This window comes from Babylonia areolata, chromosome 11 (genome assembly GCF_041734735.1).
Source record: "Babylonia areolata isolate BAREFJ2019XMU chromosome 11, ASM4173473v1, whole genome shotgun sequence".
NCBI lineage: Eukaryota > Metazoa > Mollusca > Gastropoda > Neogastropoda > Buccinidae > Babylonia > Babylonia areolata.
Window position 1 is genome coordinate 43,447,545 of NC_134886.1, and position 144,179 is coordinate 43,591,723.

The 144,179-nt window shown below is 41.4% G+C and overlaps 4 protein-coding genes across 20 annotated transcripts in view; 2 read left to right on the forward strand and 2 right to left on the reverse strand.

Moving 5' to 3' along the window:
* LOC143287757 (basement membrane-specific heparan sulfate proteoglycan core protein-like) overlaps nt 1-23,777 on the forward strand; it is a 310,798-nt gene extending 287,021 nt beyond the window's left edge. For all 14 annotated transcript variants that reach the window (XM_076596017.1, XM_076596019.1, XM_076596022.1 and 11 more), the window contains 7 exons: nt 9,820-9,947; nt 12,741-12,912; nt 15,577-15,714; nt 16,707-16,929; nt 19,114-19,197; nt 21,790-21,893; nt 22,410-23,777. In XM_076596017.1, the coding sequence (XP_076452132.1) occupies nt 9,820-9,947; nt 12,741-12,912; nt 15,577-15,714; nt 16,707-16,929; nt 19,114-19,197; nt 21,790-21,893; nt 22,410-22,561 (1,001 nt within the window). In that variant the 3' untranslated portion in view covers nt 22,562-23,777. The remainder of the gene's footprint in view (nt 1-9,819; nt 9,948-12,740; nt 12,913-15,576; nt 15,715-16,706; nt 16,930-19,113; nt 19,198-21,789; nt 21,894-22,409) is intronic.
* A 10,930-nt stretch (nt 23,778-34,707) lies between these two features.
* On the reverse strand, nt 34,708-86,567 carry LOC143287759 (uncharacterized). Its single transcript, XM_076596032.1, is given in 8 exon segments — nt 34,708-36,754; nt 40,116-40,343; nt 41,074-41,267; nt 48,083-48,313; nt 49,590-49,822; nt 51,756-51,887; nt 51,890-54,096; nt 86,134-86,567. Coding segments are annotated over 7 exon segments (3,786 nt in total). The 5' UTR covers nt 53,844-54,096; nt 86,134-86,567; the 3' UTR covers nt 34,708-35,940.
* Nucleotides 86,568-90,419: 3,852 nt separating this feature from the next.
* Nucleotides 90,420-134,662, forward strand: LOC143287760 (uncharacterized). Of its 4 annotated transcripts, none has more exons than XM_076596035.1 (8): nt 90,420-90,498; nt 108,644-110,545; nt 112,168-112,400; nt 118,328-118,552; nt 119,998-120,194; nt 124,281-124,508; nt 125,199-125,457; nt 127,920-134,662. In XM_076596035.1, the coding sequence occupies exons 2-8, from the start codon at nt 108,898-108,900 to the stop codon at nt 128,514-128,516; spliced, it is 3,387 nt and encodes a 1,128-aa protein (XP_076452150.1). In that variant the 5' UTR covers nt 90,420-90,498; nt 108,644-108,897; the 3' UTR covers nt 128,517-134,662. The 4 variants fall into 4 exon arrangements, with proteins under 4 accessions (XP_076452150.1, XP_076452149.1, XP_076452148.1 ...); XM_076596034.1 differs by having other exon boundaries at nt 90,433-90,488; XM_076596033.1 differs by having other exon boundaries at nt 90,434-90,799.
* Nucleotides 134,663-144,079: 9,417 nt separating this feature from the next.
* Nucleotides 144,080-144,179, reverse strand: part of LOC143287259 (retinal Mueller cells isomerohydrolase-like) — a 26,770-nt gene continuing 26,670 nt past the window's right edge. Inside the window, exon 11 of the mRNA XM_076595207.1 lies at nt 144,080-144,179. This exon is cut by the window's right edge and continues 168 nt beyond it. The gene's annotated coding sequence lies outside the window, so the exon portion shown is untranslated.

Consider the following 144,179-nt stretch of genomic DNA (forward strand, 5'->3'; position numbering starts at 1 on the left):
TCAGTACAGTATCCTGCCAAGCGTCAGTTGATTCAGGAAAGGAATAAGTTCTGATATTGACATCACATTTCTCAAGTATTCGTTTCTTATATGTTTTGTCTTCTTTATCTTCTGTAGTTTGTTCTCTTCCCCTCTGCTATGCTGTGTACTCTGTATGTATTTCTGGTTCTGGTAAACTGCTAGCTGATGGGCAGTTTGAATAACTGGTACTGCAGTTATAGAGAAAAAGTACTAACATAGTTCTAGAGAGAGAAAAAAACATTCACAGGTAGCTAAGCATGGAGTAAGACCTTTGAAAAAAGGTTATAAAGTATGCCTGTCAAAATTGGAAATCATACAAATTGTGATTGAAGGTTGTTGTCCGATTTTCTTTTCCATACTGCTCGCTGTGAAGCCGAGAAAAAAACAGTTTCCATTACCCTTCCAGCTGAGAGGATAGATCATGGCCACATCGCCACACACTTCAGAGACTGAACATTCTGCCTACAGGTTTTCCCATTGTTCCTATTCAGGGAATGCCCCCCACCCCCACATTCCACCCCCAACCTGATTATAGAGCGCCTGATGATAGACATTTCTGGGCTCTTTGCATGTAGAAAAGTAACCATGTTCAAATGCTGAAGTAAATTTTTCTTCACCAAGTCATATGTAACATTTGACCATCAGTAAATTAGACCACCACATTGCAGATAGTTGTTTTATTTGTGGTGGATAAGTGCAGTTCTGTGCAAGATGATAATGTGCAAAAATCGTGTGTGCACTCACTCACTCACCCACTCACCCACTCACTCACACACACACACACACACACACACACACACACACACACACACACTCACTCACTCACTCACTCACTCACTCACTCACTCACTCACTCACTCACACACTCACTCACTCACTCACTCACGTCATCATTTTATCAAAACCTTTCAGCTGAGTTGAGAAATAAAGATGCAGCTGTAATAAATTGACAAACAGGCTGGTCAATTTACTTGATTTGTGACCTATCAATAGTGCAATGTGCAGTGATAGAAACCAAATTTGTGCTTGCTTTATTTGATTCATGACCAAACATTAATGAAATATTCAGTCATAAAAACTGATTTGACATTGGAGTTGTTTTTGGTGTGGGTTTTTTAAAAATTTTATGAGATAGCAACACAGAATGATTTTTTAAAAGTATTTTGAAAGTAAAGATCAAAATAAAAGAATAGCATCCAAATGATCAGGGTTATGTGGAGTAGGTTGGGATTTTTTCCCTCTTGTTCCCTTTTTCATTCACTGTTGACAATAGCCTTGTATTCTTTCATTTACACGATTGTAGTTCAGTTTCCTTCCTTTTCCCACCTGTATCATGTTTGGAATTTCCAAAGGCATACACATGTGCAGTGTCTTCAGAACTGTTGAAGAGGTTGTTTGGGATGCTGTTCACGTGATTCATGCACTCTGAAAATCTCACCCATGAGCTTGTCTGAACCTTTTTTTGTTTTGTTCAGATGAATTACAGTTACCAGAAAATGTTACAAAATGAAACTGTTTGGATGTAGTGTCTGAAAGAAACCAGGTAAAGCGAGTGCTGGTGAGATTTTCAGGGGGGATGTTGTGGACACTGCACATTGTTCTAATATCCTACTGACTGAATGTGTCTGCCATGTCACTCCGATCTTTAACTGCTCTTCTGTTCCGTGCTGGTATTTTGCTCTTCCGTCTCGGGCTGTCGTGACGATCTTGCTTGCGTCTGTATCTTGATGAGTTTTTCAGCTGATTTGCTTGCTTGGTTGCTTGCCATGATGTGTTGCATTGCTCTGCAGCTGATTGCGCTCATGCCATGATCAGTCATGTCTGTGTGAGTGTGAGTGTGTTTGTGTGGCTGAATCCAGACTGAATGGCACAGGAAACGAATGATGAGTGCCCATAGGCAGCTCTCACCGAGTTCTACCCATGTAGGCAGCCTGTTATGCAAATGACTCCATGTTTATAAAGCGCTAAGAGTTTGGTCTTCGGCGCTGTCTAAGTATAGATATCATCATCATCAACTGCAACAAAAATGACAGTGACTATCAATTGTGTAGCTATTTTTAGAATGTTAGTATGCTCAGACTAAGATAATGTGCCGTTTTTACAGCATTGAAATGCTGATGGACATGCTGCAGAAGATCACAGAAATGTGGTACCTGTCTTTGGCTTCTTTCAGTCTGTCAGTCAATACTGTATTCTGTTTCATTCCATTCATTTTTCTTCTTTATTTTGTAAGTTGTGACTTCTTATTTTCTTTCTTTCTTTCTTTTATTTTATTTAATTCCAAAGACTTTGGAAGAAAAAAAATCAGTTACTACTACTTCAGTACTTCAGTCGATGCGACATGAATAGTACACTTGCTGTAATGTTATCAGAGCCCAAGTGGAAATCTGAAATGATCCCTGTATAAATCCCAATATGAATTCTTCTGAAGTGCTTGCAAAGGAGATGTTCATTATAGCAATGCTGTAGCATTATATTCTTTCTGGGTAACGGTCAGGCCTGGGAGCAAGAAAGCCTCAGTATAGATAATTCACACATTGTACAATAATGTTTTGACTGCTCATACTATTTATAGGATTGCCTGTAGGTTTGGAAGGGCATCTGATATATTGTTTAGAACTCGTGGCTTATCATTAAAAAAATAAAAAAATTAAAAAAAAGGTTAAAGGTAAATGTTAAAACCCTTTTAGAAAACACATTACGTGGCACTTGGAAGAGGTTGGGAGCTTTATTACATGTTACATCCTTCTTGGAAGAGATACAAGGCTTTGATTTGTTCGTTCTCTGACACTCAATGGCACTTGCGATTAGGTCACTAGCTGGAATCTGCTGCGCACTGCTATCAATGCTGACAACCCTTTTCCCCCCTGATTAGTATGTTTATGTCAAACAGATCACACTGTTAGTCTCATGCTTCAAATGCAGATAATACTGTTGAGACACTAAATAACACATGATGTCCTTCATTATTCTGTTTTTGTACAGTGGGTTGAGGTTGTGGTTTAGCAGACAGACAGACAGAACTGTGGTAGAGAAGATATAGTCATGCTGGAAAATGAAGAAGAAAGCTTTGGAAAATGAGTAAAAGTTTTTTGTTTCCTCAGTCACCACATGGCAAGTTTTCATTTCTTGCAGATGACAGAGAAATAGCCTCTTCATACCCATTTTATGCCCCAGTTGATCAGAATTTGTTACATCCTTTTTGCCCATCCCGAAGACTGTGTGTCATTATCCATTTCTGGAAGTTCTTGGCTGGATTGTAGAAGTGATCTTCATGAACTTAGGAAAAGTTTGGAGGCTAAGATCACTTAGCAATCCAGCCCTGCAGATTTGGTCATCCCTGACCATGTCCTGAAAGAATGATATTGTCTCCTGTCTCCACTGTAAACATTCCCCCATTCTCCACTAAACGTTCCCCCATTCTCTACAGTAAACATTCCCCCTTTCTCCACTGTAAACATTCCCCTATTCTCTACAGTAAACATTCCCCCTTTCTCCACTGTAAACATTCCCCCATTCTCTTCAGTAAACGTTCCCCCATTCTCCACTAAACATTCCCCTATTCTCTTCAGTAAACGTTCCCCCATTCTCCACTAAACATTCCCCTATTCTCTACAGTAAACGTTCCCCCATTCTCCACTAAACATTCCCCTATTCTCTTCAGTAAACATTCCCCCTTTCTCCACTGTAAACATTCCCCCATTCTCTACAGTAAATGTTCCCCCTTTCTCCACTGTAAACATTCCCCCATTCTCTACAGTAAACATTCCCCCTTTCTCCACTAAACATTCCCCTATTCTCTTCAGTAAACGTTCCCCCATTCTCCACTAAACATTCCCCTATTCTCTTCAGTAAACATTCCCCCATTCTCCACTGTAAACATTCCCCCATTCTCTTCAGTAAACGTTCCCCCATTCTCCACTAAACATTCCCCTATTCTCTACAGTAAACATTCCCCCTTTCTCCACTGTAAACATTCCCCCATTCTCTTCAGTAAACGTTCCCCCTTTCTCCACTGTAAACATTCCCCCATTCTCTTCAGTAAACGTTCCCCCATTCTCCACTAAACATTCCTCTATTCTCTACAGTAAACATGCTCAACACATTTTGAGCTGGCTGTGTTATTCAGTTGGGTTTGTTGTTGTTGTTGTTTGTTTGTTTTGGTTTTTTTGTGGGTTTTTTTGGTTTTTTTGGTTTTGTTTTTTTGGTCACTGCATGCAGTAACAGACTAACATGGACTGTGTCTTTCGTGTACTGACAGGAGTTTGAGAATTCACTGATCGATTTCATTCTGCAGTGGCTGTTCAGAAAAAGACAGGGGATTAGAAAGAGGCACATAAAAGTGCTGTCATATGTGTGGTGTTTGGACGGTTGGGGGCATGGGGGGATCAGCTGGCTGGGTTTTGCTTTTCTACCTGGCATGGAGGACTGCTGTTTTGTGGACATGGCTCATTTCATGTCAGTGTCATGGTGTGATCATTTTATGTGCCCTACCTTTGATGAAAACTTTACATCCAGGTACAATGGTAGAATTAAACGTTTGATGAAAACTCTATATCCGGGTATCAACAATGGTAATATTAAATGTCTGATGAAAACTTGACATCTTGTTATCAGCGATGTTAGTATGAAGAAGTATGGAAAAGACAAGGTATGCTCAGGGGGATGGTAATTTTGTTATATATCAGAATATGGGTGGTTGTGTGTGTGTATGTGTGTGTGTGTGTGTGTGTGTGTGTGTGTGTGTTTGTTCTTGGTTTAATAACATCTGTTCACTTTCATGATTACAGAATTGTGTTTGTGTATGTGTGTGTTTGCACATATTACAGTCATTGGTTCTTATTTGATATGAAAACACACATTCTTTCTGACAGTTTAACAAGTTGTCACTGTTCTTTGTGTTGTTTTTTTAGTGCAAAAGCACTGTAATGAAAAGCTTATGTAGTTAACTATAACAGAAGATTCTTTAGAGATTAATATTATGTTTGCTGTTTAATTGAGAAACATCATACATGGTAAACAGTGGTGTCATCGGAAAGAAAAAAAATTGCAGATACTTAAGTATGTGAATGTTCTGAAAATCTAAGATCAAGTTTGACTCAGCAGATGAATGTCCAATTTTTTTCTTTCTTTTTCATTTTCTTTTTTTATCATTGTATTTTTACAAGATATAGATGTGAAACAGATATTTTCTAAGTTGAAAAAGTCTCTATGTTGTGCTTTGTTTTCATTTTCCCTGCTGGTCTGTAAAACTAGACAAAGTAGACTGTTTACTGTGATGAATGAACAGTACTGAATACACTGAGAACATATATTATGTTTGTGTGTAATTAGAAGTAAGTGTCAGTGTGTATATGAGGGAATGTACAAGTTACAAAGTTGATTGGGAAACCATCAGCTGGAAAGCACAATGAAAGAAAGACATCCACACACACACACACACACACACACACACACACACACACAGAGCATCATCCACAGCATCATCATCATTCCATGAATCAGTCCTGGAGAATGGTGTTTGTTGCTGCTGGTACAGTTCAGAGCTTTTGGCTTGGCCACATTCCCCAGCTGTCAGTAATTCCCAGTAGAGATGAAAGGAGGACCCTGTAGAGTATGAAAATACCCAGATGTCTGTCAAATGCTTACTGAACAGGTGTTTTAATGGGTGATTAGATTCCATGCTAAATGTTAAAGGTATCTAGATGTCTGTCAAATGCTTACTGAACAGGTGTTTTAATGGGTGATTAGATTCCATGCTAAATGTTATAGGTATCTAGATGTCTGTCAAATGCTTACTGAACAGGTGTTTTAATGGATGATCAGATTTCATGCTAAATGCTTACTGAACATGTTTTAGCAAGTGTTGCCTAGGTGATTAGATTCTATGCTAAGTGTTCGAAATATCTAGATGTCTGGTAAATGCATACTGAAGTTTTAACAGGTGTTGCACTTGGTGATTAGATTCTATGCTGAGTGTTAAAGATATCTAGATAAAATGCATACTGAACAGATGTTTTAACAGGTGATAAGATTCTATAACTTTTCAAAATATCTAGATGTCTGTTTATAATGCTTTTTTTTAATTTTTTTTTATTACTTGAACAGGTGTTCTAACCAATGTTATACTAAGTGGTTAGATTCTGTGCTAAGTGTACATCATATTGTCTACCATCAGCATAGCCTGGCAGTCATGACAGTAGATTGGCCAGCAGGTTAACCCATGTGATTAAAGGCCATTGAAATGAAAAATGTAGACAACTGGACACAAGCATGATGTGTGCTTTTTTGGAGGGAGGTGGGGGGAGGGGTGGAATTTTACCCCTGCACAAAATGAAGCTTGAAAGTTGCCTGTGAAGGAATCTCTGACAGTACATACATATGTAAATGAAAATACCTGAACATAATATAACTGAATGCATGCTTCATTGATCGCTTACATACTGCAAAGCTAAGACAGTAAATGTATGCAACTGACTCTGCTCGGTGAAGTAGTTGAAGATTTCCTATGCTTAAACAATAGGTATATATGACTGACTATGCTAGATTGAGCATTCAAAGACTGCTTAACTCTTTACTGTTATATGTTCATTGTTCCTGGTGAAAGATGTGTATTGAAAGAAAACCAGTTAGACAGCTATATGCTGTGTGCAGAATGATTAACAATGCCTTTTTTTCTCAGAGATGATGTTCATTCCCTTACATAAATGATGCGACTGTGAATCTCTCAGTGTTTAATCTTCTTTTATCATTGTGATGATTAGTGTTAGACTTTGAGGTGATGTATTTGAATGTCAGAAAGCTCTTCTTTTCTTTGCCTCAGTCTCTGTCTTTGTGTGTGTGTGTGAAATTTGTGTGTCTCTGCTCAGGTCTCTGTGTCTTTGTGTGTGTGTGTGAAATTTGTGTGTCTCTGCTCAGGTCTCTGTGTCTTTGTGTGTGTGTGTGAAATTTGTGTGTCTCTGCTCAGGTCTTTGTGTGTGTGTGTGAAATTTGTGTGTCTCTGCTCATGTCTCTGTGTCTTTGTGTGTGTGTGTGGAATTTGTGTGTCTCTGCTCATGTCTCTGTGTCTTTGTGTGTGTTTGTGAAATTTGTGTGTCTCTGCTCAGGTGTCTGTGTCTTTGTGTGTGTGTGTGAAATTTGTGTGTCTCTGCTCAGGTCTCTGTGTCTTTGTGTGTGTGTGTGAAATTTGTGTGTCTCTGCTCAGGTCTCTGTGTCTTTGTGTGTGTGTGTGTGAAATTTGTGTGTCTCTGCTCAGGTCTCTGTGTCTTTGTGTGTGTTTGTGAAATTTGTGTGTCTCTGCTCAGGTGTCTGTGTCTTTGTGTGTGTTTGTGAAATTTGTGTGTCTCTGCTCAGGTGTCTGTGTCTTTGTGTGTGTGTGTGAAATTTGTGTGTCTCTGCTCAGGTCTCTGTGTCTTTGTGTGTGTGTGTGAAATTTGTGTGTCTCTGCTCAGGTGTCTGTGTCTTTGTGTGTGTGTGTGAAATTTGTGTGTCTCTGCTCAGGTGTCTGTGTCTTTGTGTGTGTGTGTGAAATTTGTGTGTCTCTGCTCAGGTGTCTGTGTCTTTGTGTGTGTGTGTGAAATTTGTGTGTCTCTGCTCAGGTCTCTGTGTCTTTGTGTGTGTGTGTGAAATTTGTGTGTCTCTGCTCAGGTGTCTGTGTCTTTGTGTGTGTGTGTGAAATTTGTGTGTCTCTGCTCAGGTGTCTGTGTCTTTGTGTGTGTGTGTGAAATTTGTGTGTCTCTGCTCAGGTCTCTGTGTCTTTGTGTGTGTGTGTGTGAAATTTGTGTGTCTCTGCTCAGGTGTCTGTGTCTTTGTGTGTGTTTGTGAAATTTGTGTGTCTCTGCTCAGGTGTCTGTGTCTTTCCACCACCCCTTTCTCTCCCTGTCTGTTTCTCTGTCTTTCTGTTTCTCTCTCTCTCTCTCTCTCTCTCTCTCTCTCTCTCTCTCTCTCTCTCTCTCTCTCTCTCTGGTCTTGAGTATTTCCTTCCTCTTCTTTCATTCCTTTTGTGGTCCATTGGGACTGGTTATCTTGCATCTCATGTCGTTGTGTATACAAATTACTTATGTATTTATGTATTTTATTTTTGCATCATAACGGCATGGTAATGTGCATATCTGCATGGCTATGAGCATATATACAAAATGCATATTTATGTGCAGTTATGGGTAGACATTCATGAGTGTGTGTGTGTGTAGTGTGTGTGTGTGTGTGTGTGTGTACACATGCACATGTGTGTGTCTGTGTTTATATCATCTTCATATTTATGTAAGAGTAAAGAGAATACTGCATTTTTAAACTTGTTCTTTACCAGTACACAACATCTCAAGCATCTTTGTATGTGACATTTTTGCCATTTGTAAGAATTGAAACACTGAGTATCAGAATGAAGACAAAAGGGATACCTTTTTCTTTAATGAGAAACTGATTACAAGTTTGAAAAAAAAAGAAAAAAAGATTAAGCCTTCGGCATTATTATAGTTGGTTTTTTCTGTGGTAATCATAGATAGCTTGATAGATTGATAGATAGATAGATAGATCCACACACACATAACCACCTGAATAGTGTAAAGACATTAAATGAAATAATGTATTATTACAACAATGAAACACATGCATTCATGCAAACTGAAGTATGTACTTGCCGTTTCATACCAGCCCAGCTGTACCTACCTTTCCAACAGACACATGCATGCATGCACGCATGCACACACATGCACATGCGCGCGCACAGACACACACACACACACACACACACACACACACACACACTTATGACATACACATCTGTTTGTACATGTTTGCCCATTCATTTTCAAAGAGTGTTCTGTGCACTCTCAGAAGTATACTTCACATCTGTTTATACATGTCCCTGCCCATGTATTTTTAAAGGTTGTTTTATGTATTCTCAGAAGTATGGTGGCCAGTTGGTGTGTGTGGGGGATGGGGGTGGGCACAGTCTGTAGTGTCAGACCTTCTTGGCCTTGATCATGTATGTGTTTCATCATAGCCGTTGTCCTTATTTATCATCGTGCTCAGGATAAGATACAGGGTATACACTTACACACACACACACACACATGTTCCTTTATACTGACATTATATATATATATATATATATATATATATATATATATATATATGTCCTTTATACTGACATATATATTTATACTGATATTATTTTGTTTGATTACAATTGCCTATATATGGGGCAAAAAAGATAGAGAAATATGTAAAGAATGTAATCTTCTATATCTGCTATTATGTACCTGTGCATTTGTGGAACACATATATGCATCTGATGTCTTGAAAAATATAAATCCAGCTGAACCATTAATTTATTTTTCAATTGAACACATAATCGTACGTAATTGATTGTGATGACAACTATACTAATTAAAGTCATGCTCACTATTTACAGAAATATATGTCTCTCCCCCCTAATTGTGGCAATCAGCACTGCAGAAGGTGTAGGATTTGCTCACAGTTAGTAGTTAGTAATATATCACATGAAAAGACATACAAAACTAATTTTCATGTTCCTTACTTCTTTTCTTTTTTTCTTTTTTCTTTCTTTTTTTTTTTTTTTTTTTTTTTTTTAAGGAACTGCTCATAGGTGATCAATATTTTGATTTTTGTCATTGATAGAGTGCTTTGAATAATGAAGCACCATCATTTAAATGCACGGACATGAGAGAGAGAGAGAGAGAGAGAGGCTGGGAGTGTGGGGGACTGGGGGTTGGGAATTGTGTGCCAAATTTTGCAAGGACAGTTCCGTACATGGGCGATGTTTTGGTGGGACAGGCTCGGCCAGCGGTACCACCGTAGGACTGAACCTGAAGCGACCTCTGTTCCTGGGCGGCGTCGACCCCGCGGAGACCCTGTCACCCAATGCCGGGGCCACAGAGGGCTTCGTCGGCTGCATCGCTGAGGTCAGTGATCTCCCTTTCCATCCTGGACTTGTTACATGTTGGGTCTCTTGTTACATACCCTCTTTCCTGGACATGTTACATGTTGGGTCTCCAGTTACATGCCTCTTTCCTGACATGTTACATGTTGGGTCTCCTGTTACATCCCCTCTTTCCAGACATGTTACATGTTGGGTCTCCTGTTACATTCCCTCTTTCCTGGACATGTTACTTGTTGGGTCTCCAGTTACATGCCTCTTTCCTGACATGTTACATGTTGGGTCTCCTGTTACATCCCCTCTTTCCTGAGATGTTACATGTTGGATCTCTTGTTACATGCCTCTTTCCTGACATGTTACATGTTGGATCTCCTGTTACATTCCCTCTTTCTTGATATGTTACATGTTGGATCTCCTGTTGCATTACCTCTTTCCTGACATGTTACATGTTGGATCTCCTGTTGCATTACCTCTTTCCTGATATGTTACATGTTGGGTCTCTTGTTACACCCCCTCTTTCCTGATATGTTACATGTTGGGTCTCTCGTTACATTCCCTCTTTCCTGACATGTTACATGTTGGATCTCCTGTTACATCCCCTCTTTCCTGGACATGTTACATGTTGGGTCTCCTGTTACATCCCCTCTTTCCTGACATGTTACATGTTGGGTCTCCTGTTACATCCCCTCTTTCCTGACATGTTACATGTTGGATCTCTCGTTACATTCCCTCTTTCCAGACATGTTACATGTTGGGTCTCCTGTTACCTCTTCTTTCCTGACATGATACATGTTGGATCTCTCGTTACATCCCCTCTTTCCTGACATGTTACTTGTTGGGTCTCCTGTTACCTCTTCTTTCCTGACATGTTACATGTTGGATCTCCTGTTACATCCCCTCTTTCCTGACATGTTACTTGTTGGGTCTCCTGTTACCTCTTCTTTGTCCTAGATATGTTACATGTTGGGTTGATCTCCTGTAACCTCCCCTTCCATCCTTGTCATGTTACATGTTGGGTCTCCTGTTGCAATTTTTCTTCTATTTTGTTTTCTTTATTCATTTGTAAACGATAAATGGGTTGATAATAATTTCTATAGGAATCAGTTCTGCACAGTTCATTTTAATCAGAATAAACAGACGCACCAGGACATGAGAAGACCAGAAACATGTGACAAAAGGGGACAAAAAGAGGGTAAATGTGTAGAACATTGTTGTGAGTGTTATTACAATCTCTTCGTTTGCCAGGCAGAAGGGGCGGAGCTTAATGCCAAGGGTGAGAGACTGTGCAGTGACCTGACCTGTTTTTTTTTTTTACTCTTGTGGTGACCACAGGTTCCTGGCCTCACAGTGCCATCAGAAAGTGATACACTACCTCCTGACATATTTTAACTCATTCTACTCCAGGTACGCGTTAACTCGTACTATGACTACTTCCCCTGTGGACCAGGTACCAGTATTCTCATACCAACACGCTATTCTAATTTCATTTATTCTTGCTTGGTACAGTTGCCATTCTAAACTGAACCATTTACGGATTCCGGAAGCATAAAAATGTAGCTTTGTTTGACCAATTAGATTAGCAATTCTCCATCAAATTAAACTGTTTTAGTGAACCACCCTGTGTTTTTTGCTCCCAGTGTCTGGAATTTGCTGCCTGTCATTCTTCAGGCACCAGTCAACAATCCCTCTGTTCATATCCCACCTGAAAACTCATTTGTTCTGTGAGGTGTCTTGTGATGTTGTTTTTCTCCACTGTTAATTTGACCTGTTTTCTGCTTATGGGTGCATTTGATTGAGTGTGGTTGGTCATTTTGGGGGCATGTATGATTGAGTGTGGTTGGTCATTTTGGGGGCATGGCTGCGTGTGAAGGGGCTATTGCCAGCACATTAGGTCTGAATTAAATTAGAAATGTGTGCAATACAAATGCCATTCATTGATATTGTTGTAACCATCATGGATGGTGGTCAAATGGTTAGAGTGCTTGATTCTATCTCTGTGGCTGCCTTCACCTCTGCACTCCATCTCGCTCACTACGATAGGTGTCAGATCCACTCTTGTTTACTCATACTTAGATTCAAACACTCGACTGTTGGCCGCCATTCTTTCTCTGTCTCTGGACCTTGCAATTGGAATTAACTTCCTCTTTCGCTTCGTCAAGTCTCCACACTCGGTTCTTTCAAGTCTGGCCTTAAAACCCACCTCTTCCCAAAATAGCCTCCCTTCCCTGCCTCTTCCTTGTCTTCAGTTTCTCCAGTTTTAGAGTTATGCATGCGTGAGAATGACTGGTTTGAAAGTGCTTTGATTTGTCTATGCACAAGATTCAGTGCTATATAAATACCATTATTATTATTATCATTATTATTATTATTATTATTCTCACCCCAGTTTCCTGGGTTTGATTCCCGGTCTTGCTGGCAAGCAGCTGGTGGATTAAGGGTGGAGATTTTTTTCCAATTTCCCAGATCAATTTCCCTGTGCCTGAACCCCCTTCATGTGCATACAAATGCAGATCACCTTCATGTGCATACAAATGCAGATCAAATATGCATGTTAAAAATCCTGTGATGGTTCAGTGGGTTATGAAAACAAAAACATACCCAGCATGCCTATCCCCAAAAATGGAGTATGGCTGCCTATATGGTGGGGTAAAAATGGCCATACACATAAAAACCCACTTGTACATTTGAGTGAACATAGGAGTTGCAGCCCACACACGCACACACACACACACACACACACACAGACACAAATATATGAATACTATTGTCATTATAATCATTATTTATGAATGATATATGAACCTGATCATGTGTGCAGTTGATGGTGGACTCGAAGAACATTGACCTGATGGGTGACGCCATAGAGAGCGTCAACATCGCCGACTGTGGCGACCGCAGCCTGTGCGACCGCAACCCCTGTCGCAACGGCGGGATCTGTGAGGACATCTCCATGACCGACTATCAGTGCTTGTGTCCCGAGTCCTTCACAGGTCAGTTGGCAGTTCTGGGAGGAAGGTGGCAGAATGGTTAAGAGGCTTTTCTGCCATAACAGTGTCTGTGAGGACGGTCTGGGTTCAAGAGTTGCAGAATGGTTAAGACGTTTATCTACCGTGACAGTGTCTGTGAGGACAGTCTGGGTTCAAGAGTTGCAGAATGGTTAAGACGTTTATCTACCGTGACAGTGTCTGTGAGGACGGTCTGGGTTCAAGAGTTGCAGAATGGTTAAGACGTCTATCTACCGTGACAGTGTCTGTGAGGACAGTCTGGGTTCAAGAGTGGCAGAATGGTTAAGACGTTTATCTACCGTGACAGTGTCTGTGAGGACGGTCTGGGTTCAAGAGTTGCAGAATAGGTAAGACGTTTATCTACCGTGACAGTGTCTGTGAGGACGGTCTGGGTTCAAGAGTTGCAGAATAGGTAAGACGTTTATCTACCGTGACAGTGTCTGTGAGGACAGTAAGACGTTTATCTACCGTGACAGTGTCTGTGAGGACAGTAAGACGTTTATCTACCGTGACAGTGTCTGTGAGGACAGTAAGACGTTTATCTACCGTGACAGTGTCTGTGAGGACGGTCTGGGTTCAAGAGTTGCAGAATGGTTAAGACGTTTATCTACCGTGACAGTGTCTGTGAGGACAGTCTGGGTTCAAGAGTTGCAGAATAGGTAAGACGTTTATCTACCCTGACAGTGTCTGTGAGGACGGTCTGGGTTCGAATCACAGTCTTTGTCCTTTCTCCCCAAGTTTTGACGAGAAAATCAAACTGAGTGTCTACTAATTTGCATGAGGTGATAAACGGAGGTTCTGTGTGCAGCACGCACTTTGTGCACTTGAAAAGAACCTGAAATTCTGTAGAAGAAATCTGCTCTGGTAGGTACACAAATATATACATGCATGCACTCATGGCCTGACTAGCATGTTGGGTTATGCTGCTGTCAGGTATCTGCTTGGCAGATGAGGTGTGGTGTGTATGAAATTGTCCGAACACAGTGACACCTCCTTGAGAAACTGAAACTTAAAGTGCAGTTGGGGGTGGAAATTGCTTTGACATTTCTTTGGGGGTCGCTTTGGGCAGGAGGGCTGAATGAGGTGTGGGGGCTTTTTTTCTTTGTTGCTGTGGTTGATTTTTTCTTCTTCTTCGTCTGTGTTCACTTATATGCACACGAGTGGGCTTTTACGTGTATGACCGTTTTTACCCCGCCATGTAGGCAGCCATACTCCGTTTTCGGGGGTGTGCATGCTGGGTATGTTCTTGTTTCCATAACCCACCGAACGCTGACATGAATTACAGGATCTTTAACATGTGTATTTGATCTTCTGCTTGCATATACACACGAAGGGGGTTCAGGCACTAGCAGGTCTGCACATATGTTGACCTGGGAGATCGTAAAAATCTCCACCCTTTACCCACCAGGCGCCATCACTGTGATTCGAACCCGGGACCCTCAGATGGACAGTCCAACGCTTTAACCACTCGGCTATTGCGCCCGTCGATTTTTTCAAACTGTTTTGTTTTGAATTGTTGTTAAAGATGAAATATACACATGACAGAGTATCTTTCAGCTAAATTTATTCATGATGTTTGTTTTCCTATATCTGTCGAATTCCCTCAGTTCAGAACTCTTTAAAGATAGAAGGGTCTACGCAATTCAGGAACTACTAAGAATAGAAGTATCACCCTGAATCAGGTACGCTGGTTTCCTTTTACGCTCATTGGTATTTCAGTTCTTAAAGAAATGCTGTTTTCGGGTGTGTGTTTTTTTCTGTTGTGTTTTGTTGTTGTTGCAGTCTTCAGTGACATTTCACTGCTTCTGATGGCAAACTGTGAGATAGAGCTTAACGAGTGTGTGACCGGCCAGCCTTGTTGTGTTTTTTTATGTTGTTGTGTTGTTTTTGTTGTTCTTCGTGCCTTTATGATGCTTCACTGCTGTGTTCCGTCTGATGGCAGGCCCAATTTGTGAGATAGAGCTCAACAGGTGTGTGTCCCGCCAGTCATGTTTGTTTTTTGTTTGTTGTTGTTTTATTTTTGTTGTTGTTATTGTCTTTAATGATGCTTCACTTCTGTTTTCTGTTTGATGGCAGGTCATAGCTGTGAGATAGAGCTCAGTGAGTGTGTGACCCGCCAGTCATGTTTGTTTTCTGTTTGATGGCAGGTCATAGCTGTGAGATAGAGCTCAGTGAGTGTGTTACCCGCCAGTCATGTTTGTTTTCTGTTTGATGGCAGGTCATAGCTGTGAGATAGAGCTCAGTGAGTGTGTTACCCGCTACCCTTGTTTGTTTGTTTTTTGTCGTTGTTTTGTTTTTGTTGTTGTTCATGCTGTCTTTTATCATGATGTTTCACCACTGTTTCCTTCCAATGGCAGGCCATAACTGTGAGATAGAGTGTGTGACCCGCTAGTCTTGTCTCTTCCCCCCCCCCCCCCCCCCCCCCCCCCCCCCCCCCCCCTTGTTATTTTGGGGGTTTTTTGTCATTATTGTCTTTCATAATGTTTCACCACTATATCAGGACGTAAGTATGAGATACAGGGCAACGAGTGAGTGACCTGCCAGCCTTGGTTTGTTTGTTTGTTTGTTTTTTGTCGTTATTTTGTTTTTGTTGTTGTTCATGTTGTCTTTTATTATGATGTTTCACCACTGTTTTCCTTCCGATGGCAGGCCGTAACTGTGAGATAGAGCTCAATGAGTGTGTGACCCGTCAGCCTTGTCTGAATGGAGGAACTTGCAGCATGGCCAACGGTGGCCGCTACCAGTGCAGCTGTCCCTTGGGATTCATGGGCCGTGACTGTGAAGCAGGTAAGGGCATGGCTCTGACCACCTGGGCTTCTCTCTTGCTCTGCTCTGTGTGTGTGTGTGTGTGTGTGTGTGTGTGTGTTGGCTGACTTTGCTGTGAACTATGAAGATATGTTACTCTCTGTCTCTGTATTTCTGTCTTAGTATATAAAGATAGATAAACCATATATATATATATATATATATATATATATATATATAACTGTTTTTCGTTTTTGTTGTTTTTACAGACAGTTTCAGCAAGGCTGTATGTGCATGCTGAGATAAACACATATTGCTCTTGTGTCATCATCATACAGCTGCATATTAAAAATTACCAAGGCCATGAACATGTTAAAAATTACCCAGGCCATGAACATGTTAAAAATTAAAGACATTTGTGTGTGTATGTGTGCATTTTGTGTATGTGATGCCAGACATCGGCATTGAGAGAGCCTTTCAGGTGCAGGGTTTTGCTATTTGGAGTTTTTTTGTTTTGTTTTGTTTTTCTTGTCTTTTTAATCCAAACATTTTTTTTAATTTAATTCAACATTATGGTAGACACACAACATTTATGTCTATTGTGTACAGTCTACACACGCGCACACACACACGCACGCATGCACGCACACATGCACGCTTTTCCTCACATTTTCTATGACATTTGTTTTCACATATTTCCCTACTTGGATTGTGTTTTTACCATCTGAAAGCACATCCACCATGACATGTGAACATAGAAAGCGGATGCTGACAAGACCTGTGTCTTGTAATATAGTCATAAGCTACTATGTAGTTGATATTTTATATGCTATCTCCGTGTGTCTGTGTGTGACGCCAGAGATCCGCATGGAGTGATAATTCATATTCTATCTCCATGTGTCTTGTATGTGATGCCAGAGATCAGCATTGAGTGATATTTTATATACTATCTCCATGTGTCTGTATGTGACGCCAGAGATCGGCATTGAGTGATATTTTATATACTATCTCCGTGTGTCTGTGTGTGATGCCAGAGATCAGCATCGGGAGAGCCTTTGAGGTTCAGGGCGACGGCTACGTGGAGTTCGAGCGCTCCCTGCTCCCCCATCGCCGCCGCCAGGTTGGGGAGAGCATCAAGTTCGCCATCACCACTGTGGAGTCGGACGGTCTCATCTTCTGGCAGGGCCAGCGGCCCGGCGAGCAGAGTGGCAGTGATTACCTGGCCATTGAGCTGAAAGATGGCTTCGTCAAGTTCCGGTCAGTTGTGTTTAGTTTAAAACATGATTTTATATCTCTAAAGCAAGTAAAGACATTGCCAACACATAGAGTAGCATCAAGCTGGAGTCTATGGTGTGCTGGGAAAACTGCTCGTGCATACAGTGAACACATAACACAGCGGCAGTATTATAAACATCAAATATCAAATATGAGTTCAATCACAGAGGAACTTAAAAAGGAACAGCAAAGAAGTACATCGAGAAAGATTTAAAAAAAATAAATAAAAGAAGAAAAAAAGTATATTTGTTGTATTGTATTGTACTGTATTACTCTTCTTGTCACAACACAGATTTCTCTGTGTGAAATTTGGGTTATTCTCCTCAGGGAGAGCGCGCCGTGACATTTGAGAGCACCACACCTTTTTTTTTTTTCTTTTTCTTTTTCTACATAAATTTGCCAGGAACAACCCTTTTGTTGCTGTGGGTACTTTTATGTGCACTAAATGCATTCTGCACACGGGACCTGGGTTTAACATCTGAATGACTAGTGTCCATTCTCACCACTCAAGGTCTAGTGGAGGGGAGAAGATAGTGGTGACTGTGGGATTGGAACCAGTAAGCTCAGATTATCTGGCTTCCTAGACGGACCAGTTACCACTTGTCCCACACTCCACATATGTGTGATATATATGTTTTGTCAGGCACCTGGAGCAACTTTCTGGAGAGAGTGCGGTACATGTAACCATTATTTTTACGTGTTAGTGTGCAGAAACAATGTTGTGAAAAGGTAGCTCGATGAACAGTCCTTTAGTTTCTGTGCAGAAACACTGTTTTAGTAAGACAACAATGAACAGTCCCTTTGTTTCTGTACAGAAGCACTGTTTTAGTAAGACAGCAGTGAACGGTCCTTTTGTTTCTGTACAGAAGCACTGTTTTAGTAAGACAACAATGAACAGTCCCTTTGTTTCTGTACAGAAGCACTGTTTTAGTAAGACGGCAGTGAACAGTCCCTTTGTTTCTGTACAGAAGCACTGTTTTAGTAAGACGGCAGTGAACAGTCCTTTTGTTTCTGTACAGAAGCACTGTTTTAGTAAGACGGCAGTGAACAGTCCCTTTGTTTCTATACAGAAACACTGTTTTAGTAAGACGGCAGTGAACAGTCCTTTTGTTTCTGTACAGAAACACTGTTTTAGTAAGACGGCAGTGAACAGTCCTTTTGTTTCTGTACAGAAACACTGTTTTAGTAAGACGGCAGTGAACAGTCCTTTTGTTTCTATACAGAAACACTGTTTTAGTAAGACAGCCTTGAACAGTCTTTGTTTCTGTACAGAAACACTGTTTTAGTAAGACAGCAATGAACGGTCCTTTTGTTTCTGTACAGAAACACTGTTTTAGTAAGACAGCAATGAACGGTCCTTTTGTTTCTGTACAGAAACACTGTTTTAGTAAGACAGCAATGAACGGTCCTTTTGTTTCTGTACAGAAGCACTGTTTTAGTAAGACAGCAATGAACAGTCCTTTTGTTTCTGTACAGAAGCACTGTTTTAGTAAGACAGCAATGAACAGTCCCTTTGTTTCTGTACAGAAGCACTGTTTTAGTAAGACAGCAACAAACAGTGCCTTTGTTCCTGTGTGATTGTGAGTGTGTGTGTTGTCGTCGCTACTGCTGCTTTGAAAATCGAAACACTGTATGTAATAAGACAGCAACAAACAGTGCCTTTGTTCCTGTGTGATTGTGAGTGTGTGTGTTGTCGTCGCTACTGCTGTTTTGAAAATCGAAACACTGTATGTAATAAGACAGCAACAAACAGTGCCTTTGTTCCTGTGTGATTGTGAGTGTGTGTGTTGTCGTCGCTACTGCTGTTTTGAAAAATAAATTGAAACACTGTATGTAATAAGACAGCAACAGTCCCTTTGTTCCTGTGCATGTACATTTTTGTTGTCATTACTACTGTTGTTTTGAAACGCTTTCCATAAGGTAGCAGTGAATAGTCACTTCGTTTCTGTACAGATATGAGTGTGTGTTTGTTGTTGTTACCACTGTTGTTTTGTTTGTGTTTGTTGTTGTTGCCTCATGTTTCAAAACACAGTTGTGATGTGGTCACCCAGTGAACAGTTCCTTCATTTCTGTTCGGATATGAGTGCGATTGTTGTCGTTACTACTGCTGTTTTGAAACACCGCTGTGATAAGACAGCAATGAACAGTGCCTTTGTTTCTCTGCAGGTATGAGTTAGGTAGTGGACCTGCAGAGCTGACGTCACCAGTTCAAGTGAATGATGGCTACCCACACACTATCTATGCTACAAGGTATGTTGTACAGCTTTGTCTGTATCACTGTCGTGATCATCGTTTAACTTTTGTTGTTGTTTTTCCCCTTGCTTTGAAGATTATAGTCTCTCAATATGTTACATTTTGCAGTGACATTTACAAATTATTTCTTTGCACATCGAGTTTGAGAATCTTCAAGTTGATTAGTAATGTTTTCAGATTACAGTGATGAAGATTGTTTTTCTTAACTATTGAGAAAAGGCAAAAGAAAGAACTGGCAACAACAAAAATAAGACCAACAACAACATAAATGATAATAGATAATCATAAAAATGATGAAGATAATAACAAGACCAAAAAAGAAAGATTAAAACAGTAAAATATTCTTGGAATACTGAGATATTCCACCCACATCATGCAAACATTGGTGGTATTGGCACTGACTGTAGGATTATTATCCAAACAGTCTGCCTACTTTACACGCTGCCTTCAGTGACTGAGTTGTAACTGTGCCACTTACAAAAAAAATGGATAAAATAAATTAAAAAAATCAACATATATCATGTTTGTTTTTGGCATTTTACTTTGCATCACGTAAAGTTGATGAACCAGCTTGGGGCTGACAGTTGACAGAAAAGACAAATCTATAAAAATCAGTTCCACTTCACTTTAAACCTTGTCTTACAGATAACTTTCATGTCACTGACAATCAGAAACAGAAAAGGCATTGAGATTATAAACGATTAATTACTTTTTCCCTCCAGAAAAAAAAATGGGTAAAGTGATCTAAACCTGACCAATTCAGTCACTTGCTTTGGTTCTCAAGGCATTACTGTGGTCTAACAGTTACCCATTTGACTCACACAGTCTACAGCTTTCATAAGACTGTCTTTGATGCAATACAACCCCTGTGGTGTTTCTGTGATTAACTTCAAGCATTTTGTGTGCATTTGGGCAGTCATGGAGGAAACCTCTGTTAAATGTATGAAAAGATAAAAGTAAAAATGAATATTAAAAAACCCAAAAAAAACCTCTGTGAACACTATCCAGGCTGATGTCTACATTTTCAACTTTGTGACTGCTGTGGTTTGGACTGATAGGAAATAATTTTCATGTAATACTGGTAATAATACGGAAGCTTGTAAAACTATTTTTTATGTAATACTGGTAGTGGTATGGAAGCTTGTAAAACATATCAGTATATATGCATTCATATTTCAAAGAGCAACATCAAATATGAGTGCTTATTAAACGTTATGGTATGTGTGGGTTCCAAATTTAAATGACAACTAGTGTAAACATTTGTTTATCACATCTGTCCGACGGGCGCAATAGCCAAGTGGTTAAAGCATTGGACTGTCAATCTGAGGGTCCCGGGTTCGAATCACGGTGACGGTGCCTGGTGGGTAAAGGGTGGAGATTTTTACGATCTCCCAGGTCAACATATGTGCAGACCTGCTAGTGCCTGAAACCCCTTCGTGTGTATATGCAAGCAGAAGATCAAATACACACGTTAAAGATCCTGTAATCCATGTCAGCGTTCGGTGGGTTATGGAAACAAGAACATACCCAGCATGCACACCCCCGAAAACGGAGTATGGCTGCCTACATGGCGGGGTAAAAACGGTCATACACGTAAAAGCCCACTCGTGTGCATACGAGTGAACGCAGAAGAAGAAGAAGAAGAAGATCTGTCCATTTGCTCAAAAACCATACTGATTAGATCATTTTTCTTTTTTTTTCTTTTAAATTTGTGACACAGCAGAGGGCAGTGCGTTCACTCTTTTGGAGAAAGATAGGCCGAGTTCACTTGATATCACAATTTTGCTTGACATCTGTGCTGCTGACCCCTCTATGAGTATGACTTTTGTATATTCTATTTGCCGTTTTTCAGTCAAGCAGAATGCGATGCAACATTACATGAAAATACGCCACAAAAAACAGCAGCAAAAAATCAGGCATTTTTGTTGACTAAACAGGTATAGATTATAGGGTGGGCAGGTCTGTTGTTGGCCCAGTAAGACAGTTGGGTGTGACAGTGAGCAATGGGAAAGGAGCCACAACAGAGTGAAAACACCACAGGTGAACACACACACACACACACACACACACACACACACACACACACACACACACAGCACATACACAGAAGCCGCTTTCCATACCCTGTTCATTATATCATCCCCTTCAGCCCACCCTCTCACAACTTCCTACCTGCACCCCCACCCTTTCCTCCATTACCCCATCCCTCCTCTTGCTCCTATACCCCTGCCCTTTTTTTCTTCTTTTTTTCTCTCTCTCTCTCGTCCAGTATCACTCTTACTGAAAAAGACGTCAAATGAATGAATAACAACAGGTGAGGGTCCAGGTTAAACAAACGTTCCATTATTTTAGTCAGTGTAAAGTTCACAGATTTTCTTTGACAAGTACTCAGGTTTAGATTTGAGGGTAGGCAGATCTGGTGGACTGTTGGGTAGGCAGATAAGGTGGATTTGACAGTGTTGTATATTGACTTTTTGTGTATATGTGTGTCTTGAGAGGCGGGGGGGTGTATGTGTGTGTCTAATAAACCTTGTCAAGGTTTAATTGACAGTTAGAGCTGATTATGATGGCTTTTTGATGTAATGGCAGGCGGAGCCGTGATGGCACACTGCAAGTGGACAGGGGAGAAACTGTCACTGGATCAACACAAGGGCCTCTCCAAGTGCTCAACGTGCAAGGGAACATCTACTTTGGTAAGTGTCGCCTCACTGTGTGGGGAGGTGGGTGTAATGCCCTGCACATGTACTGTGCATATAATCATGTAGTTTGTTTTATGTGACGTTACTTCCGTTTTCAGACTGTGTATAATGTCCTGTACATGTGCTGTGCATATAATCATGTAGTTTATTTTTGTGTGATGTCACTTTCATTTCAAGACTGTGTATAATGTCTTGCACATGTGCTGCGCATATAATCATGTAGTTTGTGTTACGTCACTTCCATTTCAAGACTACATGTAATGTCTTGCACATTTACTGTGCACATAATCATGTACTTTGTTTTGTGTGCAAAAGCACACACACACACACACACACACACGCACGCACACTAAATGTGATTGTACCTGTGAAAATTTTGTTCTATAGCTTTTCTGTTTTTAATAGGGTCTAAGAAATTGATAGTTTCTCAGCCCTGTTTGGTCTTGTGTGGGTGGGACTAGGTTTGAGCAACCAAGATAAATGAATAAACTGAATTTGTTCGGTCCACAGGTGGTGTCCCCGACCTGGAGAATTACACAGATGGCCTGGCTTCTGCAAACTTTAATGGCTGCATCAGCGAGATTGAGATTCAAAACGAGCTTATCATGAATGTAGGCAACCGAGCCATTGGTGGAGCAAACGTTAGACCATGCCTGAATTAAAGGGACAGCTTCAACAGTATGCTTGCTCCAGACGTCGAGGCACACAAGAACACTGCTCATTGGTCGGATAATGCAGAGGTCTCGGTGAATGTGTCAGAACTATTTTGATGCAAATGTGACCCATCCAGTGTGCTTGCTGTCTTTATCAACATCAGTCTCTGCCACTTAGGTGAACTCTTACTACGTCAGTTTACATCGTTACTGTATTCATAGATTCATGTCTATCAGATTTGTAATTTATTTGTGCCGTTCCTTTTTTTCTGTTTGTGTGAGTGTTGCATAGAGCAATAGTGTCAGATACATCTGTGAAATGCATTTTTTTTAAATACATATTAAAATGGATAGATTTTTTTTCCATAATACAAGACATGCTGCTGACAATGTCATTCTGTCAGTGATTTTTAAATCGGTTTTGGTGTATGAGTGTGTATATACGTGGTGCATGTGAAAATTTTCAGCTTTACAACACATATTGACAGTATTTGGATGTTGTGGGTGAATTTTTACAGCTTACCACTTGTTGTTTGAATTTGTATAACATTTTATGGTTTACTAGAGTTGGTTGTCTTACTAAACTTTACCAGATGTATTGATTTGTTGTCAGCATATTGTTTTGTTTTAATGAATGTTAGTCTGCAGCCTTATGCTGTTTGTCAGCTTCAAGTTGTCCCATGAATTAGCTATGTTGCGTTATGACATTGTTTCAGTGCCAATAAAACTGCATTGTTTAAGTGGGTTTCGAGTAGACAGCACATGGTAGGGATTGATACCTTATATGCCAGACATTGTGGAAATAGATGCTACAAAAAACTAAATTCATAACTTCTTTCTTTGGGGAATGAATCAATTTCCATATGGCATCATTGAAAATGTAATGTATAGACTTCTGTCCCATGGAAATCAATGATGTGGGTGATATGTCTGCCAACAGAAAATGAAATCTTTTTTTTTCTTCTTCTTTTTTTCAGTTAAAAGTGCAGTGTATGGTTTCTCTCTTTGAAATCAGAATCACTTTAGCAAAATAAAACTAAACAACAACAAAAATCTTTTGATTTTAGGTCATCTCATTTTTCTTGTAGTTTCAGGAAAAGCATTTGGGCTTTTTCTGCATATTTTGTTTATATATTCTTTCAACATCAAAAAAAAGTATGGTGACATAGAATACTATTATATGAGTTGTTCTTCAAATAAAAGTTAATGCAAGGACTGCTGCTTATTTCCTGATTGCGTGTATCAAGTTCCCCAGTGCACGTCGTAACCAAATACTCTTATGTTTTCACTCATGGTGCTACTGTTTAGAGCAGTGTTTTTACCTCATCAGGGTGAGTCTCCTTTCTTGGATCCATCTTCCAATGCAGGTTTTCCACTGGTGACTGGGATTAGTTAGTGGCAGTCACAGTGCTGGTCGTTTTAGATTTAGAGCGTTGAAATACAAACCTGTACATCCTTTTACCCCATCCCTCCACCTTGCATGTTCCACATGCACAGCTTGTGGCTTGTCTGCATACAACAATCACTGATATTTGGTTACGTCCCCCTTGGCTTGTGTTGAGGTCACCAGTGGTTCTTCACCGTTGCTGTACTCTGTGTCCTGTGTACATGTATGAATGCATAATATGCTGGTCAGTAGCTGTTGTAACAATGTGTCGCTCCTTGCTTGTATGCATTTAATCCATTGCAAGACAGGGAGCTGTCTGTATCCAGCAAAGTTTCTTTTTGTACCCAAGTCAGATATTTGTGTAGTCATGTGCTGCATATATATACCTTTTTTTTCTTTCTTTTTTTTTTCCTTTTTTTTATTTATTTATTTTTTTATTCTAGTGTTTTAAACTCTTTTTCTCTAAGTTTACCAGCAGTTTATGACCATTTACATGGAGAAAGCATGTTCGTAAAACATACGCCTAGATTCCATCTGAAACAATGGTCTCTCATGTTTTTCCAAACAGATTTTTTTTTAACTCTGTGATCTTATTTCAACTATGAAAATAAACTTTTTATTAAAAGAAAAAGAAAAAAAAGGATGGCGTGCAAGTCTGATGTGTCTACACAGAAAGTACCACAACAGCCCCTAGGGCTATACCGGTGGGAGTTCATGCTCCTGGTGGGGCCACCCAAGCCAGACAGGTGGAAGGGTCATCACCATCATCATGGCCTGGCTTCGCTGACGAAGATCTAGGAAGGGCGTTGTCCACGTCTGATGCAGGCACGCTCATGGCTGACAAGGCCAATGCGGGAAAAGCAGAGTCGGCCGCAGCGGTTGCAAGGGAAAGTCTGGTCTGGGTTCGCGGCTGCAGCGTCGTGGTTCTTCCTCCTTCTGCGTTTGTCCTCAAGGCTGGCCCTGCGGTTGTTTTCGAAGGAGGAGACAGCTTGGTGGATGGTGCGTCGCCAGGTCTCTCGATCAGCGGCTACTGCGGACCACTGGCGATGGTCAATGTGACAGGCACCGAGAGCTTTCTTCAAGGAGTCTTTGTATCTCTTCTTGGGTGCTCCTCTGTCACGGTGGCCAGTGGACAGTTCGCCATACAGCGCGATCTTGGGCAGGCGGTGGTCCTCCATCCTGGACACGTGCCCTGCCCAACGTAGCTGGGTCTTTAGCAGCACTGCCTCGATGCTGATAGTCTTTGCCTGCTCCAGGACCTCGACATTTGTGATGTAGTCACTCCAGTGGATGCTGAGGATGGTGCGAAGGCAGCGCTGGTGAAAGCGATGGTGGAAGGGTAGAGGCAGGACAAAGCATGATCCTCTGGTCCTCCAGGTTGGGGGTTGGGCACAGGGCCAGCGACTCGGAAAAGATCTCGTAATCCAGAGAAAAGAAATTTGTTTTAGTAAGATCATCAGGATTGCAGTTCTGACTCATTTCTAGTATCTGTATCCATGTAATCACAAAGAAGCACAGTCAGATACAAATGTACACATATACAAATATACACTCTTATGTAATTAAAATCTTCATACATTTCTTCACATATACTCTCTCTCTCTCTCTCTCTCTCTCTCTCTCAGTTGTGAAATGCAAATCTTCACCCACAAATTTTCAACTTCTTTATTGTATGTACTATGGAAACCTCAAACCAACTTTATTATAATGTATGTACTATGGAAACCTCAAACCAACTTTATTATAATGTATGTACTATGGAAACCTCAAACCAACTTTATTATAATGTATGTACTGTGGAAACCTCAAACCAAACACAAACTGAGAAAGAGAAAAAAAGTAAACTTGCTAATAGGGATACAACAACTGAAATGCACCCAATTTATCTGCCTGACCTGAACAAAAGGACATTATATCTGACTTTGTCACTGAATCAGGAAGGAAAGAAAGGATGGTCAAACCAGGCATCGTTTTTCATGTTCCATGATGGGAAAATGCACAGCCTTCCATGCAACTCGATCAAAAGACTGCCGGAAAAAAATGTAAGAGTCAATCTATGTTGTCATTACCTTGATAAAGTTGTCAGTATGAGATGATAATAATAAATATAATAATTATATTTATATAGCACCTAATGAAATAATTTTGTTCTAAGCGCATTCCAGTTTTTCAAACAAACAAAAAAGAAGAAAAAAACCTTTAAAACTGAGTTGTTTTTTCTAGCTACCACAAATGGTTGTAGGAACCAAACTTAATGGAACAGAAGACAATGGATATGACCTTTCCAGCCATGTTCTTTCTGTTTTCCTGAAGAACCATAATCAAGTCAAAAACAGTAATGATTATTTTTCAATGTCCATAAACCAAAAACCAATAAAGTCATTGTGGAATAATATCAATATAGATTATTTTCAATCATTTTTCAATCATTACATTTCTAACAATCAAGTCCAAAATCTCTGCACGGTTATCCTCAAGGGTTTGCTTCATTAAACGTTCCATGATTTATTACTTGTTAAACCATTCAAATTAACATACAATGATTATGATTTATATTTCTGTGCCCATTTTAGATAACGGTTTCATCTCAAAACTGTTTATCCTCACATTTTTATCTGATTTTCAACATAGGTCAAGAAGACTCTGTAAGAATACACAGCAAAACCATAAAACTTTTATTTTTCCAGGAATAAAAATATGTTTTTTCATGAACAAAAGCAGTATGAATCAAAATATAGGATAATGTTAACAAGTTATTCCTTTGCCTTTATTCCACAACACAAGAAAATGGGAAAGTCCTTAGGCATAACAATATCAGACATAATTCTTCTACAACCCCTCTCGTTTTTGCCTGTTTATGAGAGTGCCTACCTCTCCCATTTTCCATAATGTGTCCATAACTAATGCTTCAATTGACTTAACTGTACAGCCTGCGCAGTAGTACCAGCCACAAAGACGCGAGCAAACCGAGCAGCACTAAGCTTGCTTGGCACTAGAAATTGTCCTCCAAAGTATACGCATATTCCAGAAGCTAAGGAAAATAAGCTGTGCCAACTTAGCACTGCAAATACCCGCTCAGCAATCCAGCTCTGGCACCCCTCAGCATCTTAGGCAATGCAGATGAAAGGAGTTGAGTGTGTCTTGCCTGGAGCAGGTTGTCAACGCCTGGCTGCCCAACATGACTGCTGAGCTTACATGCCCGGTAGACCTTCAATTTAGTTGGGTTTTGTTATGGTGGGGTTGTTCAACCAGGCTCCTCTGAAGCTTGCCTAGTGTGAACACCACTGAAAAAAAACTATCTTGCCAAAACAAGCGAAAACAACCACCACCACCACACCCAAACATTTAGAAATATATACACCATCAACAAACTCTATGCCCAAGCAAAAAAAACACAAACAAAAAGAGAGAGAGGGTGAAAGGGGAAGAACATACTGCAGTTTTATTGTTGTTGTTTTTGTTTGTTTGCTTTTTTTTCTCACTGAAACCAGGCCAGTGCTGTAGCATAGCATTCTTCGTTGTAGCCTTTAAGTCACCATGCTGGTTCCCTTGACAGGCAAAAACATCTCTCGTCAAACAGATCCCTTTAGTTGCGAAACACTTGCCCCAAATGGATTGACTGTTTATAAACAGCCAGACAGAAACTCTTCCCAGTTATTTTCTCATGGTGCACTCTTGCTCTTCCTCATGACTTCCCCCTCCACACACACACACACACACACACACGCACACACAAAGATCAACACCAGGGCTTTTTTTCTGCGACAGTCCAGAAACAGCAGTTCTCAAGGAGCTATCAATGTAAAGTCACCATGAGGTCACACACCAAAGGAGACCTTTCACTGCTACTGACTGACTGGAGTGGTGTTCAGGGGTGACCATTCATAGTAAACCATCAGTGGAATACAGGTCAGGTGATCTTCAGCACCACAGAGTTTCCCCAGGGACATGTGTGCTGCGTCATCTCCATGTTTACCCAACCCTTCAAACTCAAGCATAGGTGCAAACAGGCCATTTCTTTAAACACATGGGTTTTTCTAATGCGTATATTAATCAAAAATCATCTTCCATGTTTAATAATCATACGTAAGATGGATGCCAAGCAATGGATTATGGGTGCAAACAGGCCATTTCTTCAGGCACATGCATTATTTCCTTTCATTATAACATTCATTACATATGTTCTTCCTCTTACTATATGCATAAGAGAGATACAAGGCACGTGTGATGGGTGCAAAAAAGCCATTTCTTTAAACACATGGATTATTTCTCATGTACACACTGATTAAAAATGTTCTGTCCCTCTCTATATACATAAATATGATGTAATGAGGCGAACAAATGTTCTTCTCACTGTATACGTAAGAGAGATGCAATCATGCAAACAAATGTTCTTTCCCTCACTGTATACGTAAGAGAGATGCAATCATGCAAACAAATGTTCTTTCCCTCACTGTATACGTAAGAGAGATGCAATCATGCAAACAAATGTTCTTTCCCTCACTATATACATAAGAGAGATGCAATCATGCGAACAAATGTTCTTTCCTTCACTATATACATAAGAGAGATGCAATCATGCGAACAAATGTTCTTTCCTTCACTATATACATAAGAGAGATGCAATCATGCGAACACCTCAACTGGTGCTGGTGGACATCTCCCACTGTAGATGTGAACCAACAGTCACTAAAGTTTGACAGTGATCCTGGGGCTTCACCCCACAAACGTGCACACCAAACAGTGTGATGTGACTGACAAACAAGACAGAACAAAAAAACGACGGTGACTGACATCAGGAGCCATGGAGCGATATCATGTGATGGTCACGTCAATCAGGTCCTGTCCTGACTGACATCAGGAGCCATGGAGCGATATCATGTGATGGTCACGTCAATCAGGTCCTGTCCTGACTGACATCAGGAGCCATGGAGCGATATCATGTGATGGTCACGTCAATCAGGTCCTGTCCTGACTGACAGATGTGAGAACCATCAGGAGATGAAGGCTGCGGACTGCTGTACGTCAGTGCAGCGCTGCCCCCCAAGGATCATCTTCCATGGTAACGAGGTCACTGATGCCAGCCACCTCTCCCAACCCCACCCTGGACTGTTGCACTCCTATCGCTGTTTGGAGATGCTTTGTCAACACAGAGTGGGTGAAGCATTTGTTTTCCCTTCGTCAGACGGGCCTGTGCTTGCCACAGCATGGCAGCAGAACATGTGATTTTTTGCTGGTGGACAGCAACAGACACCATCTGTTCATCTATCGAAGGATTATATGTAGGCTGACTTGCTCACGTCATAATCTGCCCATAATGTTGTGGTGATAAACATGCTGCTCTGGAAAATGTTCTGAGCCTGTCATCCATCCTCTGTGAGGCAATTTTGGATGGTCTGGCACAGATTAACCTAACAATCTTCACATTTTTTTTTTTATATTCTTCTGTCCAAATATCTTAAACCCACAAAGCGATGCAAAGTGTGTCACAACAAAATATCAATCTGTTTTGAAGGAAGCAGCATGGACTTTCTGAGGTCAAAATGCAAAATCAGGAAGTCATGCCATTTTGTGCTCATGAAGAGTTTGAACAGGCATGGATAGTGTGGCAAAATTTCTGCCACCTTCAAGATATCTGATAGCATTCAGCGATCAAAAGGGTTTATTTGTAATCTAATTTAATTCCATACAATGTAGGTGCTAAGTCTCAAGTTGCTGGGAATACATCAAAACAAAAACAAAAAACAAAAAAAAATTCTTTTTGAACCCCTAACTCTAAATCTATACATTGTAGGTGCTAAATTTCAAATTGTTAGGAATACATCAAAAGAAGTAATTGTCTGACCTAATTTCAAATCCATACATTGTATGCCTTAAATTTTAGATTCATGGATATACATCAAACAGTTATTTTTCAACCTCTATATTTAAATCCATATACATTTTAGGTGCTAAATCTTGAACTGCTGGGATTACAAACAAAAAAAAAAAAAAAGAGTAAACCTTTAAGTTAATATCCATACATTGTAGGTGATGTATAGGTTTCAAATTGCTAGGAATACATCTAAGATGTTGTTTTTTCTAACCCCCTTACTTTAAAAAGTTATTATCTAACAGCCTAACTTTCACTCCATACATTGTATCATTATAGGTGCTGTATAGGTTTCAAATTGCTGGGAATACATCTAAGATGTTGTTTTTTCTAACCCCCTTACTTTAAAAAGTTATTATCTAACAGCCTAACTTTCACTCCATACATTGTATCATTATAGGTGCTGTATAGGTTTCAAATTGCTGGGAATATTTTCCCATGGCAGCATGACAACAGTTTCAGTTTCAGTTTCAGTAGCTCAAGGAGGCGTCACTGCGTTCAGACAAATCCATATACGCTACACCACATCTGCCAAGCAGATGCCTGACCAGCAGCGTAACCCAACGCACTTAGTCAGGCCTTGAAAAAAAAAAAAAAAAAAAAAAAAGAGAGAGAGAGAGAGAAAAAAAAAGGGTGAATAAATAATAGATAAATACATAAAAAAAAGAACTACTACTAATAATAATAATATGTATAAGGCGCAAAAACTTGATGAAGTCAACTATAAGTGTACATGACGACAGAGTTGAAGTATGCAACACTGTGGAAGCCCAGCATGTGAACTGTGTCAAGCAACAGCTCCAGTGTTGTGTATTCTACTTCTGCTTTACCATTTGTGGGCTGCCATTCCCACGATCACTCGTTCCCATATGTGGGATTTTACGTGTATGACCATTTTCACCCCGCCATTTCGGCAGCCATACTCCGTTTTCGGGGGTGGGTGCATGCTGGGTGTTTTCATGTTTCCATAAACCCATCAAATGCTGATATGGATTATGGGATGTTCAGTGTGTGTATCTGATCATGCGCTTGTGTCTAAACACAAAACGGGTTCAGACACAGGCACATCTGCCCAAATTGCCAGGAGGGCCGGTAAAGTTTCCATCTTTTACCCACCGCCCACAGCTAGGATTGGAACCTTGGATCTCACATATCTGTGGGACAGAGATCCAATGCTCTGACACAGACACTAATATCTCATTAGTGTCCATGACTCCAAACCACTCAGTTGCACCTGTTGTATTGCGCATGCACATGCAGTGCATCAGATACTTCTTCTGACGCCTTGAAAAAGGGTGCTTCACACTGGAGGGAGGAGACTGTGCTTTCTTCTCCCTTAAAGCACTGAGGGTATTCTGATACAGACGCATATTATTCATTCTGAAATGTGAATTAAATCTAAACAAATCAAATCATCACAATCAAAGCACATGCATTTTTTTTCTTCACAACTAGCAACAACAAAAGTAATAAGAAAACACAAAACTCCACTGAAAATAAAACAGAATTCAAAATTTCAAAATTATATCACCTTCGTCACCCATCCTCATTGGAAAAAATGAGGATGCAGTAAAAAAAAAAAAAAAATACAGTAAAATGGTATGAAGATGAGGAATGCAATAAAATTGCAAACAAACAAAATAATGTGAAAAAAAATCCGTCAGCAAAATAATGCAAAAAAATTAAAAAATTAAAAAATAAATAAATCAATTAGTCTCATCCTCCTTAAGATCATTATTTATGATCAAAGTTCTTCTTGTTTGTTTTGTGTTTTTATTCAACAATATGCACATGGTAAAAGCAGTATGAAGCTGAAATACTCACTTCATTTTTATGAGAATGCACATTCAAAAACTCATATGTACATCATATAGCGTATCATGTTGCATATATCAGACAGGGAGAAAGCTGTAGACAAATATAGGTGTACAGTTTCCACATAATTACCGAATATGAAATAAACACTTCTTTGTTCTCAACCATACACATCTGTATGAAAACATTTGTCGAACATTGCTTTGAAATATCAATTTGTGCAAAGAAATAATTATTTATTAAAAAAATAAATTAATTAAAAAACAACAACACACACACACAGAGTACCAGCTGCCTAGAAAGCAAGGGGACTCACTCAGACACCAGATCATCACATGCCTGGATGACTGTGTAAACGCCCATGCAGTGCTGGAAGCGAAAGGCACAACCAAAGCCATGGTGACAGAATGGATGATCAATGACAGACAGGGTGACCAGGTGGCCTGACATAGTAAACAGCATCACATCCCAACAAGACAACTACATTCATCATCAGACAATGATATTCTCCAAATTCCCCAAGTTAGGACCCAGATCCTTCTCACTCACCGCCCCAACCCAGCGGAACTCCTTGCCATATGTATCAAGACACTCCCAGTCCACTGCCATCTTCAAAACCAACCTCAAGACTCATTTTTTTTTCAAAACTGTCTATGATTGTGAAGTAAGTTTGTGCATGAATTATTTTTGAAAGAGTACATATATAAATATAGTTTGCTAAGTGTTTTGCACTTTGTGTACTTTTGGTGCATTGTCAGGTCAAAGTTTGTAATGTTTTCTCAATTATTTGGACTAGCATGGTTTGATGGATAGTGTAACATGTTGTAATGCTGTTGGTGGTTTTTCTTGGGGTTTTTGTTGTTGTTGTTGTTGTTGTTGTTGTTTGTTTGTTTTTATATATATATATAAAAGATATACATTGGAATTATTGTAAACTTCTTGGGGTAAAACGTATTTGATTAGACACTATATAAGTAAACTTCTTCTTCTTCTTCTTCTCCTTCTGCTTCTTCTTCTTCTTATTATTATAGCTCTGGAGAGATGCAAAGAATTTTCATCATCATCTTTCCTATGCATTCAGCTGAACTGTTCCCCATTTTGATCCCCTCCTTGAGCCATATGAATTCCAGACACTCACCCTACATGACTCAAAGCAATCAGGAAAGTTTTTGAAACGTTCGCAGTCCTGTCATTTGACATTCCTTTCATTTTCAAACTTTTCAACTTTGTTTTGAACTTTACCTTCACGCTGAACCGATTTTGAAATGAGCAACTCTCAGCTGGACTGATGGTACATGGTCTTTCTTTTCAAGCAGAAAGTAAATGGGGGAAGCGTTCAGTCTACAGCACATTAAAATTTCGCCACTGGTTTCTTCAGTCACCATTGTTCTAATAATGAAATATGAGAATATAACCAGCACACATACAGACATATATACACGTGAAAATGATGCAAACAACAGGGAGGTCAGGGCGGGTGGTGGGGGGTGGAGGGGTGGGGGGTGGCTTCTGCCCACGTGTGTGTGATAAACAAGTCAGCAGCTCTGCTGCATCCATAATCAAACACATGAGCAAAAAGGAAAGAACGATAAGATACATAAGACAGGGGAAAAAAAGAATATGAATAATGTTCTTCCTCTCTCTCTCTCTCTCTCTCTCTCTTCATCCCTGTCAGTAAAGGGAATCTTTTAACACATTCAACCCTGCAACCGAGCAATGCTCTGGCATCAAAATGTGTTTCATCAAAACAGTTTTCACATTCCTACATATGCATAAACCACAAGCGAAGGGAACTAACTGCTACAGTATTTCCGGCTGTGTCCACACTTGTCAATGTGGAGGAAAAAACGGTCAATTTCAGCATGTTTTCTGCGTTTTTCATCATCAAAATGGCAGGGGAACCTGCCAAGGCTGTAAACTGCCAAGGGTTGAATGAGTTAAGACAGCTGTGAGAAAGTGTGCATGTCCATCCCAGTCACTGGATGTGCAGATTGTAGTGCAGAGGGTGACGGGTGCAATAGCCAAGTGGTTAAAGCGTTGGACTTTCAATCTGAGGGTCCCGGGTTCGAATCACGGTGACGGCGCCTGGTGGGTAAAGGGTGGAGATTTTTACGATCTCCCAGGTCAACATATGTGCAGACCTGCTAGTGCCTGAACCCCCTGCATGTGTATGTGCAAGCAGAAGATCAAATACGCACGTTAAAGATCCTGTAATCCACTTCACCCCCCAAATTTGGAAAATTCTCCCTTTCTACAGGTTTAATCAAGCCATTGGTCCAGCTTTTACTGACCCTACCCCCTCTCCATTATAACTTCATGGAAACAAAGGTGGGGGATTGGGGGGGTGGGGGGGGGGCGGGGGCGTGACTTTCTTAAATTATTCAGTGCAGTTAGTGGAAAGGGGTGGAGGGTTGATCTTTTTTTTATTTTTATTTTTTCATTTGTGGGCTGCGACTCCCATGTCCACACCATTTTGTAACCCCCACCATGTAGGCAGTCATACTCCGTTTTCAGGGGAGACTGGAAGTTAGCGTCAACTTAATAGGGAAGGGGGTCAGTTGTAACTAGGACGAACTTACTCCCTGGCTCATTTCACAGCATTATACAGTGAAGAAAACATGTGCTGAATGAATCAACTTAGCACTATACAGTGAGCCAAACATGTGCTGAATGAATTAACTGAAGCATTATATAGTGAGCTAAACATGTGCTGAATTGATTAACTGAAGCATTATATAGTGAGCTAAACATGTGCTGAATGAATTAACTTAGCATTATACAGTGAAGAAAACATGTGCTGAATCAATTAACTTAGCATTATACAGAATGAATTAACTTAGCATTATACACTGAAGAAAACATGTGCTGAATGAATTAACTGAAGCATTATATAGTGAGCTAAACATGTGCTGAATGAATTAACTTAGCACTGTACAGTGAGCCAAACATGTGCTGAATCAATTAACTCTCTCCATACGAACAGCGAAAGAGACGACGTTAACAGCTCTTCACCCCAATTACCATCATCAAAAGCGGAAGGCTCTTATACTGAAGAGGCGAATGTTGAAAAAGAATAATTACCATCATCAAAAGCGGAAGGCTCTTATACTGAAGAGGCGAATGTTGAAAAAGAATACCACAATTCTGATGATGGAAGCTAAAGGTTGGGTCATTCAGACACCCACTGGACATCCGAGGGGTCTGTGTAGAGGAGAAGAGAGGACTGGCCGTACTGAGTGAGTTAACTTAGCATTATACAGAATGAATTAACTTAGCATTATACAGTGAGCCAAACATGTGCTGCATGAATTAACTGAAGCATTCTACAGTGAGCCAAACGTGCTGCATGAATTAACTGAAGCATTACATAGTGAGCCAAACGTGCTGCATGAATTAACTGAAGCATTACATAGTGAGCCAAACGTGCTGCATGAATTAACTGAAGCATTATATAGTGAGCCAAACATGAGCTGAATGAAATCATTAGCATTACACAGTGAGCCAAACATGAGCTGAATGAAATCATTAGCATTACACAGTGAGCCAAACGTGTGCTGAATGAAATCATTAGCATTACACAGTGAGCCAAACATGAGCTGAATGAAATCATTAGCATTACACAGTGAGCCAAACGTGAACTGAATGAAATCATTAGCATTACACAGTGAGCCAAACGTGTGCTGAATGAAATCATTAGCATTACACAGTGAGCCAAACATGAGCTGAATGAAATCATTAGCATTACACAGTGAGCCAAACGTGTGCTGAATGAAATCATTAGCATTACACAGTGAGCCAAACATGAGCTGAATGAAATCATTAGCATTACACAGTGAGCCAAACGTGAACTGAATGAAATCATTAGCATTACACAGTGAGCCAAATGTGTGCTGAATGAAATTTACAAGCTCTTCCTGGCCTGATCTACTTACACCTCAACTCTGGATCACAATCATATCCATTACTGTTTCCGGTATCACAAATAATTTCACTTGTTTTTTTAAATTACTTTAAAACTGATTATAACAGCAAGGATTATATATGACCATGCATATGCTAACACATTGTTGTGGCTTCTACACTTAACACTGGTCACCTTGTCAATCAACAATGGTGAATTTTGCAATGAATTCCATTTGAATCCAGGACCCCCACCCCTCCTCTCTCTCTTTTTCAGTCCCTTCTTCTAAAGGAAATCCTTCTCCAATCCCCGACTCCTGATGTCAGGTTTATACCTGGACAGGTATCAGCAAACAGCCAAGAACAGACAGAGGTGCTGGTGGGTGGAGGGGGTGGGGGGGTGGGGTAACTGATTTAAGAAATGAGACATTTTTCGGAACTTTTCTGTTTCCCATCAGCACTGAATTGCTTCTTGATGAACTGATCAAGATCCTGCTCCATCTGGTGCTGTTTACTGGCACCTGCAAGACCAGAGGCCCCTGGGCTTTGGTATCTCTGCATCCCTGCATCACCTTCAGCAAAGCTGCTGGTGTCAGAACCCAGTGCTGTGCTCCTAATCATTTCAAAGCGCTTTCTCAGCTGCTGCACAGAGACATTCTCCTCTGTTGGTTCTTCCTTTGATGGGGAGGAAACTGTGGGGACACTGGACCGGGGACGTGGAACTGGACGCCTTGCATCTGACCCATAGACACCAGACACAGACAGCCCTGCACGAGGAGTTTCCGCTGACTGAGCCTGCTCCCCAGGCTCCGCTATTCGGGCATTGCTGTACTGAATGAAGTACTCTGGGTAGCTCTGAGCCACGTCAAAGATGACAAAAATGTTGGGGTTTTCCACGTTGTCCACACAGGAGTCGTACAGCTTCAACCCTTCCCGGACCGGTGGTCGTTTGTACGACGGATCGCCCAGGGTGTACTCGCCCACCAGGACCCTGGCCAGAAACATGTAGCGGGCCTGGCCCTGGGTGTAGCTGTGGCTGTAGACGGCATTGGCTGAAAAGTAGGCACCCCTGCCAAACTTGGCACCCACATTTTCACCAGCCAGACGGAAGTCAATGTTGTTGGCACAGATCCCACGAGCAGCCAGCAAACTGGGTGTGCCATGGAAGAGCTTCCGTTCATCCACATCCTTGGCAAAGGCACCTCTTGGAGTCATGCGTCGCTTTTCACTGTTGACAAAGACAGAAAAAAAAAGGTGAGATGGTCAAACGCGCTGGCTTTTATTGGATATGTCATGCTGTTAACAAGAACTGGCACAATGATTTTTAAAAGTGTGTAATGTATTTTTCCCAAATAAGACTAGTTGTTTATAGTCAACCCCACCAAGACAAATGCCTTAACTAATTTTTTGCCATGATAACCAGTAACATGAACCCAGAATTTAAAACAAGCAACCCTTCTCTCCTCCACAAAAGTCTGTGGCAATGATATATCTGGCGCACCATGCATAAACACAGAACTGGGAACATTCCCAATCCATTTATATTCTCTCCCACCATACAAAAGAAGAGAGGAAAATACTTGGGTAACTATAAAAAAAAATTTTTTAAAGAATAGTTTTATGTGGAAAAAACACATAATGCATCTTCTTTCTGGAAAATAAAAACTCTTCATCATACTGTTTTCCCAACTTTACCAAACCAGATAAATGCCAAAGAGATGAAGAGGATGGTGGGCTGAATGGAGCATGTGAAAAGATGCTAGTCCACGTTTTCCTCCTCCTCTTCTTCTTCTTCTGTGTTCGTGGGCTGCAACTCCCACATTCACTTGTATATACACAAGTGGGCTTTTACGTGTATGACTGTTTTTACCCCGTCATGTAGGCAGCCATACTCCGCTTTCAGGGGTGTGCATGCTGGGTATGTTCTTGTTTCCATAACCCACCGCATGCTGACATGGATTACAGGATCTTTAATATGCGTATTTGATCTTCTGCTTGCATATACGCATGAAGGGGGTTCAGGCACTAGCAGGTCTGCACATATGTTGACCTGGGAGATTGTAAAAATCTCCACCCTTTACCCACCAGGTGCCGTCACCATGATTCGAACCTGGGACCCTCAGATTGAAAATCCAATGCTTTAACCACTTGGCTATTGCGCTGTCCACGTTTTCCTCCAATGCTGCCACTGGCCCCTAAAGCCTGCCAGCACTCAGCACCCCCAGACCATGACCCAACAATGACCACCATCACAAGTCAGCACGAAGAGCTGACAACTATCATCTAATCACAAATATCAAATGACTCGAAGGAAACTAAACAGATTTCAAATCCCCTTGATAATAAACAACATGCAAGGGAAAAACAGAAAAACAACACACAGGAACAAAATAGAATTACCCCCGTACAACATGCAGGAGCAAATCAGAATCACAACATGCAGAAGCAAAACATTAAACATGCAGGAGCAAATCAGAATCACAACATGCAGAAGCAAAACATTAAACATGCAGGAGCAAATCAGAATCACAACATGCAGGAGGAAATCAGAATTATAACATGCAGGAGCAAAACATTAAACATGCAGGAGCAAATCAGAATCACAACATGCAGGAGGAAATCAGAATTATAACATGCAGGAGCAAAACATTAAACATGCAGGAGCAAAACAGCTACAACATGCAGGGGCAAATTCCTGAGAAAACAGTGGCAATTGAAAAAGTGGTGGGAAATAGTAACAGTTCATTTAGCAGTGGATTCAATGACTGAAGAAAAACCAGCTGTGTCTTTAATCCATTTCATCCCAAGTAAAATGCAGCAATCTCATTAGTCCAGACCAAAATAATTTTCATGTGCTGGTGGCTGAAAGAGGGTTCAGTCAGAAAAGTGATCAGTCAAGTTTTGTTTCTGAATGGACTGTTGAAAAATCTGTTGTTTATGTTTTAAGTGATTTCTGATAACCTGAATAAAACTGGTTAGTTTCAATTACGATAAAATAAATAAATAAATAAATAAATAAAACCAACAACAAACGAACAAAAAAAGAAATGAATTCAGGGTTTGAGTTAAGAGTTTCTCATTCCAAAGACTGTGAAAGCACACTGACATCACGAAGAGCACTGCAAGACTTAATTACCTTCCTTCATTAACTCACTCCGAATGAAGGGCCCTGATGGAGGCCTTACCATTTACAACTGTTTAAGACGAAGGAGCCCAATTGATGCTTTAGATAGTTTTGAATTTCATGAGCAGTACCTACTTTGCATAATGACATTATATACAAAGAATATCTTGACTGACCTTTCCACTCTTCACTGCAACCAGTAAATGCAGAGTGTGCTTGTGAGCAGGTGAGTTATATTCACGGTTACTGGTTTCCTCCAGAAATTACTGACCACATGTTACCAGTGTCAAATGTTAAATGTTTTTGGACAAAGATATGTATTTCAAAATGTCCTCTTTAAAGTTAGCTAGTTATGTGTTAAATAGTCCAGTTGGTTGTTTACTGTAGGTCCACACATCATCCTCTTTTCAAATAAAAATCTATAGGAGTACTGAATACAATATTTGATTACTGATTATCTTCTGTCCTAATCCCACTTCCCCTATCCCCTGCCTCTCACACATTCCCTTCCAATGTTTTTCTTTCTCCAATCACTGACACTAACCCTCTCCATTTTACATTTTGTACTCTGTCTTTTCCACATTCTGTTCTCTCTCTTTCTCTTCGTTCTTCAGTCCCCTCCCCTCCTCCACCTAAACTGCCCCCTTTTCAGTTGAATAATTCTTCTTCAGCCACTGATTTTCAGAAATGATGATTTCTAAGCAAAGATAACAAATATAATGACAATGACGATAGAAATTAGAATAATAATAACAGTAATAATGACAATAATATCATTCATTTTAAGTCTAATATCATCATCTTAAGTGAACAGATTATAAATAAATAAACAAACTAACGAATAGTTCACATGAACTGCGCATGTCAACAATTGCATCTGACCCAGTTCCTTCTCAGTCACAAGACAGACAACAGAATCAGACGAGGGGGCCCCATTGTGGCTATATAACTTCCTGAATTTAATCTGTTTCAAACTCTGTGTGCTTTCCTGGATTCAAATCATAAGTGTGTGCAAATTTTGAATAAAAAATATGGCTACTTTCATCCTCTCACTGTATGACAGCACGAGAAAGAAGGAAGTTTGACACTTTGTCCCACTCTAACTCATTGTTACTTATCAGTTTGGAAGTTTTCAGTTTATAAATTCTGACATTTGTTTTTTGGCAATTTTACTTCTTACCCATACAACGGGTCATCTGTGTGAGAACTCAGGGCAGCTGACTGGCAGTACTAAGTGAGATAAAGGAAGCTGATAAGATAAACTGGATTTGGTGCACTAAAACAGAAAGTATGGCTTGAGACAGGAGTTCCTCATTCTGCACACACACACACACAAATACACACACACACACACACACACATACACACACACACACACACGCATACACACACATATTAACACACACACACACACACACACACACACACACACACACACACACACACACAAAGCACTCGACCCTACCTGCAGTATTTGTCCCACAGAGATGGATTCTGCACACGAAAGATGTGGTGAATGGTGGAGCCATCCTTTGACAGAGTGGAGTGGAACACCCTGTCCACGTCCAGATACTCTGGACTGGAGGTCTCCAGCTCCACCAGCTCAAACTCCTGGTAGCAGTCAATGCTGCTCCAGTGTGAGGGAAGGTTGGACCAGTGGGGAGCAGGGGCTTCAGTCAGCAACAGGGGGGACCTGAAACAGCCGCAAATAACTGATCAACTCTTTCAGCCCTGCACCTGAGCATTGCTCAGTGGAGTGATGGCCTAGAGGTGACTCGTCCGCCTAGGAAGCAAGAGAATCTGAGCCCACTGGTTCGAATCACAGTTCAGTCACCAGTATTTTCTCCCCCTCCACTAGACCTTGAGTGGTAGTCTGAACACTTGTCATTCGGATGAGATCATAAACCAAGGTCTCTTGTGCAGCATGAACTTAGCACACATAAAAGAACCAAGGGCAACAAAAGGGTTGTCCCTGGCAAAATTCTGTAGAAAAATCCACTTCCATAGGAAAACAAAATTTTTTTTAAATGCATGCAGGAAAAAATACCAAAAAATGGGTGGCGCTCTCAGTGTGGTGACTTGCTCTCCCTGGGGAGAGCAGCCCGAATTTCACACAGAGAAATCTATTGAGACAAAAATTAGTAATACAATAATACAATACAATACAATACAAAAAAATTGTCTCATTAAAACAGTTTTCGTGTTCCTGCAAGCTAAGCCCTAATGAAAGGGGAAGCAACTTCTACAGTCTTTCTGGATGTGGTCAGATGGTTACTGCACTGGGCTCTCTCCTCAGTTTCTTCAGTATGACCCCCACCCCCCACCCCCAACTGCCCTCTGACTCTATTCACAGTGACCACTACATCTTACTGACTAGCCTTCACATGGCTAGAAACCCAGGTACACCAATGCACACAGCTTACATCTCAGGGGCAGTAGATCCTCTGTCCTGAACAGAAAAATTGGGACGTCTGAGCACAGGCACACAGATGTCCTCGTCGAGGACCTCAAGTTTCATCTCTTGCAGGTGCAGAAGGAAGCGCTCTTTACCAATCTCAAAGTAGTATTTCTTCTGCCCCCTCTGGTACTTTTCTTCCAATGTGTACTGCAAGGTACCCTGCAACATAACCATCAAATCATTCTGTGTGTGTTTTTTTTGTTGTAGAATAGAATAGAATAGAATAGATCTTTATTACCAAGTGTACCACGGTCAAACGGAATATTGGGGGGGGGGGGGGGGGGGGGGGGGGCGGGGGGGGATAGTTCATAACAAGGTACAAACATAAATCGAAAATCATACACATGTTGTTGTTTTCCACTCTTGTATTCTTGTATGGTAACCAATAAATCAGCTGGTGAACTGTCACGGTATCATGTATTTCGTGTTTCGCGATCGAAATAGTCACCTCCGGTGACCTCGACCTCGACCATGCCTCGTTTTCGATATGTACTCACTCGTTTCCGAACCATGTTGTTAGCCTGTCAGAGGCAGTTCAGTTTTTGCATCAGTAAAGGAAACATCAACAAGAGGTTCCTGTTGTTACTAGTCTGTAAGAACGTGTGAGAACGAAGCATGGTGGCAGTCGGCGGCTCTACGAATCCAGCTTTATGAAGATCTCCGCACAACGAATCGGCGACGCAACTTGGCAACTGTGAGAGATTCTCAGCTGTAGCAGACGAGACAGCTCGACGCTACGACTTGAAAACGAAGAGACCTCAACACACCACTTACAGACGAGAAATAACCTGTGAGTTGAGTTTTTCTTATTTCCTCATAAGATGCCTTTCAAACCGCCAGAGAACTTCGATTTTAAGCAGCCAGAAAGCTGGCCACAATGGCGGAAAAGATTCGAACGTTTTGTGATTGCAAACGAACTGAGCACTAAAAGTTTTCAAATACAACTTTCATCGCTGATTTATGCCATGGGGGCCACTGCAGAGCAGGTCTACGAGTCTTTTCACTACGATGAAACGGAAGAGACAGGACCCAATCTCAAAGCTGTGCTAGACTTATTTGATAGACATTTCGTTCCACAAAAGAACATAATACATGTTAGAGCAATGTTCTATCAGCGAAGCCAGGACAGCAGTGAAAGCATAGAAGCATTCTACCGAGCTCTCTATGAACTTTCTGAACACGCTAACTTTCCCAACCGAGAAGACACCATACGAGATAGGTTTGTTCTTGGTGTATCTGATAGGGAGTTATCAGAGAAATTACAACTTCAAGCTGATTTGACGCTAGAGAATGCAGTGAAGCAGGCCAGGCAATACGAGAGCGTTAAGAAACAGCTAGGGGAACAGAGAAAGCTAGGGGAGAAAGTAGATGCTGTTCATGCAAAAGGCCAAGGAAAGCAGAGAGGAGGAAAAGGAAAAGGAGGAAATTTAAGAAATACAAGAAAACAGGATAGCACAGGACCTAAGGACAAGACAGATCGCTGCGGACGTTGCGGGCGAGGACCACACTCGAGAGAAGATTGTCCAGCTATAGGCAAACGCTGCAGGACCTGCCAGAAGTTCAACCATTTCTCAACAGTATGCCGAACGAAACAGTTGAAAGCTGTAGATGCAGAAGACGAGACATATTTTCTGGGAGCAGTGCAGTCGCCATCCAAGCAAGCATGGATGACAGACATCAACATAGGCCAGAGCAAAGTCAAGTTTAAGATCGACACAGGGGCCGACGTGACTGTGATGCCGGCCAAAATATATAAGACTCTGAAACCACAACCAACTTTGACGCCGTCCAAGATCATTCTTCAGGGAGCAGGAGGTCAGATAGATTGTCTAGGAATGTTCAAACAATCACTGACACTGCACAGTAAGAATGTCAACCTTGAGATTTACGTCGCTGAAGGACAGACAGACTGTTTACTCAGCAGAGAAGCGAGCGTCCAGTGCGGGTTAGTGCAGAGGATTGGCAGCATTGAGAAAGCTTTCGGTCCAGTAGGCGACCCAGTCAAGTGTCCGCCTGTGAAAATTGTACTGAATGAAAACCACACACCCTACAGCCTGAACTGTGCAAGACGAGTCCCCATCCCTCTCATGGACAAGGTCAAGCGAGAACTCCAGAAGATGGAGGAAGCAGGCATCATTGAAGAAATCACTGAGCCAACAGACTGGTGTGCACCGATGGTGCCAGTTTTGAAGAAAAACGGTAGTGTTAGAATATGTGCAGACCTGAAGAAACTGAACCTCGCAGTCAAGCGTGAACTTTACCCCATACCATCACTTGAAGACCTTCTATATAAACTCAAAGGAGCAAAGGTTTTCAGTAAGCTAGATGCTACAAGCGGTTTCTATCAAATTCCCTTGGATGAGGCAAGCTCAAAGCTGACTACGTTCATCACACCACACGGCAGATACAAGTTTCGACGTCTACCATTTGGGATATCATCAGCTCCTGAAATTTTCCAGAGAACAATGGAAACCATCCTGCAAGATGAGGAGAACGTCGTGTGCTTTTACGATGACATTTTAGTCTTCGGCGAGTCACAAGAGCAGCATGATCAAGCACTGAGATCAGCAATCGACAAACTCACCGAAGCACGCTTGAAGCTCAACAAGGAGAAATGCACTTTTGGAGAACCAGAGATAGAATTTCTGGGCCATATCATTTCAGCAGACGGGATCAAGCCAGACCCAAAGAAGGTGAAAGCCATTGTTGAAATGCCAGATCCGACCAACGTCACGGAGCTGAGGAGAGTGTTAGGAATGTTCAACTTCCTAGGTCGTTTCCTACCAAACTTGTCTTCAGTTCTGAAGCCTGTCACAGAGCTACTGGAAAAAGATGCAGCTTGGCACTGGGGTGAACCACAGAGACTAGCGATGACAAAAGCCAAAGAACTTTTGACATCAGCACCAACATTGGCCCACTACGACTTGTCCAGAGTGACGACTGTGAGTGCAGACACCTCGAGCTACGGTATTGGAGGTGTTCTCCTACAAGACCATGAAGGGCAGCTGAAACCAATTGCTTTTTGCTCAAGAACTCTCACATCAGCAGAAAGAGGATACGCGCAAATAGAAAAAGAGTGTCTTGCGGCAATCTGGACGTGCGAAAAGTTCTCACGTTACCTGATAGGGCTTCCAAACTTTACTCTTCAGACAGATCACAAACCACTGGCCCCTCTGATCAACTCGAAAGATCTACACGAGACCCCTCCAAGATGCCAGAGGATGTTGATCAGATTCCTGAGATTCAACTTGAAAGCAGTACATACTCCAGGCAAGAACCTGGTAGTTGCGGACGCCCTATCGAGAAGTCCCGTCGAGGAGGAGATGGAGGAAGGTTTTTCGTCAGCAGACGTGGAGGCTCATGTCGACGGAATCGCCTCATCCTGGCCAATCTCTGACGAGCGACTTGACAAAATAGCCCGAGAGAGCCAGAGAGACCCAATCCTGAGTGAAGCTCTACAGCAAACTGCTTCAGGCTGGCCCAAGTATCGCCAGGACCTGCGACCAGAGCTACACAAGTTCCATGAGCACCGTGGAGAATTCAGCGTGTACAAGGGATTGCTCTTGAGAGGAACAAGAATCGTGATTCCAGCAGCCATGCAGAAAGAAATCTTAGAGAAGATTCACCATGGACACCAGGGTATCGCGAAGTGTCGCGAAAGAGCCAAATCATCAGTTTGGTGGCCTGGGATAAGCCAAGAGATCAAGAACATTGTGAATGACTGTCGTACATGCGAGGTAAAGAGACCGTCACAGCCATTAGAACCACTAGTGATGACTGAGCTACCAGAACGTCCCTTTCAAAAGGTGTCGTGTGACCTGTTTGAGTTCAAGGCTCAACACTACCTCGTACTCTATGACTTCTATTCACGATTCATCGAGATTGCACATCTCAGACAACAGACATCAGAGACCGTGATCAACAGCATGAAGAACATTATCTCTAGACACGGAATACCTGAGTTGATCATCACAGATAATGGGAGACAATTTACTTCCAAGGGGTTCCAGGATTTTGCAGATTCCTGGCAGTTTTCTCACAGGACTACTAGTCCGTACCATTCCCAAGCCAACGGTGGAGCTGAACGAGCAGTCAAGGAGGCTAAGAAGATTCTAAGTCAAGATGATCCAGCCCTTGCCCTCCTGATCCACCGATCCACTCCAACAACACCAACAGGAGAAAGTCCGGCTATGTTAGCTTACGGCAGAAACCTGAGAACCACACTCCCATGTCTTCCAGCAACTCTTGAGTCACGTACTGTGAACAAAGAGACTATAAGAGACAGAGACACCAGAAGCAAGCTCTCCACTAAGCTTAACTTTGACCGTCGTCACGGCACTAAAGAGCTACCAGAGCTACTTCCCGGTGACGTCGTCCTTCAGAAGTTGGACAACGAGAAGGAGTGGGGCAATCCTGCCACAGTCATCAAGCAGTGTGCACCTCGATCATACGAGATACAGGCATCCAAAGGGCTGTACCGGCGTAACAGGCGCCACCTTATGAGGACATCCAGACCCTTACCCCAACCAATCCAAATCCCAATTGTCCCCATGAACCAACCCACTGTACCCAACACTGATCCCGTCCTTCCTTTGCGGAGTCAGCCAACTCCAAGGCAGCAGAAGCAGACTCAACCTGTTCAGTGCAACCGGCCCATCCAGCGTGATGCTGAGGCGAGCCATGGACATCACTCATTCGGGGTCAGCTCCACATCCCAGCCCGATGAGCCTACGCAGATGGTGTCGTCTAAGGACCAGCCAGCGGCTACACCACAAGTGACAACGACACGAAGAGGACGCATCATCAAGAAGCCATCCCGCTACACATAGACATTATCGAAATCGATCAAATGAACATTAATTTCAATTCGAGTTTTATTGTCCATTTCGGTTTATCAACCTAAAGGGGGAGATGTCACGGTATCATGTATTTCGTGTTTCGCGATCGAAATAGTCACCTCCGGTGACCTCGACCTCGACCATGCCTCGTTTTCGATATGTACTCACTCGTTTCCGAACCATGTTGTTAGCCTGTCAGAGGCAGTTCAGTTTTTGCATCAGTAAAGGAAACATCAACAAGAGGTTCCTGTTGTTACTAGTCTGTAAGAACGTGTGAGAACGAAGCCCATTTTTGTGTGATTTGTTTCTTTGTTTTTTTCACTCTTGTATGGTAACCAATAAATCAGCTGGTGAACTAAAATCATTTTTGTGTGTGATTTGTTTTATTTGTTTTTTTGGTGTGTTTTTTTTTTCACTCTTGTATGGTAACCAATAAATCAGCTGGTGAGCTATGTTCAGTGGTCTGACAATGAGAACTTACTGCTTTTTCATTCAAAGAAGCTGGAAGAAACATTCATAACACTGCATTAGCAAACCAACAAAAAATGATTTGAAAGTATAAACATTATGCCCGTTTCGGATGTGCACACATGTTTGCATGCTTCTGCGTGTGTGTGTGTGTGTGTGTGTGTGTGTGTAAAAACAATGGTGAGTGCATACACATGTGAATGCTGGTATCATACCGTTGTCACATGTGTGTAAATTTAAAAATAAAAAAGTATATATTACAGCAAAAATATATTGAAAAATGCAGTTAGAAAATAAGAAAAAAGATTTGGTACCCTTTAATGAACAAATCAGGCCACATTTTAAACCATGAGAGATGTCTGTTAACCCATCACCAAAATTCAATCTGTAAACCTATCAGCAAAATTAAATTAACTGTGAGAGACAGCTGTGAACCTATCAACAGAATTCAATCTGTCAGCCTACCATCAAAATCCTGTCTGTAAACCTATCAGCAAATTGCAATCAACTATGAGAGACAGCTGTAAGCCCACCATAACAAAATTCAGTCTGTAAACCTATCATCAAAATTCAATCAGCTGTCAGAGACAACACTGAACAGTAACTGAGTAAACCTATCATCCAAATTCTGTCTAAACCTATCAAAATTCTGTCTAAACCTATCATCCAAATTCTGTCTAAACCTATCAAAATTCTGTCTAAACCTATCATCCAAATTCTGTCTAAACCTATCATCCAAATTCTGTCTAAACCTATCAAAATTCTGTCTAAACCTATCATCCAAATTCTGTCTAAACCTATCATCCAAATTCTGTCTAAACCTATCATCCAAGTCAAATCAGCTGTGAGAGACAGTTCTAAACTGATCATCAAAATATGATCTGTAGACCTCTCATCAAATTCACTCTTTAAATCTATCGTCAAAAGTTAATCAAACGATAGAGTAAACTGATCATCAAAATATGATCTGTAGACCTCTCATCAAATTCACTCTTTAAATCTATCGTCAAAAGTTAATCAAACGATAGAGTAAACTGATCATCAAAATATGATCTGTAGACCTCTCATCAAATTCACTCTTTAAATCTATCATCAAAAGTTAATCAAACGACGGAGTAAATATCACTGACTGACTGATAATGAGAAAGGTGGCAGAATGGTTATGACGTTTATTTGCCAATACAGTGTCCATGAAGGTTTGGGTTCGAACCTTGCTCTCGCCCTTTCTCCCAAGTTTGACTGGAAAATCAAACTGAGTGTCAATCAAATGAGACAATAAATCAAGGTCTCGTCTGCAGTATGCACTTAGTGCACTGGAAAAGAACCCATGGCAACATAAATGTTGTCCTGACAACATTCTGTTGCAGAAAATTAATTCTGATAAGTACACAAATATTATAAGCATGCACTCAAGGCCTGACAAAGTGCGCTGGGTTACGCTGCTGGTCGGGCATCTGCTTGGTAGATGTGGTGTAGCTCATATGGATTTGTCCAAATGCAGTGACACCTCCTTGAGAAACTGAAACCTAAAGTGAACCTAAACCTGAAACCTATCCTTGGTCAGAGACCAAACACCAAGCACTTTACAAAGAGAGAGTCACTTTGCACATGATCACCATGACAACAAAGCTGCCATCCCGGCACCACAAACATCTGCACACTACTCACGGGAATGAGGGGCTCATAGCGCCCTTCATCACGGCACTCGTACCACACCCACTGTGTGTAGTAGTTGAAAAGAGACCCAGCCTCACACTCCACGTATGAAGGGGTGGACCACCGACGCACTCTGAGGATGTGTCCTGGATCAAGCTGGCTGACTGAACTGGCAATCACATGAGCCTTCATGGTGTTGAAATTCACGGACAGATTCACCGCACCCAAGGTCTCCAGTATGACCTGCGCAGATCAACCCAGGGTCAAGGTAATACCATTCACGGCTCATCGCAGCGGCTCTTCCTTTTTCAAATTCCTGAAGTAAAGAGCTCACTGATGCTGCTCAGTGCTTTCTTTCCAAACCAAATTTTCTTTAGGCACAGACCATTGCACAGGTTTTAGTTTTTCTTTGCATGCACACAACAAGCAGCCAGATCACACCTGAAGGTTTGGAGACACGAGGAGATCTTTTGCCCTTCCTGGCCTTCATCCTGGTTCCCCACACCCATCCTCTGTCCCCCCTGACTCCCCTACCACCTGGCTTCCTTCCATGGGTGCTGCACCCCTGTCTGCTGCATACCAAGTGTCAAGACTGCGGAAATACAACATGCAGCTGAACTTTGTTTCCTTGTCTTCCCACATACACTGTAACTACGTTTTAATTTGCCCACACGCTAACTGCTCACTGTCTCTTACTGGTGCCTCTGCATTGCTGACTTCCCCTTTGGAAGAACTGGCAGTTTAACATCAGCATCCACCTGAGGTGGTATGGCTGACAGGTATAATCATCCCAGGACAAAAGGAGGCAAGTGTGTAGAGATCTAGTTTTGTCTTATAGTTAACTGTGGAAAAGAAAAAAATCCTTTCTCAAGGTGATAGCATCCCTCTCTTTGTCTCTGCCTCTGCTCTGCTCCTTTCCTTGCAGTGCAGTGACCATTCCTATCACTTCCACCCTGACTGTGTGTGTGTAGACCTCTCTCTGTAACTGTAGCCTATAACTGAATAGAATAAAGGGCTCAAAAGTTCAATAAGTGTTCCCGTTGGATGTAATAAATGAACCCTACAGCAACAACATTACCATCATTACAAGGGGGACCTATTTAACACTACACCGACACCACCAAAGAATGATACCATGTTTGATGTGGGCAGCGAAAATACCAATATCTGTATTGGGTCTCTGTGATTCATGCACACAACAGAAGACTTTCTTTATTTCTCTTCATTCCCTTCCTTCTCCAAAAACATCTGCCTCTTATACACAGATAATGTAAAAATAAAAATAAAAAAGACCAATGATTTGGCACCAATAATTATCATTCCTGAATACAGTCTGTTTCAACAAGTTTTTTGTTTTATTTTTCTTTACTGATTTTGCCAAATGCTAGCAAGATTTTTCCCTGTCCCAACAAACTGACATGTTGAGCAGGCTCCATGATTTACCTTAAAGTTGTGCAACATGAAGCCAAACATTTCACTATCCCTGTACAGATGGGCAGAAAGCAAACTGCAGTAATACCTCACACTTCACTTCTTCTCGCAGGTTGCAGAAATCCTGTTCTATATCAGTGCTGTCCTGGTCGGAGAAGTCCAGCCAGCCTCCAACAGCATGCAGCTGCCACACAAAGGGGGCGTTATTGGGGTGGTGAAATCGAGGACACATGTAGCCCTTGCTACAGGTGTATGTCCAGGTGTGATGCTCGCAAAGGTGTGTGTAGTGGCTGGCTGGCAACATTGCCTGTTCTTCTCTCCCTGGAAAGACAATCATCAGAAGTGTAAAATGTTGGGTTCTGCAAATCCGAATACAATACTGCAACTGCAACTGCAAACAAGTACATTAATTAGGCATTAAGGAATTCAGGTTTTATTAGTGAGAAATTATTGATCATTTGATAACAAGGCAATTAAAGTATTTCATTCACAAGTGTGAACAGTCTAGCCCTTTGTCATTTTGAACACAAGTGTTTGCATTGTATTTCTCTTTTTTGTCACAACAGATTTCTCTGAGTGAAATTCGGGCTGCTCTCCCCAGGTAGAGCGCGTCGCTACATTGAGAGCGCCACCCATTTTTATACATTTTTTCCTGTATGCAGTTTATTTGTTTTTCCTATCGCTGTGGATTTTTCTACAGAATTTTGCCAGGGAGCAGCCCTTTTGTTGCCATGGATTCTTTTACGTGCACTGAGTGCATGCTGCAAATGGGGCCTTGCTTTATCATCTCATCTGAATGACTAGCGTCCAGACCACCACTCAAGGTCTAGTGGAGAGGGAGAAAATACCGGTGACTGAGCTGTGATTCGAACCAGTGTACTCAGATTCTCTCGCTTCCTAGGCGGACGCGTTACCTCTAGGCTATTACTCCATACATGCACAAACATGCACGCACGCACGCACGCACACACACACACACACACACACACACACACACGTAATGTACACAGACACAGATTCAGAAATTTGTTTTTGTTTGTTTGTTCTGTAATGATAATAACAATGGGTAATGATAATAACAATGGGTAATGATAATAACAATGGGTAATTAATGGGTAATGGGTAATGATAATAACAATGGGTAATGGGTAATTAATGGGTAATGATAATAACAATGGGTAATGATGATAACAATGGGTAATCATAATAACAATGGGTAATGGGTAATTAATGGGTAATGGGTAATGATAATAACAATGGGTAATGGGTAATTAATGGGTAATGGGTAATGATAATAACAATGGGTAATGATAATAACAATGGGTAATGGGTAATGATAATAACAATGGGTAATGATAATAACAATGGGTAATGATGATAACAATGGGTAATGGGTAATTAATGGGTAATGGGTAATGATAATAACAATGGGTAATGATAATAACAATGGGTAATGATGATAACAATGGGTAATGATAATAACAATGGATAATGGGTAATGATAATAACAATGGGTAATGATAATAACAATGGGTAATGGGTAATGATAACAATGGACATCCTGACCTGTCAGCTGGGTTTTTATCATAGTGACATGTCAGCCCTTCACTGACGAACGTACTATTAGCAGCAGTCAAGGGGTTAAAACTTTTCTCTTTTTTTAAAAACAAAATTAGTGGGCTCCCCCCCCCCTCCACACACACACCCACTCTCTCCCTTTCTCTCTCTCTCCCCCTCTCTCTCTCTCTCTCTCTCTCTCTCTCTCTCTCTTCATAATACCCCTAAAACTGGTGGCTCAATCCTTGTTTTGAACCTTAACAAAGACCAAAAGCATCTGTAAAAAAAGAAAAAAAGAAAGAAAAAAATAATTCAAAGAATAATAAAAACTTTGAATTACATGGTAATAGGTTTCATACTGTTATCCATTCATTAGAACTTGATTAGTTCATGATCATCAGCAAATGTTAATATATTTCACACCCTGCATGTCAGAAACTGAGAAAGATAACACCAGGAAAATAAAATCACATGACAGACATTCCTTTTCATAGCCACTTGTCTTCTTTTTGGTTTTGTTTTGTATAATCAGTCAGTTCCGTATTTCAAAACAGTCTCCACAAGACACAGCACAGGGATTTGTTCAGATTTAAAATGCTTACTTATGTTGGCATTCGTTACCACTCACATTACGTTTCTAACCTGGGAGTTTTAACACAAGTTTACACAACACAATGATAACTAATTTGTTGCTCACCTTCAACAGTGGCCGGTGCTTTGAGCCCTTTCAATACAAATGGACCATGAGCTTGCTGTTCTTGAGATTTCAGGCTTTGTTTCAGTTTATCTTGGCGCTTTTTGGAGTATGGGGGTCCCTGTCGTTTGCTTGCTAGATCTGAATCTTGTTCTTGATCGTGCAGGCTTTGTTTCGGTTATCTTGATGCTTTTGTGAGTTTGGGGGTCCCTGTCGTTTGCTTGCAAGACCTGAAGCAGACACTGGAGGCGCTTTAGTACCGTCTTGCATGGATTCCTGCTTCATTGTTATGACCATTTTCCACAGAACCTGTTCATTGATACGCTGCATGTTGAAGGTCTCAATGACCCAATCATTGTGCTCTGTTCCTTTGATTTTATGGCCAAGTTTGCAGTTTTCGTCAAAGCAATTTTTCATGATGAACTGGGCACAAACATGGAGATCAGTGCAATCATCTTTACATTTTCCTTTGTTGAACTTGTCACAAACCACAGGCAAACTTCGCAAGACAATGGTGCGTATGTCCTCCTCTGAATAATCCTGAAGACCAGCCTTTGCGCAGACCTTGGCATTGCTCTGTGTCAGGAAGCTGTGATTAAAATGACAAGCAGACTGACGTTGGCAACATCCTGAAACAAAGTTTCTGCAAATGTGTAGGAATTGGCAGTCTTCGTTTCCACACTTGTCAGTGTTAGGCTTTCTGTATTTATAGCAAAGACGAGCTTCTTTTGAAAGGACCGAAACAAACTTAACCAAGTCATTCTCTTCAAAGGTAAGAAAGCGTCTGGACTGTTTAAGCCAAGCAGCTGCCTGGGAATGGCTGATGCCTTTGAAGAGGTCACCTTTCTGTGAAAACAAAGTACCAAACTTGGTTCTTCCATTGAACTGCCTGAGCAGAAAATTGAAGATCTTGATCGATTCATCAAGACTGATCTCTGGAATGCCAACTTTGTCATCACTGTTAGAAGGCTGCTGCTCCTGTTTGTTCTTAGCAGATGTCGATGGTTTGTCTGTGTCTCTGTCAGCGGTGGATGGTCTCTGTGGAGGTCTGTCCTTCCTGTCTTCCTCCCTCTGCTTGGGTCTGACATCTCGATCATTTCCCTGCCCGGAAAATTTCTGGTTCAGGCCTTGAGAGCTTCCTCTTGTCGGTCCAGCTGACCTCTTCAGTGGTGGCTGATGCTGGCGCTCTACACTGGGCCCTCGTGGACCCCGCTGACCAACTGACTGACCTCCCCTGTTCTGATTGCCCTGTTGGGGAAAGGGTGGTGGGTTGCCCAGCAGATATGTTCTATTTTCAGGCTGACTAAATGCTGGGGGACCAGGCTGATTAAAAGCTGGCTGGCCTGGGTGTTGTTCCCTATAGGGCTTCTGTTGGCGATTGTCCTGTTGCCGATAATCTTGCTGACGATAGTCTTGTTGGCGGAAGCCCTGTTGGTGATAGCCCTGTTGGCGATAGCCCTGCTGACAAGAGTCCTGTTGGCGACAGTCCTTTTGGTGATAGCCCTGCTGATTAGGTTGCATTAGGCTTGGAATGGGTTGCTGCTGAAGGAATTGCATGGGGTTGGAGGACGCATCACTGGACAGCAGTGGCCCTGGCTGCTGGGAGTAAGGGAGGTAACCAGGCTGTGAAAACTGAGACGGAGGTACTACTCCCCCTGCCGGAGGAACGCTGTGGTAGTAAATGTGAATCTCCTGCTGTGCAGGGCCAGGGGTTTTCTCCCCTGACAGTACTCTGAGGTCGTTACAGCTGGCTCTGCGCTGTTCACCACCGTTGTCTCCCCTCTGGCTGTACCTGCCCCCACGCCCCCTCCCTCGTCCTTGGTACCTTCCTCCTCTCCCCAGCTGCTTTCCTTGACCTTCACTGGTGACACTGCTGCCTCCATCGCTGTCATCCTCGCTTCCATTACCGTCATCACTGCAGTCAACATCTTCAGGAAACTGCTTCTCTCCATCTCTTCTGGGTCTTCCTCCCCGTCTCCTTCCTCCTTGTCCTCTTCCCCTGCCCGACTTGCCCCGCTGGCCCCTGCCTGCAGTGCTGCCTCCATCTTCTTGCAGATTGGGCTGGCTGCCAAATTTGACTTGAAACGTCATGATGTCATGTATGCTTACTTCTTCCTGATAGAACGCTGAACACTGCTAATTAATTCTGATTGTCATCGGTTTTTGTTGCTTTTTTTGTCTGTGCACTTCAGTTTGAAGTAAAGCGTCTCAGATCATTTTGCTGTGCTTGTCAATGTGTAAGTGACTATTACTTTTGAGAGTCAAGTTCTCAACATGAGTGGCTGTGATGGAGCAGTCTTGAGTCCTGGCCTCCCAGTCCAGTCTGCCTGGAGTGTGGTAGTGTCTGCAAAGAAAACACAAAGACCTTTAATAAATCTGACAAATCATGAGATTAGTTCACAGACCTCTAATAACAATAGCTGTATGAAACTATCTGCTACACATAACCAATCCTGTTCTCTTGCTTATTTTATGTACTATCCCCCACCCCCACCCACCCCCCAATATTCCTTGTGACCCTGGTACACTTGGGAATAAAGATTTATTCTATTCTCTTTTATTCTTCTATTCTATTTCAAAGAGATCTGACTGGCCAGATGAAAGGAGCACCTTCTTGCTGTCCAAAATCAGGGAACACTCCTGCCTGGCCTGCCTCACCAGAACCTTGCCACACTGGTGTGCAAGAAACATGCCTCTCTTTGACTGAAAAAGCAATTTTCACAATGTGAGAATAAACAAAATTGGAATGGTGCTTTGATACGAGACTACTCAAGCCTGTCTCACATAAAAGGGAAGTAAAACATGGTACAAAGTTATGATTTCATTTTATTTCATCTTAAGAATAAGAATATGAATGATGATAACAACATAATGATAACAATAACAATGATGCACCTTTGTATTGTGGTCTTTTTTCTTCAAAAGCTCAGGGCACTTTACATGAAAGAAAAAGTTACAATGCATATGGAACAGCCATGGCCCATCTCTCTCCTTTTCTGCACCCCCCCCCCCTCCCCCCACCCCCAAAGCCCCTCCCCTCCTCTCTCTCTCTCTCATACAAGTAAAGTGAAGTGGTAGGCATGGGGTGGTGTTGCAGAAGTAAGAAACCAAGAGTGCTTGCATATGGCTTTTGAAAAGATGAGTTTTAGCAAAGAGCGAAAGGTACAGAGAGTCAGATGAATGGGCATGATGTGGAAGGTTGTTTCAGATATATAATGAGCATTCACCATGGGTTCCTCCACTGACACGTACAAGGAATCTCCAGAAAGCCAGTCGATCAGTTCCACTGAATGTTCACTTCACTCAGTTTTCTTTGTTTTGGTTTTTTCCAACTGAAGTAATTTGCAGTGATCACTGATACTACTGACAGTGAATGTGTGTGTGTGTGTGTGTGTGTGTGTGTGTGTGAGTGTGTGTGTGAGTGAGTGAACGCACAATTTTTGCACTTTATCATCTTGCACAGAACTGCACTTATCCACCACAAATAAAAAACTAGGTCTAATTTACTGATGGTCAAATGTTACATATAACTTAGTGAAAAAAAAATTACTTCAGTATTTGAACATGGTTACTTTTCTACATGCAAGGAGCCCATAAATTTCTATCATCAGGTATGTGTGTGTGTGTGTGTGTGTGTGTGTGTGTGTGTGTGAAGAATAGAATAGAATAGAATAGAATACTTTTTATTGTCATAAAACCTTAAAGTTTATAAGACACAATGAAACATAAACATGAGCATATTAAGAAGAGAAACATTCATGAACAAATTTCGCCAGACTTGGCTGTATTTCTGTTAGAAGGATCAATTCACTAGGCTTTGCATTTGGACGACATATATCGAGTAGGAATCTGTGTCTGTAAGTATTGTACTTTACACAATTGTCTAAAAGGTGAATCTCATCTTCTAAACTGTTACAAGTATCACACAGTCTTTGTTCTTTCGGTGTATTTTTATATCTTCCCTGTTCGATTTGTAAGTCATGGGCGCTGATTCGTAACATGGTCAGTGCTTTCCTGTGTTGTGTATTTGCTGTATTCTTTAAATATGGTTCAATTTTATAATTTGTCACAGCGTTCTTGTAAAATGCTAATTTAGATGAACTGTCATGTTTCTGTTTCCAAAATTTTATATATTCATTTTCAAGCTTCTTGGATACAGCATGCTTTAATCTTTTAACACTAAAAGTGAACTGATTTTTCCAAACATGATCTAATCCAGTGCTAGTTAATACATTTCTTATGAAAAGTAGCCACTGAACATTTTCATTTGTTTGACGATACATGCAGTTATATGTTGTGTATACAAGTGAATTTTGAGGAAGCTCTAATATGTGTATCCAATAGCCAATAACTTGACATATTATTTTTAGGCTAATAGGAAATCTTCCTAATTCTCCTAACTCTATCTAGCTACAAACATATTATACATACATACCACTCGGCAGACAGTTGACTCACACAAGTGTAGGGACTACACCGGCACGTAATCCCATTGTGTTGATTGTGTGTAGGGTCAAGATCCAGTTTCACCCACCTCTACCTACACCCCCACACCCCCACCCAACTGGCAGGGTTTGTCTTCAGCACGCACACACACAGTTATCAATATCAAGGTCATTACACACCAGTGTTCTGTGTTTTGATTCAAGCATCACTCCCCCACCCCCCAATTATATTAAGTCTTCATGTAGTCTGTGTGCATGTGGGTGGGTGTTTATTCTGTGTGTTTATTTGCACATGCATATGTGTATGTGTTTCTGTAAGTGTATGGGGTGGGTGGAGATGCAGGGGGCATATTTTGTGTAGGGCATTTTCTTGTGTCTTTTGTGTGTGGGTGGCTGTGTGTGTGTGCGTGTGATTGTTCACATCTGTAGTAATTATTGTTTTGGTATATAAATACACATATATAATTATGTTATTTTTTCATGTGGAGAGGTATGTTATTATGCACTACTGTACACACGTATTATTTCGTGTGAGGCACTTGGAGCCCATTATTTGGGAAGTTTACACCATATAAGTACAATCTATTATTATTAGTTAGAGCCCATTATGTGGGGAGTTTACACCACATGAGTACTTTTTCTTCCTCTTCTTCTTATTCTTCTTAGTATTATCATTATCATCATCATTATTATTATCATTGTTGCTGTTTAAAAGCAAAAGCAGCAAGAATTAGGTATTTGGGTATTGTGATGCATGATATGTATTCATGATGTTTTTGAGTGTGATGGGGTTTGTTGTTGTTTTTGGTGGGGTTTTTTGGTTCTTTGTTTGTTTGTGTGTGCGTGCGTGCGTGCGTGCGTGCGTGCGTGCATGTGTGTGTGTGTGTGTGAATGTTTGGTTGGATGTCTATGCAGGGTAATGCATGAAAGTTGTCATTTTTGTGTTGAGATGCATGTTTTACACATTGGCTTTTACATCTTACAGTGCAGCTGAGCATATCTTACAAGGAAACATGCTATATGAATTATAATCAGTTTTATCACCATCGTCAACATTGTTATTGTAAAAAGGGGTGTGGGAGTGGGGGTAAAAGGAGAAGGAAGGGGTAGGTAGGATAACAGGCAGAGGATAGGTGCACAATCCACTCTCTCCTCGTACCACAGCAGGGTCTTTTAGTAAGATGAATTGAGGTGTTTATTTCTCTAACTTAACACAGCACTTATCAGCACATCCTAACTTAGCAGCACATCCTAACTTTGCAGTTAGCAGTTAGCAGCAGCTAGCATTTAGCAGCACACCTTGAACACATACAAATACCAAAACCCAGGTCAAAACAATACCAAAACATATGCTAAACATCATTGCCATGAAAGGCTAGAATAACATGCAAACATCAATATGTCGTCGGACCGATTCACCACGTATGCAAATGTATACACTCTCCTCAAAGAAATCCATGTGGAATACAGAAGCTCTATTTACTTTAGCTTATCCTCAACCAACAATTAGTGACATAAAATATTGTACCAAATATATGACTAATACAAACTGCACCAAACATGTCACTGACTAAAATACAAACTCTCAGTCTTCATAACCACAGTTAAACCACGTACAATAATAACTGTTTACAAAGTACCAAACATATCTTCCCTTTGTCTCTACAAAGTATCTCACTGGTAATCATAGTACCAAGTAAACTGTCTCAAAGACTCAAACCAGTATTTCCACTGAGCAAAGTATTGGCTACATTTTATACCTTAACTACTTTTCTTTCACTCAACAAGTTACACACATACTAGCTGTACTCTGACACAACTCATGGTTTCTGAATCAAATACATGTTTGTTACACTTATAATTATGTGCAGTTAGCACATCAAATCAGTGGTTCTATTAGTGTTTATGTGATAAACATCTCAGTTCACTTCGTGTTCTTGTGACGGAATACAATCCCACTGGGGCAGTGTGTTAGTCACAGAACCCAATACTTGAAATCAAACATTCAACTAAGTCCAAAAAATAGATCCTTGTTCACTACTTACAGCCCTCCTGGTCAACAGATGTCTTTCTCAGTGGAACCTCAGTCTCTCAGTCAGGCTCCCTAGTTTGCTAGCAGCAAGGAAAAGGCTGTAGTCATGTGAGCTTGCTGTTTATATTCATGCAACCCAATGGACCAACGGTCCCAACACTCCGTCTGTGTCTATGATTTAGAGACACATCACCTGATTGGTTGTAAACACACTATATGTATAAAATGTTCCAGAAGGACACCTGTGGTTGGTCAGAAGAGGATGACCAATAGCCAGGATGCAACACACACACTGTCCTAATCCCTACAAACACTCCAGGGGTAGTGTGTTGTGACTTGGGGATGCCACAACCCAACCCTAACCTGGCACTATAACATTTTTATTATTATTATTATCATAAACAGCGGAACAAGAGCAAAAGCAGAAGAGGCACTGATAGTAATACAGTAGTAACTGTACAGGCAGAAGTAGTACACAGTTAGTGGTTGTGATTTCTTGTTTCAGTACTGACCTGCAGTGCACTATCATTCCCAGGCAGTCATGCGACTACAGGTATAGATCAAATCACATGCATGTGCTCAAGTTCGGGTGGTTGGCTGGGGGTGTGAGGGTAGATGTCAGTTCTCACCAACTACCTTTATGATTACCAATGAGTATCAGTGAATCCAGGTACAACTGACTTTTTCTTCTTCTTTTTTTTTTTTTTTTTTTTAACTGTCAAAATCAGGAACTGGATAAAGCACCAACCACATAATTATGATATAAGCAGTCGATGTAAGCGTGTCGATACTCCCCCGTGTCAATACTCACCCGCGTCGATACTCCCCCATGTCAATATTCCCCAGTGTGTGTGTGTGTGTGTGTGTGTGTGTGTGTGGTTGTTGCTGCTGCTGCAGCTGTTGTATTCTTCTTCTTCTTCAGTTTAGCGTCTTTTAATCATAAGTGTTATTTGACAAACTGAACATAGAGGAAAAAGACAGCTACTGGTGAGGGAAAAGTAACTGTTCACGCAGTGTGTGTGTGTGTGTGTGTGTGTGTGTGTGTGTGTGTGTGTGTGTGTTAGATAACTTATAATTGGTGAAAGTGTGTGTAAAATATGAGATTACAATATAACATCCTTAGAACGAATAGTACTAATGATAACAGTAAGCGAACTTGACTAATCAACAATTAAAGATTTGAATCGGTATGATTAAGCACTGATAAGCAATATCATGTAACTTGATGTGATTTGCAACATATAAACAGGGGAAAATATATCAATTGATTTGTTTGATGTATTTAAGGCATATGGTTTTGGGGGGTGGGGTTATACGTGTTTGCATGGATTGCTCATGTTTTCGATTTTATTTATTGATTGTTTTCACACACACAGACTGATAGAGAGAGAGAAAGAGAGAGAGAGAGAGCATTTCGCTGCTGTAAGATTTAGCAGGGATAATTCATGTTATATAATGTGTAATACATATGAAATAAAGAAGAAAATTCATCAGTTGTGTGTGTGGATTTCTGCTCCTTACATTCTTTTTATATTTTCGTTTTGTTTTTGACTCACTTGTGTAAACAAAGTGAGTCTATGTTTTAACCCGGTGTTCGGTTGTCTGTGTGTGTGTGTCTGTGTGTCCTTGGTAAACTTTAACATTGCCATTTTCTCTGCAAATACTTTGTCAGTTGACACCAAATTAGGCATAAAAATAGGAAAAATTCAGTTCTTTCCAGTCATCTTGTTTAAAACAATATTGCACCTCTGGGATGGGCACAAAAAAAATAAGAAAAGAAGCCAAATTGTATGCAAACTGCATTTAGTGTTATATATATATATATATATATATATATATATATATATATATATATATATATATATATATATATCTTCTTCTTTTCTTTTTTTTAATTTTTTTATTCTCTAAACTTGGCACTTTGATATGATATTCTGACACAACGACAAGAGCAGTCATTTTTATCTCTTTTTTTTTCAAACAGGAACTTCTTTTGCTAAGCATGGAAGTTATATTTATTTTGCAAACGTTTTGATGCTGAAAGTAAAAAAGGGAAATTAATCTGTAATTAATGCTAGGGGACTTAATTTGCTTTAAACTGATCTTTCTCATCTTAAACATTTCATTTTGAAATTATACTCAAATGATGTAAAGTTGGAGAAGGAGACTGTTAAATATTTATTCAGAGAAAGATTTGTGAACGCCTCATCACTTACTGGATTATGCCCCAAACTGCCATAAAGATACCCATAGAATCAGTCGTAATTCACAGTCAAAAATACTAAACCATGAGAGTTAATACCCTTGAATTGATGAAACGCAAAAATTTCCAGTCTTGACTTTTCTCAAAATGAAGTCCTTTTCACTTCAAACAACATTTAGAAGTACTTGTACTTGGCTCTACATGTTATTAGTTTAACAAAATACTCAATTTTCATATCAACTTTAAAACTATAGAAAGAACATAAAAGAGAAATTGAATCGACCATGTCAGTTTCAGTTTCAACCCGGTGTAACTAAACTTGTACATCTATCTAGATCCAGAGAAAATGGCTAAATGTTGCAGTGTGACTGCGGCGATAGCCACGTCTCCTTTACCGCAGACTTAAAAAGAATTTTTAATTGTCCTTAAAGATTTTTTGAATGCCCAAGATACACCAGAATATGATTTGAACAGCATTCTCACTGCGAATACCGCAATCGATTTATTGCCCTTTAAAAAAAGCATGTTTAAATACATTGTTGAACGTCAGTTAAGAAGCCACGATAGTGTAATGGATAAGACAGTTTCTTCTTTTCCGAATACGTGGGGTTCGAATCTGCCGGTAGGATTTTTTTTTTTTTTTTTAACCTGAAGCTTAAGTTATATAACAGAACACATTTTAACGATTACATTTTTTTTAAAGTGCATCACAAGTGAGTCTTGAAGGCCTTGCCTCTCTTGTTTGCTGTAGGTTTCATCACACACACACACACACACACACACACACACACACACAAGACATGTATAACTGTATAAAATTAAACTGTAAAGTACATACCCAGACATACAAACAGTGTTGCAAGTTCTATACAATGTAAGACAACTTGTGGAAATAACAGTGTAATATGTTGAAAATTGTTTTAAAATGCTGTCATCTCTTTTATTTCTGATGTGTACATTTACTTTGCAGGAACAAATTGAAGACCCGATATTCAGTGAAAATGAAGAAATAAGCAAGTTTCCAGTTGAAACAAAGAAGCCGGAAGACAATGTGCCCGAGGTAAATTGTAATACAATACACTGTATACAGGTATTGTTCAAATATATACGTAGTTACACATACTGTTTGAAAGTCGACAAGTGTTTATGTTGAGAATGCATGTGTATTTTTCCTCTTTTTTTCCCATATTGCTCATGTTCCCATTTTTTATATCACCTGCTAATGTTCTGTCCATTGTCGTACAAAACTTAAACATGTGCAAGCTGTCCGAAATTCTTTTTTTTGTTCTTGTTCTTTTTTCTTCAATATATTGTAAAATATATTTCAAGAATATTGTGCTTAAAGCAGCTTTTTGGGCTGTTATTTCATTACAATTAGACTTCAAATTCATTCTCATACTGAGTGACATAGATAACTCAAATGTTAGTGAAACAGTGATAGTGAAGCAGCACACGGACGCCGGACAACGTTTAAAACATTTGATAACAAAACTAAAACATTCTCAAATCAACTTCGCAAAAACAGTCGTTGAACAACGTGGTCATAGCAACGCTTCCGGTTTCAAATACAATTGACTAAAAACCCAAATCGCATGCGACGTTATGTCATTAGGTAAGTCGCATTAGGTAAGTGCTACAGGGCTCCCCCCAGAACGGCGCACTGCGTTGAATGCAAACGTACCAAAATAAAACAAGTAATATAATGGATAGACTCGCTAACAACTGTCCAATATCATTTGGAAAGTATAAGCTTGGTTGAGTCTTTGAGGTATCATTAATAAGGGGAACAAGAAAATGTCTGTTCGACCTGTTCTATGTTGCAATGTTCAGACTCGGCTGAGTCGGTAAAATGTTCGATATTTCTTTGGCTTCTGCACCAGTCTTCCTGTGCGAGTTGTAACTTGTGGTGCCGGAGCATCTGACAAAGGATACTGGGCAGGTGCTGGAATGTTGCCTTGTGCATCATCAGATCTGGTAACGCGATCAGATCCGGCAGCATCACCCATTTTGGCAGTGCGATCTTCCTGAGGAGCATGAGGGTCCTGTGGTTCAGACACACAGGAATCCTGATTGGTTTTGGGAAAAGTTTGTGGGGAATAAGCAGGCTTGAGTCGATCCAGTGACACGCGAACAGCCTTTCCATCTTTGAAAATGTCAAAGTGTTTTTCAGCACGGGTCAATACAGGGAAAGGTCCATCGTAAGGTCTCACTAATGGGCCCTTGTGTGCGTCATGTCGAAGGTACACCTGATCCGCTGACTGCAAGTTTTTGGGAATGTACGACGCTGATGATCCATGGTGGGAAGGGGGGGAAGGGGAAAGTTTTCTAAGTTTTTCTTGCAGTTCTTGGACGAAAGTACTGGAAGGGAACACTTTGTCTGCACATGGGGGTGGAAGGAAATCGCCAGGCACTTGGAGGTTTGTGCCATAAGTGAAGAGAACATGAGCAGCATCAAGATCTTCTTTCCACGTTGTCCGGATGCCAAGCATCACGATCGGTAGTTCATTCATCCAGCGTGGTCCATTGAGGCGAGCTTTGAGAGCAGCTTTGAGGCTGCGATGAAACCTTTCCACCATGCCGTTGGCCTGGGGGTGGTATGCTGTGATAGTTTGGGGTTTAATTCCGAGCACCATATTCAGCTCTCGCCACAGCGCACTGGTGAACTGACGGCCTTGGTCTGAAGTAATTGTGTTTGGGACCCCGAATCGCGCGATCCAAGTACGCGATAAGGCTTTGGCACAGGTAACAGCTTCTGCGTTGGGGAGAGGGATAGCTTCTGGCCATCTTGTGAATCTGTCCACGATGGTAAGCAGATAATTGCAGTCTTCTGATGAAGGGAGGGGTCCCACAAGGTCCACGTGTATGTCACCAAAGCGTCTATCAGGGGGGTCAAAAGAGGACAGTGGAGTTTTGGTATGGTGGCCAATTTTGCTAGCCTGACATTCATGACAAGCCCTGACCATGTTCTTTACATCCTTTTTGAGTCCAGGCCAGATGTAGCGTGCTGAGATAGCGCGGGTGGTGGGTTTGGGTCCAGGGTGAGACAGGTTGTGCAAAACATTAAATACAGTTTTTGTCCATGCTGGAGGTACCACCGGCCGGGGGTGGCCAGTAGAAACATCACACAGAATTTGGGTGCCATCCAGAGTGATGTCCTTTAGTTGTAGGGATCCTGGTTTGGAGCGTAAGTCTGCAACGTTGGGATTGGTTTGCTGTGCCGCTGCCATTTGAGCAAGATCTACAGCAGGGATTGATGATGTGCTAGCAATCAGTGGCTCCTGGTCAGGCACAGGTGCCCTGGAGAGTGTATCAGGTACAATGTTGTCTGACCCACTGATGTGTCTGATGTCAGTTGTGAACTCGGCTATGTAGCAAAGCTGACGTTCTTGGCGAGGGGATCTGTCAGTGTTGCTTGTCAGGGCATGAGTTAGTGGTTTATGGTCTGTGAACACCGTAAATGTTTTTCCTTCCAGGAAGTAGCGGAAATGCTGGATTGCACTGTAGATGGCCAACAGTTCACGGTCAAACGTTGAGTAACGTTGTTGGGTTGGTGTGAGCTTCCTTGAGAAGAATGCAACGGGTTTCCAGGCACCATTCTGCTGTTGTGACAGTTCGGCTCCCATGGCAGTGTCTGATGCATCCACCGAAAGTTTTGTTTCAGATTGTGGGTCGGGGTGATGAAGCATAACAACAGAAGCCAGTGCTGATTTGGCCTCCTGGAATGCAGCTTGACATTCAGGTGTCCATGTGAATTTCTTGGGTTTACCTTTGTGAGCCTCAGTCAGAGGTGCAAGGCGCTTTGCGATGCCTGGAAGAAATCTGTGGTAAAAATTCATCATTCCCAGAAAACGTTCAAGAGCTTTCTTATCAGAAGGTGTGGGAAGATCGACAATTGCGCTAACTTTTTCTGGCAGGGGTTCAATCCCGGCTGCTGAGACTAAATGTCCAAGGAAATGCAGGGAAGATTGACCAAAAACGCATTTCTTGATATTGACCACTAAACCGTTGGAGGTGAGTAGGCTGAAAATGGTGCGTAGATCGGCCTCATGTTGTTCGGGTGAATCACTTGCAACAAGAATGTCATCGAGATACACAAAACAGCAATCTAGGTCCTTCAAAACACCATCCATGAGGCGTTGAAACGCCTGAGCTGCATTTTTCAGACCGAACGGCATTTTCAGAAACTCATACAGGCTGAATGGGGTGATGACTGCTGTTTTTGGAATATCCTGTGGTGCAACTGGGATTTGGTTGTAGCCGCGAACAAGGTCAATTTTGGAAAAAAGTATTTTTCCAGCAAGGTTGGCATTCAGGTCCTGGATGTGGGGAAGGGGGTAGCGGTCATCTCTAGTTATATCATTGAGTCGACGATAATCTCCACAGGGACGCCAGCAGCCATTGCTTTTCTTCACCATGTGCAGTAGTGATGACCAAGGGGAAGATGAACGGCGGACGATACCTAGGTGCTCCATTTCATCAAACTCTGCCTTAGCAGCTGTCAATTTCTCATGGTCGAGGCGACGTGCACGTGCATGCACAGGGGAACCAGTAGTGGGGATGTAGTGGAGTACACCATGCTTGTTTTCTGTGAAGGAAGGTACTAGGAGTGCAGGAAAATCCTCTACAATTGCTTCGTAGCGGGAATGAATCTTGTGTATGCCTCTTCCTGCTTGCGAGCGTGCCAGTCGTCCAGGAATCACCAGATCTCCATCTAGGGACACCAGACGTCTGTTGGTAAGATCAATAGCCAGTCTTTGGGTAGCAAAAAAGTCTGCGCCTAGGATTGGCTGAGTCACATCTGCGATCCAAAACTTTTGAACAAACGATGCGCCCTGGCCTAATTGTAATGGGATATTCCTTTTTCCATAAGTAGGAATGGCTGAGCCGTTGGCAGCAATCAGACTGGGTCCTCGAGTCTTTTTGCGTTCTGCGACACTTGCAGCGAAAACAGATTCCTCAGCCCCCGTGTCAACCAGAAAACTGCGTCCTGACAAAACATCTGCTACCATGATTGTGTTAATGTTGACTGAGGTAGCTGTTGAAAAGTCCTGAGATTCGGTGGAGCTAATGTTAGCAGCCTGTTTTTGATCTCTTTTCCACTTAGGTTGTTGTGGGGCCATTGCACAGGGTCGTCCACCAACCTTGTTTTCGCAGCGTCTCGCTTCAGTTCCGAATCATGCGTGGTACTTGCACAAAGTGAAAGGATTTGAAGCAGCAGTGCTATAATAATTCTTTGGTGGTCGATTAGATGTAGCTGCCACAAATGCAGGAGTTGGAAGATCCACTTCCAAAATGTGGTCAGCCTTTTCGGCCAGAACCTCAAGATCTTCGTTTGGAGACTGGGCAAGAATCTTTCGGACTTCTGGTGGCAGTTGATTCAGAAAAAGAGCTCTGAAGAGAGTCTCTGGGGTGGAATTCATCGTTTGCATGTACTGTAATAATTCTGACGGTCGTTTGTCTCCCAGACCTTGCATTTGCAGAAGGGCAGTATCTTTCTGTAGTTGTGTGGACTCAAAAGCTTTGAGTAGAGCTGACTTGAGTGTTTCATACTTTTGGGTGTCTGGGGGGCGTTCAATTACCGCTTGTACACGCCTGGATGTATCTGAGTCGAGAAGTTGTACCACATGATGAAATTTTGTCAAATCATTCGTGATGGGAGGTGTGTGGGTAGCAAAAACAGCTTCCAAACGAAGAAACCATGGTGATGCATTGGTTGTCCAAAAGGGGGGTGCTTTGAAGGCGACAGCTGTCACAAGTGGTTGAGGAGGAAATTTTTCTGTCTGAGATAAAGTATGTTGCCGGATGGCGTCTGCAAGTTGTGTAATTGCTTCTGTTGTCATCGACATGATTGTAATTTGTATGAGTTTGTGAGTATACGAGTGGTCGTAGCTGGTATTAGCTGGTCACTATTAGATTCTACTCACGTCGGGGTCACCAATGAAGCAGCACACGGACGCCGGACAACGTTTAAAACATTTAATAACAAAACAAACATTCTCAAATCAACTTCGCTAAAACAGTCGTTGAACAACGTGGTCATAGCAACGCTTCCGGTTTCAAATTCCATTCCATTCATTCTCCTGCCCGGGATGGGCGTAGAGGAGACATGAGGGACGATTCCGTAGTCAGACGACGCCATCCGGTTCTATCTTCTGCCTGTCGTATCAGCGTAGCGCTATCCATATTGGTCCATTCCTTGATGTTGTCCATCCAGCATTTGGCTTGCCTCCCTCTTCGCCTACCACCCTCTAGCGTTCCCTGTAGAACTGTCTTTTGCAGTGAATTGTGGCGTGTCACATGCCCGAACCATGACAGCTTCCTCCTTTTGACCACTGCTAAGAGTGGTTCCAGTGGACCCGCTAGCATAGTTATTTGGCTCTTGACAAAGTCATTGGTCTTTCTGTCCTTCCATGAGATTCCAAGCAGTCGTCTGAAGCATTTTGTCTCAAACGTCTGGACTTTCCTAGTAGTCTCTGCTGTTAAAGCCCAACTTTCACATCCATACAGCAGTATGGATAGCACCAGGGATCGGTACAGTTTGATCTTTGTTGGAAAGCTGATCTCTCTGCTCTTCCAAATCTTGCTGAGCTTAGCCATTGCTGATGTTGCGATCGCTATCCTAATCTTTATTTCAGTTGTTGAGCGACCGTCGTTTGTGAGGGTGGTGCCGAGATATTTGAAAGCTTCCACTTCTTCAAGTTGTTGTCCGTTCATGAAGATTTGAGCTTGGGTGTTGGTTGAGCTGTTTACCAACACTTTGCTTCTCTCGGTGCTCACTTCCATTCCGTATGCACCTGCTCTTCCTTCTAGTCTCTTGGTGAGGTCTTGTAGTTCTTTGTTGCTGCCTCCTAGTAGATCTATGTCATCTGCGAATCTCAAGTTGTTGATGATTCTTCCTCCTATGGAGATGGTAGAGTGGAAGTCATGGAGGGTTTCGCGCATGATGTTTTCTAGGAAAAGGTTGAATAGTACTGGGGAGAGCAGGCAACCCTGACGGACACCGACTGTGGTCTTAAAGTATATTCCGATTTGGTTGTTGAGGAGGACTGCGCTGCTGGATGTCTTGTACAGCGCCTGAATGACTTGGGTGAGACCCTCCTCGATGCCAAACTGTCTGAGTACCTGCCACAGTCCATCATGCCACACCCTGTCAAAGGCTTTCTTGAAGTCTATGAAGTTGTGGAACAGGTCTCTTTGATGTTGCAGGTGTTTTTCCATCAGTAATCGGCAGGTGAAGATCTGTTCTACTGTGCTTCTGCCTGCTCTGAATCCGGCTTGTTCCTCTGCCAGGTGTTCTTCAGCCTCTTTCTTGAGTCGGTTTAGAATGACTCGAAGCAGGATTTTGCTCGTGTGGCTAATAAGACTGATTGTCCTGTAATTCTGGCATTGGCGGAGATTCCCCTTTTTTGGTATGGGGATGATGAGCGACCGAGTCCATTCTGAGGGCCACTGTTTTGTCTCCCAGATCTTTTGACAGATTGCTGTTACAATTGTGACCAGCTCATTCCCTCCGTGTTTGAGCAGCTCTGCCGGAATGTTGTCTGCTCCAGGTGACTTTCCTGCTGGTAGACTGCGTACAGCTTCTTCCACTTCTTCCCTCAACACTGGCAGGGGTGAAGGTTCCCTTGATGGTGTTATGTCTCTGTCAATCAAACTGTCATCTGGTTGTATGGGATAGTTGTATAATTCTTGACAGTATTGTGTCCATCTGTTCAGAACAGCGGAGCTTTCTGTCAGTAGTTCGCCTGAGGTATCCTCAATGACAGACGATTTGTTCTGCTGCGTCTTGGTGAGTTTCTTCAGTGTGGCATAGGCAAATTTGCTGTTTCCTCCTTCCATTCCTTTTTCGATCTTCTCACACTGGTCGTTGATCCATTGTTCTTTGGCTTCTTCCATCGTTTTTCTCACAAGTTTATTGGTTTCACGATACTGTGCGGCTTCGTTAGGGCTAGTGTTTTTCGTCTTCTTCAGGGATCTTCTCTTATCACACAGGTCAAGGATGTCGTTAGAGATCCATGGCTGGTGTTTCTTCCTCTGTCGCCCCAGTACCTCTTCAGCTGTTTCACGGACTGCCTCATTGAAGGTGTTGGTGAGGTCGTTGATGTTGTTATCCAGAAGGCTGAGTGCCGCAAACCGTCCCCCGAGCTGAGCTTGGAAGACCTCTTCAATCTCCGGGTCTTTAAGCTTCTCCAGATCAAACTTGATACGGGGTTGCACCGCTTGGTGTTTTTTCTTCAGCTTCATCTTCATTGTGAGCAGCACAAGGTCATGATCACTGCCTATGTCAGCTCCGGGGTAAGTCCTCGTCTTTGCTCTGTTGATGCTTGATTTGAAACGCCGCGGGGTGAGGACAAAGTCAATCTGGTTGTGTCTTCTCCCGTTCGGTGCATGCCAGGTTGTTCTTCTTGACAGTTTGTGAGGGTAAAGAGTGTTAGCGATGGTGAGCCTTTGACTGCACGCAAACTCCAGAAGGCGAAGTCCCCTGTCGTTGGTGTCTCCTGTGCCATACTGGCCCACTGTTCCAGCCCAGTCGTTGTAGGCATCTGAGCCGATTTTGGCATTGAAGTCCCCCTGTACAATGATGATGTCTTTTTGGGGGGCCTTCTTGATGGTGTCTTCTATTTTTTCGTAAAATTCTTCGACATCCTGGTCTTCATGGTCAGTTGTTGGTGCATATACTTGGATGATTGTGATGTTATTCGGTTTAGCTGACACTCGAATACTGATGACACGGCTGGTAACTGGAGTGCAGCTCATGATGCATCCAATGACTTCTTTGCGTACGATGAAACCTACGCCATGTTCATGTCGAGAATCTTCACCACTATACCACATCTTGTGTCCGTCATCCGTCATCATCTCTCCCAATCCCGTCCATCGTACTTCTGATAACCCCACAATGTCCCATTGGTAACGTTTTAGTTCATGCTCAAGTTCTTTCACTTTGCCGCATTGATATAGCGTGCGGACGTTCCATGTTCCAATGATGACTTTTTCTTGTGGCAACTTAAATAGTTCTTTCGCTCCAGTAGCTGACTTTACACTTCCACCCTGGGGCAAGCCAATGGTAAGCGCGGTCGTTGTTGATCCGGGCCTCGACCGATCCGGCATGTTGCTGGCTATGGTTGTGTCCTTCATGTCTTTTCTGTGGGCTTAGGTTATTCCTTGGTGGCGCCAATCTCCTCTCCAAGTCTCCTACCAGTTATACCGCCGGTTACTCGGTCGCGCCATGACACAGCAAGCTTAGTGAAGACATGGACGCCACGGGAAGGCGTTGCTGTGGACACAATAATGTAGGAGAGGCCTTTTGCAATAACCTTACTGTCTGGCAAGCCAGGCAGTGGCTATGCGGCGATCACTTCACCTGGAAAGGAGAGGTTATCGAGTGACACATCACTTTCCTTGAGTGAGCGGGACGTCCAGCACCAGACCTCACTATCAAATACAATTGACTAAAAACCCAAATCGCATGCGACGTTATGTCATTAGGTAAGTCGCATTAGGTAAGTGCTACAATAGCAAGAGCACTGGCTTTAACTCTGTCATATGGATCAGCTTAGCAGTGGAAGAAAACAAATACATTAAACAAGTATCATCTCGTTAAGTGAATTCAAAAAGATGTTTTTATACACAGATCTTTTAGAGTAGGTTATAATTTTGCTGGGTGTGGAAAGAGAAAAGACTTCAGTGACAAAGCATTTTTTCAGTTGTGTTTTGGTTTTTAAAATTTTTATGTTACTTTTTTTTTCTCCACTGTTACTGTTTGGTTACTTCAGGATGTTTGCAAGACATTAAAAGAAGACCCCTGCCTGCCTTCAGATTTCAAGAACACAGTCTGCAGTTTGCAATGTAAGCAGAGACGCTATGTTGTGTGATGTGAAAAGGGTGTGTGTGAGTGGTGGATGTAAATTGATATGTCATGAGGAAAAGTAAGTGGAATTTAACTGCCTCATCCTTATGAATCATTGCTATCTGTTCGTAGATTGAAGTATTGGAAGAGTTGGAGTGGTTGACATTTTTTGACAGTGCAGTCTTTTTGCTATTAGTAACATGAATGTTTTGTTTTTTAAGTGTAATTCACTAATTGCCTCTTTGTTTTCTAAATTGATTTTCATGGATCAGTTCCTTTAAAGAATAGAAAAAAGTCAGTTAGTCTTTCATCACTATTCATTCAGAATCAATTATTGTTTTCTTCAATATGATTTCCTTTTTACTTTTCCGTGACAGCTGGCTGCATATTTTGATGCTGAACATGGATGTAATTGTGCATGTGTGTGTCAGGAGTACATTCAACATTGATAACAGTAATTATTGTTTTCGTGAGTTTGTATTTAAAATTTCCCTGTTTCTTATTCCCTTTTCTTTAATACTTATGGATATGGAAGAATATGTTGTGCATTGGAAAATGAAAGAAAGGACATGAAGGATCAAATGGCCCAGATTATGTTGCACACATACTTACAGAATAACAGAACAGCATTTATGGACTAAAACCAGATAAACTTTGGCACTGTTCATTGAGATATAAGATTTACAAGTGCAGTATGACCTTTTGTTTCGAGGTGATGAGCTGCTTCCCAAGCTGAGTTTCCTGACCACCTGCCTTGTTCCTAGAGGTAAATTTCTGAATGCAGCCAAGGAGAGAGCATGGGGGAACTACCATTGTGCATTCCTCAAAAACATGGAAAGCCTCACAGAAACAACGAAATCATCACAGGTATCAGCTTGGATTGCTCTGAGAATATTCCAACGTTTGGTTTCAGACTGTTACTGCAACAAGAAGTCTGACTGTGAACCAGATACTTTCATTCCCGAAGAGGAAAAAACGGTTATTAGGTATGTAGCTGGGTCAGTAATAAAAAAAAAAAAAAAATCAAACAAAAGCTGTGGCATCTGCAGAAAAACCACCACACTGATGAACAGATTGAATGTTTAAATAATTTAACTCTGCACTCTGTAGAGGAAGAAGGCTGCAGTCAGAGTGCTACAGACATGACAAAACTGTTAAGGGTGGCCTAACATATGTTAAGCCTAACATTTCTGAAATGTTTTGCATGGTTGAAGTTCTATTTCAACAGTTGGCTGGCACTGGCAATGATGAGAAGGAGGTCAGTGTTAATTCTTTTGTGGCAGCATGTCTGGAGTCCACAGATGTAACAGAATGGTATTATAATAATAATAATAATAATAATGGTACTTATATAGCGCTGAATCTTGTGCATAGACAAATCTAAGTGCTTTCGCACCAGTCATTCTCACGCACGCATAACTCTAAAACTGGAGAAACTAAAGACAAGGAAGAGGCAGGGAAGGGAGGCTATTTTGGGAAGAAGTGGGTTTTAAGGCCAGACTTGAAAGAGCTGAGTGTGGAGACTTGACGCAGCGAAAGAGGAAGTTCATTCCAATTGCAAGGTCCAGAGACAGAGAAAGAACGGCGGCCAACATTCGAGAGTTTGAATCTGGGTATGCGTAAGTGGAGTGGATCCGAAGCTGATCGTAGTGAGCGAGATGGAGTGTAGAGGTGAAGGCAGCCACAGAGATAGGAAGGGGCTGATTTGTGAATACATTTGTAGCATAGAGTGCTGATCTTGTACTTTATTCGGTGTGAGACAGGGAGCCAGTGGAGATGTTGCAAAAGAGGAGTGGTGTGCTCAGATCTTTCTGAGGACGAGTCGGGCAGCAGAATTTTGTATGCGCTGAAGGGACTGAATGGATGAAGCAGGCAAACCAGACAATAGAGAGTTACAGTAGTCAAGGCGAGAGAGAATGAGAGAAACGACAAGTCTAGATGTTGCGTCAATGGATAGATATTTCCGGATGGAACTGATGCGCCGCAGTTGACAGTAGCAGGATTGACATGTCTGATTGATAAATGTTTGCATGGACAGTGTGTTGTCAAGGACAACGCCGAGGTTCCTGACTGAACTGGACAGAGGGATGGATGTACTGCCAAGTTTGATTGTATTAGTTTTAATGGAAGAGAGTTTTTGTTTAGTTCATATGACCATTGCTTCAGTTTTGTCCGCGTTCAATTGTAACTTATTTAGAGTCATCCAATTTTGAATATCCAGGAAGCAGTTAGATGTTTCTTGCAAGAGCGACAACAGTTTTTCAGGTGTATCACTCTTCTGGAGTTGAGTGTCATCAGCATAAGAATGATGACTGACATTATGGTGGTTGATAATTTCAGCGAGAGGAGCAGTGTACAGTGTGAAGAGCACCAGGCCTAAAACAGATCCCTGTGGGACTCCATGTTCAATTTTAACGGGTTCAGACTGGAAATTATCAACAATGACAGACATGCTGCATCAGTGCGGACAGGCTTTGTCCACAAAAGTTGCTGGTGATGTTCTTCAGAATCACAATTCATCACAAGATGAAGATAATGATGGAGAAGGTACGTCATGAACTGAATCTGAAGAAGAAACAGAAAGGTTTAAGAAAGACTCTGAAAACCAGCAGTGGATCAGACAGTTTGTGATACTGTCATGGACAGACACGCAAAGACAGGATAGGTGAGTTGCTTGTAATCTAAATCAGATTGTATGCACGAATCTTTCGTTTGAAATTTTCAAGTTTTGTCATGCTTGCATATCATTTGTCCTTTATCGGGAAGGAGGCTGTTGTGGGTGGACTTTTGTCTTAGACTGTTTGATTGTTTTGGTGTTCTTTATTAGATCTGATTCTCCAGGGCTCCTGTGTGAAGGTTAAGAAAACTGTATTTAATTACACATACTTAACCGTGACCCACAAGCGCTTCAAACAGGTCACGTTGAAGCACCAGTGGGTCACGGTAAGTATGTTACTAAAATGTAATTTTAGATAGAAAATTTCCTTTGTGAATCGTCATGCCTGCAGTGGCTGTACGAAGGTCCATGAAGGATGAGCATAATACTACATAATGACATATTTGCGAGTGTTTATGTGATATTGTTGCTTTTAAGTGTGTTTAGTATGCTCAAATTTGGTGATAATAATGAGTGTAGTGTGGGTGTGTGTATAACAAATAACATTGTGTTGTGTGATAGGTCTTTGCTTTTGTGTGTTTAGTGTGCTCACATTTGGTGACGAATTTGAATGTAGTTTGTGTGTGTGTGTGTGTGTGTGTGTGTGTGTGTGTGTGTGTGTGTGTGTGTGTGGATAATAAATAACAATGTGCGTGTGAGAGAGATCTTTGCTTTTGAGCATGTGTAAAGTGTGTTGGTGAATGTGTGTTTGGATTGACAAAACATGGATGTTTAATAAAAAAAAAAAAAAAATAAAAAAAGGAACAAATTGTGCAATGCTTTAAAATTTGGTGTGATTTTTGTTGTGTGTATTTTGTCTTCTAACAGTTGTGGTTAGTTTGTGGGATTTCAGAGTATGACATGATGACAGGACACCGACTACAGCCTGACCACATGGCTCAGTTGGTGGCTATTCAAGAAATCACTTGTAACTGTTTTGTTACCATGTCAGTGTTCACATTCCTGGATTGTATTGTTTGAAACAAATCTTTGCTTTTGAGCATGTGTAGTGTGTGCGTGGTTAACATGTATTGTTGGTGAATATGTATTTGCACTGACAAAAAATGGATATTTAATATATAAGAGAAAAAATGTGCTATGCTTTTAAATTTGGTGTGATTTGTTTTGTTGTATCTTGTCTCCTAGCAGTTGTGGTTAGTTGGTGGGGATTTCAGAGTATGACATGATGACATGACATTGACTACAGCCTGACCACATGGCTCAGTTGGTGGGGATTTCAGAGTATGACATGATGACATGACATTGACTACAGCCTGACCACATGGCTCAGTTGGTGGGGATTTCAGAGTATGACATGATGACATGACATTGACTACAGCCTGACCACATGGCTCAGTTGGTGGCTATTCAAGCAATCACTTCTGTTTTCTTACTATGTCAGTGTTCACATTCATGGATTGTTTTGTTTGAAACAAATCTTTGCTTTTGAGCATGTGTAGTGTGTGCGTGGTTAACACAAATTGTTGGTGAATGTGAGTTTGCATTGACAAAAGATGGATATTTAATATATAAGGAAAAAAATTGTGCTATGCTTTTAAATTTGGTGCAGTATGTTTTGTTGTATGTATCTTGAACAAAGAAAAACATAGATAAGTTTTGTACACTTAATTGTATGACTTGTACATTTTCCTTCAATATTATTGTAACAAGCCCAAAATCAGTGAGTGAAAAGTCGTATTTATTCCATAAACGCTATCGATTTATTTGGCATTGTGTGATTTATATGCAAAATAAAACGGTGGTCGACCCAAGAAAGTCCGGGTACAAAAAAAAAAAAAAAAAAAAAAAAAAATGTATCTTGTCTTCCTCTTGTGGTTGTGGTTGTGGTTAGTTGGTGGGGATTTCAGAGTATGACATGACACTGACTAAGCCTGACCACATGGCTCAATTGGTGGCTATTCAAGAAATCACTTGTAACTGTTTTGTTACCATGCTAGTGTTCACATTCCTGGATTGTATTGTTTGAAACAACTGTAGTCGGGTTGGCTACGATCTTCGTTGGGCCAGCTTAGCAGACGACGTTTGTGACTCGCCGAAGGTTACTAAGGAAGTTGTAAATCGGTCACAAGTTATCTCCCTTTACATGGGAACCGTATGATGATTTTCATCAATTTGTTAAATTATAAACACTTCCTTATAGATGAGATTATAGTTTTATGTTATGGGACTTCAGAACAATCATACTTTTCAAATATAATGATATCATTTGACCAGAAAGCCTATAACATTTTTAAACTAATATTTATGTGAATGAGTTTTGGCGCGATCTTCGAAATCCACTCAGTTGAAACATACAAAATACCTTCGTTTTCTGTAACTCGGTATAGTTGCCGTGGAATTTAGATTGTGCATTAAAACGTAAATGATTAAGCTTCTTCTCGTGTACTGCTTTCCGTGTACACCTAAGTTATAGGCATGCGATGATACGAAATGTCTCACGACATTTCGGCGCCACAAAACTATCTCTTCTTCAAGCCATTGGAATTCGTCAGTGCCGATTTGAGCAAAATACGTTTTTACAATACCTAGACATTTTTATAGCGTGTCTTGCAGATGTTTGCATTTCTGTTATCAATCTGATTCGTATCGTGCATGTATAATTGTGTTGTAGTTGGTTTAAACGAAGTATTTCATTGTCGATCACAAGTGCCAAAAGCACCACCAAGCGGTGCCGACACGGGGGCTGTCCGTTGAGTTTTCTCTTGAATTTTTATGTAAAATATTTTTACTCTAGAAGCAGATTTTATAGATGATTTTTATTTAGTTGGAAATTCAGGATATTCAGTTACTTAATTGTTACAATTATATTACATATCGCGACGTATTAATTGTTGTAATGTACAAAAATGATACATGAACTCGTTAAAAGCTCGTTCATTCAGTGACTTTTTTTATTTACAGTTTTTAACTACATTATTTTTGTAGAAAATGGTTTAGCTTAAGAAAATGCTCGTCTCTTGTAGTTTTGTGTGATATATAATATGTCTATGTTAGTTCCCCGAGCCGAAAGTCAGAAGCCGCTAAATTTGGTCAAACAAACACAAGCTTGGCCCCTCAAGGCTCGCGGAGGGCCGGTTTCGTGAATCGCTTCACGGCGCTGGCTTTGCGGTTCGGCGGAACTGAATATAAGGAGTGAGTGAGTGCCAGACAAATTCAGAACTCTCCTGGCCTGGAAGAATGAAAGAAGAAAAGAAGAAAACCAGCGCACTGCCTTCCCGAGTCTACCTTGCCTGGCTGCAGCTCTCTTCTGCTAACACCTTCTACCTGTCTTCACCTTCTCCAACACCACCTTACCACCCCGTCACACAACCATTTCACTTTTGTCAACTAAAAGAAATAAATCATAACAGGTCAGTTTGTGAAACTTCGAGTCAACAATGTAAACAGTATTTTCTCTCTCATGTTCACTTTCACAGAAAGAGTCCTCATGGCAAAAATCATGGTATCAATAGTCACTTTAATAACACACAGCAGCACATAGAACCAGTCAATACAAAGGATATACAGCAACAAAAAACAATCCAAGTCACACTCAGTTGGGGACATTAGTGTCTATGGTCAGGACTCAAAGATGTGTGTAGTTATTTTGTTGTGGTGATTACAAGATAGCGTTGGATTTATATCAGTTACTGGTTAAAACTATCTGATATGTATCAGTCTGTTAATTGTAATTTAGTTATCATGCTCTCTCCTATATGGCTTACTCCAGTATAGTGCTACATAATAACTGATTTATTTGAGTCACTTTGACACAGAGTGAGCTTTACGTAAAATCTATATTGTCAGTGTACTTTCACTAAAAAGCTTATCTTTAACCACTTTATTTACACTATTCAAATGTATTAGAAATGTGATCTGATGTCAGTGTTTGGTCTTCACACATATGCATTATCTTATCTTATGTTGTTGCTTATTCCAAACCATTGTAACATATGATGTGGTGTGTATCATGAGCTGATATGAACAGAAGCAGAACAGGGCAATCTTTACTCCTACTTTCCTGCATCATTTTGTCGACCCCCCTCCCTTCCTCCTCCCCTCCCCATCCATGTCCCCCCTCCCCCTCTCTACCCTTCTCCTTGGCAGTGCCCATGAGAAAGGCATTTAATGTGTAAAGTCTAGCACTGCTGGTCCAATACTGGTATGTTAACTTCAACCAGTTGGGAAGGTTCTGGGTTTGAAGATAATTTGCATGGAGTGAATGGGTGAGAGAGGATAAAACTGGTAGACATATGTGGTTTCATCCTTTTTCCTTGCTTGGACAAGGCCGGGAGAGCCAGACAGACAAGACAGTACCATGGGGGCTGTTCACTGCTAACTGCTAAGTTAGGATGTGCTGCTAAGTGCTGTTTTAAGTTAGAGAAATAAACACCTCAATTCACCTTACTAAAAAAAAACCCACTGTTGGTAAAAGGAGAGAGTGGCTTGCGCACCTGTCCTCTGCCTCAGTGTATTCCTACCACCTTCCCCCTTCTCTTCTTCTTCTACCCCAACCTTTAACACATACACACATTCAACACACACACACGATACAGCGTAACAAATATACCTACACAATACAGTGTTACAAATATACCTACACAATCAACTAACTACTTTCATGTATGTGAGTGGGTCTAGAGGAAATACTGCTGGAAGAGGAAAGTCTTGAGGTCAGATTTAACTCACGCTATACCGTTCCTGACGTAAGGTAGTGTTCCGAATGACAGAACGCTATAGCGGTTTTGACAATTAAAATTTTTTTCACATTTTCCTCATGGGGTAGCATAATAATCGCAGCTTCACTGGGCATTGCGAACCTGTCAAGGGTCAAATGGAAAGTTTCTTTATGAGATTTCGTAACAACAGTTTAAAAAAAAAATTATTTATTTATATTTTTTTCTTTTATTTATTCTTCTTTTTTTTTTTTACTTTATTTTATTTTATTTTATTTTTTTATTACTTCATTTTTTTAAATTCATTTATTTGTTTTTTTGTTATTTTTACTTTATTTATTTTATTTTATTTATCTATTTTTATTGTTATTTATCTTTCTTTTTCTTTCTCATGGATTTGACCGAACGCAGTGATGCCTCCTTGAGCTACTGATACTGATACGTAACAACTTGACACACTCCACAGCTAGCCAGCGAGTTCAGAGGACCCCGCACAACAAGCTTATCTGCATACGTATCGAAAATGGCGTCGCAGGCGATGAAGTGGAAATTTTTGGAGCATGGAGCAAACGAGATCACGACATCGGCTTTTACCGCTGCTGAAGAGATTGAAATGTTTCAAACTGAAAGTTTCGACATCAGTCGACGAGGATCATGATGAAGACGTTGAATAAAGTATCTGCAGTGAAGAAAGCAACCAGTATCAGTACCAGTATCACTGAGTAACTCAAGGAGGCGTCACTGCGTTCGGTCAAATCCATATACGCTACACCACATCTGCCAAGCAGATGCCTGACCAGCAGCGTAATCCAACGCGCTTAAAACAACCAGCAAGAAGTTACTGATGGTGACTCAGCTTCTGAGAGCGGTGAAGAGGGAGGGGGTGGGCGTTCACACGATGTGAGGAGAGGGGTCAGTGGGTGAAGTACAGTGAGTTTCATTCAGTCACTTTTTGTTTTGTATTTTTTGTGATTTTTTTCCTAATCCTAACAAATGGGTCTTCTGTATGGAACAGCAAGGGAGAGAACTATTCGTCCGGAGTGAGTTAAAGGAAGGCAGTGTGGGGCTGTGACGGAGGCGGTAACTTGGGCAAATAATTCCATATTTGAACAGCAGATGAAAAGGCTCGACCACCTTGCCGTGTTCTCACTATATATATCTATCACTAGCCTAACCTAGCTGTTTTCCTATGAGCTGTTCAAGTTATGCAGATCCATATATATATATATATATATATCCAGATCCAGATCCAGATCTAACGGTTGCCTGTCAGTTGCCGGTCTCAGGTATAATAATGTGGCAACTTCAGTTTGGACCAATGTCAGCCCCGAAACCCGACACTGACTAAGCCTCTCTCATCTCATCTCATCTATCCCTTGACCCGTGGGTGGGTCGTTGGGGCACCATGGATGACTGCCTGGTCAGCTCGCGCCACCTGCCTCGGTCCTCAGCGGCCCTTTGAGTTGTGGCAAATGGCAGGCCAGTCCACTCTTTGATGTTGTCCTCCCACCGCTTTCTCTGTCTGCCTCTCTTCCTCCTTCCTTGTACAGTACCCTGCAGGATGGTCTTGGCTAGGCCGTCTGATCGTGTGACGTGTCCATACCAGCGGAGCTTGCGTTCCTTCACTGTGGTTAGCAGGTCTTTGAATGGGCCAATGGCGTTTTGGACTCTTCTTTTCACTTCCTCATTTGTGATGTGGTCTTTGTATGTAATGTTCAGGATTTTGCGGAAGCATCTCATTTCCAGGGCCTGGATTTTTCTCTGGAGTTCTGCAGTGAGGGTCTAGGAATCGCAAGCGTATAGAAATATTGAGAAGATGAGGGAGCGCATTAGTCTGATTTTGGACGAGACGGAGATCTTTTTGTCCTTCCATATAGTCTTCAATCGACTCAGTGAGGCAGTAGTCTGCGCGATTCTGGACAGGACCTCTGGTTTCGAACCCTCGTCTGACACAATGGCACCCAAGTATTTGAAGGAGGAGACTTCTTCCAGTTTTTCACCGTTTACGTGCAAGTTGGACGTTACGTCTTGGCTGTTGTTGGTCATAACCTTGGTCTTCTCGGCACTGATCTCCATGCCGTAGGCTGATGATGTCTTGTCAAGTTTGTGCACGAGTTCTTTGAGTTCTTTCTCTTCTCCTGCCAGGCCATCAATGTCATCGGCAAAGCGCAGGTTGGTGATGACTCTGCCTCCAATGCTGACAGTTCCCACATGATCTTCCAGGGCGTCAGTCATGATCCTTTCAAGAAAGAGGTTGAAGAGAGTGGGAGAGAGTAGACAGCCCTGTCTGACTCCGACCGTGGTTCTAAACCAGTTACCCGTGCTACCATTGAAGAGGACTGCACTGGCTGCTCTTTCGTATAGGTTCTGTATGGCTTGGATGATGTCTTCACTGATGTTGAATTTGTGCATGGTGGCCCATAAGGCAGCGTGCCATACCCTGTCGAACGCCTTCTTGAAGTCAATGAAGACGTGGTAGAGGTCTCTTTGGTGCTGGAGATATTTCTCGCACAGCAAGCGCAGGTTGAAGATTTGTTCTGTTGTGCTTCTCCCTGCTCTGAAGCCGGCCTGCTCTTCGGCGATGATCATTTCTGCTTGCGGCTTCAGTCGGTTGAGAAGGACCTTTAGCATGACCTTGCTGGGGTGGCTGATTAGGCTGATAGTGCGGTAGTTTTTACACTGTTGTAGATTGCCCTTCTTGGGGATTGTGATGACCAATGATTGTGTCCAGGTGGTTGGCCACTCTCCCGTCTGCAGGATCTTATTACAGATGGTGGTGAGGGCATTTAATCACCGCTTCGCCTCCAGCTTGAATCAGTTCGGCGGGAATGTTGTCGACGCCAGCTGACTTCCCTGCTAAGCCAACAGCCGCCAAATCACTGCATGTATCAGACGCTCAAAGCCATAATTGCTGTGCCTTGTGGATAATTTTCTTTTTTAGATGACGCTCAGTGGTGGTGGGATCTTACCAAATGCACAACAAGCAGACACGGTCCACTCCAACATACACAACTGCACCGCTAGAATAAAGGGCAGGCATCCTGGAGCGTGGTCACTTGTAAGTCCACTGATGGATCGAGAGGGGTACCGGCGAATTCTGACCGAGGAGGGGTGAGGGTGTGACTGAACGCGTCGTTCGGTCTAATCCGGTCTTTAAGCCCACTCCACTTTAAACAAGATAATTCTAATCTGGGTAAAGTCCTATTAGCATCCTAAATTCAGAAACCTATGTTGCCAGCAATCATTGTTGTGCATGTATGAAACAATATCACCATTAGTGGATGTTGTAACCCATTTTCAGTAGAATTAGACTCTATTTTGTACGTTATTTCACACAGTTTTGATGGGGATTCAGTCACTGTACTAACGTGCCACCATCTTGCTTTTTCCGTTTTTGATCCTACAAACCACTGCCGTGAAAATGTAACCAATATCATCATCATCATCATGGCCTGGCTTCGCTGACGAAGATCTAGGAAGGGCGTTGTCCACGTCTGATGCAGGCACGCTCATGGCTGACAAGGCCAATGCGGGAAAAGCAGAGTCGGCCGCAGCGGCCGCAAGGGAAAGTCTGGTCTGGGTTCGTGGCTGCAGCGTCGTGGTTCTTCCTCCTTCTGCGTTTGTCCTCAAGGCTGGCCCTGCAGTTGTTTTCGAAGGAGGAGACAGCTTGGTGGATGGTGCGTCGCCTGGTCTCTCGATCAGCGGCTACTGCGGACCACTGGCGATGGTCAATGTGACAGGCACCGAGAGCTTTCTTCAAGGAGTCTTTGTATCTCTTCTTGGGTGCTCCTCTGTCACGGTGGCCAGTGGACAGTTCGCCATACAGCGCGATCTTGGGCAGGCGGTGGTCCTCCATCCTGGACACGTGCCCTGCCCAACGTAGCTGGGTCTTTAGCAGCACTGCCTCGATGCTGATAGTCTTTGCCTGCTCCAGGACCTCGACATTTGTGATGTAGTCACTCCAGTGGATGCTGAGGATGGTGCGAAGGCAGCGCTGGTGAAAGCGATCAAGCAGTCGTATGTGGTGCCGGTAGGTGACCCAGGTTTCGGAGCCATACAACAGGGTGGGCAGTACAACAGCTCTGTACACGCTGATCTTTGTGTCTTTCTTCAGGTGTTTGTTGTTCCACACTCTCTTGTACAGCCTGCCGAATGCGCTGTTTGCCTTTGCAAGTCTGTTGTCGATCTCCTTGTCGATCTTGGCGTCAGACGAGATGGTGCAGCCTAGGTAGCTGAACTGGTGGACCGACTTCAGCTCTGTCTCACCGATGTTGATGTGAGGAGCGTGGAATTCTTCCCGTGGGGCAGGCTGGTGGAGAACTTCCGTCTTTTTCAGACTGACTTCTAGGCCGAAGAGCTGCGCAGCCTCTGCGAAGCAGGACGTTATACGCTGCAGGGCCGCTTCTGTATGGGCGACGAGGGCAGCATCATCGGCAAACAGAAGCTCTCTGATGAGTTGCTCCAGTGTCTTGGTGTGGGCCTGTAGCCGCCTCAGGTTGAATAGACTGCCATCAGTGCGGTATCTGATGAAGATACCGTCGTCGTCGCCAAGATCTTCAGTGGCCTGTTGGAGCATCATGCTGAAGAAGATCGTGAAGAGGGTCGGCGCGAGGACACAACCTTGTTTCACTCCATTTCCAATTGGGAAGGGCTCCGAAAGGTCGTTGCTGTGTCTGACCTGTCCACGCTGTTCCTCATGTAGTTGGATGACCATGCTGAGGAATTTTGGGGGGCATCCTAGACGTTTCATGATCTCCCACAGACCTTTTCTGCTCACGGTGTCGAAAGCTTTCGTGAGATCGACGAATGTCGCATACAGTCCTTTGTTCTGTTCCCGACATTTTTCTTGTAGCTGTCTGAGAACGAAGACCATGTCAGTGGTGCCTCTGTTGCCTCTAAAGCCACACTGACTCTCTGGGAGATGTTCTTCGGCGATAGTAGGCACCAGCCGATTTAGGAGGACTCTGGCGAGGATCTTGCCTGCGATGGAGAGCAGAGTTAACCCCCTGTAGTTGGAGCAGTCCGACTTTTCTCCCTTGTTTTTATACAGGGTGATGATGACTGCGTCACGGAGGTCCTGTGGTAGTTTGCCTTGCTCCCAGCAGCAGACAAAGAGGTTGTGGAGTTTGGAGTGTAGTGCTGGGCCTCCATTCTTCCACGCCTCCAGCGGAATTCCGTCAACCCCTGCTGCCTTGCCACATTTCAGCTGTTCAATGGCCTTGACAGTCTCTTCTAGGGTTGGTAGCTCGTCCAGTTGTAATTTCACTGGCTGTTGTGGGATGCGGAGAATTGCCGAGTCTTGAACCGTGCGGTTGGCGCTGAAGAGGGCCTGGAAATGTTCCGACCACCTGCTCAGGATCGACGTCTTGTCTGTGAAGAGCGCCTGGCCGTCTGCGCTGCGCAAAGGACTCTGGACCTGGTATGAGGGACCGTACACCGCCTTCAAGGCTTCGTATAAGCCCCGGTAGTCACCAGTGTCTGCACAAAGCTGAGCCCTCTCTGCCAGGTTGGTCCACCACCCATTTTGAATCTCACGAAGCTTTATCTGGAGGTTGCTGCGTATGAGCCGGAAGGTTGCTTTCTTCACCGGACAAGACGGTTGTGCAAGGTGAGCCTGGTGGGCTGATCTCTTCTTCGCCAGCAATTCTTGGATCTCCTGGTTGTTTTCGTCAAACCAGTCCTTGTTCTTTTTCGACGAGAACCCTAGGACTTCTTCAGAGGACTGCAGGATGGCTGATTTCAGCTGTGCCCATAGTGCTTCTGGAGAGGGGTCTGTGGGGCAACTGGGGTCTTCAAGTTTGTCCTGAAGCTTCGCCTGGAATTCAGCTTTCACTTCAGCTGACTGAAAGTTGCCGACCTGGAATTTCTTCCTAGGAGCTCCTCCTTTCTTTGGTTTGGGCTTGAAGTGCAGCCTGAGCTTGCTGCGGACGAGGCGGTGGTCAGTATGACACTCCGCGCTGGGCATCACTCGGGTGTGTAGGACGTCTCGTACGTCTCTCTGGCGCATCAGGATGTAATCAATGAGGTGCCAATGTTTGGACCGAGGATGCATCCACGTTGTCTTCAGGCTGTCCTTCTGCTGGAAAATGGTGTTGGTGATGGTAAACTGCTGCTCTGCACAGAACTCGAGAAGAAGGCGCCCATTGTCGTTGCAATTACCAACGCCATGCTTGCCAAGGACTCCTTTCCAGGCTTCTGAATCTTGGCCAACTCTGGCATTGAAGTCGCCAAGGATGATGACCTTGTCGTCAGCAGGGGTGTTCTGAACGAGGTTGCGCAGATCTGTGTAAAACTTGACCTTTTCTGTGGGGTCCGCTTGGAGGGTTGGAGCGTACACGCTGAACAGAGTGGCATGCTGTTTGTTCCGTAGTGGGAGGCACATGGACATAATTCGGTCTGAGTGTCCTGTTGGCAGGTTTTCAAGCTTGGAGGCAATGGTGCTCCTGACCATAAAGCCTACGCCATAAAGGCGTCTCTCGGTCTCTGGCTTGCCTGACCAGTAGAGGGTGTACCCAGCGCCGTGTTCCTGGAGGCTGCCTTCCCCTGCAAAGCGGACTTCGCTGACGACAGCAATGTCAATGTTCAGTCTCTGAAGTTCGTGTGCGACTAGAGCGGAACGCCTTTCTGGGTGGTTGCTGTCTGCAGAGTCACGCATGGTTCGGATGTTCCAGCATGCTACCTTTAGTCCTTTTGCACCTAATTGTGAGGCAGGTGCCGGCCTTTTCTTCTCTATTGTTGTTCGACCGCGTTTGGAGATGCCCGTTGACCGCGGCTAGCCAACTGGGGGGTATGGAGATGAGCATTTGTTTGGACCACCTTTTCTAGGCCCCTCTCCGTGTGGAGCAAGCAGTGCTGTCCCTAGAAAAGGCTGCTTGGTCGTTCAGGGTGCTGCCGAGTGATGCTGTCACCTCCGGGTCAACAATCAGGCGACCAATATCCTGAACCGCCTGCATGCAGGATTGGAACTGCGGCTTCCAGTGACATCTTCCACCTGCCGTTTTCGCCCCTTTCCCATCGCTACAGGGCTTGGAATAGTTGGTGGCGCGGACGTGGACGTGTCCTTCAAGCCTGCGCAATGGAATTTTTAGGTGGAGTGCAGTGTGCGCAGTACTGGCCCCACCCTTTACACCCGTGGTTCATCTGCCATAGCCTAGCAAGCTGGGACGGTGACAGTGAGGTCCTCAGGTCGTAGGTTTTATATCAGACTGTCCTTGTCCTAGCCTCTGGCTCAAAAACCTTCCTCGGAGGCACGGGGGCGCGGCTACTGAAAGTCGGGACATGGCCATGGACCCAGGGTCAATGCATGTCGAGACTGTCCTGCATTCCTTAGCACTTCATGGGTTTTACTTCAGACTTTTCCTTGTCTTAGATGGACTGCCTTCCCAGGCTGTCGAGCTCCATCTGCCCACATGTGACAGGTAGCACAGGGTTACATGGTACCTGTGGCAGGTAGAGACCTGACCTGACCTGACCGTAACCAATATATAGGTGCAATAATCAGTTAAGGATGCCTCCAGTCTGCAGTCTGTAAAACTTGTTATTAAGTGCTGGCGGACTTATCAACAGAACTGTGTTCATAGTCCATGGTTGTGGAGGGGCTCAGTGCACTCGATCGTCTTTGCTGAATTTAAAACACCATGGTCCCTTACTTGAATGAAGTGTCAATGGATCATGTATCCCAAGATGGTTATAAGAGAGAGAGAGAGAGGGGGGGGGGGACAAGACAGAATTCTTTATTTTCAATCATAATAGACAAGCACTGGCGCGCTTTTTTTACATCAGTTCCTGCCCTGAAACTGGGTCTATACTACACAACTGCTACATTATGTATGTCATTGCATGCACTACACAATATTAGTACTTAAAGTCATAACATGCGTACACAATACTACATAAACTGAAGGCATAAGTATGGTAATAACACACACACACGCGCACACACACACACACACACACACACACACACACAGAAAGAGAGAGAGAGGCATAAGCATGGTGTTAATAAACTACATAAATTATATAGGAAAAAGAACGAGACAGCCGGGGAGAGACAGAGACAGGGAGAGAAAGACTTCGTTAGCGAAACACGCACATATTTATGCCCACCCGGTGATTTAAAAATACTGCGGAGAATATGATCGTACTATATCCGGGATCGGTGACATACCCGCGCGACTAAAGTGTGTTCTGCTATCGGTAGTAAAGGTGTATTGATCTAATGTTTGGCAGTCCTCGTTTTTCCCTAACACATTTGTTAGCCGCGATAAGCTGTCCGTCAAACTGAAACACAGTATATATTATATATACCTACACTGAACATGAAGCTTCTTGTTTTCAAAAGCCAAGTATCCGGGACTGAAAAGTTCCTCAGCCACCGATATTGATTCTTTTAAATCAGTAAATGCCGAACGGTCTTTGCCCCATGCAGTTGGCTGACATGCCAACCCTCACAAAAGTGTACCGTAATAGTCCGTCGCAATATCACACTAATTCAGTTGATTATCCAAGTTTTTACTTACCGAAAACGAAGGTCTTGGTATCCCGCGTTGAAGTCAGTTGGGCTGACCGTCTCTCGACTGCGCTCCGTCGTGATGAACGTGAAAGTGGGCCGCACCCGGCTGACGGTGGAGACGGACGTTCACTTTGGCGACGGCCCCACTCGAACGATGGGCCGGAGCAGCCAACCGGTTTCGAGGAAAACTGCGACTCGGAGACTTTCGACCGTTTCGTTGAAACCGGCCCGGTTGCCGAGTATCTACAGCCTAGCGCCTAGTTTCAACTTTTCAGCTAGTTTTCTTTTCAGCTCAGTGGGGGGCCGGAGAATCAGGTCAATAACACAGCGTTTTTGTATGAACGCATGAAGCAGCAATTTTTGTGATCACTTTCTTCGAATCGAGGCCGTCTTGTTTCGGCAAAGAACCCGTGCAGTCGAAAATCCCCGACACGCCTTCACCCTCTTGCTCGATAAAGTGCACATTGCAAAACCGAACCCTCTGCTTTGTACAGGCACTTGAAATGATTATTGTAACGTACATTAAAGTTTGTGAGGTACGTGTATATATATATATATATATATATATATATATATATATATATATATATATATATATATTCCTCGTCTCAATCTTTTGTGTTTGTTTTTTTACCCTTGGCCTATGATATATATATATATATATATATATATATATATACACCCATACATATATACTTCTTCAATCTTTAGTGGGGGGGGGGGGGGGGATGGGGGAGGGGAGGGGGAAAACACGTACTCAGTGTTTTTCTGTCAAGTTCAGTCGTCTGATATCACTTTCTGTGAAAAGACTCTCTGGAACCAATTAATCACTGGCAACCCGGATGCACACACACACGAACACACACACACACACACACACACACACACACACACACACACACACACACACACACACACACAGAGGGACTCGAGAGAGAGGAGGGGCGGGACCGGGGGTGGGGGGGCGTGGGGGGGGGACTGGCAAGACAAGACAAAATTCTTGATTTTCGAGGATAATAGATGAGCACTGGCGCGCTTTTTTTTCATCCAGTCCCCGCCCTCAGTGAAATAGTGTCTACACTACACAATACTACATTGCATTGATGCAACATCAATATTTTATTCAAGTTGAAATAAGTTTTTGTACATGTAATTAGAAGCGGGATCGCCGCGACCAAAACGCTTAATTGATGATGGACGGGACAAAATAAGACTGTGTGAGATCGAGGTAGAGAAATGTCAACCCCACCCACGCACAAACGCACCCGGATAGACGCACTCCACGCCCGTCGCCATAGGCGGTTGGGGGAGAAAGGGTCTATGAATATGTTTGAACTTCTCAAGTTGTTCTTCTTCTTTCGTGGGCTGCAACTCCCACGTTCACTCCTATGTACACGAGTGGGCTTTTACGTGTATGACCGTTCTTACCCCCACCATGTAGGCAGCCATGCTCCGTTTTCGGGGGTGTGCATGCTGGGTATGTTCTTGTTTCCATAACCCACCAAACGCTGACACAGTGGATTACAGGATCTTTAACGTGCGTATTTGATCTTCTGCTTACGTATACACACGAATGGGGTTCAGGCACTATAGCAGGTCTGCACATATGTTGACCTGTGCAGGGAAAAATCTCCACCCTTTACCCACCAGGCGCTGTTACCGAGATTCGAACCAGGGACACTCAGATTGAAAGTCCAACGCTTTCACCACTCGGCTATTGCGCCCGTCAAACTGTTTGAACAAATATCTTTAAAGATGAGATTCGAACGATTTCATCAGTTTAAAGTATTTAAACAGTTTAAAAGATTTCATAATAGAACAGTATACATGTATCACTGATTATCTATGGTACTGATTTCCAAGGTCTGTGTAGTGTACAAATGTTCGATTTGAAATCATGGAGTTTTCGTCTTGTGAAATGCGGGACTCGATTTCAAACATGTTTGTATCAGACGAAGAACGGCGGGGTAGACTGTGAATATGTGTAGGTATACCTACTATATAGGTAGGAAAGGTGGGAGGGTGCAGAACCACTAAAGAATTGAAAAGTACAAGCTATGTTTAATTTTATGCTCTCACTGAGATTATATAAACCTCAGTGTGTCACTGAGTATATCGGTATAGAAGTGGTGTAGGCAGCTGTTTTGACGAGAGGGTATCAAGATCATACGAGCAACTTGGTGAGTTTTGAACTTTCTGTAGATCGAGGGTATAGGACAGACTGGAAGAACTTGAGGTAAACCTATTAGACTTAATATAGAAGAAGAACGCACGAATTAGTGACGAGTGTTTGTTGCGTTATCTGTGGAGTTACCTGTATCTCCGCGTGAGGCTTCTTTTTGTAGGCCCTATATAGTTTGTTTTTTTTCAGAATTATAATTTATTACGGAGATGTTTCTTTTAATTAGGGTGTCAATTAAAGCGTCAGTTTGGATTGACCCATAATTATTTGCTATACCACATTTGCTGTATTACTGACTGAGCAAAGACAGAAGAAGAAGAACAACAATATATATATATATATATATATATATATATATATATATATATATATATATATATATATGAGAAGGAGTGTTCAGTGTCTGACCTTCGCATTCACCCAATTGACGCGTTGGTCACGGGTGAGGCCCGGGCCAGGCCTTGCCACTGATGAGCTCGTAAACGGCAGTTTGACAAATGTTTGTCATGTGATTTTTTATATTCAGTTTGGAATCAATATAAATCAGTAACGAGTCCTATCCTTTTTTTGTATTACTTGTGAATGGGCGGATATCATTGGAGCTGATTTCAGTTTAACCGACAATGGAATTTAAGAATTCAAGAAGGAGACCCGTTCAGCTGGAACTCAGTGAAAGAAAGAAAAAGCTTATCATGTAATTCTGGTTCACTGTCATTAGGCCTCAGTAATAGGTAGCGCAACGAGTGCCGACATAATTATAGAAAAGACTGAAATCTTTACTTCGGAAAAGTAGAAGTGTACCCTCACCCCCAGCCCGAAAAAAAAGGGAAATTAAGAATAAAAGAGAGAGACATCAGCCTCAATTACGTAAGTTTAACCTGAAAGGAATTGAGGGCAATGATCAAAATAATATTGGCATCATCTCCAAACCAGCAATGCGCAGAGTTCTTCAAAATGGACAATAGCCTGCAGCTACAGTAGACTGATTAACAGGCATAACCGTTACATGCCAGACTTTATACTGTTCATGACCTCGGATATATTTTCCCATGCCTTCAGCTACGCCAGATTTGTGTAACCACAGTGGCAAAACTGGGGCAGAATTCGCGAACCTGTACATAGAATGGATTCAGTAAGTCCGAGGACAGTATGTGTGAGTATGTATGTCCTGGGATCAGGTGTGTGTGTGTGTGTGTGTGTGTGTGTGTGTGTGTGTGTGTGTGTGTGTCAGTGTGTGTGTGTCAGTGTACGCGCGGAGCGGGTGTACTAGTATTGTGGTCATTGAGTACGGCTGCACAAATCAGTTCTGCATCAGTGGATGTGTCTTATTCAGTTTGTTTGTTTGTGTGTGTATGGGCAACGCACTAGTTCTTATTTTACTCATTATACCTTATCTGTATAGTCTCTGTTTCACTTGTTTACCTGTTTGTTTTTGAATTTTTTTGTTTTTTTCCCCAGTCTTTCTTTCGTACACTGTCGTACTAGTACTCAGTGACTTCCTTAACTCAGTGGTGTTTTACGGCATAAACAAAGCCCCGGCCGTAAAAAAACTGAAACAACTTGAAAACAAAACTAAAACAAACAAAACAACAACGACAAAACAACAAAAAAAACAAAAACAAAACGAACAAACACACAAACAACCCCCTCAAAACAACAACAACAACACCAACAAAAACAAACAAAAAACAACAACAAAAAACGGAGGCTCTCTGCAATTAGTACATTAATTCAATGCTTATCCTATAGGTCAGCTGGGAATCTGCCTTTTATAGTTCTACTGATTTTATTTCCCGCAGATGTATTGGAGCTATTTATTTTGGATCACGACTAAATCCGCATGCCTTGGCACTTATGATTATCTCCTGATTTAAACTGAAACTGAAAACAGTGTTAATACAGATCATTACAAATTGTCACACACACACACACACACACACAACAAAACAACCCCCCTTTCCGCCCCCTAAAAACCCCAACCAACCAACAAACAAACAAACAAAAAACAAGAACAAAAAACAAAACAAAACAAAAAACAAACAAAAAACATGTCTGATTTCAGGCGCCAGTGGATTCGTGCAGCGTTCTACTTTCAGTTCCCAAACACACTTCTACGAAGCACTAGGTGGGTGTAGTAGGACTGGCCAGCACATTCCTGAGACGGTGCACCAGCCTTCGGGGTTTGTGCGTGTGCGTTTGGATGTTTTAGTTACATTTATTATGTGTTGTGAATGATAATACACAACGGAATATCTTCACTTCGTGTTAATTGTGGTGTGTTGAAGGTTACAATTCAGGAATTTTGATTCTGCTGTGACTGTCATGGCGTCGGCTGACGGCTAGCGGCTAGCGACAGAATGACAACAATGGCCGCCAACTCGCTCTGATTGGATAGTATTTTTAACACTCGGCAGCCATTTTTGTTTGACGTCATACCCGGGAATTCCTTCTGCCTTCGCAACCAGTCAACAAACCTCAAGTGCAAACCTCCGTCAGTTGTCGTTTGTTTTCACAGAATCACAGAAATGTTTGGCTATAGGCTAAAAGCCTTTTGCCCTCATAATCAGTGTGCATTTATGTGCTTTTGGATCACTTGTTGTGAACAGACCCTTGTTTAAATCTGGCATAGTGTATACTACTGGGGTTGGGGTTTTTTGTTTTTGTTTTTTTCCAATCCTGGGATTTTTTTTTTTCACTAACTCAGATTTTTGTCAGAGAATAATCGCACTTTAGCATAATAAATTCAGCTCAAAGGTTCGCTCCATCCCCAGTTTCACAAAAAATGCAAATTTAACGTGTGTGTGTGTGTGTGTGTGTTGATGACTACAGTGCATGTTACTTTGTTTGACCTGCTGTTCCATGTAATATGAGGTTATCTGTCCATTAGCTATTGTTTTATTCCCCCTCCCCCCTCCTCTCTCTGTGAGTCTCTCACTCTATCTCTCTCCTGTGGCATTATTGTTTTCATATACTATATTGTATTTGTTGAATTATGCTTTCTTGGCAATGAGCATCCCTACCCCCTTTTTTGGCTATCTGTAATAAACTGTTTCATATTCACATTAGTATTCGATAACATACACAATGTATATGCTCATGTGTATGTGTGTTTGTATGTGCGTAAGAGAGAGAGAGAGAACGAACGAACGAACGAACGAACGAAATTTTATTTTACGAGGGTAAAGGAGTAAGCACAAAGTACTTTTTTACATCCAGCCCTTGGGCATGAATAATAATTGGAAAAAAAGCAACAAAGTAAAAAAAAAAAAAAAAAAAAAAAAAAAAAAAAAAAAAAAAAGCGAGAGTCAATTCACAACATCAACGTCAAAATTGCATAAGCATGTGCAAACATAACATAGAACGTATGTACAATACAATATCGCGATAGATGAATAACAACGAGGACAATAGGGTAGGGGCGTGGTGGAGAGCGGAAGGAAGAATGGACAAGAGGAAGAGTAAAGAAGGCAGGGGAGGCTGACAACAGACAGATATAGTGACAGTGACAGTGGAGAGACATAGAGACTGACAGGGGAGGAGAGAGGCGTATATATATTGACAATCTATACATGATTTTTTGTTTATAATTGATATGTGTCACATAATCACATGTTTTTCAATAAATGTGCACGATATATGTTTTTAAAGTTAGGGATGCTTTTTACAGTGTTTACATTGAGGCAGGATGATAATTCATTCCATAAACAGCCCCCTGAATAAGACAGACTAGATTTAAAAAGATCGATCCTTGGAAGTGGTACCATAACTTTATGAAGATGACGATGAGTGTTGATTACAAATTTATTCTTCAGCGAGGGGGGAGCAAATCCAGACATGATTTTGAACATAAATAGACCTTTGTTAAATAGAAGTTTTGTTTTCAGTGGGAGGATATCGAGAGCTTTATAATCAGATACAGTCAATGATGAAGATTTTAAAAGAATCAATTTTACAGCTCTTCTATGCAGACTCAATAGAGGTTTTATAATACTGTCACTCGCCGAATCCCACACTGTCGAAGCATAGTTAATGTGTGATTCTATATAAGTACTGACAAATAGTTTTCGGCAGTGAAGATCCAAAAAGTGTTTGATTCTAGACAGTTGATAGATATTTTTTGATACCTGTTTGCATAACAGAGAAATATGATGTGACCATGACAAATTATTATCGATAGTGATGCCAAGGATTTTATGGTGGTCAACTTCTTCAATCTTGTCACCTTTGATGAAAATAGGCGAACAGTTTATGGATATATTTTGACGTTTTTGTCTTGTTGTGATTATTAGGAATTTTGTTTTTTTAGGATGGAGACACATGTGGTTTAGTTCGGACCATTCAATCAATCGGTCAATACTTTCCTGAAGAGAAAGAGATACGATACATAGGTTAGTATGACTAGTATGAATGGTGGTGTCATCAGCAAACATTTCACATGGTGTCTTGATAGATAAGGGTAGGTCGTTAATATATGCAGAAAATAAGATAGGTCCCAAAACAGAACCTTGAGGTACACCATAGTTAATTGGTAATAACATTGATTTTGAACCATTTGTGGACACAAGTTGTTTTCTTTCAGAAAGAGAGAGAGAGAGAGAGAGAGAGAGAATGTGTGTGCGTGTGTGCGTTTTCTATGGGTTTTTTTTCCTATGTAGTTTATTAATACCATGATTGTGCCTGTGTGTCTGTGTGTGTGCATGCGCGTGCGCGCGCGTGTGTGTATCTTATTACCATGCTTATGCCTTTCAGTAGTATTGTGTTTGCTTGCTATGACTTTAAGTAGCATTGTGTAGTGCATACAATGACATATATAATGTAGTATTGTGTAGTGTAGACCCTGTTTCAGGGCGGGGACTGGATGAAAAAAAAGTGCCAGTGCTTATCTATTATCCTTGAAAAGAAAGACTTTTGTCTTGTCTTGTCTTGTCTTCTCTCTCTCTCACGCATGCACACACACACACACACACACACACACAAACACACACACACACAGAAAGAGGGAAGGCAAAATATTTTTTTCTGTGGCAGACCTGGAAATCACTTAGTGATTGATACTGACTGCATTTCAGAAGTGAAAAAGAAAGACAAAGGGACAAGTCTATTTACATGTAGTTGAAAATAACACTAGACACCAGCGGAAATTGCACATATAAGTTTATTTACGTGCATTTTGAGACAAATCTGCACTTGAATACAGTGTACACACATATACACCAGCAGAAATTGCACATAAATGTTTAATTACATGCATTTTGAGAAAGACCAGCACTTAAATACAGTGTACACACAGTTTATTTGCAGTTACATTACAGTTTTCAAAGAAGTCATTAGAACTGCTTTCAAATACTTTTAAAAGCTGTGTTTTCAAAATGTTGTCAGTTAACAATAGTCAATACAGATCAGTCAGAAACTCAAGAATAAAAACTAACAATCTGCAAATCATTTCACAGATTTTAATTCCTAACAATTTAGGGCCAGTAAACTTGCCAGACATACCTGTGGCATTGTCTGTTTTAACAAACTGCTGTGGATATTCCTATGGCTGGTACGTTTGTGTTCAGCATACATCTGGATACAAGACCAGGTGTGACGTATAACAAAGTACACAAAATGTTTTGTATCCAGCCAGAAGCAGTACAATGTATTTCTCATCTATAATTGTGTGTTACACCAGATACATAATAATGCACCTTTCATAATCCTTAATCAATTTTATGTCAAAAACTGTGGTTGATCACTTGTCTAGTACACAATTATATTCCACTTAAATGCAGAGAAATAGTAATACAATTATTAACAATACAACATCACACTGCATATCCAGTGCACAGAAGACATGAAAACATCCTCACAAATATAGACAAGTTGTGAAGTACATTATGAAATGTATGCAAGGAATGTGTTCACATTGTACAAAATCAGATGAGAGCAAAGTGAAGTACATGAACATTAGTTATACTAAAGACTGGTTTATTGTCTTTACCAAGGTACAAACATTCACAGTTGGACCTAAATGTGCAAACGTTATGATGAAATATAGATCTGTGGACTAAAACCGTAAGTCATGAGTAAATTAAGAATGTACTTGAAACGAAATATAATTACACACTCATACATACACACACACACTGCTTTCTTCCATCTCTTTCCTACAACCTTATCCATTCCCACTTCCACTCCACTCCTCTACTCTCAGAACCCATCCCAGTCATTAGGATTGTGAAGAACAAGAGTCATAATAATATGAACACTCCCAACCCTCACTCCACCCACCCATACCTATACAACTACACCATGCGCACAAACATTGCATTGCTGCTTCAGTATAGGTAAATGATCAAAGTTTGAATTAATAAAAGTAATAAATGTAGAAAATTCAGTTAATAGAAAAAAAAAAGGTATATATGTATGCACATACCACATACAAACACATATGCATATACCACATACAAACACACGCACAATAATTAATATATACATATATATTCTTCACACACACACACACACACACACACACACACACACACACACAGAGAAAATAGTGTGTGTGTGTGTGTGTGTGTGTGTGTGTGTGTGTGTGTGTGTGTGTGTGAAGAATATATATGTACATATAAAAAATATTTTGTGTGTGTGTTTGTATGTGGTATGTGCATACATATATAGCTTTAAAAAAAAATTAACTTACTTTTCTACATTTATTAATTTAATAATCATATATGTATATATATATATATATATATATATATATATATATATATATCTGTGTGTATGTGTGTGTGTGTGTGTGTGTGTGTGTGTGTAACAGTCAGTGCCAGTTACAAGTGATTATAAACAAAATCAGTGTTAAGAGACTGGACCACAGAAGAGAATTATGGACAATCCACAGCCCAATCACATTTTTAACACATTAGCCAAATGATCAATCAGCTGTAATGCTATGAAAATTTAATTAAAGGATAAGAAGATGGCAAATATAAATGTATCAAATAGATTTCATATAACACTAAACTTGATGACTTGTCTTAGTTGTCTAGTTGTCACAAAACTTGAACACCTTAATGCAGCTTTCTAGATGGACTCTATGCACATTACACAGAATGAATTTGTAATAATCAGTGTGGTATAGATTCACTGATGAGATTACTGTGACAAAATTTTAAACCCAAACATGGAATGACAATGATTTTTTTAATAGGAAAATATTTTAGATGGACATTCTCTACATAAAGATGCAGTGGCTGGCTCATACACTCAGACATAATTCTTTCAGGATGCCTTTGCACTGGGTAGAACTCTGATCAATCATCAACTTACATGTCAGTCCTGTTTAATAAGTGAAGTAATGAAGTAATGTGGAACAAACACTGTCATCAGTACTGGTAGATGTATGTACATGTTGCCTTTATCATGATGACAATACAGGGAAGCCGTCTGTTTGCCAAAGTGTTTTATTGAAAATTTGAAGTATTCTTTTTACTGAGTGATTTCTGACATGCTGGACAGTCATAGTGGCCATGGTCATCTTGTGGTTCAGCACCTTGCAAACTTGCATCACAGTGAACATGTACCCAGGCACTGCAAGTTGTGCATTCAATCCAGAGTATTTCAGGATTTCCTGTGTTGTCATCATGACTAAGGCAACATGTACATACTTCCACTGGTACTGATGACAGTGTTTGTTCCACATGCTGTTTGTCTTTCAGATCTGGTTTCTTAAGTTTCAGTCTGGATTTCTTATTAGCTGTTCTTTTTGCTGGTATGAAGCGATGCTGTTTTTCAAACTTTTTATTAGAAGGAAAATTGTCTTTTTTATCAAAACTTTTTATGCCCATACCTTCTTGCTTACTCTTTAGCATGCCCTTACCAATTGTTAGTACATCCTTTAAACGATCACGGACCTCTCGGTAAATACTGACATCATCAATGCTGTGTAAAAAACTAATGATTTCAAGGGCCACTCTTTCAGTAGCTTGTAACTGCTGATCTCTGTCAAAACTGTGTTCTTCCAGCCTGTTTTGATAGCATATTACCGATTCAAAGAAATTTGTGTGGTTTTCATCAGAATTACCAGGGTCTCGATTCACTTCATACTGCTTTGTAGTTTGTATCATATGGACTGCATGGATGTGCTTGCATGTTACAACTTTGGTCAGAAAGTCAGGACAAGTACATGAATACATATGAACACAAACATGACAGAAGTCACATACTAATCTGCAGCTGCACTGGCCACAGTCTGTCTTCTTCACATAGTGTAAGCGACCAGGCTCAGAAGAAGAAGGCACCTTCCATTCCCCTTCAACTTCAGTTTTCTCTATGCCTGCCACATTGTTGGCATTTTTGTGCCTATTTCTTATTTCACGTATCCGATTAGTGACTTTTCCTCTTTCTAGTTTAATGAACTGATCAATAGCTTTGTCTCTAGCAATTTTTAGTAACATCACCAGGAGGTCATCAATCCTTCTATTTTGTTTCTTATCAAAATACACATCCTTCAATACCCGGTGAAAAGCCTCTGCAAACATATTTGTATTTGCAAGAGATCCTATTCTATAACATGCAGCCCAGAGTTTTGTTTTATTTCCTTTGCAATAATTATCGTGAAAGTATCCGTGGAATGTTGGTGAATTTATTTCCCAGAAGCTAAGAGCAGACTGAAGAAGTGTAAGAAATTTGGATTCATCAGTCTCCATCTGCAATAATTTTAAACAGGCATAAATGTTGCATTCATCTTCGACATCTTTCCGATCTTTCCCTGACTTAAATATTTCTCTGAGTTTTTGCCGCCAGGCCTTGTCAACATGCCATGAACAATACAATCTCTTTTCAGGGGCTTGTTCAAAGGCTTCAAACCAGGCATTATAAAAATTATTGGCTAAATCGCTCATGAACACCTGTGGTGCCAAAGATTGACCACAGGCATTCTTTATGGCACTGAAAAATAGTTTCAGAGTCTTTGCATCTTCTTTATTGGAAATGGCCCATGCAACAGGAATGGCTTCTTGATAGTCATCTAGAACTAAAACAGTTGTTAATAAATATGTGTATTGTGTTGTACCATGTGTGGAATCAATACAGACAATGTTTTTTGCATATTTTAACATAATGTTCCTTTGGAAATCATTCTGAATACACAAAAGAAAGTCTTCATTTTCTAATGAATCATGCGTATCACCTGCACGTTTGTAAAATATTATTGGGTTGTCTGATGATTGTTTTAAAGCTTCTACCCACAGGTAAACACTTTTTGCATCGTCTTCATCTCGCCTGGCTCGTGATATTTTGAACTGCTTCTTAATGTTGAGAATATCTTTTCTAGTGACCATCATGTCTCTGTCAATATGTGTTATGTCAGCTCTTATTTCATCGAGAATAGTTTTAGCATCATGACCCTGTGTAAGTTTACCTACAATAAAATAACGTAGACCACTAGAAATGTTCAAATGTGCCAGTTTCAAACAGTGGCCTGTGTGCTCAAAGCAAAATTCAGCTGTCACAGTTCCAGTTTCTAAATTTTTACGACATGTTATATATGAAGTACATCGATGTCCTATCTTGCAGGAGCCTTGTGATTTCATGGACCTAATACGATTTTTAACTAGTTCAGGTTTGCCAGAACGATGACAATAAAAATGTGTTAATAAGAAAACTTTTCCCTTCTGGGTTCCACTTGCTTGAGTATAAAATGATTTGGAATCCTTCTCCACCTTCCTTTTCCATTCAGTAAAATCTGTTTCATTATTGAACTCTTTGGTCTGTATTGACATTTCTTTTTTGTGCTTAATGCGGTAGTGTTGTATGAGGTCTTGAATTGTAACACAGGAAAACCCCTCGCAGTCTTGACAAACACAGTTTGTGGGCTGATTGCTTTTGTGTTTGGCATACTCAACTGTGTGGTTTGTTAGTTTGTGTTTGCGCAAGCCTTCCTTTGAGCCATAATTTTTATCACAGTAAAGGCAATTCCATTTCTTTTTCAAAGAGGGGAAAGACTGAGCTGAGTGAGAGTTTTTTTCAGAACTAGATGTAGTGTGGTTATGTGAGTTCTGTGAAATGCTGCTTTCTGGTTTGTTCTGTTCTGTATCCCCAGTGCTGGCTTGTGCCTGACTGCTGCCAGAGTGGGTATCCATTGTGTTTGTGTCTGTCTGATCATCTCTAATGTGAAAACGTTGCTTGCTTGGTTGGTGAGATGAGGATTCTGTTTTTCTTTTGCGTCTTAATCTGTCCTTGCTGTTGGAGGTGTGGTCACATTGTGTCTGGCTGTCTGGTGGGAAACTATATTCAGTGATCCTGTCCTTGCTGTTGGAGGTGTGGTCACATTGTGTCTGGCTGTCTTTTGGGGAACTATATTCAGTGATCCTGTCCTTGCTGTTGGAGGTGTGGTCACATTGTGTCTGGCTGTCTTTTGGGGAACTATATTCAGTGGTTCTGTCCTTGCTGTTGGAGGTGTGGTCACATTGTGTCTGGCTGTCTTTTGGGGAACTATATTCAGTGGTTCTGTCCTTGCTGTTGGAGGTGTGGTCACTTTGTGTCTGGCTGTCTGGTGGGAAACTATATTCAGTGATCCTGTCCGTGCTGTTGGGGGTGTGGTCACTTTGTGTCTGGCTCTCTGGTGGGGAACTATATTCAGTGGTTCTGTCCTTGCTGTTGTAGGTGTGGTCACATTGTATCTGATTGTTTGCTGCATTTAGTCCATTTAATGTGTCAGTGTCTGCATGTGGGAAATGTTGTTTCATTATGGACACATCAAGATCTTTGGTCATGAACCACCTGATGAGGACTCTTCTCAGAAACCGTTCGTACCTCGATGGGTGTTTCAGGAAGATGCCATCATCAGCCTTAGGTCCAGTTAATTTCCTGAAATAGGGCTCATCAGTGGCAGCTAGCACAGCACACACACCAGCAATCACCCCACAAACATTGCTGCAGATCTGGAGGGGGTAGTTCCTGCATTTTTTTGTACATTTGTGCTGGTGGCCTGAAGGACTGGGGGGATGCATAACTATTACTTTGGGTTTATCCAGATTTTCTATTCCAAAGGCACCTGTGTATGGAGCCAGCCACTGCAGAAGGTCTTCTGGAACCTCCCACCCCAAACTATCACAATACATAATGACAGGATGGTCAGTAAGGTCCATGGTGACCAATACCCAGTGGTTGCCTGGTCGTTTGGGAGAGCCAACAAAAGTTTTGTACCGTTGGACTCCCTGACCAGGAACCCTGCCAACATTGGTCACCAAAACCAGTCTTTCTACTGTAACATCGTGCCTACTTGCCAGTCGCTGGAGACTATCCGGTGTGGACACACCCACACATACCGTCAGAGCAGGTGTGCCTTGTTCGTTGGCCCTGTCTGCCAGCCATTGCAGCTGAGAGGAATAAAGCCATCCTCCAAGGCCTTCACCGCATAAAACGGCCATCTCCTCCACAGTGCTCCCTGTGCACACACATTCACACAAGATTAAGTTGGGTTTTTTTTGTTTTTATTTTTATTTTTTGTTGTTGTTTTTTTTAGACCAAATTTCTTTATAGTGAGAATAATAAAATAAAACATCTTTGTCGGAAAACCCACAGCATCAGTGGTTAGAAAATGTAACTGATAATCTGGATGTTTCTCCTTTAAGCTAACCAGTCATGGGGTTCAAGGGAATTACAATCAGCATTGATAAGAAAATGCTTAACACTGCTTTAAAACTTTTTTTTTTTTTATATATATATTCATAATCATATGTTCATAATGTTGATAAAGTTAATAAGAATAATAGTAACTTCTTGCATTTTCGGATTTGTATAAAACTTCATATCAGTTTGTGTAATTGTTAGACCTGCATGCCTCTATGTCTGTCAACCTTAACTCTTCAGCAAGAGCACTATAAAAGAACTTAGAAGAAGAAAAAAAACAAAACATACCTAATACCATGTTTCACATTCTTATCCAAAAGTGAAGATCATAGTACTGCACAACTTCTTTCTACACACACACACACACACACACACACACACACACACACACACACATATATATATATATATATATATATATATAGAGAGAGAGAGAGAGAGAGAGAGAGAGAGAGAGAGAGTTACTTGAATGTTGACATCCCATAATGAAATTCAATACATGCCAGTGTGTGAGTACACACAGGAAATGAATTTCAGCAATGAGTACAACTGTACAGAAATGAATGTACATCATTCAGAGAGGAACCAAAACTACTGTATTCAGTCGGAGTGGAGGGTAAACATACATGACTTCTTGGTAATTTATGGCCAAAACAAGTAACCAACATATCAAATTTTCATTGAAAACAGTACTTTTTTTTTTTTTATTAACATGAAATACTGTCCACATAGAAACTAACAAAGCTACTGGGATAGATACATAAATGTAACATACCATACTCATTGATGAGTTCCCTTGCAGGCCTGTTCCATATGATGTCCTTGAATGCTTCCAAATTGTGGACTTAGTCAACATCAGGAATATATCCTGGCACCGGGAAGGCAGATTCAAACCACTTTTGCTCTCTGGCAAAATGTTGTGGGTACTCTAACCTCCTTGCAAGGGAATCTGCAAAAAAATTAATGATTCAGATTGTGACATCTCTCTGACACAATGAATCATTTTTTGTATTTACTGTGTACAAAATTGAGGTGGTTTTTTGTTTTATTTTGTTTTTGTTTTTGTAATCCAAGTCACACATGATTATACAGTTTCATATTACTTTTGACAAAAAGATTTCTTTTTAAGTATGTACGTGTGGTTTCATGTATGTCTTCATTTAGTTTAAATACAGTCGCCTGTGATATCAAAAGAACAATCCATCTTGAACATTATCTCAGAATTCAGTTGTACCAATGTGGTATAGAATCACTCATAAAAATATTTCTTGTGATGATGTGACATAAATGTGAACCCAAAGATGGAAGAAAATAAAATATTATCATATTGACAAAAATCTGATAAGGAAAGAATTATTGAGAAGTGGGGAATGTGAGTGTCTTTAAAACATGTTAAAACAGACCTGGCTGAAAGTATACCTGTGTTCTTTTTTTTTCCCCATAACAGTTTTGCATGCATGTCATTAAATGAAAAAGTCAGTGTATGTCACCATCCTAAGTGTTCACACCTGATATGATACTTGGGAAAACTGATATGCTTGGTGCACTCAGCACATGTACAAATCTCCTGTCCTATGATTTTGTTGGTGTGTAGAAATTACATAATGACTCATGCAAACTACTAACTTTGCTTGTAAAAGAAAATAACAGTCTGCCTTACACTGCATGTAGTCTGGCTTGGAATTATATTTACTGCAGCTGGATTTCCTTTTCTCATGTTTCTTTTTCTTTTGACCTCACAGTCACACATTTTCTTCTTCTTGTTTAGCATATGCTGGCTGCAACTCCCACCTTCACTTATATAAGATGGGCTTTTACATGTGAGAACATTTTAACCAACAAAATATGCAGCCATAGCCCATTTTCTGGGGTAGGCACACATCTTACACACATTTTAATAATTATTGAGCTATTTTCTAAAACTTACAAAACCAAAGTATCAAACCACAACATGCCCCAAAATCAATCACTGAATCGGTCAGGAAGACACACTTCAAGCATGGATTTTTTCAGTTTGATTTGTAATCACTGCCTTGAGTATGGTTCAATGTGTGTTGCATGTTAACAGCTGCAGTGTGAATGGGCTTTCAATAATATGAATAAAGAAATACAGACAGAAAAACTTCTGATTGAATATTATCAGACAAACAGAAAATAACTGATTCATCATTTATGTATAAATTGCATAGTTACATGGTTTTTTTCTTCTAATTTTTACAAAGTGTCATGATTATAGTTACTTTTGTTTCTTTTTGTTTCTATAAAGTGTCATGATGTAACAGCAAAAGCATACATGTGGCCATTTAAAAATTCTAAGAATATGAATTTATTTCTTCTAATGAGAAAGTCAGAAATATGTGGAACAGTTTGTACATGATAATCATTTATATGTATATATACCTATTTGCTACTGCTTTATTATTATTATTTTTTTTAATTTCTTTTATTTATTTATTTTTTTTCATTTTTTTAACTCATTTTTCATTTTTTACAGTGACTGGATGAACAATGGCTGACACAAATACCAAATACCTACAGCAGTTAAAAACCACCTAAAATAATCAAGTTATAAAAAAAATTTTCAATCCAAATCATCAAGAGTTATAATCACTATCCACTTACCTCTATCATGGAACATGGTCATCTTGAAAGAAGCTTCAACAAGTTGAAAAGCAGATCGAAATTCACAACGGAATTGTTTTCTCGCGCGTAAAATGCCGTGACGCCGGAGGAGATGAAGACAACGCGATGCGCAGAAAGACAAAAGTATACGTAATTAGCAGAGACCACGAACCGATACCACAAATAATTCCATAACTCTTTACGCCCATGTGGAATGCTATATTTAGACCACCGACCACAACCAAAGGGTGTTCCCAAAGTTAAAAATACTATCCAATCAGAGCGAGTTGGCGGCATAAAAATACTATCCAATCAGAGCGAGTTGACGGCCTGGCGGCCATTGTTGTCATTCTGTCAGCCGTCATTACTGACTATTAATGACCTGTGTGCGCAGAGGCGTAAATACCTAACTAAAACCTAATTAGACCTATCTTTTCCTCCGGAGGGGGTGACAATGAGAAAGAGCATGTATACATACTCTCTCCCACCGTCACTCGCAGCGTCCCTCCGGGAGGGGGGGACTAAACTGTGATCTTGTTCAGCTCCCTCTTGAAAGCTGCCAAGGAGGGAGCCTCTGCTGCTGTTGCAGGCAGGGAGTTCCAGACGGGGATGGTTGATGGGAAAAAACTGTATTTATAAGGGTCAGAGGAGGAGCTAAGATGGACAAATTTGTGTCGATGATTTGATCTTGTTCTGCCGGATCCTTTCTTGAGAAATTTGTCTGGAGGGATGTCTACAATGCCGTTGACCATTTTATACATCAGGGTCAGCCTTTGTCTGTTCCGCCGTGATTCGAGGGATTCCCATCTTAGTTCTTGCAGCATGTGTGTTACGCTGCTGGTCCGCCCGTAGTCACTGTGTACATAACGTGCTGCTCTTCTTTGCACCATTTCAATCTTGTTCTTTTGACCTTCTTTGTACGGGCTCCAGACTGATGAACAATACTCCAGGTGCGGGCGTACAAGAGTTTGGTAGGCATTGGCTTTGGTGGTTTTATTGGATGTTTTTAGATTCCTTTTTAGGAAGCCTACCATGCTATTGGCTTTGTTGGTGACTCTTGTAACATGTTCTTTCCAGTTTAGATCATTTCTTATGTCGACGCCGAGATATTTTGCGCTGTCAACATGCTCGAGGGTGTGTCCTTTTAATTTGTAGTTGTAGCTGATGGGGTTCCTTGATGTTGTACAGGTAAGGACATTACATTTTTCTGGGTGGAATTCCATTCCCCAACGCTGTTCCCAGTCAGACAGGGTGTTGAGGTCTCGTTGGAGCATTTTACAGTCTTGGATTGTCTTGATGGTGGAGTAGACTATACAGTCATCAGCGAACAATCTAATATTGGCCTTGATGTTCTGAGGCAGATCGTTGATGTAAATCAGAAATAGGATGGGGCCTAGAACTGTCCCCTGTGGGACTCCGCTGATGACAGGTGCTGGCTCAGATTTTTCGCCGTCAACTACGACGATTTGGGTGCGGTCAGAAAGGTATGCCTTGATCCAGTCTAACGTCGATCCTCGTATACCATAATGGTCTAGCTTACGGAGGAGGCGTTTGTGGGGGACCTTGTCAAAGGCTTTGGAGAAGTCCAGGATTACCATGTCGGTCTGCTGTCTGTTGTCCTGGTTTTTGGCGATGTCTTGGAACAATGTTAGCAGTTGAGTTTCGCAACTCCTTCTGGCTCTAAACCCATGTTGTGCGTTGTCAAGTATTTCATGTTGGGTCAGATGGCGCATGATGTTGCTTGCTAGGATGTGTTCTTGCACCTTACAGCATATGCTGGTGAGGGAGACCGGTCTGTAGTTAGCAGCAGAGTTACGATTGCCCTTTTTGAAAACTGCTGTCACGTTCGCCATTTTCCAGTCGTCTGGTACACATCCATCTGCCAGTGATTTGGATCCACAAACTAACATTGTCACCCGTAACAGTACCGACAAAATTCAGAAGCAGTAGCAACATTAGAAAATATGTTTTTAGTTACTGAGTAAAGAGACTAACACTGAATAATTGGAACAGACAAACCCCAGAAATCAAACGTGCATCTAACTTGAATGCCATAAAAAGCTTCAGTATTGATGACCACGATATCACAAAGAAAACAATTTTTTACTTTGATGGTCAAAGGTGAGCCTGGGCTTGGGAGTACCTGACAAAAAAACAAAAGCAAAAACAAAAACAAAACCAAACAAAAAAAACCGACGGGGCGTATAAAGCCGCAATGTTACGATGCTTGGCATCGCCCCCGTGAAACCTGAACCAGAACCTGAACCTGAACGCCATGTCGCAGCCGTGTAGTTATGGTGATGTCTGTGTGCAGTGTTTGACACATCATCTGGTAGTTTCAGTTTCAGTTTCAGTTTCCATCTGGTCCACAGATCTGTTTTTAGATCAGTTGGTAAACACCCATCTGATACGTATGGCAGATAAAGCCACTGCCTTATGCATGTTTCCTGGCATTGTTACAAACAAAAGTCGACATCGACTCGTATACTTTTTTTCCGATTTGGAAGATGATGTGAGGCGAAGATTGCCAGGCGGAGATTTCAGTATCGATTTCTCAGTGAGGCATCACAGCGTTGGGACAAATCTATAATTATCTATAGATCGCTACACATCGAAAAAAAAAAAAAAAAAAAAAAAAAAAAATCAAATCAATCATCACAACAGCGCAATCCTCAGCAACTACAACAGAATCATCAATATAATGATGTTGGTTGTATAAAGGAAGAAGAAGAAGAAGAAGACACCACATATGTTCTGCAGATATCAGACGGCCAGCAACATGACAGGTCAGGTCCTGGAGTGCATGAGTACAACATACCACTTATTTATTTATTTATTTTTTATGTGTTGCTATGTAAGGAGAGAAGCGACAAACCAGAAGTTATCTGGACAGGTGTTATTCTTTTATGGGACAAAGGCACATGTGTAATCCACAGGGCTGCTTGAGTGAGCTACCAGCCACCATGTATGTAATCAGTACAAACAGACCAACCAGTGATAACAGTGAGCTACCAGCTACCATGCATGTAATCAGTACAAACAGACCAACCAGTGATAACAGTGAGCTACCAGCTAACATGCATGTAATCAGTACAAACAGACCAACCAGTGATAACAGTGAGCTACCAGCTACCATGCATGTAATCAATACAAACAAACCAACCAGTGATAACAGTGAGCTACCAGCTACCATGCATGTAATCAGTACAAACAGACCAACCAGTGATAACAGTGAGCTACCAGCTACCATGCATGTAATCAATACAAACAAACCAACCAGTGATAACAGTGAGCTACCAGCTACCATGCATGTAATCAATACAAACAAACCAACCAGTGATAACAACAAACACTTTTTTTTTTTTTGTCCGAGCTTTGGATTTCAGCATGGATGTACATATCCATGGTTTCAGTTAGTCCAGTTGTTATTGATTGATTGGGCTTTGTTGGTCGAATATATAGCTTCCCTTAGTTTACTGTTTCACTTGATATAAAATTCTGGTACAAATTGCCCACTGACACATTGACTAGTAAAAAAAATTCTCCTCTCGCATGCTGAATACATTAACTGAATGTTTTAATTTACAAATACACTAAAATGACTGGTTACTTAAAATCAAAAAGATTCTAGATGAAAATGGGCTGTCTTTTGTGCGGTACTATCCACAGTCTGTATGGCTGATAAACAACCTGACCCAAAGGCTTAAAGATATACACAAAAATAGGTAGAAACTTGTTGTAACTCTACAAAAGCCAATAACTACAGTTTATTTAAAAGCCAAATAGCATTTGAAGATTATCTAGACATTTTGCCATTGTGCTATAGCATCCCAATGTTGAAACTCAGAACAAGTAATCACAAAGGGAGACACATGAACATACCACAAAAAATAAGATTGAGTCATCTTTGTGACACGAATCGAGTGGGAGATGAATACCACTTTGTCATGGAATGTGCTGCAGTTCAAAATCTCTGCAATCAGTAGTTACCTATAAGTATTACAGAACACATCCCAACTTCCACAAATATGCAACATTAATGCCAATTAGTAGTATGAAAAAGTTGCTAAATTTTGCTAACTTCATTAAAGAAGGTTTTAGTGTTTCGTTAGGAGCCAGTTTCAGTCTGGATTCTTTACCACTTATGCCTTAACTGTACTTGTTGAATAGGAATTAGAACAATGACGTGTTAATCTTGACACTGCATCCTGTACATATCCATTTGTAATTGCATGATCATAATATTATTTTTTTTATGTCTTTTTCTCTCCTGTATATATCAAACCAGTTCCAGTATTTCTGGCAAATGGGTGCTAAAATAACAAATTATTGTGTATTTGTTACACCATGTCATTGTTATTGCTATGCTCCAAATAACTAACCCCCCAGTTCCCAGTTCAGGCTCAACTAGTCAGATACAGAGCTGTATTGTGAATCTAAGTTGTGATCTGTGCACTTGTCTATGGAGTATTGCTTTTGCTACTCCTATTGCATTGTATCAGACTGATGATTACATTTGGTCTTTTATTTTATTTAATTTTTTCCCCATTTGTATTATCCCCCATTTTGTTTCTTCTTTATAAATTATCTTAGCTCTTCCTCTGTGGCTGTTATTGTCATGTTTCCTTGTTTCTCTATGACTCAAAAGAGTTAATGGGAATAAACAAACTCAGAAACTCTGTATCAGAAGATTTGACCAGATACAGCATTACTAAAAAAAAAAAAAAAAAAATATATATATATATATAGGCCTATTAAAAAATAGCAAAAAAAAAAAAAAAAAAAAAAAAAATCCAGCAACAACATACACACACATACCCACCCCCCCACACATGTAGTTTCACTTGTTGCAACACTGAACAGCGGGTTTTTTATATATTTCTTAAAAAAAATAAATGTGTTGCTTGAATCAGAAATTTAAACTGTGTGGATGTAAAAATACTAAACACAAGATAAAGCTGGTTGAAAATGTTGTGAAGGTGGTATTGGTTACACTTTATTTTTGTATTGTGACAAATGTCACCCAGACACCAACTGGTTTATCCATATGCATTATTTACCTGTGTACAATATAAAAAGCACTTGTGCTTTGGCTACCAATTCTGGTGCATCAGTTTCCAATTTTTATTATCATGTGTGTGTATGTGTTTTGTGTGTGTATGTGTGTGTGTATGTGTGTGTGTGTTCAGTAAAATGGAGGTCAAACCAAAAAAGTGAGGCTAGATTTTATTTAATTGTCATTTTGATTGTTCCATTTTTACCTGCCAAAAGACAAATAGATTTAGATGGATTTAAGAATATTACGCTGTTTTTGTCTGGAACTGATGCCTTATGTGGGTGTCTTTTCAAGACTTCTTTGCCAGATCCATGTATGATTTCTTGTAATGGTTTTGGTATTAGTTCATCTAGACAGCGGTGGAACAAAGCTGGCTAATGTAAAGGTGTAAACGTGTTCTGGGGAAAAAAAAAAATCCAAAAAACAACAATAAAGCTGATCTATCAAACATATTCAGCAGACATGCTGCCATCATGCGTGAATGCCTTTGTCAAGTGGCTGATTCTGTGGTTCTGGACCTAAATTTCATTGGCTGTAAGAGCAAGAACTGTCAAGATAGATCTGACTGCATTTTATTTTGTTACGGTCATCTAAGAGATGATTCGTTGCAATCAAGCAGATGACACATTTTGTTTGGAAAATTTGTAGATCAACATCAGTGCACCCAATGAAGTCTGTATACCCATATTTATTCGTAATTTTCAAAGACCATGTGTCGGTATGAATCCTGTTCATCTCGGTTTTGTTCTGTGATTCCAAGCCAGATGACTGAGGGTGGAGAGAGTGTTTCAGAAGACAGACAGTCACTGCTTACAGTTTTTCTTCTCTTGCAGCATGTGACCCCCAGCATATTAGGAATAATTTCAATGAGGATATTCCTAGTGATCTTGAAAGCATCAGCATGTCATGTTTTGATGTTCTTTTAGTAATCATAAATCATTTTTTTAAGTAATCGTAAAAAAATGCAATTTTCAGGGATCATAATCTTTTACTGCATCTTTTCATATTGTTATTTTGTTGTTCTTTGTCTTTTCACAGTAAACACCGCAGAGCAGTGCTAACTTCAACAAGAACTGGAAACAGCTGGGCATGGCTGACCAACCAGAGAAGTTGATTCAGTCTCTTACAAACTGATGGAACAGAAAAAAAGAAGGGGAAAATAAAAGGACTTGACTCAGACCTCCGACTTAGAAGTTAAAAAAAAAAAGAACAAAATTTTTCTTTCAGTGTTATTTGTAAAGGCTTAGACACCAGCCTGCTCAGTGCAAAACTGAGGGAGGGAAAAGCAGACAATGGCATTTCGTGTGAAGTTTGGTCCTGCAAAAGAGCAACATGTTCCAAAGCCCCAGACTGGGCCTGATCTGTCTGGGGATGCAGGCAGTGACTGCTCTTCCCCTGGTGGAAACGTTCGAGGTCGGGGAGGAAGAAGAAGGAGAGGAACACGAATGAGGGGAGCCAGCAGATGGCATCAATACGACAAAGGTGATGATAATGGAACTGATGAGGAAAGTGATGGCAGCTGCGTCAGCGACAGAGACATGGGCACCAGGAGATACAGCCATGATCAAGGTGCGATGAAATGTAACTTTGACCCGCGTCAGTCGAGAAATGAAGATGGCCTTGAGCGTCAGTCATCAGACCAGAAAAGACAGGCATTTAGAGGAGCAGGGAGAGGAGGAAGAGGAACAGCCACACACAAAGGAAATGAAACACACAGAGTCAATGAAAACCATGAAGATGATGGAAGGGAAGACAGTGACAAAGCCAGCGATGTCAGTCAGGGCCCGGCCATCAGCATTCCTGATGTTGACCCAGATGAATGGATAAAGGTCTTCAACCTGTTGCTGAATCAGTTCAATGGGCGTACAAAACTTGGCACTCTTATGTGCAGTAGAGGAGGTCTGCTACAGGGCTTCACTTATCAACAGGCTGCATATTGGTTGAAACGTTCAAAGCATTTCCGTGTGCTTGAAAAGAATGGACTGATCAAGTCTGTCTCCATCCATTCCACAAATGTCCGGCGATGCTTCAACTACAAACAACGCAACACACATAAATGCCACAACGATAAGTGTCCTTTCTTCCATGTTTGTGGGAACTTTGTGAATGGGACCTGTTCCTTTGGATCAAGCTGTGGTTTCAGCCATAGTTTCCTTGATGGTAGCAATGCTGTTGTCTGTGAGAAGGCTGGTCTTCAGGAATATAACAATGAAGAAATACGCATCATTGTCTTCCGGAGTGCTCCTGTTGTGTGTGACAAGTTCAACTCAGGTGGCTGTAATGATGACTGCCCTGATCTCCATGTTTGTGCTGGATATATCAGGAAAGAATGTTCTGATGAAAACTGCAAGCTTGGTCATGTGCTCAGGGGAACTGATCATAATGACTGGGTTCTGAACACTTTCCACTTGCAGAAGATTTTTCCCAGCACTCTATATAAGATGGTCATAACACACAGGACTGATCCAACAGATGGCTGCGACCAGAAAACATCACGCCCTGACCCGTCAAACTCTGTCCCGGTGGACAAAGCCATGGCACACAAAGGAACTCGTGACCAGCCTATGGCAGGAGATCATTCTTCAAATGACACTGTGTCTACAGCTACAAGAAATAAGAGCGCCTTCGTGAAGAAACCAGAATACTCTGTTCAGCCAAAAGCTGGGGCCCCGGAAAAACAGGAACCTACCACACATGCAAGGGGGTGTACCTCAGAGCAGAACCCCACCACAAGTAAAAGAGGGTTTTTTCTGAAAGCACAAAAAGCAAGTTCTGTCATGGAGAGAACCCCGGAGTCACAAAGTTCAACAGCCAGTGCAGGGGGGGACACTCATGGTGAGAAGAGTTCAGCAGCAGCAGCAGGAGGAGGGAGGGTGGAAAAAGCTGAACAGACTGAAGGCATCGAACCGCTGTCAGCAGGAGGTCAAGCAAAGAAGGGAAGTGAGTAGTTAGTTTGCTTACAGTTACGGTATAAGTTGTACAGTTTGTTTACAGTTACGGTATAAGTTGTACAGTTTGTTTACAGTTACGGTATAAGTTGTACAGTTTGTTTACAGTTACGGTATAAGTTGTACAGTTTGTTTACAGTTACGGTATAAGTTGTACAGTTTGTTTACAGTTATGGTATAAGTTGTACAGTTTGTTTACAGTTACGGTTTAAGTTGTACAGTTTGTTTACAGTTACGGTATAAGTTGCACAGTTTGCTTACAGTTACGGTATAAGTTGTACAGTTTGTTTACAGTTACGGTCTAAGTTGCACAGTTTGTTTACAGTTATGGTCTAAGTTGCACAGTTTGCTTACAGTTACAGTCTAAGTTGTAGTTCTTCAAAGAGATGTCTGTTCAACTTTACTAAACTCAGTTGAGCTATTTGATTTTGTTTACCACTGTTGTATTGCAGACAGTTGTTGTTAGGAGATATCTGTCTATCCACCTGTCTGTCTGTCTGTGTCTGTCTGTCTGTCTATCTGTCTGTCTGTCTGTCTGTGTGTCTGTCTGTATCTAATATCTATAAGAGAGAGAAAGAGAGAGAGAGAGAGAGAGGATTCATTTTATGTGTTTGTCTTGATCTGATCCTGTGTTTAATCAGATGTAAGTGCCTAACCCATACACATGTCTAATCACATTTTGGTGCCGGTTCACATTTATAGAAAAAAACAACAGCTTCTTATTCATTTTGAAAAAAAAATCAGTGGGAAGCATAATATTCTAATTCCTATGATGTCCCCCCCCCCTCCCCCCCTTTCTCTTCCCCTTACGTGCCCAAAGACGTGCAGGGATCAATGAGAAAGGACATTTTCAAAACAGACTTTACAAAAAAACGATAAAAGGAAGACGAGATGAAAAAGCTATGTGATATATCAAGTTCAGTTAATATGATTTATTTACCTGTCCGTATTGTCACCAGTCACTTCTTGGTTAGTTCTTGTGATCACCGATCACTTTACACACACACACACACAGACACAGACACACACACATAGACACACACACACACACACACACACACACACACACACACACACACACACACACACACACACAGAGTTCTTGTGGTCACCTGTGGTTTTTCACACATACACACACACACACACATACACAGACAGACAGACAGACAGACACACACACACACACACACACACACACACACACACACACACACACACACACACACACACACACACACACACAATGTATATACCTGTTTTTCCTAAGGTGCCCAGAGCCATGTTCAGAGATGATCGTTATGTGCTGTATAAATTCTCATTGTGACTAATTAGTATTGATATTATTATTGTTGGTGTTGTTATATAGTATTAATAATAATAATAATGTTGATGATGATGATGATTATGTTGTTGTTGTTATTCTTATTGTTATAATTATTATTATCATCATCATCATCACCACCATCCTTATTGCTATTATTACATGCATTAACTGTTGTAGATTTATTATTAATATAATAATATTATCATTATGGCCGTTATCATCACCATCATTTTTGTTTGTCATTTGCGTGCATTACTGTAATCACAAATCCGTGCTGTGAATTCTGGCAGGGAGAGGAGAGCGGCAGGTGTTGCCAGCCAGTGATTACAATGAGCTGTGTGAGCTTCACACCTGGACGGGCAGGTGCCAGAGGGGGAGGGAATGCCCTCGGTACCACCATCCCGATCGCTGCCCCTTCGTCTGGCAGTTGCGTCTCTTCAGCACCTGGCAGGAGGTGTCACACGCAGACAGCATCGACATCGAGGAGCGTTTCTGCGCCCTGGCTGCACGGGGGGAGTTTCAGGTGATGCGCTGTGGTGTAAGGTGTGGTATTGTATTGTATTGCTCTCTTTTTTTTTTGTCACAGCAGATTTCTCTGTTTGAAATTTGGGCTGCTCTCCCCAGGGAGAGCGTGTCGCAACACTGAGAGCGCCACCCTTTTTTTTTTTCGGTAGTGTTTTTTCCTGCCTGCAATTTTATTTGTTTTCCTAAGTGGATTTTTCTACAGAATTTTGCCAGGGACATCCCTTTTGTTGCCATGGGTTCTTCTACATGCGCTAAGTGCATGCTGCACTCGGGACCGTGCTTTATCGTCTCATCTGTATGACTAGGTCCAGACCACCACTCAAGGTCTAGTGGAGGGGGAGAAAATACTGGTGACTATGGGATTCGAACCAGTTCACTGAGATTTTCTCTCTCTCTAGGCAGACGCGTTACCTCTAGGCCATCACTCCACACATTTTCCCCCATTCTGCTGCTGGTGTTCTTCATGGGCTGTAACTCCCTTTGTCTTTTTTACATTGCTGTCTGTTCAACCATTCTCCACTTCCAGGGGCATTGCTGGGTTTATATGTTCATGTTTGTGCAATGAGAACGTTACTCACAGCATGCATTTTCTGTAAATTGTTCAGATATTTGTTTCAAATTCTATCCCCCCACCCCCACCCCCATTCACCTGGTTTCCCACAACTCAATATTCATCCCCCTCTCCCTCCTCTTCTTAACAGTAAAACTCAAATCGGTACTCTTAACAAAATGACTTCAATCATTAGTATGTTTGACAAGTTCCTCCTCTTCGCAGCATGCACCGTCAAACATGTAAAAGCCAGCTCCTTTATAGGAATAAATGTGGAAGTCACAGCCCGCTAACACAGAAGAAGAAAAAGGAAAAGAAGAAGAAGAGAAGATGAAGAAGGAGAAGAAGAAGAAGAAGAAGAATATAGAAGTAAACAGCCTGCTGTACACTGACAGAAAGGAGAATGCTGAGTGACGGACGCAATAGCCGAGTGGTTAAAGCATTGGACTGTCAATCTGAGGGTCCCGGGTTCGAATCATGGTGACGGCGCCTGGTGGGTAAAGGGTGGAGATTTTACGATCTCCCAGGTCAACATATGTACAGACCTGCTAGTGCCTGAACCCCCTTCGTGCGTATATGCAAGCAGAAGATCAAATTTCACGTTAAAGATCCTGTAACCCATGTCAGCGTTCGGTGGGTTATGGAAACAAGAACATACCCAGCATGCACACCCCCGAAAACGGAGTATGGCTGCCTGCATGGCGGGGTAAAAAGGGTCATACACGTAAAAGCCCACTCTTGTGCATACGAGTGAACGCAGAAGAAGAAGAAGGAGAATGCTGAGCAAAACGTCAGACAAGACCGGCAAATCCTATGCGGCACTATTATCAGGAAATGAATCAAAGAGGCTCTGGGCATTGTGTAAAGTGGAAGACTGTCCATGTTCAGAGATTTTTTTTTCTTAATTATTATTTTTAATTACACATACTTAATCGTGACCCACTAGTGCAGACTCCGGCAGGGGTCTGGATTCCTGTCCTGTGCAAACTACTACCCGCCTATGCGGAGAAAATGAAACTATTATTATTATTACTGGTATTGTTATACTTCTTCTGATTATTGTTGTTGTTATTATTGTTATGATTATCATCATCATCATTATCATTATTATCATCATCATTCTTGTTATTATGAATAAAAAGTATATTTTAAATTTATATTAAAAAAATAATTTTTATGTAAATGGTTTACAAAATCCTAGCATAGGCCTCTCAGGTCTGATTGATCATGTGGGTTATGCTGCTGTCAGGCATCTGCCCAGCAGATGTGGTGTTTTATGGGTTATGCTGCTGTCAGGCATCTGCCCAGCAGATGTGGTGTTTTATGGGTTATGCTGCTGTCAGGCATCTGCCCAGCAGATGTGGTGTTTTATGGGTTATGCTGCTGTCAGACATCTGCCCTGTAGATGTGGTGTTTTATGGGTTATGCTGCTGTCAGACATCTGCTCTGTAGATGTGGTGTTTTATGGGTTAATCTGCTGTCAGACATATGCTGTGTAGATGTGGTGTTTTATGGGTTATGCTGCTGTCAGACATCTGCCGTGTAGATGTGGTGTTTTATGGGTTATGCTGCTGTCAGACATCTGCCATGTAGATGTGGTGTTTTATGGGTTATGCTGCTGTCAGACATCTGCTGTGTAGATGTGTTTTATGGGTTATGCTGCTGTCAGACATCTGCCCAGCAGATGTGGTGTTTTATGGGTTATGTTGCTGTCAGACATCTGTCCTATAGATGTGGTGTTTTATGGGTTATGCTGCTGTCAGACATCTGTCCTGTAGATGTGGTGTTTTATGGGTTATGCTGCTGTCAGACATCTGCCCAGCAGATGTGGTGTTTTATGGGTTATGCTGCTGTCAGACATCTGCTGTGTAGATGTGTTTTATGGGTTATGCTGCTGTCAGACATCTGCTGTGTAGATGTGGTGTTTTATGGGATATCCTGTTGTCAGACATCTGCCCTGTAGATGTGGTGTTTTATGGGTTATGCTGCTGTCAGACATCTGCCGTGTAGATGTGGTGTTTTATGGGATATCCTGTTGTCAGACATCTGCCCAGCAGATGTGGTGTTTTATGGGTTATGCTGCTGTCAGACATCTGCTGTGTAGATGTGTTTTATGGGTTATGCTGCTGTCAGACATCTGCTGTGTAGATGTGTTTTATGGGTTATGCTGCTGTCAGACATCTGCTGTGTAGATATGGTGTTTTATGGGTTATGCTGCTGTCAGACATCTGCCCTGTAGATGTGGTGTTTTATGGGTTATGCTGCTGTCAGACATCTGCCGTGTAGATGTGGTGTTTTATGGGTTATGCTGCTGTCAGACATCTGTCCTGTAGATGTGGTGTTTTATGGGTTATGCTGCTGTCAGACATCTGCTGTGTAGATGTGTTTTATGGGTTATGCTGCTGTCAGACATCTGCTGTGTAGATGTGTTTTATGGGTTATGCTGCTGTCAGACATCTGTCCTATAGATGTGGTGTTTTATGGGTTATGCTGCTGTCAGACATCTGCCCTGTAGATGTGGTGTTTTATGGGTTATGCTGCTGTCAGACATCTGCCCAGCAGATGTGGTGTTTTATGGGTTATGCTGCTGTCAGACATCTGCTGTGTAGATGTGTTTTATGGGTTATGCTGCTGTCAGACATCTGCCCTGTAGATGTGGTGTTTTATGGGTTATGCTGCTGTCAGACATCTGTCCTGTAGATGTGGTGTTTTATGGGTTATGCTGCTGTCAGACATCTGCTGTGTAGATGTGGTGTTTTATGGGTTATGCTGCTGTCAGACATCTGTCCTGTAGATGTGGTGTTTTATGGGTTATGCTGCTGTCAGACATCTGCTGTGTAGATGTGGTGTTTTATGGGTTATGCTGCTGTCAGACATCTGCCGTGTAGATGTGGTGTTTTATGGGTTATGCTGCTGTCAGACATCTGCTGTGTAGATGTGGTGTTTTATGGGTTATGCTGCTGTCAGACATCTGCCCAGCAGATGTGGTGTTTTATGGGTTATGCTGCTGTCAGACATCTGTCCTGTAGATGTGGTGTTTTATGGGTTATGCTGCTGTCAGACATCTGCCCTGTAGATGTGGTGTTTTATGGGTTATGCTGCTGTCAGACATCTGCTGTGTAGATGTGGTGTTTTATGGGTTATGCTGCTGTCAGACATCTGTCCTGTAGATGTGGTGTTTTATGGGTTATGCTGCTGTCAGACATCTGTCCTGTAGATGTGGTGTTTTATGGGTTATGCTGCTGTCAGACATCTGTCCTGTAGATGTGGTGTTTTATGGGTTATGCTGCTGTCAGACATCTGCTGTGTAGATATGGTGTTTTATGGGTTATGCTGCTGTCAGACATCTGCCCTGTAGATGTGGTGTTTTATGGGTTATGCTGCTGTCAGACATCTGTCCTGTAGATGTGGTGTTTTATGGGTTATGCTGCTGTCAGACATCTGTCCTGTAGATGTGGTGTTTTATGGGTTATGTTGCTGTCAGACATCTGCCCTGTAGATGTGGTGTTTTATGGGTTATGTTGCTGTCAGACATCTGCCCTGTAGATTTGGTGTTTTATGGGTTATGCTGCTGTCAGACATCTGCCCTGTAGATGTGGTGTTTTATGGGTTATGTTGCTGTCAGACATCTGTCCTGTAGATGTGGTGTTTTATGGGTTATGCTGCTGTCAGACATCTGCTGTGTAGATGTGGTGTTTTATGGGTTATGCTGCTGTCAGACATCTGCCGTGTAGATGTGGTGTTTTATGGGTTATGCTGCTGTCAGACATCTGCTGTGTAGATGTGGTGTTTTATGGGTTATGCTGCTGTCAGACATCTGCTGTGTAGATGTGGTGTTTTATGGGTTATGCTGCTGTCAGACATCTGCCCAGCAGATGTGGTGTTTTATGGGTTATGCTGCTGTCAGACATCTGCTGTGTAGATGTGGTGTTTTATGGGTTATGCTGCTGTCAGACATCTGCTGTGTAGATGTGGTGTTTTATGGGTTATGTTGCTGTCAGACATCTGCCCTGTAGATGTGGTGTTTTATGGGTTATGCTGCTGTCAGACATCTGCCCTGTAGATGTGGTGTTTTATGGGTTATGCTGCTGTCAGACATCTGCTGTGTAGATGTGGTGTTTTATGGGTTATGCTGCTGTCAGACATCTGCCGTGTAGATGTGGTGTTTTATGGGTTATGCTGCTGTCAGACATCTGCTGTGTAGATGTGGTGTTTTATGGGTTATGCTGCTGTCAGACATCTGCTGTGTAGATGTGGTGTTTTATGGGTTATGCTGCTGTCAGACATCTGCCCAGCAGATGTGGTGTTTTATGGGTTATGCTGCTGTCAGACATCTGCTGTGTAGATGTGGTGTTTTATGGGTTATGCTGCTGTCAGACATCTGTCCTGTAGATGTGGTGTTTTATGGGTTATGCTGCTGTCAGAGATCTGTCCTGTAGATGTGGTGTTTTATGGGTTATGCTGCTGTCAGACATCTGCCCTGTAGATGTGGTGTTTTATGGGTTATGCTGCTGTCAGACATCTGTCCTGTAGATGTGGTGTTTTATGGGTTATGCTGCTGTCAGACATCTGCCGTGTAGATGTGGTGTTTTATGGGTTATGCTGCTGTCAGACATCTGCTGTGTAGATGTGGTGTTTTATGGGTTATGCTGCTGTCAGACATCTGCCCTGTAGATGTGGTGTTTTATGGGTTATGTTGCTGTCAGACATCTGCCCTGTAGATGTGGTGTTTTATGGGTTATGCTGTTGTCAGACATCTGTCCTGTAGATGTGGTGTTTTATGGGTTATACTGCTGTCAGGCATCTGCCCAGCAGATGTGGTGTTTTATGGGTTATGCTGCTGTCAGGCATCTGCCCAGCAGATGTGGTGCAGCGTATATATATATGGATTGTCCGAATGCAGTGACGCCTCCTTGAGAAACTGTTGTTGTTCTTCACTTGTGGGCTGCAACTCCCATGTTCACTTGTATGTACCTGAGTGGGCTTTTACATGTATGACCATTTTTACCATGCCACATGTAGGCAGCCATACTCCGTTTTTTTTTTTTAGGGGGGAGTGGGGGGGGGGGGGGGGTTGCATGCAGGATATGTTCTTGTTTCCATAACCAACCAAATGCTGACATAGATAACAGGATCTTCAATGTGCGTATTTGATGTTCTGCTTGTGTATACACACGAAGGGGGTTCAGGCACAAGTAGGTCTGCACATACGTTGACCTGGGAGATCAGAAAAAATCTCCACCCTTTATCCACCAGGCGCCGATACTGAGATGCGAAAACGGGACCCTCAGATTGAAAGTCCAACACTTTCAGCTCTCAGCCATTGCGCCTGTCCCTTGAGGAACCGAAACTGAAACTGAAAACTGCTGCTGCAGGTGATCCTGCCCAGTGTTGGAGGGCTCCAGATAGCCGTGGACTTTAACCTGATGGTGGCCATGGTCAGCGATGGGTCTGACCAGGATTCACTTCCAGTCATTGACGTCCGTCGCTGGTCCATTCCATCCTACGTGGACGCAGAGGCCGACACCACCCTGAACCTGTACTGCCAGTGGGTCTGGTACTGCAAGAGCTCTGGTCAACGCTTTGCGCCTTATGTTTCAGTGAGTAGTTGAAGTTGAAGGGGCTGGGGGCTGCGGTACGTTACCTGTGATGGTAAAAGCATTCATGAGGCAGGAGACCTGTGTAACTAGTTATAGATACAGTAATTATTTAGCTATATGTCTATATCTACATCAGTCAATGTCTGTTATAGATACAGTAATTATTTAGCTGTATGTCTATATCTACATCAGTCAATGTCTGTTATAGATACAGTAATTATTTAGCTGTATGTCTATATCTACATCAGTCAATGTCTGTTACAGATACAGTAATTATTTAGCTATATGTCTATATCTACATCAGTCAATGTCTGTTACAGTAATTATTTAGCTGTATGTCTATATCTACATCAGTCAACGTCTGTTATAGATACAGTAATTATTTAGCTATATGTCTATATCTACATCAGTCAATGTCTGTTATAGATACAGTAATTATTTAGCTATATGTCTATATCTACATCAGTCAATGTCTGTATATGTATGTATGTATGTATTTGTGTGTGTGTCTGTTTCCCATTCCCATGAGTTTTCTCATCAACCTTGTTTGTTTAAAAAACAAACAAAAAATCATATGTTTCTGTCTGTGCACCTTCCTTGTAAAGAAACACTTGCCCTTTCTTTTCACTGATACATTCACTAGTTTAGTGTTGCAAGTGGGTTATGCATACATCCATGAGACATGACAGCCATTGCCACTGATGAACGTGATCTCAGCAGACGGGCAGCTTCTGTCTGCCATCAAATTTCGGTGGTCAGCAAACTGCTTTCCCAGTTCCTTGTTCAGCTAAACGTCTTGGGGGTCCCAGGAAGTCTGATCCCAGACAGTCCCAGACTACTTTCAAAGGGTGACAAATGCTGCACATTCAAATCAAATCTGAATTGCTGCAGACATGCAAAAGCAGGCATATCTTCTGGCAACTGTTATTGGTAGTAGATAATCCAAGCTTCAGATTGAAGCTCCAATTCCCCTTTGACTTCAAGAACTATTTGTAATTATTGTGCATGCGTGCGCGCGCACACACACACATACCACACACTTTGCAGCGGCCCCTAAAAATCCTCAAAAATGTAGGTTATATGTGTGTGTGGGGTGTGTGTGTGTGTGTGTGTGTGGGGGGGGGGGGGGGGTCTGTGACTGACTATCAGTACTTGTATGATGAATGCAGTGGAAATATGTCATTGTGTTTGTGTATGTCAGTTTATGTGTGTATGTGCGTGTATGTGTGTGGTGTGAATGTGAGAGTGTGTGTATGTGTGTGTGTGTGTGTGGTGTGAATGTGAGAGTGTGTGTATGTGTACACATAGTCATGCCTGTATACATGTATGATCTGTCAATCAGTGCTGTCTTTTTTTTTTTTTTTGTAGCTGTCCACATGTTCTGACGTGCACAACTGGGTGGGCGAAATAAAACCAGCTGTGGATTCTCCTTGTCTTTTTGATAGGGTTTTCAGCAGTACACGTTGGAGGAGAAATACCTGCGTGGGCAGCACAAGTACTACTTTGAGGATGGCAATGAGAAACGCTTTCTGGTGCTGTTCAAAGAGATGAAGCTTATCGACCTGGGCAGGGGGTCCTGCACGCCCCTTCTTCGGCGGCCCTTCCAGTCCCTGTTGGACCCAGGCGCCACTGTTCCTCTCATGTAAATGGTGTTGTGTGTTGGTGATGTTTGTTGTGTGTGTGTGTGTGTGTGTGTGTGTGTGTGTGTGTGTGTTGGTGATGTTTGGTGTGTGTGTGTGTATGTGTGTGTGTGTGTGGTGTGTTGGGATGTGTAGAACAGTGAAGAACTTATTCTCATAAAGGTGAAGATTTATAAGACAGAGCTAGACACATGTACAAACGACAGATTAATCAGCTCTGTGTATGTGTGCAATGTAGGCATTGATAATGAAAAGTTTATACTCACTGCTGTACAGTGTACGTGTATGTATACCTTTAGATATCTAGAAATGTGTACATCTTTTGGTATGTTATTAGCATATTGTATGTGTATGTGGCATATTAAAATAAATTAGGAGAAAACATCATTGATCTGTGTCATTCTTAAATAAAAGAAAAAAAGAAGGAAAGAAGGAAAGAAAAGAGAAACATTTTTTACATGTGCATGAAAACTCACCTAGGTTGATTTCCAAAATATCCCCAGTGTGATCAGAGGTATGATGATAGAATCTTATAATTATGTTCAGTGTATTATACATGTGCATGAAACTTGGCCTGTGTGGTTTCCAGACCATCCCATGTCATCACAACTATCTGCCAGAAAGGCAGCTATATAATTAAGCTTTGAGGGGGGTGGGGGTGTGTGCATGCTGGGTTTCTTCTTGTTTCCATAACCCAACAAACGCTGACATGGATTACAGGATCTTGAACGTGCAAATTTGATGTTCCGCGTGAGTGTACACACAAAGGGTGTCCAGGCACCAGAACATAATGCTGACGTTGAAGATCGGATAAATCTCCACCCTTAACCCCCCATGGGTGCTGAAACAGGGGATCGAACTCTGGAAACTTGGGCAAGAATTCAGCGCTGTGACCATTAGCCACTGCACCCTTCCAGGCTGTCCATGTGATGGCCTAGCGGTAACGAGTCCACCTAGGAAGTGAGAGAATCTGAGCGTGCTGGCTCAAATCACGGCTCAGCCGCCGATATTTTCTACCCCTGCACTAGACCTTGAGTGGTGGTCTGGATGCTAGTCATTTGGATGAGACGATAAACCGAGGTCCCGTGTGCAGCATGCACTTAGCGCACGTAAAAGAACCCACGGCAGCAAAAGGGTTGTTCCTGGCAAAATTCTGTAGAAAAATCCAATAATCGTAAAAATCCAATAGTAGTAATGATAATGATATGGATAGGAAAAACAAATAAAATTGCACGCAGGAAAAAATACAGTGGCGCTGTAGTATAGCGACACGCTCTCCCTGGGGAGAGCAGCCTGAATTTCACACAGAGAAATCTGTTGTGATAAAAAAGCAATACAAATACAAATACAAATACAAAATGTTTCAGGTTCAGTTCAGTTACTCAAGCACTGCATTCGGACAAATCCATACATGCTAAGACACATCTGCTCAGCAGATGGCAGCTCAGCAGTGTAACCCAATACACATAATTAAGCCTTGAGGGAAAATAAAAAGAAATAACTTATAAGATACATAAATGAATAAATAAAAATTTAAAAAAAAATGTATTATATTAATGATGATAATACTACTACTAAAGACGTGATGATACTAATAATAGTAATAATGATAATAATCATAATAATAATGATAATAATGATGATGATAATAATAATAATGGACACTTATTGCACGTTTTTTTCCAGAAATACTGCTTGAAGCGCTTTAGCGCTTTACATTTCATTCCCAGCTACCCCTCTCCCCTCTCAATGCCACGCCCCCACCCCCTCCTCCTCCACCCACCACACACACACACACACACACACACACACACACACACACACACAGAGAAACACATGCCAGAATACACTCACACAACTGAACATAAAAACCACCCGCACACCTGTGACACCCTGTAGAAAACGCATCCCTGCAGCATGCAGTCACACATGAATGCATCGACACTCGCAGGCACCCCGCCAGCCACAAAATGGCAATAAAGCATGCATTTGAAACCAGATCATACCAAGACCAGCTCAGGAGAATTACTGTTGCTGGAAAAGATGTGTTTTCAGAGCATAATAATAGTAAAAAAAAAGATAAAAGAATAAAAGAAGACAATATTGATATGGATAATAATATGAGCAACAATAATATGAATGATAATAATAATAATAATGATTGATATTGATGATGTTAATATCGACTAAACAAACAAAATGGATACAAACATGAGCAACAATAGTATGAATAATAATAATAATGATAATGATTGATATCGATGATGTTGATATCGACTAAACAAACAAAATCAATGCCAGCATGAGCAACAATAATATGAATAATAATAATAACAATAATGATTGATATCGATGATGTTAATATCGATTAAACAAACAAAATGGATACATACATGAGCAACAATAATATGAATAATAATAATAACGATAATGATTGATATCGATGATGTTAATATCGATTAAACAAACAAAATGGATACATACATGAGCAACAATAATATGAATAATAATAATAACGATAATGATTGATATCGATGATGTTAATATCGATTAAACAAACAAAATGGATACAAACATGAGCAACAATAATATGAATAATAAGAATAACGATAATGATTGATATCGATGATGCTAATATCGACTAAACAAACAAAATGGATACAAACATGAGCAACAATAATATGAATGATAATAATAATGATAATGATTGATATCAATGATGTTAATATCAACTAAACAAACAAAATGGATACAAACATGAACAAGAATAATATGAATAATAATAATAATAATAATAATAACGATAATGATTGATATCGATGATGTTAATATCGATTAAACAAACAAAATGGATACATACATTAGGAACAATAATATGAATGATAATAATAACGATAATGATTGATATCGATGATGTTAATATCGATTAAACAAACAAAATGGATACAAACATGAGCAACAATAATATGAATAATAATAATAATAACGATAATGATTGATATCAGTGATGTTAATATTGACTAAACAAACAAAATGGATGCCAACATGAGCAACAATTATATGAATAATAATAATAACGATAATGATTGATATCGATGATGTTAATATCGACTAAACAAACAAAATGGATACAAACATGAGCAACAATAATATGAATGATAATAATAATAATGATAATGATTGATATCGATGATGTTAATATCGATTAAACAAACAAAGTGGATACATACATGAGCAACAATAATGTGAATAATAATAATAACGATAATGATTGATATCGATGATGTTAATATCGATTAAACAAACAAAATGGATACATACATGAGCAACAATAATATGAATAATAAGAATAACGATAATGATTGATATCGATGATGTTAATATCGATTAAACAAACAAAATGGATACAAACATGAGCAACAATAATATGAATAATAAGAATAACGATAATGATTGATATCGATGATGTTAATATCGATTAAACAAACAAAATGGATACAAACATGAGCAACAATAATATGAATGATAATAATAACGATAATGATTGATATTGATGCTGTTAATATCGACTAAACAAACAAAATGGATACATACATTAGCAACAATAATATGAATAATAATAATAATAATCATAATGATTGATATCGATGATGTTAATATCGACTACACAAACAAACCGCACACAAACAGGACCTCGATACTGCTGCACAAAGCACCCGACGCTGCTGCAGAGCATTTGAAACCAGATCATACCAAGACCAGCATTGGACAGTTACTGTTTTCTAGAAAAGATGTATTTTCAGAGCATAATAATGATAATAATGATACTATGGATAATAATATGTCGATGGAAAAGATGTGTTTTCAGAGTGTATACTGATAATGATAATAATAATAGTAATGATAATGATATGGATAATGATATGTTTTTGGAAAGATGTGTTTTCATATTTCATAGCATAATAACAATAATAATAATATGAAGAATAAGAATGATGATAATATGAAGAATAATATGCATGATAATGATGATAATAATGACAATGATATTGATAAACAAGCAAACAAAACGGATACAAACCAAACAGGGCCTCGGTACTGCTGCACAAGTGCCCCACAGTGCACCAGAGTGACCTGCCGAAGCACTGGTGCACGGTCGACCGGTTCCAGCACTTTGAGCTGGTGGAGCTGAACGCAGGGGGCGCCGAGTACCGGGGCGTGGAGGCGTCCTTCCACGACACTGTGCATCGAAGCCGAGTCTCCATCGTGCACATCTTCCGCGTGCAGAACCCTTCCCTGTGGGACAAGTTCTGCAGGTGAGCGCTCTACACGTGTATGTGTGTGTGTGTGTGGGTGGGTGGGTGGGTGGGTGGGTGGGTGAGAGGGATTGGCAGGGGGAATTTGTCGGGTGTGGGTGTCAGTGTGTGTGTGTGGTGCGTGTGTGTATTGGTATGCATACAGGCGCGCGCGCGCGCGTGTGTGTGTGTGTGTGTGTGTGTGTGTGCACGTGTGTGTGTGTGTGTGTGTGTGTGTACACAGTTGTGACTCTGTGTGTGTGTGTGTGTGTGTGTGTGTGTGCGTATACACGCTCTTGTGTGTGTACATCCATGCTTGTGACTCATTGTGTGTGTGTGTGTGTGTTAAGTAGGTGTGTGCATGTGCGTGTGTGTATGTGTGTTGTGTATGAGTGTGTGTGTGTGTGTGCGTATGTACATCCACACTTGTGTCTTAATGCGTGTGTGTACATACACATTTGTGTCCGTGTTACTGTGAGTTTGTGTGTGTGTGAGCGAGTGTGTATGTGTGTGTGGTGTGTGCGTATGTGTGTGTGTGTATGTTTTGGTTGGTGTGTATGCATGGTGTGTGTGTGTGTGTATTTGTACATACATGTTTGTAACTCTTTGTATGGGTGTGAGTATGTGGTGTGTGTGTGTGTGTTTGTACATACACGCTTGTGACTATGTGTGTGTGCGTGTGTGTGTGTGTGTGTGTGTGTGTGTGTGCAGCACAAAGCGAGGCATGGCGCCCCGGGAGGGCCACGTGGGGCAGGTGAGGGAGGAGGAGCTGTTCCACGGAACACCCTCCCTGCTGGCCGCCCGAGGCATCTGCACCAACAACATTGACTTCCGGCGGGCAGGGGAGAACGCTGGGGCCGTGTATGGCCAGGGTTCTTACTTCTCCACCACTGCCTCCTACAGCCACAACTACACCCAGCGACCGGACGAAGACAACCCCAATCCTGATCGGTTCATGTTTCGAGCCAAGGTAGATAGACGAGTGTGTGCTTTGTGTATCCGGTAGAGCTTTCAGAAGGACCCATCATACCCTTTTCTGTCAGACTCTCTCTGTGTGTCTGTGTTTCTGTCTCTGTCTCTCTGCCTGTCTCTGTCTCTGTCTCTCTCTCTATATATATCTATATCTTTCTCTCTCTCTATATATATATATCTATATATGTGTGTGTGTGAATGCATGTATGTATGTATATGTATATGTATGCACACATACACACAGATCTATCTATCTATCTATCTGTCTGTCTATCTATCTATCTATCTATCTGTCTGTCTATCTATTTATCTGTCTATCTATCTATCTCTAATGCAAAAAAATTCCTACTGTGTTAGGATAATGCAAGCACACTTTAGAAATTTATTTATTTGTTCATTTATTTATCATATAATCAGGCTTTTGAATGTATGGTTATGTAAGCTGTATCACCTAAATTAAAAAAGAAAAGGGGGGGAATTTATTCACTCATAAACCACAGTGATTTATAAAGTGCAAATGTTATGTAAAAGAACAAGTGCAAAAATGTCTTATCATAAACATTGTGTTGTGTTTTTGGTGTGATGGAAGTTGTCTGAGCAAGAGTAATCAGCAGAATGTTTTGTGAGCATAAAGGCCATGTGTACATTTTTTTGGGAAAAACATAAACAGTTAACACAAACCCACTTTTACAGTTAGTTTTTAATTCACGAAGAATCAAAACCAGTTTTGAAATTTAGTGTAAATTCAAAAATAGATGGGAGACTGACAGCAACAGTTGATTTGACTTGTATGTGTCATTGTGAAAATACGCAACATTGAAAATCTACAAACAAGCTGTGTTGTTATTTTAGCTGCAGTGGTCATAGTTGAGGGAAAAATTGTGGCTTTGCATCCAAAACACAGCGGGTTGGGGGTTAGGGGTTAGGGGTGGGGGGTTGTTTGTTTAAAAAAAAATTATGTACTTTTAGTCTTGTTCGGTTAAATGAAACCATTCTTTTTCACAGCACCTTTTCATTTTCACTGCAGAGTTTTAGCTGGCTGTAAAGAAGGCAGCTGTGGCTGTTGATAACTTCTAAGGACAGACTGTGCATGTGATGACTTTCTTTCCTGTCCCTGTGTGTTCTGGAGAATGTCTCCTCTCCGTTTGATGTTCACGCAAAAAGGTTAGGTGGTTTTACTTTACTAGGTCAAGTAGCTGCTGCCTCAAATTGTGGAGCTGTTGTTTTTTTCTTTTTGCTGTTCTGTCTCAGTGCAGTTCCTGTGGCATTACACTCATACAGCCCATCCCAAATCCCTCATACACCGTCAGACCCAGAAATGTTTTCCACATTTCTAGTCCACAGGGATTTTTGTTTGTTGTTGTTGTTATTTTTTGGCTGTCCCATCATCAGCTCTGTTTCATTGGCATTACTTTCACACCACTTGTTCCAAATCTTCCATACACACCCACACCTGAGTTCGTCTGTCGTCCCAGCATCGGCAGTCCACAGGGAACCATCAATATTAGGTTGTGATGAGACCCTGCACTGCTGCTGAGTCACTTCAGTGGTGTTCAGTACTTGTAGTGCCTGTTCTGATTTAATGTACTTTGGATACCACCTACAAAGCTGAAAACAATAGCTTAGATGACAGTATTAGCTTCATTGAGGAGCCAGACTGAGTGAGCATCCCCCCAGTGTTTGTCCACAGTGAATTATCAGTGTACGGTTATCATGAGGCCACACTTCAGCGGAGACCCTGCTTTGCCACAGAGTCCTTTGCTGGTGTTCAGTAGTTTCCATTTTGATTCTCATGTAGAATTGTAGGAGGGGTTTCTTCACCAAGTGACAGGCTGTTGCCCTGTCTTTGGCAACTTGTGCATGTTGCTTTTTTTTTTTTTTTTTTTTACACGGTTCACAAGCAGGGTTATCAAGCGTCTGATGGACCCTTCCATGGTGGGACCACTGCTGCTTGTCTGCTTGTAATGATGGATGTGGGAGAGAGGATTTAGATAGTAACCAAGCACCATAGTAGCAGTTTAGGTTTTGTTTTGCTTCTGTCTCGTTGGAGTTCAGTTTTTCCTTCAAATATGGTGTACCTTTCTCGCTGTCATTTGTTTACCTGAGCTGCCTGAAAAGACTGAGATGGAGTGGACAGCTGGTGAGAACACTTGCCACACCACACTCTGATGAAGATTAGTTGTTGATTGTGTTTTTTTTCCTGATGTTATTGTCTGGATAAAGCCTCCTACAGCTTTCAATCACTGTGTGTGTGTGCAGCCAGCTGTTGTGTCAGGAATTGAGTCCGGATTCAGTGATGCTGTCAAGCTGCTATATTTTGGGGGTTGGGCGGTTGTTGCTTTGTCATAGCTCTACTGTATTGAATCTGTTGCACATGGATTGAAAGCAAGTGTGATTCTGGTTGTTTAACACAAAGTGATAGTGTAACGATAGTGTACAACGATGTTGTTGTCTGTGTAGGTTTTGGTGGGAGAGTACATCCGGGGCCATCAGTCGTACAAACGCCCACCGGTGCGTGAAGGGTTGAAGAACTACGACTCCTGTGTGGACAACGTGGACAACCCCACCATTTTCGTCATCTTTGATCTAGCTCAGAGCTACCCAGAGTACCTCATTCAGTACAGAACCACTGAGCTGCAGCCAGCACAGCATGTCCATGCAAGTCGTCCGGCTCCGACGACAGTCTCTGGCTATGCAGGGCAAGGCAGGCAACCCTTGACGACCCCTACAACTGTCAGGTCAGCCACAACGGTGTACCTGGGTGCAGCAACGACAGGCTCCAGTACAGTACTCTATCCGAGGCAAACATCAGCAGCTTCCGGTGTAGGATCCATCCAGAGAGCTTCATCAGCAAGCTCAAGGACAGGTCTTTACCAACACCCCCCCTCTCCTCCTTCCTCTCGCAGGTATAGTGCAGGTAGCCCTTCATCAGCTGGTGCTGTGGGAGGCTCAGCACAGGCGAGTCCTTGGGTAGGATCACCGCCCCCCCGGGCACAATCACCACCCGACGACAGGTCGTCCCAGAAAAACTCTTCTAGTCGCTGTGTTATTTCTTGAGTGTGTTTCTGAGCGATTCAGTCATCACCAGCTTTTCATTTCTTGTGCACGGTCTCTGGGAAGTGACAGGGCGTGAGCGACTGATTGGTTGATTGCTATGTATTGTATGTGTATAGTGCCCATCCTCAGTCAGAGACCAAGCTGTAAGTGTTTTACAAACACAGAGTCATTTTGCACAACAGGCCGATGACCTCGGTAGAGCCAACTGAGAGCTGACTTTTGTTGCACATTATTTGTTTCCTGTGTCATTCAGTCAGGCTTCAATCATGCTTGTGCATGTGCGTGCATGCACACACACACACACACACACACACACACACACAAAGAGATGCGTGTATCAGAGTGGATTTTACTGTCATTTGGAGTGCCACCATGTGGGTTTCTGTGCATGAAAATTGTCAATTTGAAGCATCTTGGAGTTTTTGTTGTGAAATATTCGAGCCAGAAATTCCCATAGGAAAATGTTGATAAATATGATGATAAAATTTGTCTGGATGTTACAACAGGGACATAGTGGTTGATGCTGGTTACAAAAGAGGACTTGTTCACATTCAAGAACACAACTTTCGTTTTGACCAAAAAAAATGGGTGTGCAGTGGTGGGCAAAAGATTAGTTGGGTTATAGTCCACACCTTTTTTGTTAGAAATCTTTGATTTCTGTGCTTTAATGAAAGTTGATTTTAGTTTCTTTCCATCACTCCTTGATAAAAGATTGCACCTCTGTTCATATCATTTGGCCTTTTCACACTACACTTTGACTGTCGTCCTCCACTGTGATTCTCCATTCAGCTGAAGATGGTTGGAGGACACACAAACTGACCAGACACATTGTGGTACATACATACCTTGTTGGAGGACACACAAACTGACCAGACACATTGTGGTACATACATACCTTGTTGGAGGACACATGTACTGACCATACTGTGGTACATACATACCTTGTTGGAGGACACACAAACTGACCAGACACATTGTGGTACATACATACCTTGTTGGAGGACACACAAACTGACCAGACGCATTGTAGTACATGCACACCTTGTTGGAGGACACACAAACTGACCAGACACATTGTGGTACATACATACCTTGTTGGAGGACGCATGTACTGACCAGACACATTGTGGTACATACATACTGTGTTGGAGGAGACACGGACTGACCATACTGTGGTACATACATACCTTGTTGGAGGACACACAAACAGACCAGACACATTGTGGTACATACATACATACCTTGTTGGAGGACACACAAACAGACTAGACACATTGTGGTACATACATACATACCTTGTTGGAGGACACACAAACAGACTAGACACATTGTGGTACATACATACATACCTTGTTGGAGGACACACAAACAGACCAGACACATTGTGGTACATACATACCTTGTTGGAGGACACACAAACAGACTAGACACATTGTGGTACATACATACCTTGTTGGAGGACACACAAACAGACCAGACACATTGTGGTACATACATACCTTGTTGGAGGACACACAAACAGACTAGACACATTGTGGTACATACATACATACCTTGTTGGAGGACACACAAACAGACCAGACACATTGTGGTACATACATACCTTGTTGGAGGACACATGTACTGACCAGACACATTGTGGTACATACATACCTTGTTGGAGGACACATGTACTGACCAGACACATTGTGGTACATACCTACCTTGTCCTGACAGGCAGGAAGACAAGCTCATGATGTGAGCAAAGAAGAGTTGAAAGAGTAGAGGGTAGAGGTCTTGTTCAGTCTGTCAATCATCTGCCTTGCTGTGGTGGTGTGTGTCCATCGAGATCGATGATGACCATCGTTGTCATCCAGCTGGGGGATGGGGGGAGGGTGGTGGTGGGGTGGGGGGGAGGATGCTCATGAATCTATCTGTGAATGCGCAGATGGCTGAATAGTCCAATCTGCGCACAAAATGTTCGCTGACAGTTGGGGCAGACAAAGACAGGCATACCATTGTCAGGGAGCTTGTTTGCCCGTGACTTTCTGGCCTGCCTCTTCTGAACAGCTGCAGCAGTCCTGTTGGCCTCGCACAACTTGGCGCCTTTGTGCACAGCAGCACGCCATTTGTCACGGTCCACTGCAGATTCCTCCCAGGAGTCAGGGTTGATATCAAACGCTTTCAGAGAGACTTTCAGAGTATCTCTGAAGCGCTTCTTCTGACCTCCGTGTGATCTCTTCCCTTGTTGCAGCTCGCCATAGAAGAGCCTTTTGGGCAGCCGATGGTCTGGCATGCGCGCCACGTGTCCAGCCCAGCCCTTGCTGTAAAACATCCACAAAGGGCTGATGTCTTCAGCATGGCCTAATCTTATTTGCCCCAAGGAGCTAAATGGTTAAGATGATGTGTCATGAATTGTGTATTTGTAGGTTCATCTTAATGTTGGTTTATATATATATATATATATAACAGTTTTGTGTTCAATGTGGTTGGACATTTGTGTAATTGGGCAGTCCTGATATGGCCCTTTGCGGTCAGCTGGACTGTCAGCACCGACAGCAATAATAATTATGATAAGATATCCACATCCCATTACTTTAAAGTATAATTCAGTATTCAGGTGTGGGTTCATCTGCCTCGATGTAAGGTATCCGCATTGAATTACTTTTAAGTCATGCTTCAGTATTTAAGTGAAGATTGGAGTGGTTACAGTGTTAGGCTTTCAGTCTGAGCAGTTTAAGTCATGCTTCAGTATTTAAGTGAAGATTGGAGTGGTTACAGTGTTAGGCTTTCAGTCTGAGCAGTTTAAGTCATGCTTCAGTATTTAAGTGAAGATTGGAGTGGTTACAGTGTCAGGCTTTCAGTCTGAGCATCCTGCTCTTGCTGCTTTTGGAGTCTTACAAAGAGCAGTGTGATGGTTTCAGCAAACCAGTATTCATACCACATGATCAGCAGAAGTTTGATTTGTGTTTTGCTCTGTTTTTTTTGGGGGGTAGCTGCTTGAAAGTATACATTTGTATGTGTATGTATATATGTGTATGTACTTTTACAACCAGATCTATGATATTTCCCACTAACACAGCATTGTAACCAAGGAACTGGTGCTTCCCTGCTTCATCTTGTGGCTCATTGGTGGTGATGTGTAATTTTGACATTCTGGATTTATGGCTGGATGTGAACTTTTTTTGTTTTGTTCTTGAAAAGATAGTTGTATATCTACAATAAACTGTGGTGACTGTCATTTGTCTAGTCATTATAGTCAATCTCTTTTACCCAGCATGTCCAACAATACAAACCCATACATACGTACAGATACAAGTATGTATGCATGACCATATAAACACACAGACACAGACACACACTTCACCAAGATGTCTTTACTTTCAGGTATTTTCCAATCATAATTATTAACATGCTCAGCAACAAGATTTCCCAAACCCCAAGCACTGAACAGCTTGACACTCAGGGCACCACCCAGCAGGTCATTTCACCAAACTCTCTGCAGTTTTCCACCTCATATCCACTTCATGTGCCTGCAAAACTTTCTGTGTTGAACTTGACTGATCTGTCAGGACAGGGGCAAATCTTTTGCAAAATTGCCTTTTCCGAGCACAAGATCACAATCACACAAGATGATTTATTGTCGTTTAAAGGAGATGCTTGGTGTGGTGGCACACAGTTCAATCTTATATAGTGTAAATATAGACATACATAAACCATTCAGCTGATTTGCATACAAGCACTCAAACAAGGACCACGCAAAGAGAAATTTAAGTTGGTACAACATAATATATGTGCATACTTCTCATCATTAAGTATTTTCCATACACTTTTGTGCTTGTAACCCAAGGATATATATTCACTTCACACGTCCCGAAGTGACAAGAGAGAAACAAAAACTAACTGATTCATCTTCCTGGCCTCCTTTGGAAATCAGTTTATTTGTTGTGTTTCTTGTTCTTTTACCAAATAGTTGATCAGGAATGTTCCATGCTTTATTTTGCAGTTTCCAGTTGATATCCAGGTCAGGTGGTATGGCCAAAGGGAGATAACCATCCCAGGCCTGTCTGACTGATCTGTAATTACCACTGGAACATATTAAACATGGGCGATGATAATGCCTTTTTGAATGTATTCTGTTTTGCTTGAGGGTGCAGAGGGTGGATTGAGTTTGAATGTATTCTGTTTTGCTTGAGGGTGCAGAGGGTGGATTGAGTTTGAATGTATTCTGTTTTGCTTGAGGGTGCAGAGGGTGGATTGAGTTTGAATTTATTCTGTTTTGCTTGAGGGTGCAGAGGGTGGATTGAGCCTGGGGCACCCAACCAAACTTTGCTGGTGCTCTGTATGGTGCTTTACATCCAGCATAATTACATGGATTTGTCTGAATGCAGTGACACCTCCTTGAGAAACTGAAACCGAAACATCAGAACTACAACACCTTTAGCTTCTGGGATTTGAACTCACAACTGATGAATGCAAAGTTGGTTCTCAGTGAACTGAGCTATGCAGGCATAGGAATGGAAAAGGGCTGTGCTGATTATAACGGCCTGTATATGGGCCACTCTTCCCTTCCTCATTCTGACAATCTGCCATATGTCAGGGCACGTTCTCAATGGTTTATGTGAAGTTCAGGCTTCTGCTCTTTATATTTTATTCTTTTATATACAGCAGATGTGATGTGGTGCGTGTGGATCAGTCCACGCACTTTGACACCTCCTTGGAACACCTCCTTGGAACGGAAGCTGAACCTGACAGTCTGATAAGTGGGTCAAATCTGCGCTCTGTGCCTTGTGTGTAAGAACTTCTTGTGGAGTGCTGGGCTTTCTATAACATTTTTACTTATGGCTCACTGATGGTCCCTTTTTTTTCTTCATGTCCTCCTGCTTTTAGCTGTTGAAGGAGGTGAATGTTTCATGTGATCTAAATATTATGTTGATATGATGGATGGACATTAATCGGGGTTTGGCTTTGAACAGTACACGTTACCTTGAAGTAGTGGTTTTTAGACAGTTTTGCTTTTGGCCTGTTTTCATCATCCTTATGGATGCTGGGTGTTCCTTCTGTTGTCAATACTTTCCTCATATTCTGGAAGCAAGTACTTTGTTAATTCCCTGTTTCATATTCTGGAAGCAAGTACTTTGTTAATTCCCTGTTTCATATTCTGGAAGCAAGTACTTTGTTAATTCCCTGTTTCATATTCTGGAAGCAAGTACTTTGTTAATTTTCTGTTTTTCTATCACTCTATTTCTGCCCTTTTCTGTTTTTGTTTTTCTGTTGTCTCTTGCTTTCTTATGTTCACATTATTTTGTCCCATTTTCTGTTTTTGTTTTTCTGTTGTCTCTTGCTTTCTTATGTTCACATTATTTTGCCCCATTTTCTGTTTTTGTTTTTCTGTTGTCTCTTGCTTTCTTATGTTCACATTATTTTGTCCCATTTTCTGTTTTTGTTTTTCTGTTGTCTCTTGCTTTCTTATGTTCACATTATTTTGTCCCATTTTCTGTTTTTGTTTTTCTGTTGTCTCTTGCTTTCTTATGTTCACATTATTTTGCCCCATTTTCTGTTTTTGTTTTTCTGTTGTCTCTTGCTTTCTTATGTTCACATTATTTTGTCCCATTTTCTGTTTTTGTTTTTCTGTTGTCTCTTGCTTTCTTATGTTCACATTATTTTGTCCCATTTTCTGTTTTTGTTTTTCTGTTGTCTCTTGCTTTCTTATGTTCACATTATTTTGTCCCATTTTCTGTTTTTGTTTTTCTGTTGTCTCTTGCTTTCTTATGTTCACATTATTTTGTCCCATTTTCTGTTTTTGTTTTTCTGTTGTCTCTTGCTTTCTTATGTTCACATTATTTTGTCCCATTTTCTGTTTTTGTTTTTCTGTTGTCTCTTGCTTTCTTATGTTCACATTATTTTGTCCCATTTTCTGTTTTTGTTTTTCTGTTGTCTCTTGCTTTCTTATGTTCACATTATTTTGTCCCATTTTCTGTTTTTGTTTTTCTGTTGTCTCTTGCTTTCTTATGTTCACATTATTTTGTCCCATTTTCTGTTTTTGTTTTTGTTTCACGTGTGGTATGGTGATGATTTCTGGTGTGATTTTGTTCGTGAAATATTTCCAGCTGATAGTCTGGATGGACAGAAAACAAGAATTATAATAAAGAAAGAATGATAAACTTGTTTTCACTCTTGTCTTTTTCTTTTTTCCCTCCGTCCTCTGAAGGGCCTCATCTTCCACAGACATCAGGATTATTATCACATTGCAGAAAACACGCTGAAATACACAATGCAGAAAGAAGGTACATTTTTATCAGAAGTGAATCCAAATGTGTTTTGTTTCATAACCAAGAGGTTTTTTTATATCTCCTGTCTGTTATCATTCTCTCTCTCTCTCTCTCTCTCTCTCTCTCTCTCTCTCTGTCTCTCTCTCCATCCTATTGCATTACACTTTTTTCCTTGTTCCCACTCTGCCTTCTCTCTCTTTCTCCTCACATAACTGAATGCTGTTAACACCTGAACTGCGGAATGTTGGTTGAAATGAGATCATTGAGGCATACATTTTAAGTGCTTTTTAGTCAGTATAACCGACTCTTTTGAACAAAAGCAGTGCAACCCAAATAAAAGTGGAAGAAGCCAAGATAAAAAATGATGACCGGGACATCCTGGGATATATAGAGTCAGTCTTACCTCAGTGTGGTGACATACCTTCACTGACAAGCATACTCGTCAGTGGCAGACAAGGGTTAATCAAGCATGCATGATATGTGATGTGTATTGTGAGTTATTTTATGTCTCCAAAAGCAGGTATGTTTTATGATGTGCAATATGTTTTACTCAGGTGAGTATATATATATCACATAAAAGCAGGTATGATGTATCTGTGATATGTATTACGTATTACTTATCTGAGTGTGTGTCACTTAACAAGGCATGATGCATTGTTTACGATGGAATTTTTTTATGTTGGTTTTTCCTTCAAACGTTTATTTTCCTGACACCCTTTCATAAGGGGCAATGGCCTTCAAATGAATAAACCAGCCATCCATCCATCCTCCCTCTCCTTGTCATCTGTTTCTGAGATACTGTTTAATCTCCTTTTGCCTGCTAGCACACCCCAACCCGCCACCCCCACCAGCCTCCCTATCGCTTTCCATCCTCATTTATAGTTGTTTTGACAATTATGAAACACACTTTTCCATACGTGGCCCACTTCATGCATGTCATCCTGATAGTCCATAAAATGTTTTCAAATAAAAATGCCATCTGACTTCAGAGCATCATTTGCGCACGCACGCACGCACGCACACATTAGTATATACTTGCACACCAGCATAGGTGGCAAATAGTTTCTTCTTCTGCGTTCGTGGACTGCAACTCCCACATTCACTCGTATGCACATGAGTGGGCTTTTACGTGTATGACCGTTTTTACCCCACCATGTAGGCAAATAGTTGAACTGAACACATTTCACACTGACATTTGCAAGAGCTGGAACAAAGAGTGAACAAATTATTTGATGTCAATGACGCCAAGATTTAAACATACACCGCTTTGATTTCTTTCCAGTTTAGATTGTTGACATTGGGTGTTGTTTTGACTCACTTGTTTTCTGTGTGGAAAGATTCATTGCTTCACTCCTCGTGCGAGATGTGTGACTGGCCTGCTGGCATCTTTACTGTCTAGTGTGCCAATAGTTATGAATGTTTTTGTCTGGTGGGTGAATTTGTGCCTGCGTTGCAGTTTTCATTACCATTATGAGTGGTCAGATTTCAGGACATGTCAACAGACAAATGTATGAAATGTACACCCGCGTCTGCTGTGAGCAGCACGGGGTACACAGGGAACTTTTTTTTTTTCACAGATAAATGGGCTTGTGAACAGAATCTTTTTTCTTATTTTCTGTTTTAAAATTTTTTTTATTGTTCTTTTCTGCAACACACACACACACACACACACACACACTGCACACACACAAATGTTTGCATCCAACCCTTCAAGAACGCGCACATCTTAATAACACGTAGTGAGTGCAGTCATAGCAAGACTAAAATATGTGCTCTTCTGTTGCATCACTTGGTAAACTATTTGAGGTCAATAATGCCAAGATTCAAACTTAAGGAGGAAGTGCGGTGTCGTGGCGTTTCGATTTTTCTTTCTTTGATGTGTGTATTCTTTGATTGGGGAGGGATGCGGTGTGATTCGAAATGCAGAACAGACCTCCAGGCCGCTCCTCCCTACAGAAAGTGGTTTCATTTGCTGATTTTGAAATGCGTGATAAAAGTAATATGGTGGTGGTTTTTGTTGTTTTCTTTTTTCCCTCCAGATATTTGTTATACGCACGCACCCACTCACCCATGCACAGCCACTCATACACACTTCCCCACTCGCACGCGTGCGCATACACGCATACACACACACACACGCACCCATGCAGGCTATTTTTTTTTTTTTTTTTTTTTTTTAATGACAGGTTGATGTGTTTAGATGATGGGAGGATACAAAGTTTTGAGATGCAGAACGCTGAACTCTGTGGGACCTCCCGACCTCTCCTCACTAAATACAAGAGGTGGTTTCACTGAAATGATGTTTCACTGTACCAGATGATGTCTTGATTCCTTTTTGGTTCTTTTTCACTTTGGATCATTGGTATTTGGTGGATTTTTTCTGTGTTGACTCCCTTCACCCCCCAGCCCCCGAAACTTGGGATTCATAGTGTCCCCATTTTCTGAGAAGGGGAAAAAGGGAAAAAAAAGGAAAAGATAAGGGGAAAAGAAAATTAAAAAAAAAAAAAAAAGTGCTGGAAGTTGCCCCCCACCCTCCCACGCGAGTTTTGCCTGAAGGTCAATGTCAGAGGCATGTCAACAGTTGGAAATGTGTGAACCTGTACATCCCAGGTCCGCTATATGTGGCACGGGATGGACAGTGAACATGTGTTTTGTGCCGAGCTGGATGGATTACGGACAGATTGATGGATCCTGTTTCGGTTTCCTGCACACACACACACATCCCCCTTCCGCATCCCTGCCCACCCCCTGCCCCCCACCCACATACACACATCTCTACCAGCCACCGTGTGGGAAAACGAGTAGGCGATAAACATCGTGCCTTGCTAGCCATCTCTACCAGCCACCGTGTGGGAAAACGAGTTGGCGATAAACATCGTGCCTTGCTAGCCATCTCTACCAGCCACCGAGTGGGAAAACGAGTAGGCGATAAACATCGCTCTACCAGCCACCGAGTGGGAAAACGAGAAGGCGATAAACATCGTGCCTTGCTTCAAGTTCACAACGCGTCGCAAGAAAGAAATGACGAAGGCAGCAAGGACCAAGGCGAAGTCAGTCCCAGCTCTGCGAGGGGTTTTCTTCAATGAAGACCTCACCGACCTGAGAGCCAGAATGGCCAACCATGCCCGGAGATGTGATGGAATCAGAAATGTGTCCTCAGTTTCAGTTTCAGTAGCTCAAGGAGGCGTCACTGCGTTCGGACAAATCCATATTCGCTACACCACATCTGCCAAGCAGATGCCTGACCAGCAGCATAACCCAACGCGCTTAGTCAGGCCTTGTGAAAAAAGGTGAATAAATAATAGATAAGCTTACATAAATAACTAACTAATAATTATAACATAAAAAAGGTAGTAGTAATAATAAAAAAAAAGACAAAAAAAGACAATGATGATAAATAAGCAAATAAATGTAAAACATAAGACACACATTCACACATACACCCACACATGCATAACAGATCTGCACCAAACATGCAGTTTCACAGATATGAAAGCACAGTCAAATACATATAAACGTACATGAGCTCCAACACACACACACACACACACACACACCACATTACCCTGCACCTCCTCTACCCCCCTCCTCCACACACTCATTTCTAGTCTATGTATCGCAGCTTCCACAGCACACACACACACACACACACACACACCACATTACCCTGCACCTCCTCTACCCCCCTCCTCCACACACTCATTTCTAGTCTATGTATCGCAGCTTCCACGGCACACACACACACACACCACACACACACACACACACACACCACATTACCCTGCACCTCCTCTACCCCCCTCCTCCACACACTCATTTCTAGTCTATGTATCGCAGCTTCCACAGCACACACACACACACACACACACACCACACACACACACACACACACACCACACACCACACACCACACACACACACACACACACCACACCACACACCACACACACACCACACACACACACACACACACACACAGAGAACACTGTGTCCTCAACAAACGGTAAATTAGTGCGTTTCCTTCACGAAAAGAACAGAAGGGAGGAACATAAAAATCCCAGTTGACAGTCCCAAAGATCTGGCCAAACTAATGAAGGAGTCAGAACATCAGGTGTTGCAGAAGCTGAACCTGGCTTAGGACAAGCCAGAGGAAGAGGCTCCAAAACTGAACATTTTGTGTATCAATGTGTGTGGGCTGCTTTCCAAACTAAACTTTTTATCTGAATCTGTGCAAGCTAATAACATACTTGTGTTCACTGAAACTAAGACTACTTCAGACAAACTTTTAGAGGACTTTCTTGATAGCCATAACTTTACTCGTTTCTTTAAACATAGGCGGAATTTGAGTTGCAATAGATCATGGGGTATTATTATTTGTGTAAAGAAAAGGATTGAAGATAAATGTAAGTATGTGCAATCCAAATCTCAGTTTGTATCCTGGTGTGCTTTTGATAAATTATTCAACACTGACAAAGATGTTCTCCTTGGTGGTGTATACACACCACTGGAAAGCTCACAGTATGCTTCGCAACTCTGTTTTGTAGACATAGAGCAAGAAATGGTAGATCTTAATAATGCTCATGAATTCTATGTACTGTTAATGGGAGATTTCAATGCTCACACTTGCTGTAGTGGTGATTTTATTGACTCAGAAGATAACACTGTCCTAGAACTACTGAATACTGACATGCTTCTTGACAATATTGATCAGAATCCCGCCCTCACATTGAGCAGCCTTGGTATCCCAGTCAATAGAAATACAGAAGATAAACATAGTGTTAATTTAGGAAAAGCTCTCCTTAATGTATGCCGCTCAAATAACATATATTTTTAATGGCAGGCTAGGCGATGACGTTAACCATGGAAAAAACACAAACGTAAAAGACCAAAGTACTATTGATTATGTTATTGGTGAAATTCAGTTAATGACAAGTCCATGATTTCAGGGTAAATGAGTTTGATCCTACACTCTCAGATATTCATTGCTCTGTCCATACAAATTTTGTCATGTCAAGTAAATCACGTGTAAATGTAGAAAGTTCTGCTCAAGCTAGACATGACAGTGTTACTCAACTGACTTCATGCCAACGCAAGATTGTTTGGCGTAAAGAAAATGTACCAAATGATGCTTTTGTTGTTAGTGGTGAAGACATGTTATCCTTAAATAATATGAATGATGATGATGTTAATTGTCACGCTGTGGCTGACAGATTGACAGACAGACAGACGAACGATGACAAAAACTCAATCTGTCAGCCCTCCGCACCAGTCGGAGCAACCAGATCCCACTTGAAATGATAACATTTATTCAAAATGCTAATATTTGTTATTTTTTTAACACGAAAAATTCAATAACAAAATACTGACACAATTCCCCCTCTCACGCAATTACAAATACACAAAAATTATAGTCTGCTGTGCTCAGCCTCTGCCGCCGCAGTCCAGAATACACCAGCGGTCAGGAATGGATGGGAGAAGGGAGATAGTAAGTTGGGGGGACAGCACTTAACACAGCGCCTAAGTCCTTCCAGCTGACGCTGTTGTCGTCGTCGCTGTCATCGTCGACGCGGTTGTGCCGCTGCCGCAGAACACTGCCAGTCCCGCACCATGCAGACCTCCCTCCAGCCCACAGCCACAACCAGCAGAGGAGTGGAATCATCCAAACGGGCACAATGGAAGATAAAAACCTAAGAATGGCAAAGTGTCAGTTCTGACTCTGAAAGATGCTGATCACACCTAACCTATCATCCCGCCCATCCAACCTGCCGTTACAATAACATATTTCTTTGACTCGATTTGATTTAATCTATCCCGAAATAATGAACATTATTAATATTTCTTCATGAACACAACCACAATGATAGGAACACATATTCACGGCATCTCTTAATAACATAAAATAACATGAACAGCTACAGCAAATTCTAACAAACATGCATTCACAGCCTCTGTCATTCCCTCCACCACCATTCCTGCAAGTCCAAACGACAAGCCGACCAAGGAAACATAACACACCCTCACCTCAGACAGGTTAAGCTTATGTGAAAACCTGGAACTGGTGTTCCAGCCGTTGTAACGCCCGCCGACAAATGACGACAACCTGCTGCTTCACCACAACAGAAGACATGGGAAAATCAACTCCCAAAACCCCTGGTCGAAATGACTCTCACAGCAGTTGACAGGGGAGTGCCAGAAATATACATGAACAAATCAAAAACCCAAACACAACTCACTGACGCGAGTTGGTTCGCACGTGGGATTCGGGCCAAACGCGTTGCCAGCCTATCTGGCGGCTTACAGAAATAGGTCAGCTAAGGGGAGTCTCACATTCTGGATATGTCGACGCGTGACATAATGACATGTATGATGTCATGAAAAAGGTGATCTTGAACACTTGCGACAAGTATGGCGTGCCTAAATCAACAGCTCCAAGACCCTCAACAAACACTGAATGTGTACACAACACTAACAAGGCCTGGTTTGACCAAGCATGTAAACTAAGTAGAGAAAGATACAACACATTCAGAACCGCTCATCTAAACGACAAGGACAATGTAATTCTAAAAAAAGAGATGAAAACAGCATGTAAACAGTACAAATCCACAATTCGAAAAACTGTAAAAAAAAGGTACAGAAAACCTATAGTTAATGATGTCAGAAAAATGAAATCACATGATCCAAAACGCTACTGGTCTCTCCTAAATGGGAAGAACCATAAACAAGCAACAACAATTCCGTTAGACAAATTCAAGGAACACTTTGAAAATTTGTCCAAAATAAATACAAGTGACCAGACCATACACTCACAGGAAGAAGAAACTGACAGATTATTGGGAGAATTTATCGAATCAGATGAACTCGGCAAAAACAATTCTAAATAAAAGTTTCACAGAGGCAGAACTTTGTTTTATTGTTAAAAAGCTGAAGAATAATAAATCCTCCGGAATTGATGGAATTATAAATGAAGCCATTTATCATATCTTTGATAAATTAAAACAGTTTTGGTGTAATTTATTCAATAGAATATTTGAAACTGGCACCTTACCAGATGACTGGCTCACTGGTACCATTGTCCCCATTTACAAAAATAAAGGAGACAAAAAACGACCCGAATAATTACAGGGGCATCACATTACTCCCATGCAGTGCTAAATTCTTTACTGCTGCACTCAACGAAAGACTATGCACCTTTTCTGATACCTTAGATATTCTTTCCGAAAATCAGGCTGGCTTTAGACCTAACCATTCCACAACTGATCACATCTTTGTAATGAAATGTTTGAATGACTTAATGAGAAGCAGGAAGAAAAAAACTGTTCTGTGCTTTCATAGATTATGAGAAAGCGTTCGACAAAGTATGGCATACAGGCTTATGGACAAAACTCATTCGTTCTGGAATCAATGGCAAGTTCCTCAACATTGTCAGGAACATGTATAAAGGAATTATTTCATGCGTCTCCTCAAATGGTGCCGTTTCTGAGTCTTTTGCAGTTTACCAAGGTGTTCGCCAAGGTGAAAACCTATCCCCCTTTTTGTTTGCTTTGTATGTGAATGATGTGGAAACCCACCTTATCAGGAATGGTTGCTCCCCTGTTGATATGGGACTAAGCCATGATGAAAGAGTATCTGAATACCTCAAGCTATTGCTAATTCTGTATGGTGATGATACAGTAATATTTGCTGACTCAGAAGCTAAGCTTCAGAAGGCGTTGAACGAACTAGAAGCATATTGTAATGACTGGAAAATAAATGTGAATTGCTCCAAAACAAAAATAATGGTTATCTGCGGTAAGAAACTAAATTACCAGTACCCGTTCACACTTAATGGAAATACTCTAGAACACGTTACTGGCTTTAAATACCTAGGACTGACTTTCAATTTCAATGGTAAGTTTAACATAGCTGTGAAACAATTAAAAGATCAGGCCAGACGGGCAATGATGGCACTGTTAAGAAAAAGCAGACAACTTCAGCTCCCTATTTCCTGCCAGTTTGACTTAATCAATTCACTGGTCATGTCAGTATCAACTTACGGTTGTGAAGTTTGGGGTAATAACTGCGTTGACATTGCCGAATCATTACACGGCTTGGAATACTGCAAATACATACTCCGGCTTAAGAAAAGCACTCCAAACTGTTTCATCTATGGTGAAACGGGGCGTTTCCCCCTGTTTGTGCATGTATATTGCCGAATGATCAAATTCTGGATTAAATTGTCTATTGACACATTGACTAGTAAAAAATTCTCCTTTCGCATGCTGAACACATTAACTGAATGTTTTAATTTACAAATACACAAAAATGACTGGTTACTTAAAATCAAACAAATTCTAGATGAAAATGAGCTGTCTTTTGTGCGGTACTATCCACAGTCTGTATCAACCGCATGGCTGATAAACAACCTGACCCAAAGACTTAAAGAGAGTTATACACAAAAATGGGTAGAAACCTGTCGTAACTCTACAAAAGCCAATAACTACAGTTTATTTAAAAGCCAGATAGCTTTCGAAGATTATCTAGACATTTTGCCATTGTGCTATAGCATCCCAATGTTGAAACTCAGAACAAGTAATCACAAACTACCACTTGAGAAAGGGAGACACATGAACATACCACAAGAAGCAAGATTGTGTCATCTTTGTGACATGAATCGAGTGGGAGATGAATACCAGTTTGTCATGGAATGTCCTGCAATTCAAAATCTCCGCAATCAGTATTTACCTAAGTATTACAGAACACGTCCCAACTTCCACAAATATGCAACATTAATGTCTATAAGTAGTAAGAAAAGATACTAAATTTTGCTAAATTCATTAAAGAAGGTTTTAATGGGCTTCGTTAGGAGCCAGTTTCATTCTGGATTCTTTGCCACTTATGCCTTAACTGTACTTGTTGAATAGGAATTAGAGCAATGACGTGTTAATCTTGACACTGCATCCCGTACATATCCATTTGTAATTGCATGATCATTTTTTTTTTTAATTTGTCTTTTTCTCTCCTGTATATATCAAACCAACCCCAGTATTACTGGCAAATGGGTGCTAAAATAACAAGCAAATTATTGTGTATTTTATTTTGTTACACCATGTCATTGTTATCGCTATGCTCCAACTAACCCCCCAGTTCCCAGTTCAGGCTCAACTAGTCAGATACAGAGCCGTATTGTAGATCTAAGTTGTGATCTGTGCATTTGTCTGTTCCTATTGCATTTACCAGACTGATGATTATATTTGGCCTTTTATTTCATTTTTTCCCCCATTTGTATTATCCCCCCCCCCCTTTTGTTTGTTCTTTTTAAATTATCTTCTCTCTTCCTCTGTGGCCGTCATCCTGTTATTGTCATGTTTCCTTGTTTCTCTAGGACTCAAAAGAGTTAATGGGAATAAACAACTTGAACTTCGTTCCCGCTCCC

Excerpts from the sequence above, each read along its gene's own strand:
- LOC143287760 (XM_076596035.1), top strand. The coding sequence starts at position 108,898 with ATGGCATTTCGTGTGAAGTTTGGTCCTGCAAAAGAGCAACATGTTCCA. Across the intron at positions 124,509-125,198 it reads CTGTGGGACAAGTTCTGCAG|CACAAAGCGAGGCATGGCGC; the intron begins GTGAGCGCTCTA and ends GTGTGTGTGCAG. Across the intron at positions 125,458-127,919 it reads GGTTCATGTTTCGAGCCAAG|GTTTTGGTGGGAGAGTACAT; the intron begins GTAGATAGACGA and ends TTGTCTGTGTAG.